The sequence below is a fragment of the Scyliorhinus torazame genome, chromosome 6 (assembly GCF_047496885.1).
Source record: "Scyliorhinus torazame isolate Kashiwa2021f chromosome 6, sScyTor2.1, whole genome shotgun sequence".
Classification (NCBI taxonomy): Eukaryota; Metazoa; Chordata; class Chondrichthyes; order Carcharhiniformes; family Scyliorhinidae; genus Scyliorhinus; species Scyliorhinus torazame.
The window spans coordinates 146,871,344-147,015,522 of NC_092712.1; the positions used below are offsets into that span (position 1 = coordinate 146,871,344).

A 144,179-nucleotide genomic window follows, 5' to 3' on the forward strand; every position below is an offset into this window, starting at 1 on the left:
GCCCAGCTGCTGCCCGGGTATCCCAGGTGGCGTGGTCTCACCCTGTTCTGCCCACTGCCCACCAGGGACAGGAGGGTGGGGGGGGGGGTGCGGTGGTGCGGTGTGCTGCGATTTTCTGGCAATTCCCATGTGGGGATCATCGGCATGGGCCTCATCACCTCCATTACCTCCTCCTCCCTCAGGGTGCCCAAAGGGCCCCGGGCTACTCCATGGGATGGGTATGGAAACAGAGCTATCACCTGAGGCAACCCCGCCACCTGGCACTGCCAGTCCTGGTCTTGACCAGGGCCTGCACGCTGTGATTATCCCTCTCTCCAGTCGCACCATCTGGACCTGTAAAGACTTAATTACCTGCAAAGACTCGCATTCAAAGTATCACCTTCATCATTGGCTTTGTTTATATATGTGTTTCTGGAACCCACCTCTTCATTCACCTGAGGAAGGAGCAGTGCTCCGAAAGCTAGTGCTTTGAAACAAACCTGTTGGGCTTTAACCTGGTGTTGTAAGACTTCTTACTGTGCTCACCCCAGTCCAATGGCGGCATCTCCACATCATGGGTAGAAATGTGATGGATTGTACATTTGGAGCGGAGGGTGGAGGAGATGGAGCAGAACAGAAGGTCAGGAATAGGTCAGAGCGAAAGAGAGATTGACAAAGGTGTCACAAACGGCATTTTGATTGTAGCATTAAGAACTAAAGAAAGTGCTGGTGGTGGCATAAAGGTAAAATAGCAGAATGTGTTAATAGGAGAACAAAGGAGAACAATTTTAAGAATTAACAGTGGAATTTTCTGTTGTTTAGTGAATTAATTGCCCAAGAAGTAATGCTAGTCAATGTTGATTTTGATTTATTTCCTTTTAAATCAAGTCACCTTCATTCAATCTTCTGATCACATTAGAACAGATTTCCAGCAGCAAGGGGGCACCCACTGGTGATTTCTTGGTCTTCAACTGTATTGTTCCTACGAGCAGGAGTTTTGTGTTGTCATTTGGAGATTAACCCAAAAGTGGTCCTTCTCTTCTGTCTTCACTTCAGCGACACCTACTCCTGGTCTGACTGCTTCCGAGAGTCTGTAAATCTGCAAGCAACAAAAACAACTTCCTTCACCTCAGAGTTCAGGTGTTAAAGCCTGCTCCTGAATTTTAATCCCCCCCCCATAACCCGTAGGCTATCTGTCACTTTTTCTTCAGTCCTGCTTTCACCAAGTACTGACCTTTGTTGTCCTCGTAACACATTTTGCTATTCTACTATTAGGCCACTATCAGCCCCTTCTCAATGCTACCATTAGTACTCCCTTTGTCTTGTGTCCATGACATCTTTGTCAGGCTCACCTTAGCTCCCACCTATCCCTGACCTTCTATTCTGCTCCACCTACTCCACGCCAGCCTCCCCCAACGATATAATTCTTCACATTTCTACCCCTCTTCAGGTCTGAAGAGTCAAATGGACTTGAAACATTGGGCGGGATTCTCCCTTCTGGGGATTAAGTCCCCACGCTGGCGTGAAAACCTGCGCCAACCACTCCGGCGTCAACAGCCACTGAAAGTGCGGAATTCTCCACATTTTCAGGGCTAGGTGGACGCCGGAGTGGTTGGAGCCTCTCCAGCCGGCGCCGAAGGGCCGGCGCGAGTTCGCGCATGCACGGAACACCTGGCATGATCTCGCACATGGTGGAACGGCTGCCATGATTCCATGTATGTGCAGACCGGCCGGCGTATTTTTGCGCATGTGTGGGGTTCTCTTCTCTGCGCCGGCCCCCGGGCAATATGGCGGAGCCCTACAGGGGACTGGCGCGGAAGAAAGAAGTCCCCCCACGGAACAAGCCCACCCGCTGATCGGCAGGCCCCGATCGCGGGCCAGGCCAGGGGTCGGATTCCCCCGCACCCTCCCGAGGACCGCCCCTGCACACTCACCTGCTAGGTCCCGCTGTGTGTGAGGTGAGTAATTCACGCCGGCGGGACTGGCCAATACTGGACAGCCGCTCGGCCCTTCGGGGCCCGGAGAATCGCCGGGGGGGGGGGGCGCTGTCAACGGTCCCCGACCAGCCTGGCGGGAATCCTGGGCGAAATTCTCCCCCAACGGCGGGATGTCTGCCGACTGGCGCCAAAGCCAGCGCCAATCAGACGGGCATCGCGCCGGCCCAAAGGTGCGGAAGGCTCCGCATCTTTGGCGGCCTAGCCCCAACATTGAGGGGCTAGGCCGACGCCGGAGGAATTTCCGCCCCGCCAGCTGGCGCGGAAATGCGGCGCATGCGCGGGAGCGTCAGCGGCCGCTGTCAGTTTCCCAGCGCATGCGCGGGAGCGTCAGCGGCCGCTGTCAGTTTCCCGCGCATGCGCAGTGGGGAGAGTCTCTTCCGCCTCTGCCATGGTGGAGGCCGTAGCGGAGGCGGAAGGGAAAGAGTGCCCCCACAGCACAGGCCCGCCTGCGGATCGGTGGGCCCCGATCGCGGGCCAGGCCACCGTGGGGGCACCCCCGGGGTCAGATCGCCCCGCGCCCCCCCCCCAGGACCCCGTAGCCCGCCCACGCCGCCTGGTCCCGCCGGTAAGTACCAGGTTTGATTTACGTCGGCGGGACAGGCAATTCCTGGGCGGGACTTCGGCCCGTCCGGGCCGGAGAATCCAGCGGGGGGTCCCGCCAACCGGCGCGGCCGGATTCCCGCCCCCGCCCAATCTCCGGGAGCGGAGACTTCGGCGGGGGCGGGGGCGGGATTCACGGCGGCCAACGGCCATTCTCCGACCCGGCGGGGGGGTCGGAGAATGACGCCCCCTGTTGCCGCTGAAAAAATGGCGCCGGAGAATAGGGAGGGTCGGAGAATCCCAGCCATTAACTCTGTTTTTCTCTCGACAGACACTGTCAGACCCGCTGAGCTGATTCAGAATTTTCTGCTTTTATTTCAGATTTCCAGCATCCGCAATATTTTGCTTTTGAAAAGCAACATTACTTATTTAAGTATCAAGTCATAAAACGTGCAAGCCTATTCAAACATGGCAAAATGCCAACAGAGAATATCAAATGTCTTTTTTGAAATAAATTTAGAGTACCCAATTCATTTTTTCCAATTATGAGGCAATTTAGCATGGCCAATCCACCTACCTTGCACATTTTTGGGTTGTGGTGATGAAACCCACGCAAACATGGGGAGAATGTACAAATTCCACACGGACAGTGACCCAGAGCCGGGATCGAACCTGGGACCTCAGCGCTGTGAGGCCACAGTGCTAACCCACTGCACCACCATGCTGCCCTTCAAATGTCTTTTATATATAGTGAGATTTTATATATCGCGTCATAAAACTTTTCGGGGGAAGACAAAAATTGTCCCAATATATACAAAGAAGACAGCAAGCTTTGGAGCCTGAGCCAGAGATAGTGAGCTCTGTGTCAACTCCTAAAAGAACAGGAGAAAGGAATTACATCACTTTGATAAGCACACAGACCATAAACCAGAAACACATAGCAAATCAATGGCATTACCAGTGGCCCTGGTCAGGCAAATACTACTTGATAGGGCGGCACAGTGTCAGGGTCGTGTTCAGTTCCAGCTTGGGTGAATGTGGAGTTTCCACTTTCCCCCCGTGTCTGCGTGCGTTTCCTCTGGTTGCTCCGGTTTCCTCCAGCAGTCCAAATATGTGCAAGTTAGGTGGATTGGCCATGCTAAGTTGCCCCTTAGTGTGCAAAGATGTGCAGCTTAGGTGGGGTTACGGGATTACGGGAATAGGACAGAGGAGTGAGTCTAGGTAGGGTGCTCTTTTAGAGGGTTGGTGCAGACTCGATGGACTGAATGGGCTCCTTCTGCATGGTAGTCATTCTATGGATTTTATAGGATTAACTTTCATGAAATCTCACTTGACGGCTCGAGGAGCTTTTAAGTTTCAACCTGATGAGCAGTCATGGGCATCATCAGTTCTTGACAAATGATAACAGACAATCAATCTGTGGCCTATGAGGTGTACATGGAGTTATATTTGAGTGCATGATAGAAATTCATTTCATCAGCAGCTCTGCTGCATCATGTGACTTTGCTCAGGAAACAGAAGGTGCTGATTCTGAAAGGAAGGAGTTCCAAATAATTCCATGAAATGGCTCCCCTCCATGACCAAGATATAGTAAGGTTTTTTAGAACATGTACTTTGTACTTCATACATCTCAATAGTTTACCATGTAAGAAGCTACTACTCTATTGTGCTTGCAGCTCTTTGTGATTCAGCTGCCTATCACCAGTCACAGCCTATCTTATAAATCGGCGCCCCTTTGTGTACTGCTGCTCCACTGTACGAAGGTGCCTGACTGAGCTGTGATAGTTCAGCTGTTTGTGGCAATACCAGTTGCCATGCACCTCCTATGCCCTTTGGCTCCTACACTGGCCTTTTCTGCTCCTGCTGCACTGTATCTGCTGACACACTCAGACGTAAACCACATCTGTATTATTCATCTTTGTCAATGTTTTCATTGTTAAACTCAAAAGGTCTGAAAGACACATTTTGATCACAATGTGATTGTTGGTGGTACATACTGAATCTTCCTACCTGTACTGTAGCAGTGTGGATTAAAAGGTGCAGTAACTGGTCTTTGTTTCTGGGCATTAATTGCAGGAGAAAGGTTGATGTCTCTGCTTTATGTCCATTGGGGTAGTTTCCCTTCATGGTCTGAAAGTGAGTTGGTATAACTTTGATCCAAACCAATGAATGCACAGAGAGAAATGATGATGGAGCTTTCAGTCATCCCGGATCCTACAGTGGAATTTCCTCCCTGAACTTCCTCTCCCGCTTTAAAATCTCACTTCTCGTTTAAGAACTTCTTTAAAGCCAAATTGTTCAGTAAGCTTTTGCTCACCTTCCAAAGCTCGCATTTTCTTGCTCACTGTTTATTTTCCTTCTGCCAATCCTTGTGTTGTCTAAGGAAGTATTTTGTATTAAAGATGCAATATGAATGCAAGTTTGTTAAACTACAAGGAGATGAAAACCCGGAGATAACACTCCGGATGATAAAAACAAGCTTATCTGTTGGCACAGACATCAAAGGTCATTATTTCTGCCAATGAAAATTCCAGGTAGGCAGAAGGTTGCCAAAAAAAGCACATTTTCTACCATGGTGTAACAGTAATTGTTTTACTGTACTAAGGAATGCGTTAGCTAGTGAACAGTCAGATTGTATTTGCAAATTTAGTAATAACTTGGAAAAGCACTGTAGGCGGTTTTGTACTTTGGGCTATTCCACTCCAGGGACTGGATTAAGATTGCCCAAATGCATTTCATGTGTTATCCTCATAGCCGAAAGGCAGAGATGGCCTTCATTCCATTAAACCACATTGAGATTGAAAATCAAACTGCTAGCAGGAGAATAATTGTGAAAGATAAAAGACATCAAATATAATGAGAAGGGATTGTAAAAGTAAAAGTCTACTGAGCTTAACTGAAATTCAAAAGGGGAAAGAGTACATTTGAAATGAAATGACAGCAACAATGATATCAAAATATTTTTAGTCAAATATAAATGAATGAAATGAAATGAAAGTCGCTTATTGTCACAAGTAGGCTTCAATGAAGTTACTGTGAAAAGCCACTAGTCGCCACATTCCGGCGCCTGTTCGGGGAGGCTGTTACAGGCTGTTACGGTTAAAAGAGGGAGAGTTAATGAAATTGAGGTGTATGTTTTATTTTTTTCCCCTGAAAGAGTGATTTGCATTTTTTGAACTCATATTGAACAACAACTGCAGTGGTCAATCCTTCCAATCTCATTCCTGCTGGATTTGCATAACACAATTCATTTGGTATTAACAGCAGAAGAATAGCCTATCATGGACACCCCTAATCATTCTCATACCTGTCACCAACTAATGAAATGTTTAACTTGAAGAAAAGATTATCTAGTTAATTTAAACAGTGAAACTAATTGGGCTAGCTTTTCCTCACGGTAGTACAGTGGTAAGCACTGTTGCTTCACTGCGCCAGAGGGTTCGATTCCCCTTTGGGTCACTGCCTGTGCGGAGTCTGCACGTTCTCCCCGTGTCTGCGTGGGTTTCCTCCGGGTGCTCCGGTTTCCTCAGACAAGACCTGAAAGACGTAGTTGTTAGGTGAATTGGACTTTCTGAATTCTCCCACTGCGTACCCGAACCGGAGTGTGGCGACTAGGGGCTTTTCACAGTAACCTCATTGCAGTGTTAATATAAGCCTACTTGTGACAATGATACAGATTGGCCACCATAAAACCCAGCCCCAAGTCTTCGACTGCTGCACAGGAAATTCCATTCTACCACACCCCGATTCTCCTTGTTAACAGTGACATACATGCTTCCGCTGGAAGAACTCTGCTGGTTTTATTCACTGCTGGGAACCTGTCCTTGATGCGAAGTGACCACAAACCCAGGAAGTTGTTTCATGGGGCACAGCAGATTAGAAGGGAAATCTAAAGTTGCACTCCACCACCATTCCATCCCAAAGATAACAATCCAGCCTGGAGTATGAAAAATATTTGTAAACATCGGTTAATTGACAGGGACTTGGACGTACTCCCCGTTCTCGTTAGTGAAAAGCATGGAAAACATTTGACTGAACGACAGTCCATGAGCATCATTGGCAGCAATGCACATGGCCAGACTTTTATGAAGGTTGAGTGGGTGGACGCTCGACCCAAAAGCGCATAAAATGACATCATGCACGCGTCCCGATATCATTGCGTAATCGCGCAATACTTTGCTTAGTCAGCAGTATGCCAGGCAACAATTAGTCAGCCATTAAGGCAATTAAAAGGCTAACAGACTGAAATTTTATGTTCCCCGTGTGATTTTTAAGTTGACGCATGAGCAACGCAGGCAGGCAACCATCCAGTTTTTTCACTTTTCTCATTGTTACGACCCCCATAGGGATTTGACCCTACATTGTATTAGATTCCGCTCCTACACTTATGGTATATGAACTCCGCAAGGGATTATTGAACAGAGCTTCCTGTGAAGCGTGGTACATTGGCGAGACCATGCAGATGCTGTGACAACGGATGAACAGACATCGCGCGACAATCGCCAGGCAGGAATGTTCCCTTCCAGTCGGGGAACACTTCAGCAGTCGAGGGCATTCAGCCTCTGATCATCGAGTGAGCCGTCTCCAAGACGGCCTTCAGGAACCGCGACAACACAGAATCGGCGAGCAGAAACTTATCGCCAAGTTCCGTACACATGAGTACGGCCTCAACTGGGACCTTGGATTCATATCGCATTACATTCACCCCCCCACCATCTGGCCTGGCCTTGTGAAATCCTACCAACTGTCCTGGTTTGAGACAATTCACACCTCTTTAACCTGGAGTTACCTCTCTCTCTGGCTCTGTAAAGACTTAATTACCTGCAAATGCTCGCATTCAAAGTATTGTCTTGCATCTTTCACTTTGACTATATAAATGTTTCTGGAACCTCCCTCTCCATTCACCTGAGGAAGGAGCAGTGCTCCGAAAGCTAGTGATTTGAAACAAACCTGTTGGATTTTAACCTGGTGTTCTTACTGTGCACACAAATATGATAGTGCAGCCCATTGGCATGCTGAAACAGCATTTCTGCTGTCTGGACAGCTTTGGGGGAGCCCTGCTTTACCTGGCTTTGTGGGTGTCAAGATTTGGCATGATCCGGTGCACAAGTTCACCATCATGAGGGAACAGCCCTTGCCATCAGCTTAGCAGCAGATGCACGAGAAGAAGGAAGAGGAGGAAGAAAGAAGGCATGCTGCCCATGAAGAACCTGGCTGAATGCGATACCAGTAACCACAGCCCCAGTTTTACATTTATCAGCCAACAGTTTCACATCCCTTACCTTCCGTCTGTCGCTGACCATCACAGCGTCCACTTGATCATAATGTAAAACTAAAACCCACCACAAAATAAACATTGCCACACCAAATTTATAAGTTAAATCATTCCAAATAAAATAAACTTATGTTTATATAGTGCCTTTCATAATTACCATACCTCTCAAAACACTTTGACATGTAGTTTCCATTGTAATACAGAAAACATGCCTCAGACTGTCACAAATAGTACTGTGATTGTTTCATGGGATGTGGGTGTCGCTGGTTCTGCCAGCAGTTTTGTTGCCCATCCCTAATTGATCTTGAGAAGGTGGTGCTGAGCTGCCTTCTTGAACCGCTGCAGTCGTGTGGTGTAGGTACAACCACTGTGCTTTTAGGAAGGAAATTCCAGGATTTTGACCCAGAGATTGTGAAGGAATTGTGCTATATTTCCAAGTCAGGGTGGTGTTTGTCTTGGAGCGGAACTTACAGTTGGTGGTGTTCCCCATGTATCTGCTGCCCTTGTCCTAGATGGTAAGATACTGGGTTTGGAAGGCGCTGTCAAAGGAACTTTGTGTGTTCCCGCAGTGCATCGTGTAGATGGTTCACACTGTTGCCATTGTGCATCAGTTGTGGAGGGAGTGGACGTTGGAAGTGGTTGTCAGGGTGCCAATCAAGCAGGCTGCTTTGTCCTGGATGGCGTTGAGCTTCTTAAGTGTTGATTGAGCTGCACTTATCCAGTTAAGTGTGAAGTATTTCATCACACTCCTGACTTGTGTCTTGTAGTTGGTGGACATGCTTCTGGGAGTCAAGAGGTGACTCAAGCTGTGAGCAGCACAGTAGCATAGTGGTTAGCACTGTGGCTTCACAGCACCAGAGTCCCAGGTTCGATTCCCAGCTTGGGTCACTGTCTGTGTGAATTCTGCACGTTTTCCCCGTGTCTGCGTGGGTTTCCTCCAGGTGCTCCAGTTTCCTCCCACAAGTCCCGAAAGACGTGCTGTTAGGTAATTTGGACATTCTGAATCCTCCCTCTGTCCCCGAGCAGGTACCGGAATGTCACAATTATGGGCTTTTCACAGTAACTTTATTGCAGTTTAATGCATGTCCACTTGTGACAATAAAGATTATTATTATTATGAGTTAGTCGCATCAGAATTCCCAGCCTCGACTTGCTATTGTAGCCACAATATTTTATGACTGTTTCAATTCAGTTTCTGGCTTCACCCGATGCCTGTGTCTATGTATTTACATTGTGTATTTATGTATGCCTTATGTTATTTTAATAAATTTAGAGTACCCAATTCATTTTTTTTCCAATTAAGGGGCAGTTTAGCGTGGCCAATCCCTCTACCCTGAACATCTTTGGGTTGTGGGGGTGAAACCCATGCAAACACGGCGAGTGACCCAGAGCAGGGATCGAACCTGGGACCTCGGCGCCATGAGGCAGCAGTGCTAATCACTGTGCCACCGTGCTGCCCTATGCTTTTTTTCATGTATGGAATGATCTATCTGGGCTGTACACAGAACCATACTTTTCACTGTACCTCGGTGCACGTGACAATAAAACAAATCTAAATCCAAATCCCCTTGCACACTTCCTCAGTGCTTGTCTTCTTTGTGCCCATCCTGGTGCCACAATACTGTGCTACCCTTGTGGATGCAAAATGGTTGGTGGAAGGCTGTTGTCCTTAAGTGGAGCAGATTGCAAATGGCCTTAGGGGATGACTGTGATCTAGAAGTCATTAAACGTTTTGTTTTAATGCATCCAGGATCTTGGACTTGTCACCGAGGATTGTGGCTTTATATTTCCACTATCTCCTGAACCTGTGACCCTGTAGATAACAGGCTCCTCCTCCTCCAAGGCCTTCAGAACATTGTCAGAAAACCTTTGAACTCTCCACATGTTGCCAACCCTGTTATCCAAGGGGGAATTATGGAATGCCCTGTATCCTTATTGCTCCTAGCACAGTTTGCAAAATCATATCTAAACTTTTATGTAACAGAGTTCTACAGTATTTGAGCTTGCCAGGAGTGATTTTCTTTTATATAGCTGATACACTTCAAGCATATAGATTCTTAGAGTATATATATCCAAAGAGTCCTTACAGTGCAGACGGAGGTCATTCGGTCTATCAAGTCTGCACCGACCCTCTGAAAGAACACTCTACCTAGACCCACTCCCCTGTCCTACCCCTGTAACCTAACCATCCTCAGACACTAAGGGGAAATTTTTATATTAATAATAATCTTTATTAGTGTCACAAGTAAGCTTACATTACACTGCAATTAAGTTACTTTGAAAATCCCCTAGTCGCCACACTATGGCGCCTAGCATGTCCAATTCACATAACAAACACATCTTTCGGGACTTTGTGGGAAGAAGCCGAAGCACTCAGAGCAAACCCACACAGGCACGGAGAGAACGTGCAAACTACACACAGACAGTCACCCAAGGCAGGAATCAAACCTGGATCTCTGGTGCGGTGAAGCAGCAGTGCTAACCACTGTGCCACCAGAGGTTGATTATTCTACAACATTACAAGTTTCCACCAGCAATAAAAGAAAAGCAAAACACTCACTGCATTTACTGAAAATCCAAAATAAAGACAGAAAATGCTGAAAAGACTGAGCAGTTCTGGCAGGATTAATTAATTAGCTCTCACTCTGTTTCTCTCTCCATAGTCCTGCTGAGTTTTTCCAGCATTTTCTATCTTCCACCTGTAAAGGTGGCTTCACCCAGAGAAACTGGATGCACCAGGGCTGCAGCCACAATGCAACTTAATGGACCTTCTTAAAGCTGTGTGCATGTTATATTGTTGAGCGAACATTTTGGGCTGATTGTTCTTTTTGGCAGAAAAGTAGGTTCTCAGGACAGAACTGAGTAAATTGCAGACTTTCTGTAACTGAAATTGTTGAAAGAATACTGAATCGCAGCAGTATTCTGGATTAATGGTAATCACAAAACATTGAAAAGAACAGACCTCAGAGTCTGACCTTTGAGAAGTTGCTGTGCTGAGTGGCAAGCGATTGTAGTTAAATTATAGCAGAATGACAATAATGATTGTTGCAGCCCTACTTATACATGCATTAGCACATCAATACTAAAGCCTAGCATGACTCATGCAACACAGTTATGTACTCAACGGGCTTCTATAAAGAGTAGGATTATGTGAAACTAATTAAAACTGTAATACTTTGTCATAAATCACAATTCTTCCAGTTGCCTACTTGGAATTACATTTTATTAGGATGCTATGCTCTGTAGCATTGTCCTGGATCTGAGCTGGATTATTTCAGTATGAAAATTTTTTTAAACGGAAGTTGATGTGCGGAAAGAGAGAACAAGTAGCTTATTTATTCATCTTCAATGAAGAGATTGCTGGACCTTTGGCTTTGATTTTTATGTCATCATTGGCTACAGGAATAGTGCCAGAGGACTGGAGGATAGCAAATGTGGTCCCTTTGTTCAAAAAGGGGAGCAGAGACAACCCCGGCAACTATAGACCGGTGAGCCTCACGTCTGTAGTGGGTAAAGTCTTGGAGGGGATTATAAGAGACAAGATTTATAATTATCTAGATAGGAATAATATGATCAGGGATAGTCAGCATGGCTTTGTGAAGGGTAGGTCATGCCTCACAAACCTTATTGAGTTCTTTGAGAAGGTGACTGAACAGGTAGACGAGGGTAGAGCAGTTGATGTGGTGTATATGGATTTCAGTAAAGCGTTTGATAAGGTTCCCCACGGTAGGCTATTGCAGAAAATACGGAGGCTGGGGATTGAGGGTGATTTAGAGATGTGGATCAGAAATTGGCTAGCTGAAAGAAGACAGAGGGTGGTGGTTGATGGGAAATGTTCAGAATGGAGTTCAGTTACAAGTGGCGTACCACAAGGATCTGTTCTGGGGCCGTTGCTGTTTGTCATTTTTATCAATGACCTAGAGGAAGGCGCAGAAGGGTGGGTGAGTAAATTTGCAGATGACACTAAAGTCGGTGGTGTTGTCGACAGTGCGGAAGGATGTAGCCGGTTACAGAGGGACATAGATAAGCTGCAGAGCTGGGCTGAGAGGTGGCAAGTGGAGTTTAATGTAGAGAAGTGTGAGGTGATTCACTTTGGAAGGAAGAGCAGGAATGCGGAATATTTGGCTAATGGTAAAGTTCTTGAAAGTGTGGATGAGCAGAGGGATCTAGGTGTACATAGATCCCTGAAAGTTGCCACCCAAGTTGATAGGGTTGTGAAGAAGGCCTATGGAGTGTTGGCCTTTATTGGTAGAGGGATTGAGTTCCGGAGTCAGGAGGTCATGTTGCAGCTGTACAAAACTCTGGTACGGCCGCATTTGGAGTATTGCGTACAGTTCTGGTCACCGCATTATAGGAAGGACGTGGAGGCTTTGGAGTGGGTGCAGAGGAGATTTACCAGGATGTTGCCTGGTATGGAGGGAAAATCTTATGAGGAAAGGCTGATGGACTTGAGGTTGTTTTCGTTGGAGAGAAGAAGGTTAAGAGGAGACTTAATAGAGGCATACAAAATGATCAGGGGGTTAGATAGGGTGGACAGTGAGAGCCTTCTCCCGCGGATGGAAGTGGCTGGCACGAGGGGACATAGCTTTAAACTGAGGGGTAATAGATATAGGACAGAGGTCAGAGGTAGGTTCTTTACGCAAAGAGTGGTGAGGCCGTGGAATGCCCTACCTGCTACAGTAGTGAACTCGCCAACATTGAGGGCATTTAAAAGTTTATTGGATAAGCATATGGATGATAATGGCATAGTGTAGGTTAGATGGCTTTTGTTTCGGTGCAACATCGTGGGCCGAAGGGTCTGTACTGCGCTGTATCGTTCTATGTTCTATGTTCTATGAATCATTCAGTGGGCAATTTTAACTCTGCATGCTCGGTGACAGGGGAAAGAGGGAAGTCATTTTAATTTTTTGCTTCTTTAAACACGCAAGGGAAGTTTAGGTCTCCATTGCCCCAGCTATTTTATCTGCCAGATCTACAATCACAGATGACCCTCCATATTAATTACTGCAAAGCTGGGGACAAACCCTTTGGCTGCAGGCAGCTGTGTCTTCACCCTGAACATTTCTCTCTTGTCCACTTGCTCACTGGTCAGTTAGGGAGCCAGTTTAGCTCAGTTGGCTGGACAGCTGGTTTGTGATGCAGAGCAAGGCCATCAGTGTGGGTTTAATTCCTGTGGCAGCTGAGGTTATTCATGAAAGGCCCGGCTTCTCAACCTTGCCCCTCGCCTGAGGTGTGGTGATCTTCAGGTTTAGTCACCTCAAAGGGGAAAACAGCCAATGGACACCTTCAATGCTTGCTGTTGTTTTCTGATGGAAACTGACCATAGCCTAGCTGTGAGTTTAAATTCCCCATAGCTCCTGCTTCCGAAGTCAGTACAGTTAGTCTGTCTGATTCCTGCCCTGAGTTTAAAATTGAATCTTGTATCTCTTAATACATTCATAGGTAGGAACTGTCCAGCTTCTGCACTCTAACAGAGTGCACAATGGAAGAAGTAATCAGGTCTGGCAATTATGGCTGATCTCCTCCATTTTTTTCACTTAGAACTCAGTCTCAGCCTACTAAGTACTAAGCATGACCTTTAATCCTAAGTCTTTCATGTCTCATGTCTGCTTCTAATGTCCTTCAGATGTCTTCAGAAAATGGAGGAAATTGTTATGATAGTGAACGTTGCCGAAGACAGAGATGAGATAGCATGAAGCAACAGAGCAGATAAATATGAGGCCCCTGAAACTCCTGATTACTGTATACACTGCTAGAAGGATAGGGTCATCATCCTCTTATTAATTGATTGCACCAATGAGTCCACCAGTGCTTCAGCTTGTCTAAACTGTCACTGCAAAGCCTGGAGCATGACTCACATCTAAAATCGAAGCAAATCTCTCAAACGGAAGAATCTTTCTCTGCAAGTTTTAAAAGGTGCCAGATTCTTGGAGGCCTGACAGACGAGTGGTGCATGTGAATGTGTGAAGCTTGAAGATGGTAGATGACTCTTGGACTGGCAGCCCTATACTTGATCTTCTCCCAGAACCTTCTCAGTCCCAACTGCTTCACTGCTTCAAACCTCCTGCTTTTAATGATGGGTGAATTGTAACTCAATCTACTAGCCATGTCATAAACAATTTACTTCTGTATTTCCCAGATAAATATTATCATTGGGTGTGATAATGTCTGGCATAACATGGCTTCAACTCCAGTATTTAAAGGGACACTCCAACTATGCAATTTGCAGCATTTGGAGTTTGCGTGTGTACCGGACAGGAGACAGGAAGAAAGACAAAGATCCATCAGTTGGCTGATTTATAACATAATTTTATTTTTCTCTGTTTTTCAAAATGGACAAACGCTGGGCTGATAAAATAGCTGCAGCTGGTCACATGCTGGCTTCTGGAATGTTCTGAATAGTTTGAAAGTGAACAAAGCCTAACACCTCACACCTTTTGGTATGCAACACTTTTTGCACCATATAAACATTCCAGTCAGGCTAACACAATGGTTTAACAGATGACATGTCTGCCCAGCCAGCGAAGGGCAAAGGCTACTCAATGTGGCTCTTAATTTCCAATGTGGTGTTAAGAAGCCAACCATTACCTGCTCCAAAACACAATGAATTTCAACCAAAGGCATTGTTAATCAACTGAAACCACCCTGTCACATGACTGAAACTTGAACTGTCTGACTTCTTTAGCTAATAAGCTGTGGGATCTTATTGTCAGTCACTGTTTGACCACAAAAGAGAGACAGGATTCCAGGCAACAGCCTGTCTTTGTCTACCATGTAGAAGCTCACATGTGGCAGCAAAAGAACTCTGTCAAGGTAGAGTGCCGAGCCCGCATCCACACTGAACTACTGAAACATTGGAACTTGCACCTATAGGACCAATTCAACCCTATATGTGTCTTCTCTTCCATCATGGAAGTCCTCGCCACCCTTCAATAGTTTCAGCCTGCTACCCTCTGAAGGAATATACCAGTGATACTTGGACTCTGGACTCATGTGTTTCTCATCATGGTCCTGCCCTCTACCCACCATCCCATCCCATTCTTTCCCTTGTCCCTCTTTTATTGTATGAGTTCAAACAGGATAGGCATTGGAAAAAACCTTTTTTCATATTTTTTGGGTGTGAAATAAACCAAACCTTTCATTTGACTGCATCTTGAATTTTCTGTGCGAGTTATTCTTAGAAGATTGGAAGGCTCCAAATTTGAACCTCGTGGAAAATATGCCCCATTTATAAAGTGGTAAATCAAAAGCAACTTTTTCTTTACAGATGTGTAATGAGAGGAGGAATCAGGGTTGTTTAAATTAATACCTCTCAGTCCATAATAATGGATAGTCAAACAGGTTTTGCAATTGACTTGAGGTTGCAAAGACTGCACATCATTACACCAACGCCACCTTGGATGGGTAATTGGTGGGGCCAATGTTCCCCAGTAACAGCAGTTTGAAATTTGCTGTTGACACATGATTAGATGTTGCCCATGAGGTCAGCAGCAGGGGCCTGGTGCCAAACTCCATAATCCAGTGCAGGAAGTATTTTAATGTCAAAAGCAGAGCAGAAAAGGTGAGTGAAGTGACACATTGCTTCACATCCTGGTATGCATATCATGCCAAACTACTCAATCTGATATCTCAAGCCTGCTCCAGTAAATCACCTCGCACACTGTGGCGCACAAAGACTCCGTGAGACAAACAGAGTGAAGTCGATGAGGCTTTATTAAGCGTGTCTGTTCCCCAGCAGCCCGATAGTAAACTGGCATGCGGGGGAAGGCACCGGCTTCTTATACTTCGCCTTCAGGGCGGAGTATGAGGTCAACGGCCAACCAGGACCCGGGATCTGTCAGCCAATGACATTAGGGCTTCCAGTCCCACATGACCCCCAATACATACTACCACACACACCAACTTATCTTGCAGCTGCACACATCCCTCTGTCTATGCATTCACATTTGCCAACCACCATGGCTGACACTCATCTTCATCATGATATAGTGCCATGCTGCCCCCTTATAGTCACCCTATACAAGTGCATTCCATCCATTGGTAGAGCACATACCACTCTCGCTCATTGGTCTTTCTACTCCTTTTTGTAGGAGAGGAGAGAATAGAACTGCAGCAATGACATAATGGTGTACTGGCAATTTCACACGGGTAACCCAGAGACACAGGCTAATTGTGGGGACATGGATTCCAATCCCACTGATGTTCTTTAGGGAAGGAAATCTGCCATCTTTACGTGGCGTGGTCTACATGTGACTCCAGGCCCACAGCAATGTTGATTCAGAAATGGCCTAGTTCAAGGACAATTAGGGCTAAGCGACAAATGCAGGCAGTTTTAGCAGCACAGAAAGAGGACATTCGTCCCAACATGTCTGCACTGGCTGTCAATGACTGAACAATTCACCGAGTACCATTACCCCACCTTCTCTCTGTAAGATTACACACTCATCTTTTTCAGATAACAATCCAATTCCCTTTTGAAAGCCTCAATAGAATATTCCTCCACCACACGCTCAGACAATGCATTCTGGATCCTAACCACCTGCTGCATGAAAAATGATTTTCCTCATGTCACCATTACTTCTTTTGCCAATTACCAAAATCTGTTTCCTCTCATTCTGGATCATTCCACAAGTGGGGACAATGTTTCCCCACCTGCGCTGTCCAAACACCTCATGATATTGAATACCTCCAGCAAATCTCTTCTCAATTAGTCACTTGTTAGCACAGAACTTGAGTATTGCTTAAAAAAGAGACATGCTGTCGATAATTTGGTATTCTTGCATTGGTCCTGCTGAGTGCAAGACCAAAAGCTTTGACAGCATATCTCCTCTCATCCAATTCTTTTCCAAGAAAAACAGTTCTAACCAAGAGCCGGTGCAGACTCAAAGGGCCGAATGGCCTCCTTCTGCACTGTAAATTCAATGAAAATCTATGATTAATCTAGGACAAAGGTTCGGCACAACATCGTGGGCTGAAGGGCCTGTTCTGTGCTGTATTTTCTATGTTCTATGTATGTTCTATGTTCTCCAATCCATCAACATAACTGAAGTTCCTCATCCATGGAACAATTCTCCTTAATCTTTTCTGAGCTCTCTTTAACACCTTCACATCACATCTTTCTTAAAGTGTGGCACCCAGAACTTATACTTCAATTGATGCTGCATCAGCGTTTCATACAGGTTTTCCATAACCACTTTGCTCTTATACTTTATTCCCCTATAAATAAAGCCTTGGGTACCTGATACTTTATTAATCACTGTCTTGAACATGTCCTGCCGCTTTCAATTACTTAGATACATAGACACCCAAGTCCCTCTGTTCCCCCTCTACAATTATCTAATCTTTGAAGGTAGCCCATTGTTCAGACACCATTTCTCCTTCCAACTTTTGTTTCCAATCCATCTGACTCACGATACCCTGTTGAGGTTGACTTTCTACCATTTAGGTACTCTAATTCTGGATCGTTCTTTGTCCTTTTCCAAAGCCAACCTAAACCATCTCGTTGTGACTGGCACCGATCCCGTTGCACCAGGTGAATAATGGGAGAAGCCAAATCAATATTTCATTTTGCAATTCACCCAGCCCACTCTCGATGGCGAGACTGGGATCTCACCGAAAAATGGCAAGAAGCGAATTCAGCCTAATTTTCGGCCATTCCAATCTCATTGGCGAGATTGAAGTCAAATGCAGCGCCTTCCCGGCAGTCACCCAACTCCCAGCAAGAAGTCACGTGGGCATCGTTTCGTACTCCTTTACAGAAACGGGAACGTGGCGAAATGGCTGTCGAGGGGAGTGAGGAGGTGATTAGCCATCTCCATTTATGAGCATGCAGCTCAAGGGCAGCAGAGCTGTAGCCCCAGTGCTCGGAGTAAGGTGAGTGGGTTGCTTCAGGGGTTTGAGATTGTTCGGGAGGGTGGGTGGGGGGGTGGTGCTGGACGGGGCCAGGTCAGGGGTCACCTCTGGGTCAGGAGGAAGGGGCGGGGCTTTGCATCTGTAAGGCCTTCAAGCCATCTTTAAATATTGTGGAGACCCATAACAGAGGCAAACCGCAGCTGCAGTCTGTCTGTCATCCAAACTCTCCCAGAACAGAGCCCTGCTGCGGCTTCATCCTGAAATTCAATATCACCCTCTTTGACTGTGATGTTCTCTCCACCAACGCATTGCTGCAGAGAACATCCTCTCCCTCCAGCAATGCATTGGTCTCTTTTGCCAATATTGCCAGGCCTCACCTTTTCTTTCCTTTGTTTCTTTCCTGAACACCTTGTATCCAGGAATTTTTAACACAAAGTCCTGCCCTTCTTTCAGCCAGATCTCTGTTACAGACACAGCATTGTATTTCCACATGGCAATCTATGCCTGTAACTCTCCAATCTTATTTTATTTTATTTTTTAAAAAATAATTTTTATTAAGGTTTTCACGGAATATCAATAACAAAATGAAAAAGGAACCCAACAGGGTTAAATACAAAACACAGTCAAAAAACAACCCTCCATATCCTCCTCCCCCCGTACGAAGATAATAAATTAACATCCCAACTTAACACAGAGCCAACATAGCAAATATATACACCCCCTCAGATCCCCCAGTGTAAATAAACATAAATAAAGTAAACCCCCCCCCGCCCCCCCCCCCCCCCCCGAGTTGCTGCTGCCATTGACCAATGTCTACCGTACTGCCAGGAAGTCTAAGAACGATTGCCACCGCCTGAAGAACCCTTGTACCGACCCTCTGGGTGTGGTTTGCTGGGCTCCCTGAGCACCTAACACACCTGTCCTCACCCCCAAAAAAACAGCTCATCCTTGTCCGGGTCATGTATACCCTGTGCAGCACCTTAAACTGTATGAGGCTGAGCCTCACGCACAAAGGTGAAGAGTTCACCATCCCTAGGGCATTTGCCCACGTCCCCTCATCGATCTCCTCTCCCAACTCCTCCTCCCACTTACCTTTCAACTCCACTACCGAGGCCTCCTCCTCCTCCTGCATCACCTGGTAAATTTCCGAGATCTTCCCCACTCCAACCCACCCCCACGAGAGCACCCTGTCCTGTACTGTGCGTGGCAGCAGCCGCGGGAATTCCACCACCTGCTGCCTGGCAAACGCCCTTACCTGTAAGTACCTGAAGGTGTTCCCCGGGGGGGGAGCCCATACTTCTCCTCCAACTCACCCAGGCTCGCGAACGTCCCGTCCACAAACAGGTCTCCCAACCTTCGTATCCCTGCCCTGTGCCACCCCGAAAACCCTCCATCTGTTCTCCCTGGGATGAACCAGTGGTTCCCCCCGTATTGGGGTCCACACCGAGGCCCCAACTTCCCCTGTGTGCCGCCTCCACTGCCCCCAGATTTTGAGGGCAGCTGCCACTACCGGGCGCGTGGTATACCTCCTTGGAGGGAGCGGCACCGGCGCCGTTGCCAGCGCCCCAGACTCGTACACACACAGGACACCGTCTCCAGCCTCCTCCATGCAGCCCAGTCCCACTCCATCACCCACTTGCGCACCATTGTCGCATTGGCGGCCCAGTAGTACCCGCAGAGGTTGGTGTAGCGCCAGCCCCCCCCCTATCTCTCCTCCACTCCAGGAACACCCTTCTCACCCTCGGAGTCCCTCGCGCCTACACAAACTCCATTATGCTCCTGTTGACCCACCTAAAAAAGGCCTTCAGGATAAACGCGGGGAGGCACCGGAACAGTACCCGAATTCCCTAAGGATCCTCATTACCTCTGGCATTCCTCCCACCGGGTCCGCCACAAATAGCACCAAGTCGTCCGCATAGAGCGACACCCTATGCTCCTCCCCACCCCGCACCAACCCCCTCCAGTTCCTCGACTCCCTCAGTGCCATAGCCAGGGGTTCAATCGTCAGTGCGAAGAGCAGGGGGGACAGGGGCACCCCTGCCTCGTCCCTCGGTGCACCGAAAGTACTCAGACCTCCTCCTGTTCGTGGCCACACTCGCCATCGGGACCTCATACAACAGCCTGACCCATCTGACAAACCCCTCCCCAAACCCAAACCTCTTCAGCACCTCCCACAGGTACCCCCACTCTACCCTATCGAAGGCTTTCTCAGCGTCCATCGCCACCACTATCTCCGCCTCCCCCTCCCTTGCCGGCATCATGATAATGTTCAGAAGCCTCCGCACATTCACGTTCAACTGCCTCCCCTTCACGAACCCCGTCTGGTCTTCGTGGATGACCTGCGGCACACAATCCTCAATCCTCGTGGCTAAGACCTTCGCCGGCACCTTGGCATCTACGTTTAGCAGCGATATTGGCCTGCAAAACCCACACTGCAGGGGATTCTTGTCCCGCTTCAGGATCAAGGGGATCAGTGCCCGGGACATCGTCGGGGGCAAAACCCCCCCTCCCTTGCCTCATTGAAGGTTCTAACTAGCAACGGGCCCAACAGGTCCATATATTTTTTGTAAAATTCGACCGGGAAACCATCCGGCCCTGGTGCCTTCCCCGCCTGCGTGCTCCCTATCCCTTTGGTCAGCTCCTCCAGCCCAATTGGGGCCCCCAATCCCGCCACCAGTCCCTCCTCCACCTCCAGAAACAATAATTGGTCCAGATAGCGGCCCATCCCTCCTTCCTCCAGTGGGGGCTCGGACCGATACAATTCCTCATAAAAGTCCCTGAAGACCCCATTGATGCCAACCCCACTCCGCACCACACTCCCTCCCCTGTCCTTAACTCCCCCGATCTCCCTAGCTGCGACCCGCTTCCGGAGCTGATGCGCCAGCATCCAACTTGCCTTTTCCCCATACTCAAAAATCGCCCCTTGGGCCTTCCTCCACTGCACCTCCGCCTTCCTGGTGGTCACCAGGTCGAATTCGGCCTGGAGCCTGCGCCTCTCCCTCAACAGTCCTTCCTCAGGCACCTCCGCATACCTCCTGTCTACCCTCACCATTTCCCTCACCAGCCTCTCCCTCTCCCTCTGCTCCCTCCTCTCCTTGTGGGCCCTAATGGAGATCAGCTCTCACCTAACCACCGCCTTCAGTGCCTCCCATACCATCCCCACTCGGACCTCCCCGTTGTCGTTGGCCTCCAGGTACCTCTCTATGCTTTCTCGGACCCGCTCACTCACCTCCTCGTCCGCCAACAGCCCCACCTCCAAGCGCCACAATGGGCGCTGGTCCCTCTCCTCCCCCAGTTCTAAGTCCATCCAATGCGGGGAGTGATCCGAAATGGCTATTGCCGAATACTCAGTATCCTCTACTCTCGCTATCAGCGCCCTGCTCAAAATAAAAAAGTCGATCTGGGAATAAGCCTGATGGACGTGTGAGGTGAATGAAAATTCCCTAGCCCCCGGCCTTGCAAATCTCCAAAGGTCCACCCCTCCCATCTGGTCCATAAACCCCCTCAGCACCTTAGCCGCCACCGGCGTCCTACCCATCCTAGACCTGGAGTGATCCAGTGCCGGATCCAACACCGTGTTAAAGTCTCCCCCCATTATCAGGCCCCCCACTTCCATATCTGGGATCCGACCCAACATGCGCCGCATAAAACCCACATCGTCCCAGTTCGGGGCGTACACATTGACCAGTACCACCTGCTCTCCCTGCAGCTTACCACTAACCATTACGTACCTACCGCCATTGTCTGCCACAATGCTCGACGCCTCGAACGACACCTTCTTTCCCACCAAGATCGCCACCCCTCGATTTTTGGCATCCAGCCCCGAATGAAACACCCGAGCTACCCACCCTTTCCTCAATCTTACCTGGTCTGCCACCTTCAGGTGTGTCTCCTGGAGCATGACCACATCCGCCTTCAGCCCCTTCAGGTGCGCGAACACGCGGGCCCGCTTAACCGGCCCATTCAGTCCCCTTACATTCCAGGTTATCAGCCGGATTAGGGGGCTACCCGCCCCCCTCCCCCGCCAACTAGCCATGACCCCTCCTCGGCCAGCCACGCGCCCGCACCTCATGCCCGGCCCGTTCCCCACGGCGGCAGACCCTGTCTCGACCCCCCCACTCGCTCCAGCTCCCCCTTGACCATAGCAGCAGCAACTCGATCCCTCCCCCGCGGGGCCCCATCACACTGCCGGCCACCACCCCTGTTCTATTTGCTTACCACCCTCCAAGAGCCCACCCGACCAACCCAACCAAAACAGTGCCCAACCCACCCTAACCACCCTCACCCAACCAGAAAGAAAAAAACAAGAGCAAAGGACTCCCCCCTCAAAAAGTAACATATCAACCGCCATCCCCAAACGCCCATCCCGACCCTCAATCTGTGTCCAACTTCTCGTCCTGAAAAAAGGTCCACGCCTCCTCTGGAGACTCAAAATAATGGTGCTGGTCCTTGTAGGTAACCCACAGTCGCGCCAGCTGAAACATGCCAAACTTCACCCCCTTCCTGTGCAGCACCGCCTTCGCTCGATTGTACCCAGCCCTCCTCTTCGTCACCTCCGCCCTCCAGTCCTGGTATATTCGAACCTCCGCGTTCTCCCACCTGCTGCTCCTCTCCTTCTTGGCCCACCTGAGCACACACTCCCGATCAGTGAAACGATGAAACCGCACCAGCACCGCCCGCGGAGGCTCGTTAGCCTTGGGCCTCCTCGCCAGCACTCTATGGGCCCCTTCCAGCTCCAGGGGCCCCTGGAAGGACACCGCTCCCATCAGCGAGTTCAACATGGTGACCACATAGGCCCCCACAGCCGTCCCCTCCAGCCCCTCTGGGAGGCCCAGAATCTGCAGATTCTTCCGCCTCGGCCGATTCTCCATCCCCTCGAACTGCTCCTGCCATTTCTTGTGGAGCGCCTCGTGCGACTCCACTTTTACCGCCAGGCCTAAGATCTCGTCCTCATTGTCGGAGATCTTTTGTCGGGCCTCGCAGATCGCCACCCTCTGGGCCGTCTGTGTCTCCAGCAGCTTATCGATAGAAGCCTTCATCGGCTCTAGGAGGTCCGCTTTAATCTCTCTGAAGCAGCGCTGGATACCCTCCTTTTGCTCCTGTGCCCACTGCATCCTCGCTGCCTGGTCCCCGCCCGCCACCATTTTGTTCTTCTTCCCTTGCACCTTCTTCGGGTCCACCACCACTTTTTTAGTCGCTCCGCTCCCGGTAAAAGTCATATACTGTCGGAGAACTATTGTACTCTCCTTCCCACAGCGGGAAATGTCGAAAAAATTCCGTTGGGGGCCCTGAAAAGAGCCCAAAAGTCCGTTTTTTGCGGGAGCTGCCTAACGTGCGACTTAGCTCTGCATAGCCGCAACTGGAAGTGACTCTCCAATCTTATTAATGACACTGCATTCACATGCAGCACAGAAATCCTGATTTAGATTTCATTTCCCCTTCCTTTATTCTGACCCCACCTATTAATTTACTATTGCTGATTCCAATGCTATTTATCTCTTCCAGTATTCTGTGCACCTTACTTTTTCTCTCTAATATTATCTGTTGCTTCCCAAACACCCACCAGGTTAGTTTGAACCCTCCCCATCAGGACTAGAAAATCACCCGGCAAGGAACTCCGTCCAAGCTGTATTCAGGCGAAACCCTTCGGGTCTGTACAGGTCGTATCGAGCTCCAGAGACAGCCCCAATGACTTTGAAAAATTGTGAGTCTAGCAAGTGTTCCAGCAAGCCTCCAGCACTGAAAGGCAGTCTATCCCATTTAAAGGGCAGCTGCAATAACTGAAAAGAACCTGCTGCCGACTGCTAGTACTACAATTAGCTGCAATTGGAAAAAATGTAAATGGTACACCAAGAAAGAGAGAGGGCTTCAAGTTCACGGATGAGACCCTGAAACTAAGACATGGTGGTCAGCAGACGGAGAGAGACCATATTCCCATGGGAGACCAGGAAGCCTTCAAGAAACACCCACCAAAGACAATGGGAACAAGTAGCAAAAGTGGTCAACGAAAGGAATCTTGTACAGAAGACCTGACAATAGTACTCGTATGTGTGATCATGATCAGTGAAGGCTGTAATGATATGTATATAGTCAGGTTAGTGAAGGGTTAATAATTACATCTCTGTGTAAATCAAACACTAGACGGCGCCACCACTTCTCTGTATTTAAGTCGATCATAGCGTAGTTAGTGACTATTTAGATTATTGAGTACTGTAAGACAGATTCAATATTACTTAATTATTATCTGTAGCTCAGTAGAGTGTGCGAACTTCATTTAATTAATAGTATTATAATAAATTAGTTTTGTTTCAATCTTTTGATTGGTATATTCCTTGTCAACAGCACATCAGATCATTCTGGAAGAAAGGACAAAGAATACAACATATTACCAAGAATGGCAATATAACAAAAGCATCTTCACATGGCATCTCTGACCCACTGTACCATCAACCTCATGCTGCTCAATGTTTCACACTCATAACAATCACGTGTCAGCAATCCCTAGCAAGCAAGACCAAGGCTTTCCATTCAAGTTCATGTTTTTTTTTTTAATTTAGAGTACCCAATCATTTTCTTTCCAATTAAGGGGAATTTAGCGTGACCAATCCACCCAAACTGCACATCTTTGGGTTGTGGGGGTGAAACCCAAGTAGACATGGGGGGAATGTGCAAACTCCACACGGTCAGTGACCCAGGGCCGGGATTCGAACCCGGGTCCTCAGCGCCGCATTCCCCATGCTAGCCACTGCGCCACATGCCACCCTCCATTCATAAGCTCCTCTCATACATCTCTCACTACTTCTAGCTTGCAAAATCCTATTGTCCTGGCATGAGTCAATCCACACCTCTTTAACCTGTGATTATCCCTCACTCCAGTCACACCATCTGGACCTGTAAAGACTTAATTACCTGCAAAGACTCACACTCAAAATGTCATCTTGCATCATTGGCTTAATGTGTTTCTGTAACCCACCTCTTCACTCACCTGATGAAGGAGTTACGCTCCGAAAGTTAGTGATTCCAAATAAACCTGTTGGAGTTTAACCTGGTGTTGTAAGACTTCTTATTGTGCCCACGCCAGTCCAATGTCAGAATCTCCACATCATCCAACTATTTGGCTATGGCAGGCAGACTGCCTAAGTACAATGAAACTGACGTGCCCCTTTGGTGAGAGGTCCCGGTGGGGGGTGTCCCTTTGGTAGGGGATCACTGATGGGGGGGTCTCCCTATTGCAGGGATCCTCGGGGGTCTCCCTATTGTAGGAGTCCCTGGGTGGTGTCTCCTATTGCTGGTATCCCATGAGGTCTCCCTATTGCAGGTGTTCCTGGGGTGGGTATCCAGATTACAGATTTCACTGGGGGGGGGGGGGGGGGGTGCTATAGCAGGTGTCCCAGGGAGGACCTTTTTATAACAAGGGTCCCTTGGGGGGGTCTACCTTTTACAGGCCTTCCTGGGTGGGGTGCGAGTTAGGTCACCCTCATACTTGGAGGAAGGGGGACGACACCAAGGCAATCTGGGGGTAGAGGGCTGATTTGCGGTCCATGGGGGAGTTCGCAAATGGTTTGTGGTGCGGCGGGGGGGGGGGGGGGGATCTTCGCTAACGGGCCGACTGCTGAAATGGTGGTCCAATAGCAGGCTTCCCTTGGGAAACCCTCATATTCCTCGCAATGCATAAATTTGCATGGAAAGGGATATTGAATTGTATCCCGCTTTGTGCTCCCAGGGGGACCATAAAATGGGTGCAATTCTTCAGTGGGAGAACATAGGGCGGGATTCTCCGTTTCTGAGACAAGGGGCGGGATTCTCCGTTGGCTGACATAGAAATCGCGAAACGCTATTGGGTAGAGAATAGGCTCCGACGCTAAAAGCGCGATAGGCGCTAGTTTGACGTCAAATTGTGATTCTCCGGCACCCCAAAAATGATGTAAATGCGACGCAGGCCACCTGCCGTTTAAACGCCATTGGCGTATCGTTAGCGGGCCTGATCCCATATTCTCCGAGGCCTCCGCGATTCTCCTCCTCCGATGGGCCGAGTTCCCGACAGCGCAATTCACTTGTGGTTTCAAAAATCGTGAAACTGTCATGGTGGCTGGGGTGGGGGAGCCCCTGCCAGGGCCGTTGTGTGGGGGGGGGGGGGAGGTGGGAACAGGACGTGCGGCCGAGGTGACCCCCCTCCCAAGGAACTGGGGCGGTGCCCAGGTTTGTGAAACTATTTACAATATTAGTAAGAAATTTTTTTTTTTTTTTTTGTTACAGTCCAACAACATTCTTGGTGTCACGCCGATGCCACGAGTCGAGCAGGCGGTCTGGTCTTCCTCGTCGATCGCCTCAGCCCCGGTGGTGGTGCAGGTGCTTGTTCAGGCGTTGTCGTCTCCGGGAGCGTTTCGGTGTTCGTTCCTGTTTCACTCCTGGGCGGGCACGGGAGGAGGACCGATCCTCCCGGGAAGGGGGCGGTCGCGGGGTGCGCCGGTGGTAGGGAGGGGATGATCGGTGTCGGGGGTGTGTGTGTGTTGCCGGCGGGCGCCAGGTCCCGCAGGGAGACCGTGTCCTGTCGGCCGTCGGGGTACGCCACGTAGGCGGACTGCAGGTTCGCGTGGAGAAGATGAACCCTCTCGACCAACGGGTCCGATTTGTGCGCCCGCACATGTTTCCGGAGCAAGATGGGCCCTGGGGCCGCCAGCCAGGTCGGCAGCGACGTTCCGGAGGAGGACTTCCTGGGGAAGACAAGGAGGCGCTCATGAGGCGTTTGGTTAGTGGTGGTACACAGCAGCGACCGGATGGAGTGGAGAGCATCCGGGAGTACCTCCTGCCACCGGGAAACTGGGAGATCCCTGGACCGTAGGGCCAGCAGGACGGTCTTCCAGACCGTGCCGTTCTCCCTCTCTACTTGTCCGTTCCCCCGGGGGTTGTAGCTGGTCGTCCTGCTCGAGGCTATGCCCTTGCTGAGCAGGAACTGGCGCAGCTTGTCACTCATGAAGGAGGACCCCCTGTCGCTATGGATATATGCGGGGCAACCGAACAGTGTGAATATGGTGCCAAGGGTCCTCCCGTGCCCGCCCAGGAGTGAAACAGGAACGAACACCGAAACGCTCCCGGAGACGACAACGCCTGAACAAGCACCTGCACCACCACCGGGGCTGAGGCGATCGACGAGGAAGACCAGACCGCCTGCTCGACTCGTGGCAAGGGTGCCAATGACTGTGGCCGCTGTCATGTCGGGGCAGGGGATGGCGAAGGGGAAACAAGAGTACTCGTCCACCACGTTCAGGAAGTATGCGTTGCGGTTGGTGGAGGGGAGGGGCCCTTTGAAATCCAGACTGAGGCGTTCAAAGGGGCGGGAAGCCTTGATCAGGTGGGCTCTATCCGGCCTGAAAAAGTGCGGTTTGCACTCCGCGCAGATGTGGCAGTTCCTGGTGACTGTACGGACCTCCTCCACAGAGTAGGGGAGGTTGCGGGACTTTATGAAATGGTAGAACCGAGTGACCCCCGGGTGGCAGAGGTCCTCGTGGAGGGCTTGGAGACGGTCTATTTGTGCTTTGGCACATGTGCCGTGGGATAGGGCATCGGACGGCTCGTTCAGCTTTCCGGGATGGTACAAGATCTCGTAGTTGAAGGTGGAGAGCTCGATCCTCCACCTTAAGATCTTGTCATTTTTAATTTTGCCCCGCTGTGCATTATCGAACATGAAGGCTACCGACCGTTGGTCGGTGAGGAGAGTGAATCTCCTGCTGGCCAGGTAATGCCTCCAATGTCGCACAGCTTCCACTATGGCTTGGGCTTCCTTTTCCACTGAGGAGTGGCGGATTTCTGAGGCGTGGAGGGTTCGGGAGAAAAAGGCCACGGGTCTGCCCGCTTGGTTAAGGGTGGCCGCCAGAGCTACGTCAGATGCGTCGCTCTCGACCTGGAAGGGGAGGGACTCGTCGATGGCGCGCATCGTGGCCTTTGTGATATCCGCTTTGATGCGGCTGAAGGCCTGGTGAGCCTCTGTCGACAGGGGGAAGGTAGTGGTCTGTATTAGCGGGCGGGCCTTGTCTGCATACTGGGGGACCCACTGGGCGTAATATGAAAAGAACCCCAGGCAACGTTTCAGGGCTTTGGAGCAATGGGGGAGGGGAAATTCCATAAGGGGGCGCATGCGTTCGGGGTCGGGGCCTATTATCCCATTGCGCACTACGTATCCCAGGATGGCCAATCGGTTTGTGCTAAAAACGCACTTTTCCTCGTTGCATGTGAGGTTCAAGGCGTTAGCGGTCTGGAGGAATTTTTGGAGGTTGGCGTCGTGGTCCTGCTGATCGTGGCCGCAGATGGTTACGTTGTCGAGATACGGGAACGTGGCCTGCAACCCGTGCTGGTCAACCATTCGGTCCATCTCCCGTTGGAAGATCGAGACCCCGTTCGTGACACCAAATGGGACCCTTAGGAAGTGGTATAGACGCCCGTCTGCCTCGAAGGCTGTGTCCTTGCGGTCACCTGGGCGGATGGGGAGCTGGTGGTAGGCGGACTTGAGGTCCACGGTGGAGAAAACCTTATACTGGGCAATCCGATTTACTATGTCGGATATGCGGGGGAGAGGGTACGCATCTAGCTGTGTGTACCTGTTGATGGTCTGGCTATAGTCTATGACCATCCTTTGCTTCTCCCCGGTCTTTACTACTACCACCTGGGCTCTCCAGGGACTATTGCTGGCCTGGATTATGCCTTCCTTCAGCAACCGCTGGACATCAGACCGAATAAATGTCCGGTCCTGGGCGCTGTACCGTCTGCTCCTAGTGGCAACGGGTTTGCAATCTGGGGTGAGGTTTGCAAACAAGGACGGCAGTTCAACCTTGAGAGTTGCGAGGCCGCAGATAGTGAGTGGGGGTATTGGGCCACCGAATTGAAATGTTAGGCTCTGCAGGTTACACTGGAAATCTAATCCCAGTAATGTGGGCGCGCAGAGTTGGGGAAGGACGTAGAGCCTGTAGTTTTTAAACTCCCTCCCTTGCACCGTTAGGTTCGCAATGCAGAAGAACCCTTTGATCTCTACGGAGTGGGATCCTGCAGCTAGGGAAATCTTTTGCGTACTTGGATGGATGGTCAGAAAACAGCGTCTTACCGTGTCTGGGTGAATGAAACTTTCGGTGCTCCCAGAGTCGATCAAGCATGATGTCTTGTGTCCGTTGATCAGCACCGTTGTTGTCGTCGTCTGGAGCGTCCGGGGCCGTGATTGATCCAGAGTCACCGAAGCCAGTCGTGATCGTAGTGTCGCGGCATCTTCTTCGGACCCCGTGGAGCCGTCGATGCTGGGGTCCTTTGTTGTCATCCAAGATGGCGGCGTCCATGAATCGCACGCGGCCGGGGGTGGACAAAATGGCCGCCCCCATGGATCGCACGTGGTCGGGGGTGGACAAAATGGCCGCCCCCATGAATCGCACGTGGCTGGGGGGGTCACAAGATGGCGGCGCCCATCTTCCCCTCGTGGTGCCCAGGACCCAAAATGGCGGCGCCCGCGGGTCGCACATGGGGCGCTGGGGGGGTTGGGGAGCGTTTGGGCTATGCTGGGCTCGTTCTTCTCCGGGGATTGCGGCGACCCCCCGGGACCGGCACACTGCCGCGTAATGGCCCTTCTTGCCGCAGCTTTTACAAATAGCTGCGCGGGCCGGGCAGCGCTGCCGGGGGTGTTTCGCTTGCCCGCAGAAATAGCAGCGGGCCCCCCCGGGATGGTCTGGCGCTTTAACCGCGCAAGCCTGTGAGGGGGGGGGGGGGGGGTTTGTCGCGAAGGGGCTGCCGCGCGGTCGGGGCCTTAGGCGCGGATGTTTTGCGAGGCCACATCTAGGGAAGCTGCAAGGGCCCGTGCCTCTGAGAGTCCTAACGACTCTCTTTCTAAAAGTCTTTGGCGGATTTGGGGAGAGTTCATACCTGCCACAAACGCATCGGGAATTAGCATGTCCGTGTGTTCGATCGCGTTCACCAGTGGGCAGCTGCAGCCCCGTCCCAAAATTAGCAGCACGGCGTAGAATTCTTCTAGCGATTCTCCGGGACTTTGCCGTCTCATTGCGAGTTGGTAGCGCGCGTAGACCTGGTTCACGGGGCGAACGTAGATGCTCTTCAGTAATGCGAGCGCCTTCGGGAAATCCTCTGCGTCTTCTATGAGAGGGTAAATTTCCGGGCTTACCCTCGAATGCAGGACCTGCATTTTCTGGTCTTTTGTGATCCGGCCGGGGGCCGTTCGGAGGTAGCCTTCAAAACATGCTTGCCAGTGTTTAAATACTGCTGCCGAGTTCGCTGCGTGGGGGCTGATCCGCAGGCATTCTGGGGCGATCCGGAGCTCCATAGTCCTTTAAGCTCGCTGAATAAATTGTAGCGCACAATGACTTATGAGAGAGACGAGTAGTGATGAAGTCGATGAGGCTTTATTAAGCGAGACTTGTCCCCAGCAGTTCAGCAACAGAATGAAACGGCGGGGAGAAGCTCGGGTTCTTATACTCCGCCTTCGGGGCGGAGCCAGGAGTCAACAGCCAACCAGGACCCGGGATCTGTCAGCCAATAGCATCACGGCTTCACAGTCCCACATGACCCCTAATACATACCACCCTGCAGACAATGGCGCTTGGAGTTCGACCAGCAATGGTGGCCACCGTGGTGATCACTGTAGTGATCACCATAGCTCTACGGGATGCCCTGCGGCCGTATGAGCGGGATTCCTTCGAAGGGGAGGGGGAAGCTTCAGAAGAGGAGCGGGCTGCAGAGGGGCAGGCGGTAGCCGCACAGGCTTATGGGCTGGCCGCCCAACAGACCGAGGAGGGGGAGGTGCCAAGGAGGCGCCGCATGAGGCCTCATGTGCACTGGCAATGTCTGACATTCGAGGACCTGCCGGACTGGGCATGCCGTCGAAGTTTCCGGCTGAACAGAGAGACAGTGTGACACATCTGTCATATCATGGCACACCTGGCACAGTGGGAGTATGAGTGAGTACGGTCACCCTCAATTTCTACGCCAGGGACACTGACACAACAACTCAAACCCACATCCCCTCACTTCCCACCCCACCAAATCCCCCACTTGCACACACCCTCCGTTATACATACCTGTAGTGCCAAGAGGTGGGGCCCTGGGTTGGCAGTAACAGTGGGTGTGGTCCATGGAATGGAGGTTGATGTCAACCCACACTGCGATGAGCTCTGGTGCTCCGCATCGTATGACAACGTCTGACTCATGCCCACTGTTGCACCATACACCTCAGTGATCCCAGCATGTGGGCTGGCCATTCCATCTCATCGCACCGAATCCCTGGGGTGAGAATGCTGGGGAAGGTATATTTCGGGGGGTGGGGGGAACACGGTCCAACCATATTGCCTGCACTAGTTACACCGACCCCCCCACCCCCCGCACCCACCCCTGGCTTGCCCAGACCAGCCCACTCTAAAGACCCATCAAACAGAGCACCAAGGCAGTTTGTAAAGGTGGTAACAAGTGTTTTGCACAAATATTTGAACAAATATTTACAGATCTGTGCCCTAGCCCCTATAGCTAAGCTGTGCCCTGTAATTGTGCCAAATTAACGTGTCTAACATTCTGGCCTTATGGGCCCTAACAATACGCCTAGGTGGTTCCCCAGACGGTACAGCTGGAATGGAGGTGGCATGCCGTGACTCCTGCCCTGCGACAAGCGTCCCAATTGGTGCACGTCTCCTGGGTTGACCTGGCCTGGATGTGCCCGACCGCAGCCCACCAGGTGCACCAGGGACTGGAGGAGCGGGGGGTGGTGGAGTCCGAGGTACTGCGGTGTTCCGGCACCTCCCCTGCGGGAGTCACCGGCACGGGCCCCATCACCTCATCCTCCTTCAGGGTGCCCGATGACCCCTGGGCTACTCCATGGGACGGGGGTGTGAGCGGAGCCATCCCCTGAGGCCTACCTGTCACCTAGCACTACCATTCCTGGAGACCCGCTCTGGTCTCGACCAGGGTCTGCACGCTGGCGGCCATGGAGCACAGGGAGTGGACCATCTCCGTCTGGGACTGCATCACATCGTGTGCTACCATCATGTGGGTCTGTGTCACATCAGCCAGTGACTGGGCCATCTGCCTTTGTATCTGCACTACGTTGGCCAGTGCCTGGGCAATGCCGCCGCAGTTCTCAGCATTGACCTGCTGTGACTGTGCCATGCTGAGGAGCGCCACAGCAATGTCCAGGTGGCTCTGGTGGATCAGCATGTCCAAGGCCTGGGGCATCCTGTGCAGGGCTGGCCATGGCTTAGAACATCGGTGGCATTACGACATGGCGCAAACATAGAAGGAGATGGCCCAGTCCCAGAGGGATATGGCGCAGTCCCAGCTGGAGATGGTCCACCCCATGGTGCTCCATGGCCACGAGCGTGCGGACCCTGTCGAGACCAGAGCGGGTCTTCAGGACTGGCACCGTCAGTTTGCGGAGCAGCCTCAATGGTTAGCTCCCTTAGCACTCCCATCCAATGAAGTAGCACAGGGACCATCGTGCAACCCAAGGGAGGAGGAGGTGATGGGGCCTGTGTAGGTGACTCCCGAAGGGAAGATACCGGAACACCGCAGAACCTCGGACTCCCCTCTCCTGCCCCTGGCGCATCTGATGGACAGCAGGTGGAACAGGTGGCACCTCGCTACCTGGGATGCCCAAGCAGCAGCCGGGCCCATCCAGGTCTGGTCGCCGCAGAAGAATCCTGCCAATGGGGACCCAGGTCAGAGGGTGGGAATCACAGCAGGCCGCCTCCACTCCTGCTCTATTGCCTGGGGATCCACCTATACGTAGCATTAGGGCTCGTAAAGCCAGAAAGTTAGACACCAGTTAAGTAGCCATGGGTGCAGAGTTATAGGGGCTCGGTTACATATCTGAATATATGTTGTCACATTAAACACATGTTACCACCATTGCAACCTGCCTCAGTGCTCTGACAGATGGGTGTGAGGGGTGGGCTAGACTGGACTGACCAGAGAGGGGGTGCGGGGACAGAATGGGTGGACATTATGGGAGGCCCATGCTCCCACTCTCCCCCCTGCCCACCCCCTCTCCCCAGCCGTCCCCACCACCATCATCACCCAGGGATCCGATGGGACCATGTGGTGGAATGGCCAGCTTGCATGTAGGGACCACCCAGGTGGACAGTGGAAAGTGCTACCGTGGGCAGGAGTCAGACAATGTCATACAACGCGAAGCACCAGAGCTCATCGCAGAGCGGGTTGTCAAGATCCTCCATCCCATGGACCAGACCCGTTGTTACTGCCAACCCGGGACCCACACCCCGTAATGTGTCAGGCATATATCTAGGAGGGCTTTGCAGGTAGGGGTTTGGCCGGAGGCTGGCTGGGAGGCTGGGAGGGTGTGGGGGGTTGAGGGGGTGTGAGGATGGGATGCGGTGTCCTGGCCAGTTTCCTCTCCTCCTCATTTGGTGAACCTGGACGCGATCAGAGAATCCCGTGCACGTTGGCCCTCGCACACACGTCGTGTGACCTCCTGTGCCTGCCTGGGTCGCATGTCCTGCCCATCCTCCCCCTCCCCTGCATCCTCCTTATTGGACGAGGCCTGGCGTTCCTCCACCTCCTCTAGCACATCATCCTTCTGCTGTGCCATGATGCGGGTGACCCTCTCAGCATCATACTGGATGGCCCCTTCAGAACGGTGCAGGCTCCTGCACCGTATCTTCAGGAGGCCAAAGCACCGCTCGATCACGGACCTAACCGTTGTATGGGCGTCATTGTAGCTGGTCTCCATGTCGGTCTGTGGCCTCCGGATCAGCCACGATCACAGCGGATAACCCCTGTCACCTGGAGCCAATCCCCCAGCCGGAGGGGGCATCTTGAACATGTCAGGAATCGTCAAAGAGTGCCAGGATGAAGGCGTCGTGCACACTGCCTAGGTATCAGACGCAGACATGTATGATGTGCAGCAGATGGCCACATATTAGCTGCACGTTCATCGAGTGAAACCCCTTTCAGTTTCTGTCGAGCGGCCTACCATCTGCAGGTCCTCGTAGGGGGTCATGCATCCCGTCGATCACCCCTTCGACCCGGGCCATCCCGTCGATGGTGGAAAAATCCGCTGCCTGCGCATCCTGGTAGTGGATATATTGAGCCACCTGGGAAGACAGGGCCTCTGTGATGGCATACATGCACCTGTGCACCGAGGTGTGTGAGATCCCGGACAGGTCCTCACTTGGCACCTGGAAGGGCCTGTGATTCATGGCGACCGTCACCATGATAGACACCGAGAGCGTGTGTCCTCCCCCATACCGCTGTGGTGCCAGTTGTGCCATGATCTGGCAGGTATGCCGCACTGTCTTTCTGCTCAGCCGGAGTTCCGACAATATGCCCGGTCTGGCAGGTCCTTGAATGACAGGCACGGCTGGTACACAAGAGGCCTCATGCAACGACTCCTTGGCACCTCCTCCTCCTCGGCCTGGACAGCTGCCACCTGTTCGTCTGCAGTATGTTCCGCTGCTGCACGCTCCGCTGCTGCAGCTTCCTCCTCCTTGAGCAGCTCCAGCTCGTACAGCCGCAAGGCATCCCCCAGGGCTGCGCGACTAGCAGGAAGGCCACGTTGCTGGTTGAATTCCAATATCCATTGTCTGCAGGGGGTGAAAGGCTGACAGGTTAACAATGTGCAAATCCCTGTTCCCAACCAGGTCCAATGGACTACGTGGTGGCACTGCGGGCTCTTCCCCCGCATGTCCCCCCCCCCCCATCCATCCCCCCGCACATCTGAGCACCCCAGGCACCGACCATGCCCGCACCATGAGATTCTAGAACTAGTCTAAAAATTAGGGTCAAACCATTCAGGAGAGATGTAAGGAGCACTTCGACACTCAAAGCGTGGTAGAGACTTGGAACTTTCTTCCACAAATGGCAATTAATGTTTGATCAGTTGTTAATTTTAAATCTGAGATAGATACAATATTGTTAAGCAATGGTAGTAAGGAACAGAGGCCAAAGGCAAGTACATGGAGTTAAGCCACAGATCAGCCATGATCTCAGTGAATTGCGAAGCAGTCTCAAGGGGTTGAATGGCCTACGCATGTTCCAATGTTCCTATTTCTCTTGGTACTTTAAATACTTTAAAATTAAAGGGGGAGATTGACCGATCGCGTCCTGCCTTAATCAGGGCAGGACCCATCGGGTAGGTCCTTGAAGAGGCCTCCGCTGGGACTCCCGACGGTCGCTACACCGCGCGAGATCTAACCAAATCTCGCGAGACATCGTAACCTGGGTCCTACCCACAATCGGCAGAGCCCACTCTCCCGTGGTTAATTGAGTTTAAAAGCCCACTTAGCCATGCTGACACCAGATGGCATGGCTAACCGGCATCTATCGGCCTGACCAAGGAGACTCCAACCGAGCACCAGTTGGTATTAGTCCCCACAAATGGGGACCAAGTGTACCGGACTTGGGGGGGGGGGGGGGTGGGGGGGGGGGTACACAGGTGATCGGAGGCCCGCAGGTGGTCTGCCTCTGGCCAGGCTGGCATCCTGGCCCTGCTGGTGCCATCCAGGCACCTTGGCACTGCCAGTCTGGCATCCTGGCAGTGCCACCTGGGTTTCAGCCACGGTGTCCAGGTGGCACTCCCAGGCTGGCAACTGGCAGCATGCCAGGTTGGCAGTGCCAAGGTGGCATTTAGCCCACACCAGGGATCGAAACCGGGGGTGCCCTGCCGGTATGTGGTGGAGTGCGGGGAGGTTTGGGGACCCCCAACAGGTGAGTAGGAGCAGTCCGGGGGTTGCTCGTTGGAATTCCTCAGTAATGCTAACTGCGGCCTGGGGGGGTGGGGGAGGTGGGGGCCTTCCCCGCTGGTACCTGAAATAGTGACAGAGTGCCATTAGGTAACAGGGTCGTTCCTGACAGAAGTGCCAGAAATGATCCTGCTAATTCCGCACAGAACGGATATTTTCTGGTTAGATCTCGCCCATAATTTCAATCTTTTCCCCAAGACATTGCTTTCATTCTGAAACGGTTAAATACTGCAATGGGTTAATTGCAATAAAAGCATTTTGTAAACATCAGAATAAATAAGCTCAAGAGCCTTATTTATTGAAACTTGTTTGGTGATGCCATCATCCAGGGCAGGTGCTTTGAGGGGGAAATTTGTATCTGGAGCACCAGAGTTAATTTTGCCCTCCATGGGTCTCCAACATCATTGCCTGATGTTTCTTTCAGATTGGACTGAATGCAGGTGAGGAGGAAATAAGAAATAATTTGGAAATTCTGGCATTGCCTGCGTCATGCAGGAAAGGAGCAATCTTAAAAGAGCAGATGAAATGGAAGGAAGGAAGAGAGAATGTGAAAGACTTGAAATGGGCCAAAAAAACAGAGCAGAACTGCTACAGGATTCATTCCAATGAATAACAATAGGTTTTCAAAACCAATTATCCCCATAAGAGTCTGTGGGGGGGGGGGGGGGGATTAGTACAGCCGTGTTGTCAGGCTGTAGGGGAAGGTGATGTGTTGGGTGCTCTGCTACACAGACGAACCAACACGGTTGCGAATGTTACAACTCAGTTTTATTACTAACATATATTTACAGTGGTAAACTGGTTACTGAGGTTTGATCATAACCCTTTAATCTGTGGACCTATTCCTAACACTATCTTGGAGTGGCACTCAGCACATGGTGGATGTCTGAGTGGCTTGCTGTGAGCTCTGTGGCCTGAGCTGTCTCCTGCTGGAATGAACGAGAAGTGTCGTGTTCCCTGTTTTGTAATATGTATGCTCTTGCCTGTGATTGGCTGTGGTGTTGTGTGTGTGTTGATTGGTCCGTTGATCTGTCCATCAGTATGTATGTCTGTTTGCACCATGATGTTTACCTGAATATCATGACATCCCCCCCTTTTTTACAAGAACATGTGCCTATGTGGTTATAAATAGAGATGTGTACTGAGTGCAGCTGAATGTGTGTGTGTGCAATATCTACAGCATGTACATAGGGCTAAACTATATACAAGGGGCGATGTCGGGTGCGACATAGCAACGAGGTTGTACCATTAAAAAAGGATGGGGAAATGTTGAACGACAAAACAAACTCCTGTAACGACAAGGAAGAACAGAAACATATTAACACAGTGGTATTATGAGTTCAATGTACAAACAGGCTCATAAGTCCAGTCTAGTAGGTCGGCGACGAATTTGGGTTGACCGCTTCAAGGGTGGGTCAGGAACCACTGGCTGAGGAATGTGCCTGACCACGGGCGACGACGGAAGGGGCATGGTGGCAGGAAGCTCCACGAAGTCGACATCAGGAACAACAGGAGGGCGTGGTACCGGTGTAAGTTCCCGTAGCGAGCATGGAGGTAAGCGAAGAGCCCGGCGATTGCGCCTGCAAATGGATCCATCAGGCATGTGAACCAGGAATGAGCGGGGAGCCACGCGCGGAGAACTTCGGCAGGTGCTGACCAGCCACCTTCTGGTAGGTGGATGCGGACGTCGTCTCCAGGCGCCAGGGCGGGAAGATCAGTTCCCCGTGTGTCATATGCCATCTTCTGGCATACCGGAGCATGGTTGGTTGTGGGTACCAGAATGGAAGGCACAGTGGTCCTGAGGGTGCGACCCATCAACAACTGGGCTGGTGAGAGGCCAGTGGCTAGTGGGGCCGAGTGATAGGCCAGCAGGGCTAGGCAGAAATCCGATCCGACAGCAGCAGCCTTGCAGAGGAGCCGTTTGACGATGTGAACGCCCTTCTCCGCCTTTCCATTGGACTGGGGATGCAGAGGGCTGGACGTCACGTGTGTGAAGCCATACGAAGCAGCAAAGGGCGACCATTCCTGGCTGGCAAAATAGGGCCCATTGTCCGACATGACAGTAATCGGAATGCCATGGCGAGCGAAGGTGTCTTTGCAGGCCCTTATGACAGCGGACAATGTCAAATCGTGCAGGCGTATGACCTCTGGATAGTTTACAAAGAAATCGATGGCGATTACATAGTCCCTGCCAAGCGCGTGAAAAAGGTCCACACCCACCTTCGCCCAGGGGGACGTCACCAGCTCATGGTGCTGAAGCGTCTCAGGAGGTTGCGCCGGTTGAAACCTTTGGCAGGTGGGGCAGTTGAGCACCATATTGGCAATGTCATCACTGATGCCCGGCCAGTATACCGCCTCTCGGGCCCTCCATCTGCACTTCTCAATCCCCAGATGGCCTTCGTGTAGTTGGTCGAGGACCAGCTTGTGCATGCTGTGCGGAATCACAATCCGGTCCAGCTTTAGGAGGACACCATCAATGACGCCAAGTCGTCTCGGACATTGTACAACTGCGGGCACTGTCCTTTGAGCCACCCTCTCATCATGTGGCGCACCACCCGTTGTAGAAGGGGGTCAGCTGCAGTCTCCCGGCGAATACGGGCCAGGCTGGAGTCGTCAGCTGGCAGATTTGCCGATGTGAAGGCCACCTGCGCTTCGACCTGACAGACGAACCCCTCCGAAAGGGCGGTGTGCTCACTGCTCTAGATAGGGCATCCGCAATGATAAGGTCCTTTCCCGGGGCGTAGACCAGTTGGAAGTCATACCTCCTGAGTTTAAGTAGGATGCGCTGGAGGCGAGGTGTCATCTCGTTCAGATCCTTATGTATGATGCTGACCAGGGGGCGATGGTCAGTCTCAACGGTAAACTGGGGGAGACCATACATGTAGTCATGGAACTTGGCTATTCCGGTTATCAAACCCAGGCACTCTTTTTCGATCTGCGCGTAGCACTGTTCTGTGGGGGTCATGGCCCGCGAGGCATAGGCGACCGGGGCCCATGACACTGTGTCATGCCATTGTAGGAGTACCGCCCCAATGCCGGACTGGCTGGCATCAGTCAAAATTTTAGAGTCATGAGATGTGTCGAAAAACGCCAATACCGGGGCTGTGGTGAGCTTAATTTTGAGCTCCTCCCATTCCTTCTGGTGTGCGGGCAGTCACTGGAACTCCGTGGACTTCTTGACTAGGTGGCGCAGAGCCGTCAAGTGGGAGGCAAGATTGGGAATGAACTTCCCCAGGAAGTTGACCATCCTAGGAAGCGGAGCACTGCTTTCTTGTCTGCCGGCTGTGGCATGGCTGTAATGGCGCTCACCTTGTCTGCATCCGGACAGACCCCTGACCGGGAAATGTCGTCCCCAGAAACTTCAGCTCGGTTTGGCCGAAAGAACACTTGGCTCGGTTGAGGTGCAGGCTGTTTTCCCGTATGTGCGCAAAGACGCGCTGGAGACGATTGATGTGCTCCTGTGGTGTGGTGGACCAGATGATGACGTCGTTCACGTAGACGCGCACCCCTTCGATGCCCTCCATCATCTGTTCCATGATCCCGTGAAAGACCTCGGATGCCGAGATGATGCCAAATGGCATTCTGTTATAGCAGAACCTGCCGAAAGGGGTGGTGAAGGTGCACGGCTTTCGGCTGGACTGATCCAGTTGGATCTGCCAAAAACCCTTCGAGACATCCAGTTTTGTGAAGATTCTAGCCCGGGCCATTTCGCTCGTGATCTCTTCCCGTTTGGGTATGGGGTAGTGTTCCCTCATGATGTTGTTGTTTAGGTCTTTTGGATCAATACAGATCCGGAGCTCGCCGGAGGGCTTCTTAACACACACCATGGAGCTGACCCATGGCGTGGGCTCCGTGACCCCAGATAGCACCCCTTGGTCCTGGAGATCCTGCAGCTGCTGCTTGAGGCGGTCTTTGAGTGGCGCTGGGACCCTGCGAGGTGCGTGAATGACCGGGGTGGCGTCCGGTTTGAGCCTTATTCTGTAGGTGTAGGGCAGTGTGTCCATGCCCTCGAATGATTCCTGGTTGTGGGCGAGGAGCGATTGGAGCTGTGACCTGAATTCTGCATCCGGGAAGTCAGATGTGCCTTCTGGAGACAGAGCGTGGACTCCTTGCACGAGGTGGAGAGCCTTGCATGCCTGTGCGCCAAGCAGGGAGTCCTTTGATAATCCGACTATTTCGAATGAGAGTATGGCCGTGTGTGTGTTGTGTGTCACCTGGAACTGGCAGGGTCCCATAGCCGGGATAACATTTCCATTGTAGTCGACCATCTTGCAACGGGATGGACGAATTGGTGGTCTGACCTTCATGGCGTAGAAGGCTGACCATGCTATGAGGTTGGCGGAGGCGCCAGTGTCCAGACCGAATGTTATCGGTGATCGGTTGACCGTTAGGGTGGCACACCATTCATCACCCGGATTGACAGTGTTCACTTGCAACGGCTGGTGGGTCCTGGCTGGAGACATCCGGTTCCCATCAATGACCGCAACACGGAAGGCGTCCCGGTCGTCTGTGTCACTGGTCTGGATATCGTCTGGGCACGACTCATAGTAAGGAGGCTGAATGGCCCGCACGTCCCTGCGAGGTTGTCGGAATTGGGGAACATTGGCAGGTTGAGCTGCTCGACAGCAGGCAGCGTAATGACCCATCTTACCACAGCGGAGGCATTGTCGGTTTCTTGCTGGACATTGCCGCTTTAAATGTGCGGCTCCACAGTTTCCGCACGGCGTGACGTCATGGCGTTCATTGCGCCACCGCGCATGTGCAGTTCGGTCTTGCGTCGAGCGCGCCTGCGCATCACGTACCTCTGTGTCGACGTCTTTTTTGGCACGCACAAACGCGGGAGGCCGCGGAAAGTGCGCAAAATGGCCGCCCTCGTCCGGGCCGGGGGCCGGGAGGAACTCGATCGCCTGGACCCGTGCGGCCTCGTGGGGCACCTGCCTCGCCGATCTGGCCACGTAGGACCCCTGCCGCGCCGATTCGGCCGCTCGAAATTGGGAGTAGCGGCTAGTCGCGTTTTCATGCAGGACATAGGCTTCGATTGCGGAGGATAGGGTGAGGCCTTTAATTTTTAGGAGCTGCTGGCGTAGGGTGACCAAGGTGACCCCAAAAACAATCTGGTCCCGAATCATTGAATCGGAGGTGGTGTCGTAACCGCAGGACTGCGCGAGGATACGGAGGTGCGAAAGGAAGGATTGAAAGGGCTCATCCTTACCCTGCAGGAGCTGCTGGAAGAGATACCTTTTGAAACTCTCATTGACCTCGACGTTGAAGTGTTGGTCGAGATTGAGAAGGACCGTCTTGTACTTGGTCTTGTCCCCACCTTCCGCGAACACCAGGGAGTTGTAGACATGGATGGCGTGTTAACCTGCCGTGGAGAGGAGGATGGCGATCCTTCTGGTGTCCGAAGCACTCTCCTTTTCGTTGGCTTCCAGGAACATAAGAACATAAGAACTCAGAACAGGAGTAGGCCATCTGGCCCCTCGAGCCTGCTCCGCCATTTAATGAGATCATGGCTGATCTTTGTGGACTCAGCTCCACTCTCCGGCCCTTACACCATATCCCCGAATCCCTATAAGAACATAAGAAGAGCTGGAAGCACTGTTTGAACAGCTTCCAATTGACGCCGAGGTTTCCAACGACTTGTAGCGGCTGCAGCGTGCTGACGGTGTCCATGGCGCAGGATGGCAGATTCCTGAGGATTCGTAGGTAGGTCCCACAGTTACCGGGTTCCAATCCTGGTACTATGATGTGTTGGGTGCTCTGCTACACAGACGAACCAACACCGTTGTGAATGGTACAACTCAGTTTTATTACTAACATATATTTACAGTGGTAAACTGGTTACTGAGGTTCGATCATAACCCTTGAATCTGTGGACCTATTCCTAACACTATCTTGGAGTGGCACTCAGCACATGGTGGATGTCTGAGTGACTTGCTGTGAGCTCTGTGCCCTAAGCTGTCCCCTGCTGGAATGAACGGGAAGTGTCGTGTTCCCTGTTTTGTAGTGTGTATGCTCTTGCCTGTGATTGGCTGTGGTGTTGTGTGTGTGTTGATTGGGCTGTTGATCTGTCCATCAGTATGTATGTCTGTTTGCACCATGATGTTTACCTGAATATCATGACAGAAGGAACAGAGGAAATGAGTGTGTCTCAAGAGTGATTGGGCTAGAAATCCTTCTTGGATAATCATACAAAATTGGTTGTTTGACCTGAGTTGCCTGTTGCACAGTTGCTCTATATTGTGTTCCATTGACGTGATGAATTTGAATATTGACAGGCAGATGACAGGCAGCCAATGTGGTATCATCTGTTCTGCACTATTGAATGTAGGTAATGAATTGTGGAAGTAGGGTTCCAGTCTGACTGAGACACTTCGCTTTAGATCACAGTAACGTGGATTAATCAAATAGTTGGGGGATGGAGATTTTTGCTTTGTGGTAGGAAAACAGTTGCATGTAGTTCAGGAAAGGGCCAGGTCAATAACTTCAGCGGTTGGAAGTTCTGCTGCCCCTTGTCCAGCTCTAATTAGCCAAAGTGCAAAACGTTATGAGGAAGGGGGAAGATGCCAAGATGCTAAACATTACTTCCATTACTCAGTGTAAAAGACTACTTGTATTCTGCAATAAATACAGAAGCAGCATTTTTTAATTGAAAAATAAGGGGCTTGATTTTCAGTTTGGAGCCCTGTGTTGGATCTATGTCACTCTCAATTATATCTTCAAATATATGCCTTAATTGGGTTGGCGGTGAACTCGGCCCCCAATTAGTTTTTCCAAGCAATGAAATATTTCTTGGATATTTACCAGTAGATTTTATTAGATTTGTTACTTACAACTTTACACAGGCTGTGTTCCTTTCTTGGTCATTAATCATCGCTGGAGCCCTTTCCACTTTTCTTAATGGACCCTCTAGTGAGGATAGTCTTTTATACCAATCTTAGCTCAATTGTTGGACTAAGGGTCCAAATGCAAGTTTGAAAAAGTCTGAACAGAACTGAAATCCCAGAAATTACTCACGATCCCTTAATATTAGGGTGGCACGGTGGTTAGCACTGCTGCCTCACAGCACCAGGGACCCAAGTTCAATTCCAGCCTTGGGTGACTGTGTGGAGTTAGTATGTTCTCCCCGTGTCTGCGTGGGTGTTCTCCAGGTGCTCCAGTTTCCTCCCACAGTAAAAGGATGTGCAGGTGTTGCTCTCTTTGGTTGTTTCTAAATATGGCGATCAATATGGTCGCCTTCCTTAATTCTACTTATGTTTGCTTTAGAGTCGCCAGGTACCTTTCGATACCGCCACAAGGTTCAAACCCGAATACTGATCAAAGAGTCGGTACACCAGTTAGTTAGTTCAAAGTCAATACTATTTATTTACACACACAGCAATATCTACTCATGCACGAGATACTACAGAGTAAACTATCACTACTGCTAAAGCCTATACTTAGCTTCGGGCGCCCACTCAGTCAGAGGAACAATGGCCGTTGTTCGGATCTGAGGCTGCTGGGGTCGAAGAGGTAGAGGGGAACAGCTAAGGTCGTCTGTCTGGTAGCGAGCGCTGACCTTGGACTTACTTGCTTCTGGTGTAGCTGGTGGACGGGTCTCTCCGCTGTGAGAGCCGAGTCCAAGAGAGCGATTCTCTCTTAGGGCCTTCTTCTTATACCCGAAGTGGGCTTCGCATGCTTTTTGGCAGGCCTTGAACTTGGCCCCAATCAATTGGGCCATTTCTTGATCATTCGCATTGATCGTGACCAATAAAGGGATGGGTGCCCTGATGGCTGGGTGTGTCCTAGGTGGCCGTTGGCCTGCTTTGTTTTCTGCTTTCGGTTTGGGGAACTGGCACCGCGAGGTCTGGGGTCAGATCGGTTACTTAAGTATCTTCCTTTGTTCCCGGAGCTGGGCCATCCATATGCTAATGGGACTACAGTTTCAGTCTCGTCTGAGTGCTGTTTCTCCAATAGGATAGCAAATGTTGTCCCCTTGTTCAAGAAGGGGAGTAGAGACAACCCCGGTAACTATAGACCAGTGAGCCTTACTTCTGTTGTGGGCAAAATCTTGGAAAGGTTTATAAGAGATAGGATGGATAATCATCTGGAAAGGAATAATTTGATTAGAGATAGTCAACACGGTTTTATGAAGGGTAGATCGTGTCTCACAAACCTTATTGAGTTCTTTGAGAAGGTGACCAAACAGGTGGATGAGGGTAAAGCAGTTGATGTGGTGTATATGGATTTCAGTAAAGCGTTTTATAAGGCTCCCCATGGTAGGCTACTGCAGAAAATACGGAGGCATGGGATTCAGGGTGATTTAGCAGTTTGGATCAGAAATTGGCTAGCTGGAAGAAGACAAAGGGTGGTGATTGATGTGAAATGTTCAGACTGGAGTCCAGTTACTAGTGGTATACCACAAGGATCTGTTTTGCGGCCACTGCTGTTTGTCATTTTTATAAATGACCTGGAGGAGGGTGTAGAAGGATGGGTGAGTAAATTTGCAGACGACACTAAAGTCGGTGGAGTTGTGGACGGTGCGGAAGGATCTTACAAGTTACAGAGGGACATAGATAAACTGCAGCACTGAGCTGAGAGGTGGCAAATGGAATTTAATGCAGAAAAGTGTGAGGTGATTCATTTTGGAAGGAATAACAGGAAGACAGAGTACTGGGCTAATAATAAGATTCTTGGCAGTGCGGATGAGCAGAGAGATCTCGGTGCCCATGTGCATAGATTCCTGAAAGTTGCCACCCAGGTTGAGAGGGTTGTTAAGAAGGCTTACGGTGTGTTGGCTTTTATTGGTAGAGGGATTGAGTTTCGGAGCCATGATGTCATGTTGCAGCTGTAGAAAGCTCTGGTGCGGCCGCATTTGGAGTATTGCGTGCAATTCTGGTTGCCGCATTATAGGAAGGATGTGGAAGCATTGGAAAGGGTGCAGAGGAGATTTACCAGAATGTTGTCTGGTATGGAGGGAAGATCTTATGAGGAAAGGCTGAGGGACTTGAGGCTGTTTTCGTTAGAGAGAAGAAGGTTAAGAGGTGACTTAATTGAGGCACACAAGATGATCAGAGGATTAGATAGGGTGGACAGTGAGAGCCTTTTTCCTCGGATGGTGATGTCTAGCACGAGGGGACATAGCTTTAAGTTGAGGGGAGATAGATATAAGACAGATGTCAGAGGTAGGTTCTTTACTCAGAGAGAAGTATGGGCGTGGAATGCCCTGCCTGCCACAGTAGTGGACTCGCCAACACTAAGGGCATTCAAATGGTCATTGGATAGACATATGGACGATAAAGGAATAGTGTAGATGGGCTTTAGAGTGGTTTCACAGGTCGGTGCAACATTGAGGGCCGAAGGGCCTGTACTGCGCTATGTTAAAAAATAATAATTAAAAAATCAAAAATATGCAGACAGTCTCTGTGCCTGCCTGCTTTCTTAGCATTGTCCATTTTTCCTTGCAGTCTTTGCAAATGTCCATTTTTTATTCTGGATGGCCACACAGGTTAGGTGGATTGGTCTTGCGAAACTGCCCCTTAGTGTCCAAGTATGTGTAGGTTAAGTGGGGCTGTAGGGATAGAGCGGGGAGTGGGCTTAGAAAGGGTGCTCTTTCAGAGGGTCGGTGCAGACTTGATGGGTGAATTGCCTCCTTCTGCACTGTAGGGATTCTCTGAAATAAATTTTATGACACTCTTCATATTTAGCGATTATTAGCCCTTCAAAAGTTAGGCACTTGTTTTTTTTTCTCTTAGTACCTTCCAAAAAAATGACCTTTATTCATATTTGCAGCCATTTACCAAGTAATTGTATGTGGTATTGACAAGGTCAGCCCATCAAAAACTGTGACATTTCTGAGAAACAATAATTGAGAAAAATTACACACATTTCAATGACTAGTTTTTTTAAAAAAGAAGACACCTAGGAATGGTCACATCATCTCACAAAGCAAAGAGTGTCAGCAGAAAGAAATGAAGCCTCACTGCTCTCTGTTTAAAAGCCAAACTAAATTTTCACTTTTCATTCTGTCCAATGCTGACAGTGTTTTCTAAGTGGTCTGCTATTAAATCTTTGATAATGGACTCGAAAATTTTCCCCACTACCGGCAACAGGCCGACTGGTCTGTAATTCATTGTTTTCTCTCCACCTCCCTTTTTAAATAGTGGAGTTACATTAGCTGCCCTCCAATCCATAGGAACTGTTTGAAAGTCTATAGAATCTGGGAAGACGACCATCAATGCATCCATTAATTATAGGGCAGCTTCCTGAAGTACTCTGAGATGTAGATTATCATGCCCTGGGGATTTATTATCCTTCCATCCCATCAATTTCCCCCAACATCATTTCTCAACTAAAACTGATTTCCTTCAGTTCCTCCATCTCATTAAACCCTGCATTCCCCAACATTTCTGTCACGTTATTTCTGGCCTCCTTTGTGAAGATGGAACCAAAGTATGTATTTAGTTGATCAGCCAGTCCTTTGTTCCCCATTATGAATTCCATGTTTCTGACTGTAAGGGACCTACATTTGCCTTCACCAATCATTTTCTCATCATATGCCTACAGAAACATTTATAGTCCATTTTTATGTTCCCCGCAAGCTTACTCTCGTATGCTATTTTCTCATTCTTAATAAATCCCTTCGTCCTCCTTTGCTAATTTCCAAACTGTTCCCAATCCTCCGGTCTGTTGTTTTACCTGGCCAATTTGTATGCCTTTTCCTTGGATCTAATACTATCTCTAATTTCGATTGCAAACCATGGTTTGGCCACCTTTCCCGTTTTATTTGAGCCAGACGGGAATAAACAATTGTTACAGTTATCCCATGTGTCTTTTAAATGTTTGCCATTGCCTATCCACCCTCATCACTTTTAAACCATTTTAGCTAACTCGTGCCTCATACCATCATAGTTTCCTTCATTAAGATTCAGGACTCTAGCCTCAGAATCAATTACATCATTCTCCATCTTGATGAAAAATTCTATCATATTGTAGTTGCTCAACCCCACATAGTCTCTCACTACTAAATTACCAATTATTCCTTTCTCATTGCAAAATACCCAGTCTAAGATGGCTTGTCCTCGAGTTGGTCCTTCAACGTATGGGCCAGAAAACCACCTATACATTCCAGGAATTCCTCCCCTATGGTATTGTGACTTGTTTGATTTGCCCAATCAATATGCAGATTAAAGTCACCCATAACTACAGTTGTTCCTTCACCGCATGCTTCTCTAATTTAACGCCATTCCCAACATCACCATGACAGTTTGGGGGTCTATTTACAGCAAAGAGAACAACAAATTAAATGCGAACCATTCCTGACAGAGCCCTGACCCTCAGCCCTCCACACCTCTGGGACTTCCATCCATGCACTTCCCCCTTAGTGACTGGCTCTTCAGAAAGCCTCACACTGCCACTTCACCATAGATGGATTTTGATTTGTTTATTGTCACGTGTACCGAGCTACAGTGGAACTTTTTTTTTGCGTGCAGTTCAAGCAGATCATTTAGTACATGAAAAAAGAACAATGTAATCGGGCAACACAAGGTACACAATGTAAATACATAGACATAGATATCAGGTGAAGAATACAGGAATGTAGTATCAGTCAGATCAGACCATAAGCGGGTCGTTTAGAAGCCTGGTAACAGCAGGGAAGAAGTTGTTTTTGAATCTATTTGTGTGAGTTCTCAGACTTTTGTATCCCCTGAGTGAGTAAGCTGGGTGGGAGGGGTCTGTGATTATACTGCCCGCTTTCCCAAGGCAGCGGGAGGTGTAGATGGAGTCAATGGATGGGAGGTAGGTTCGTGTGATGGACTGGGCGGTGTTCACCACTCTCTGAAGTTTCTTGCGGTCCTGGGTCGAGCAGTTGCCATACCAGGCTGTGATGCAGCCAGATAGGATGATTTCTATGGTGCATCTGTAAAAGTTTGCAAGAGTCAATGTGGACATGCCAAATTTTCTTAAGTTCCTGAGTAAGTATAGACGTTGTTGTGCTTTCTTGGTCGTAGCATCGATGTGGGTGGACGAGGACAGAATTTTGATGATGCGCACGCCTAGGAATTTGAAGCCACCTCGGCCCCATTGATGCTGACTGGGGTGCGTACAGTACGTTGCTTCCTGAAGTCAATGACCAGCTCTTTAGTTTTGCTGGCATTCAGGGAGAGGTTGTTGTCATTACACTACTCCACTAAGTTCTCTATCTCCCTCTTGTATTCTGACTCGTCATTCTTTGAGATCTGACCCACTACAGTTTTGTCATCAGTAAACATGGAGATGGAGTTGGAGCCAGATTTTGCCATGCAGTCGTGCATGTATCGGGAGCATAGTAGGGGGCTAAGTATGCAACTTCACCAGGATGAGGCAGTGGGGCTTCGAGAATCTCAGTGGCACCTTTCCCCCAACCATTCCCCAACACCTCCTCAATCCCCCACCCCAACAATTCTGGCATTAGGTGAAAGGGTAGTTGAGAGGATGCATAGGACCAGTGTCTGGGTCGTCATGGGGCACTTCAACGAGGTGAGTGATGCTAGATATCACATTCATGCCTTGCATGGAGGTACACATCAGGAAGCAAGCCTGCATGGCAACCTCCAGACCCCCTTAAATCAAGGGACACCCTGCAATGAAGAGAAAGTAAGGACTGCTAGCGACCCCTCCCCCCAGGGTTGAGTGACTGAACCCTAGCTCTTGTTACATCTGATGCTTGGTCGGTCGGAATAAATGCACTAAAGATCATCTAGTTCTAAACTAGTTAAAGCTTTATTGTTAAACAATTGCATGGGTTAGATAACTATAAAAATATTATCAAAAACTACTAACTACTATAAATACTTTAAGAGCTACTACAAATTGTGACTATCCACTATGAAGACCTTCTACCAACTCCCTGACGTAACAGTATCATGTGGTTGTTCTCTACTGCCACCTGCTGGTTGGAGGTCTTGCTAATGCATATCATCACATCTCTTTTCCTTTGGAAATGTATAGTTTTACATACATTATCCCAATTTCCTAAACAATATACATGATATGCATAATGTGTTCATTAGTTACATGTTTACAGTTCATCACAAGTTCAATCTATCCGACTTTTATCTGTGTCTTGTCGACCTTCTGAGCATTGGTTGAACCTTTGAGTTTGCTTGATTTTCATTTGTTGTTTAAGATGATTCTTGCTGTTTTTCTTGGTTTTGTACATTTTCAATTTGTTCAGGTTCTGTTTGCTAAGGTAGCATTTGTTCAGTTGTCCTTAGATTGCTTACAATATCATCTTTTGGTTCCATAACAAAGGGTTGCTGAACCTTCAGAAAAGCTCTCCTGTTTTGTCATAGAACTTTCCCATCATGGGCGATGATGATATATGATTGAGGCCCTGATGATTGCACACTTCAACCATCCTTTTCCATCAGGATCTTCTACCCTGACTGTGTCACCTTTTTCTAATGGTTGCTAACATCTTGTTGTTTTGTCATAATACCCCTTCTGTGTCCTTTTTTGATATGTGAGTTTCCTCACAAGTTTTCTGTTCATAGGTTCCAGTGAAATGTAAGGTAAGGTCGTTCTGAGATACTGATTCATCAACAACTGCGATGGAGATAATCCATTAATCAATGATGCTGCTCTATGGCTAAGAAGCCTGAGATATGGATCTTCCCAGCTGTCCATAGCTTTTGTGAGTGACTGCTTCACAATGTGAACACCGTTTTCAGCCTTCATTTTGGAATGTGGATACAGAGGACTTTAAGTAATATGCTGAAAACCATGGGCTGGATTCTCCGATTTGAAGACGAAGCGCTAATGCTGGCGTGGGAACAGTGGCGAAAAAACAGTGCAAAAGCTGCACCGTTCCTCTCTCTGGTGGGGGGCTAGCAGGCACACAGCGTGTGGATACGGCCGGAGAAGTGTCCATGGGCGCGCATGCGCACGACAGTGGCCTGCAGCGGCCATGCCGTGCTACATGGCACCCGCGTGGACCTGGCCTTCCAAAAGCTGCCCCCTTTTGACCGGGCTCGCCACCCCTGGACCATCCACAAACAGTGCCCCCACCCCCTGCCAAAGCCCCCCCCCCCCCCCCCCCCCCGCGCCTGTGGAATGTCATCCACCCGACTGTGGCGGCGCTGGACTCAGTCCGCAGCCGCCACACCTGGTTCACGAAAATAAATAGCATGAGTGCCCCACTCCTCAGGAACTCGGCCCATCTGGGGCGGAGTATCGGGGGCGGAGGAGCATCGGGGGAAGGACTCGGGTGACGTCCTGAGGCCGTCCATACGTCGTGCAGCGTGTGTTTGGCGTTTTGGAGGGGGTGGAGCATTGCAAAAGCGGCGCCGCCCCTGATTTTGGCACAAACGGGGTTTCTTCGGCCAAACGCGATTTTGGCGTCAGAGACCGGAGAATCCCGCCCAGTATGTCTGTACGAATTCAGTCCGTTCATTACTGCTAAAACATGGGCCATTGTCCCTCATGATAATTTGAGGTATTCTATGGTGAGCAAAAATGTCTTTGGTATGCCTAATGACACACCTAGCTGATGAGTTTCTGAGTTGCACCACTTCTGGAAAGTTAGAGAAATAGTCGATCACTAACAGGTATTCTTTTCCGAACAGATAGAACAGGTCCATTCCCACTTTCTGCCATGGAGTCATAATGATTTTGTCCATTTGCATCGGTTATTTTCGTTGTTTGAGCTGAAATTTTTGACAAGTTGCACAGTTTTCGATCATCATTTGATGATCTTGATTGATGCCAAGTCTCTCTGACTCGTTGTTTGCATTTTTCTTTGCCTAAGTGCCCCTCATGAATCTTTTTCAGAATCGTTGATTGTAACGATTTTGGAATGATGATTCTGTTCTGCCTTAGCAAAAAACCATCAGCCGTACTCAGCTCTGCTATGATATAATAGTTGGGGGAGGATACTTCCGGCCATCCCTCTCTGAGATATTCTATTATCTTCTGCAAGATTTCGTCTTTGTTGGTTTTGTTTATGATTAGTTTTGACTTCTCATCTGAGACTGGAAAGGATTCCGTCACAAGGTCCACATGTGGGCTTGCACCACCTCATCCAAGTGTTGGTCTTTTTTCATGTCCATAGCATGCAATAGTGCATCCGCCAGGACGAGATGTTTACCTGGCATGTAGATGAGATTAAAATTGTTTCTTTGTGACTTCATCATTATACATTGTATCCTGGGTGACATCACATTTAGATTTTTCTTTATTATCGCTACAAGTGGTCGATGGTCAGTCTCCACTAAGAATGTCAGTGGGCCATACACATAGTCATGGTATTTGTTCAATCCATTAATCAAGCCCAAACATTCTTTTTCTATTTAAGCATAACTACACTCTGTGTCAGTCATTGACCTTGAAGCATAGGCAATTGGAAGCCAATTCTCATCATTGTCTTGCTGCAATAACACCGCTCCCAACCAATCTTTCGATGCATCTGTCGATATCTGTGTCTTCTTCGCAGGGTCAAAAAATGTCAGCACTGAGCTGTAGTCAATGCTTCCTGTAACATTTGCCACTCTTGCTCATGTCTGTCAGACCACTGGAAAACAGTGTCCTTCTTCATTGCTTCCCTTAAGCACATTGTTTTCACTGAAAGATTAGGAATAAATTTTCCGATAAAATTTATCATGCCAAGCATCCTGAGGATTTCTTTTTTGTCTGTTGGACGTGACATGTTTAAAATCACTTTAATTCTTTCTTGGTCAGGTTGTATACCTTTAGCAGAAAGTTTGTCTCCTAAAACTGTGATTTCTTTTGACACCAAACTGGCACTTGGCTTTATTCAGTTTCAAACCATGCTTCTCAGCACTTTGATAAGCCTTTCGTCATGCTCTTCTCTTGTTGAGCCTCAAACGATAATGTCATCTATGATGCCTGGAATGCCTTCTATGATGCGTTCCATTGCCCAATGGAAAATTTCAGATGTTGAAATAATACCAAATGGCATTCTGAGAAAACAGTATCACCCGAATGGAGTGTTAAAGGTGCACAGCTTTGTACTCTCCTCATCCAACTTGAGTTGCCAAAAACCCTGTGATGCATCTAGTTTGCTAAAACATGTCATTCCTGACATTTCACACTTAATTTCTTCTCTCTTCAGAATGGGATAGTGCTCTCTCTTTATGGTTAAATTGAGATCCTTGGGATCCATAAAGATTCTGAGGTCATTATTCCATTTCTTCACGCAAACCATGGAGTTCACCCAATCCATTGCTTCTTCAATGCATTTTATCACCCCCAGATTTGTCAGTCTCTCCAGTTCATTCTTAAGTCGTTCCTTCAATGGAGCTGGTACACGTCTTCATAGAATTTACAGTGCAGAAGGAGGCCATTCAGCCCATCGAGTCTGCACCGGCTCTTGGAAAGAGCACCCTACCCAAGGTCAACAACTCCACCCTATCCCCATAACCCAGTAACCCCACCCAACACTAAGGGCAATTTTGGACTCTAAGGGCAATTTATCATGGCCAATCCACCTAACTGCACATCTTTGGACTGTGGGAGGAAACCGGAGCACCCGGAGAAAACCCACGCACACAGGGGGAGGATGTGCAGACTCCGCACAGACAGTGACCCAAGCCGGAATCGAACCTGGGACCCTGGAGCTGTGAAGCATTTGTGCTATCCACAGTGCCACCGTGCTGCCCTGTCTTGGTGCGTGTATGTTTGGTTGCACATTTTCTTTTAACTGTACACTATACGTGAATGGTAACACTCCGAATCCTTGAAAAATTTCAAGAAATTCTTTCAGGATTGCATCCACTGATGTACTTTGCGTAGTTACAACACAGTCTGCCGTGCAGGCTCTTTTTACTAGTTTGAGTGCTTCACGTGCTTCCACTTTTAATAATAATTCACGCTCAGCTTCTACAATGGAAAACTTCACTTTATGCACTTTGTTCTTTACATGGACCTCTTGTTCACATAATCCCAGTGTATTAATTATTTTGCTGTTGTAATCCATTAAAAGTATTGTTGTATTTAAAATGTGCGGTTTAATCTTAATTTCTTGCATATCAGATGAATTTATAAGATTGGCTCTTGCTCCCGTGTCGAGTTTGACATTGATTAATGTCCTATTAATCATCAGAGGAACTGTCCAGTTATCCCTTTGAACACTTGCATTTGCATTGCTGATCGTGCCTCTCACTGCCAAAACAATGGGAGACAAAGCTTCTGATAAAAAAAGACTTCGGCCAAGAAATCTACATGTCCTGATTTTTTGAGATTGAGGTGGGGGAGACATAGAATTTGTGTATTCATTTCACGGGAATATTTGCAGCAGTAGCCGCTGAGTCTCAGTTAAGCTGCTTTCTACACACAGTAAGAAGCCTCAGCAATATTGGACGCAATTTAACAGGACAGATATAGAATCCTGTTTTGTACGCGTTTAGTGAGGTGTTTCTCGTCACCTGCAGCGCCGAGAACGGCGCCGCTATTTAATGGCACTTTGCCATTATTTTTGGGCTCAGCGAGGAGCTTGCAAGTACAGGAAGAGCATTTGCGGCTCGGGGCGCCGTTTCTAAATGCCGCTCCAATATTTCAATCCCCCTCGGCCACCCCACCTCGGCCACTGGGTCCCCCCATTGCATCCAACTTACCTCTTACGGGGTCCATCAGCCCCCCCACCCTAATTCTTAAGGGCAAGGCACCCCTGGGCTCAATAACTGGCACAAGCAACCTGGCACCCAGGCACATTGACACTGCCAGCCTGGCACCCTGGAAGCGTCCAGGCCAGCTGGCAATGCCACCTGAGCAGTGCGGGGTGCTACTGCCAGGGTGCCCAGGTGGCACTGCCAAGGTGCCAGACTGGCAGTGACAAGGTGCTGAGGTATCAGTAGGAATGCGAGGGTACCAAAAGGGTACCTGCCCAGAGCCCGACCTCCCAGGGGTCTCTAATGGCCTGGGACACCCCCCTCCCCCAGGCGCTGTGATAACTGGTCCACATTTGTGGAAACCAGTGTTAAACTGCGCCATGGCGAGGTCTCCCAGGCGAGGCCATTAAATTCCAGACCGCGGGGGAATATGGCTCACACATATTTAAATGAGCCTAATTTCTCACTTAAATATGTTAATCTGGATCTCGCCCTCACTGGGTGAGATCCAGACCACGATTACTCGTGAGAAAAGGTGGCATGGTGGCACAGTGCTTAGCACTGTTGCCTCACAAGAGCCAGGGACCAGGGTTCAATTCCGTCCATGGGTGGCTTTGTGGAGTTTGCACTTTCTCCCCGTGTCTGTGTGGGTTTCTTCCGGGTAATCCGGTTTCCTCCCACAGTCCAAAGATGTGCAGGTTGGATGGATTGGTCATGCTAAATTGCTCTTAGTGTCCAGAAGGTTAGGTGGGGTTATGGGGATAATAATAATAATAATAACCTTTTATTGTCACAAGTATGAAGTTACTGTGAAAAGCCCCTAGTCGCCACATTCCGGCACCTGTTCGGGTAAGCTGGTACGGGAATCGAACCCGCACTGCTGGCCTTGTTCTGCATCACAAACCACTGAGCTAAACCAGCCCAGATGGGACGGAGAGTGGGCCGAGGTAATGTGCGCTTTCAGAGGGTTTGTGCAGACTCGATGGGGCAAATGGTCTCCTTCCGCACTCTAGGAATTCTATGATTTTATGAGATTTTGTTAAACCTCGCGAGGCATTTCAATGTCGCCAAATGGGCACGGCAAGGCCATTAAATCGTACTTATTCGTTTCTGATCTTACCATAGAGGTAGCTTCCTTTTTGAATTTGTTAACGGGATGTGAGTGTTGCTGCCTAGGCCAACATTTATTACACATCCCCAATTCAGAAGGTCGTGGTGAGCAGCATCTTGAACCACTGCAGTCCACATGGTGTAGGTACATCCACAGTGCTATTAGGAAAAGATTACAAGGTTGTGACCTGGTGACAGTGGGTGAGATCCTACAGCTCTTCACACCGGTGCGAACTTCTGGTCCCGCTGATGGCGCACCCTCGCTGTGGGTTTCCAGGCGGGGTGGGGTGAGGTAGATTGAATGGGAAATCCCATTGATAGCAACGGAGCCAGAAGATCCTGCCACCGGCCAATGGCAAGCTGCCGAGAAACATGCTACAGGGAGGCCCGAGAATCCCACCCAGTAAAGGAATCTTAATATAGTTCCACGTCAGTCTGGCGTGTGACTTGGAGAGGGGCTTGCAGATGGGCATATTCCCATGAATCAGCTGCCCTTGCCCTTCTGGATGATAGAGCTCACGGGTTTGGATATTGCTGTTGGAGAAGCCTTGGTGAGTTGCTGAAGTGCATCTTGCAGTTGGTACATACTGCTGTCACAGTGTGTCAGTACCGGAGGCAGTGAATATTTAAGGTGGTGGATGAGATGCCTATTAAGTGGGTTGTTTTGTCCTGGATAGTGCCTTGAGTGTTGTGGGAGCTGCATTGCTCCCACAACTCTCCACTTACTAGGCAGGTGGAGAGTATACGCACTACTGACTTGTGCCTTGCAGATGATCAACAGACTTTGGGGACTCAGGGGGTGAGTTATTCTCCACAGAATTCCCAGCCTCTGTAATGCTCTTGCAGCCATTAAACTTATATGGCTAGTCCAGTTCAGTTTCTGGTCAATCATAATCCCTGGTATGCTGATAGTCAGGGATTCAGTGATGGTAATAGCATTAAATCTCAAGGGGGGTTGGTTAAATTGTCTCTTGTTAGAAATGGTCATTGCCTGGCATTTATGCCACTTACCAGCTTAGGCTAGAATATTGTCCAGGTCTTGCTGCCTATGGACATGAGCTGTTTCAATATCTGAAGAGTCGCTAATGGTGCTGAACCTTGGGCGTCATTCTCCGACCCCCCGCCGGGTCGGAGAATGGCCGTAGGCCGCCGTGAATCCCGCCCCCGCCGAAGTCTCCGGTACCGGAGATTGGGCTGGGGTGGGAATCGGGCCGCGCTGGTTGGCGGGACCCCCCGCTCAATTCTCCGGCCCGGATGGGCCGAAGTCCCGCCCAGAAATTGCCTGTCCCGCCGGCGTAAATCAAACCTGGTATTTACCGGCGGGACCAGGCGGCGAGGGCGGGCTCCGGGGTCCTGGAGGGGGGGGGGCGCGGGGCGATCTGACCCCGGGGGGTGCCCCCATGGTGGCCTGGCCCGCGATCGGGGCCCACCGATCCGCGGGCGGGCCTGTGCCGTGGGGGCACTCTTTCCCTTCCGCCTCCGCTACGGCCTCCACCATGGCGGAGGCGGAAGAGACTCTCCCCACTGAGCATGCGTGGGAAACTGACAGCGGCCGCTGACGCTCCCGCGCATGCACCGGGAAACTGTCAGCGGCCGCTGACGCTCCCGCGCATGCGCCGCATTTCCGCGCCAGCTGGCGGGGCAACAAACGCCATTTCCGCCAGCTGGCGGGGCGGAAATCCCTCCGGCGTCGGCCTAGCCCCTCATTGTTGGGGCTAGGCCGCCAAAGATGCGGAGCATTCCGCACCTTTGGGCCGGCGCGATGCCCGTCTGATTGGCGCCGTGTTTGGCGCCAGTCGGCGGACATTGCGCCGTTGGGGGAGAATTTCGCCAATTGTTCGTCAGCAAACATCCCACTTCTGACCTTATGAAGGAGGGAAGGTCACTGATGAAGTAGCTGACAATGGTTGGGTCTAGGACACTACACTGAAGAACTCCTGCCGCACCGTCCCGGGATTGAGATGATTCTTGTCCAACAACCATAGTTTTATCAGTTTATTATTTTTATAACCTGTAATCTCATCTGTTGACTTAATTTTAGATTTGTACTCTCTATCCCTTCCTGTTTTTCATTTCCCATAATAATACCTTTCTCTTTTGCCTGTCCCTTGGGAATACAACTATGAGCACAACTTCCAACGCTACAACAAACACTGCAACCTAACATTACCTCAGATGATCATGAGGTTTGGGAAGTGTGAGGAGTAACAAAGCAACAGTCAAGCTTGAAATTCACACTTCAGGTATAGAGCAGAAGATTTAAAAGTGCTACAAGCCAGGGAGAGAATATTAATACAAGACCAACAGAAAGAGTGGGCTCCACAGCCAAGATCTCATAGAATCAAAATGGACGAAAGAGCTATAAGGACGAACTGAGAAGATTTGATGGTATTGCGAAGAAAACCAATGGAACCTTGAAGTCAAGGGTGACCCATTTTCATTCTCCCACTGGCACGGGGCACGAATCTCGATGCCGCTGCCAATGCGGGACCGAAGCATCGGAACAGAACGGGATCAACGTTTTTTGGGATGACATTGGATTCTCTGCTGCATCGGAAACTCTACTACCAAAGGTGGGTGGCGGAAAATCCAGCCCGGAGCAGTATGTATATAAATGGCGTAAAGAACTGGGCTGAGAATGCCGGTGCAAATGGCAACATGGGTGCTAAATCCCACGAGAGTTAGAAAATGAGAACCTTGTCGGCAAGATCTCGTTTCCAGATTTTCCCCATCCCCCGCCAGTGATGTAACAAGGTTCCCACCTAGAAAGGTTGGAAACCTCATTTAAATAAACAATAATGACATTAAGTGGCTTCCGCATCATCTCCCCCACATTGGTTTCCCCCCTTGCCGATGTGACGTCACGTTGGCGAGGTTTACAACAGGTTTTTTAAACTGCGACCAGGTTGATGGAGCCCACCGGGGGAACACATGTAAGCAGAGCCCAAGGGGCAGACGGGCATGCCCGGCCAATACCCTGGCACTGCGCTCTGGCACTGGGCAAGCATTTAAACACAGTATAACATCAGTATAAGGAATAGTTGCAACATCGAGTATTACCAACAGCAAGTGTCAGAGTGAAACAATGGTCACATGCACAAATTGGTTTTACGGAATTAAATTTGGTAGCTTTTCCTTTCAACTCGAGAGAGCTTTCTTCTGAATGTACATAGAATAAGTTATTAGCAATTAAAGGACTGACACTGATCACAGTCCAAAATATCCACTGGGCTACACTCAACAAAAGTATCATCTCTAATGAGGATACGAGGGGGTTTCTCAACATGTGAGAAAAGAGGACAAGGACAGAACTGACCTTCCAACATAAGTAGAAAAAGCTACCAGAGATGGACCACAAGAGATGAAGGGGCAGATTGAAACAGAAAATGCAATTATAAAACTGTTTGACCTTTAAAGTCTTCAGGTTCTTTCAGTCTGTCCCACTGAACACAATTCATAGGCTGATGTGTCCATTGGCTTGGTGGCAAGTCAGATCGGTCAAAGGGGCCACAGAGGTGCACTTAGCCCACCTGTACAAGTAGTGATATATTCATCACAACTTCACAGATATGAAATCAGCTCCATCATGACAAGTGTACAAAGTAGCTCATACTCCTGACCTAATTTCTTCAGATGCCCCACTGAAAGTATTCTGCCAATTGTTCAAAGTACTGTTCATCTTGTTTACTATCAGGGAATGCTGCTAACCCCCCATTATCCCTTTGAGCAGTTTGAAGCCCTGAAGTCAGGTGGGCTACGTTCTACCAGCAGTACAGCTAACAAAGTGCCCCGGTGGACAGATCGTCACCTGCAACAACCGCTCAAAGTGTTCATTATCCAGAGACTCAGAGCTGGATTCTGCATGTCTGAGACTCACTGTAGATGCTGGGGCAGGATTGGTGGAGTTCCACAACAGCAAAATTGGCGCCGCACCTGTACCAATTCAGCTACTGTTAAGGGGCTCGCACCGGCTAGCACGTGGAACACAATCGATTCAGGTGAGAAACGGTGTTTGATTCGCCAGTTCTGTGATTGATACTCAGAAGGCTGACAAGCTGCAGCCTCATATCCACACTACACTCCCCACACACACCATCCCAGCCAACAAGATGGCAGTAAGGAGAGCGGCACCCCGTTTCACGGACGCTGAGTTGGAGACCCTCCTGGATGCGGTGGAGGAGAGGCGGGCCACCATGTACCCAGACACGGGAAGGAGGCTGCCAGCCGCCGCCATTCATTTTGCCTGGGCACAGGTGGCAAAGGCTGCCAGCATCACCAGCAACACTGTCCGGACAAGCCAGCAGTGCCTGGAACAACTGAACGACTGCCTCAGGGCGGCCAGGGTGAGTAGGAGTAGCAAAGTGGTTTGCACTGTTGCTTCACAGCTCCAGGGTCCCAGGTTCGATTCCCGGCGTGGGTCACTGTCTGTGCGGAGTCCACACATTCTCCCTGTGTCTGTGTGGGTTTCCTCGGCTGCTCCGGTTTCCTCCCACAAGTCCCAAAAGGCGTGGGGCTGGATTCTCCGTTTTCAGACTATGTCCCCATGCCGTCGTGAAAACTGTGGTCTTTTACGCCAGGAAATCTGTCGTCAAAAGGCCACAGATTCACAGTTTTACAGGGACTAGCAGGCAGCTGTCGGGGAGCTCGCAGCTCCAGCTGCCTAAACGGCCCCCGCACTTCCGGGTCAGAGACCGCGCATGCACACGGCGGTTTCCAGCGGCTGCGCCGTGCTCCATGGTGGACTCAGCCCGCAGACCTGTACCTCTGAAATAGTGCCCCCGATCGGCCGCTCGCCCGACCCGGGCCGCCAGCACAAAAAAAATGCAGTCCGGAATGAGGCCCCCTGCCCTTCGATCAGCCTGCCCCCAACTGTGGCGGCCGCCTCGCGAGTTGCCCGAGCGGCAGGACCAGATTAGATCCACGCCGTTGGGAATTCGGCCGGTCGGGGGCGGAGAATAGCGAGGCGGGTCTCAGGCAATGGCCTCAGGTTGATACTCGCCGAGCCGTACACCCCGAGTACGCTGCTTTTCGGGGGGCGGAGAACAGTGGAACCGGCGCCATTTCCGATTTCATGCGTGAAACTGGATTCTCCACCCGTTCGCCGAACCCGATTTCGGTGTCGGGGTGCGCAGAGTCCAGACCCTACGGTTAGGTAATTTGGACATTCTGAATTCTCCCTCTGTGTACCGAACAGGCGGCGGAATGTGGTGACTAGGGGATTTCACAGTAACTTCGTTGCAGTGTTAATGTAAGCCCACTTGTGACAATAAAGATTATTAGCAGCACTGTGCCCCTGGCACTAACCCCCGTCCCACAAACCTGCGACCCCACCCCCACCACCCACCCAGAGGGCAGCCGAACCCCCACCCTGCACCACCTGCTGGTACCCATATTAGCCACCGTAGCCAGATACCCAGGCCACTGAGGCCACCAGCTACCCACCCCCTGGGCTGCATGCGTCAGACTGTCTAACACTGTTGTTTTCTGTTTCCCCCTCCCCCAGGAGAAGGCTGCCCATAACCGCCTGGCGCGGGAGAAAACGGACCACCGGACCTGCGGCCCCTCACTTATGGCAGAGCAGAGGGCCCTGAGGAAAGCAAGGTCACCGGGGTGGAGTTCGGCCACAGGCGAGGAACTGAGACCCTGCTGAGTTGCGGTTCCCTGTGACACGTGTGTCAACACCCTCCCCAACACCACCCCCACACCACAATCACCCGCACACAACCCACACCCACACCAACCCTTCACCTCCACCATTACCCTCACCTCACACCACCCTCACCCTCACCACCCCCTCACACACACCCTCAGTCTCACGCCCACCATCCCACTCTCTCCTGGCCCATGGTCTAATCATACATCTTGTCTTGTGCTTTGCAGGACCTGCTGGGGATAAGGCTGGCCATCTTTCCCCCGCCGCCTGCCAGTGCCACAGCCGGAGCCCCCCCGTAAGCCGAGCAGTGCTGAGAGCAGCTCGGACACCAGCCCTTCGCCCGAGACTCAGGAGACCCCGGGCGTTGGGTCGGAGGATGACAGTGATTTCCCGTCACAGCTGCCTCCAACACCCTCCATTATCCCAGAGACACTCACCTCGGTTGGGCACTTTAGTGAAGAGGCTTCTGCGACACTATCTGGTGCGCACCACACAGCTGCTCCGGTACAGCAGGTGGAGGTAGCAACACCCATGGGGGCGGACGGTCGGCGGGCGGGCTGACCCCAGGGACGAGCTGCCTCTAGTTTCGGGCTTCTGGAACGGACAGTCCCATCGATTGTGGAGATGCAGTCGCCGAGCCAGGGACTGCATGAGGGGTTGTCGGCGAGCGTGCAGCATCTGCAGGTGCAGTTGGAGGAGTCCAGCTGCCTGCAGGAGCAGGAGGTGGTGCCGACAATGCGTGCCACCCAGGCCACCACTGCATGGGTGGCGTTCACAGTGGAGGCATTGTGGCGATGGATTTGGCTCTGGATCAGCACAGGTCAGAAGGTGGTGGTACAGACAATGGGTGATGCGGCACAGACCCAGATGGAGATGGCACCACACTACCTGGGACACCCGAATAGCAGCCGGGCCCATCCAGGCCTGGTCACTGCAGAAGATGACTGCCAACAGTGACCCAGGTCGGAGGGCAGGAATCTCACCAGGCAGCCTCCACCCCTGATGTACCACTTGAATGTAGAAGAAGGGCCCGTAAGGCCAGAAAGATAGATACCACGGGTGCAGGGCACAGTTTAGTTATAGGGGCTGGGGCACATATCTGTATATATGTTGTCATTTTAAACACCTGTTCACACTGTTGCCACCTGCCTAGGTGCTCTGTGAGATGGGTTTGAGAGGTGGGCGGTCAGGGATGGCCAGAGAGGGGGTGCGGGCGGGTGGGGGGGGGAATGGGCGAATGTTGTGGGTGGCCTTGCCTGCTCCCCCCCCCCACCCCCCAACCAACCTCACCACCCTGACTGCAGGAATCCGATGGCACCGTGTGATGGAATGACCAACTCGCATGCAGGGATCATCCAGATGGACGGTGGAACATGCTATCCTGGGCAGGAGTCAGATGCTGTTAAACGATGTGGAGCACCAGACCTCATCGCAGAGCGGGTTGTCATCATCCTCCATCCTCTGGACCAGACCCGCTGTTATTGCCAACCCTGTTCTCCACCCCGTAGTGCGGCAGGTGTGTATCACCGAAGGGGTACAGATGGGGGAGATTGCGGAGTGGCCGGGGGGGTGGTTGGGGGGGTTGTCATCTCGTATATATCAGGAATCGTTTAGTGTGCCAGGATGAAGGGATCTACACACTGCCCGGGTATCGGGCGCAGACGTGCATGATGGGTAGTTCATTGTCACAGGGCAGCTGCACGTTCATCGAGTGGAACCCCTTTTGGTTTGTGTAGACCGGCCTGTCATCTGCAGGTGCACGCAGGGGGAGATATATATATATCCCGTCCATCGCCCCCTGGGCCTGGCACTTTCCGGCGATGGTGGCAAAGCCCTCTGCCCGGGCATCCTGTTGGGTTCTGTCCATATTGAAATGGATGTATTGAGCTGCCTGGGTATATAGGGCCTCCATGATAGCGCAGATGCACCTGTGCACCGAGGTCTGTGAGATTCCAGACAACTCCCCACTCGGCGCCTAGAAGGACCCCATTGCATAAAGGTTCAGGGCGACTGTCACCTTGACGACCACCGGGAGTGGATGTCCTCCCCATATCCCCGCGGTGCCAGATGTGCCATGATCTGGAAGATATATTGCACTGTCTCCTTACACAGCAGGTCCTCGAATGGCTGGCAGTGACGGTACACGCGAGGCCTCATGTGGCACCTCCTCCTCCTGGGCCTGATGGGCAAAGGGCTCTCCAACCTGGGGGCTGCCTCCTGTTCCTCTGCAGCATGCTCCACTGCGGAATGTTCCACTGCTGCACACTCTAGTGCTGCACGCTCCGCTTCTGCAGCTTCCTCCTCCTCGAGTAGCGCTAGCTCATACAGCTGCACAGCATTCCCCAGGGCTGTGGCAACTATGAGGAAGGCCACCCTTGCTGGTTGAATTCCAATATCCATTGTCTGCAGGGGATGAAAGGTTAGCATGGTGCGTACCCCCATACCCAACTAGATCCAACAGGCTACATAGTGGCCCTGGTTGGCACTGCGGGCTCCGCTCCCGGATCTCTCCCCCCACCCTCACCCCCAGCACCCCCGCATCCCTGGCCCTATCGGTGTCCGGCACCCTGGGGCCCTCTGGCGCATGTCCCTGAAGCCAGGAGTACCATCCGTTGGCACTGCCCATGCCAGCGGTTAGCTCTGCAGCCCTGAATTGGTGCTACAGTGGGCATTGCCTTGGGTGGGCTACTGATGCCCCGCTGGCAAGTGGTGGATGGTGGGATGCGGGGGTGGGGGCATCCATAAGGCCAGTGCACTCTGCAGAACCAGGGGCCAAGGTGGGTGGTCAGTGGGGTGTGCAGCAAGTGGCTGCCTTGCAGGCCGCGGCAATGGCCGTCCATGCCTCGACACCGCCCCAGTCTCATGGGTGGGACACCCTGGACTCTCGGCCTGTTCCCCCGTCACCCTCCCTTGCCCTCCAGCCCTGGCAGGGATCCTCCACACACCCTAACCAGTGTCCGGCTCAGCAGCCCACAGTCACGCCTCTCTGTGTCCTACCTTGTCTCTCCCCCTCATCAGCCACGACACCAGTTTCACGATTTTTAAAAGTACAATTGTCCGTGCCGCTGAGAACTCGGCCTATCGGAGGCAGAGAATCACGGGGGTCTCGGAGAATACCGGGTCAGGCCCGCTAATTATATGCAAACGGTGTTTACTGTACGTGCAGAGCGGACTGCATTGGCGTCGGTGTTGAGGTGACGGTGAATTGCGATTTGGCGTCAAATCAGCGGCCATTACGATTTTGATTCTCCGCCCAATAGCGTTTCCGATTTCATCATCAGCCAATGGAGAATCCTGCCCTCTACCTTTAATAGACACATCAGGGGCGTCATTCTCCGACCCCCCAGAGGGTCGGAGAATGGCCGTTGGCCGCCGTGAATCCCGCCCCCGCCGGTTGCCGATGTCTCCGAAGGGAGAAAAGTCGGCGGGGCGTTAATGTCGCCGCTGCCGCGGAGAATGTCACGGGTCTGCGCAAGGCAGCCGATTTTCGGCCTGCCGATATTCTCCCTTCCGGATGGGCCGAAGTCCCGTCGACGTGATGACCGTTCACGTTGACGTAAATTAAACCTCCTTTTCATCGCCGTGACCCTGTGCGCCAGGTTCACGCCGACCAGCGTGGAGGTGAGTGACGGCCTGGGGGGTTGGCTCTGGGCAGGCGATGGCGTGGCCGCAGTCTGAATGCGTGGGAGAGGTGTGTCTCGGGTTGTGTGTGTGTGTGTGTGTGCGGTGGGGGGGGGGGGGGGTGGTTAGAGTAGGCTGGGCTCCGGGGGAGTGCCGGGAGGGGGTCTGTGCCGGGGTGGAGGTTGTGGGGGGGTCCGTGCCGTGGAGGGGGATGGGGGGTCCGTGCCGGGGTGGAGGTTGGGGGGGGGGTCCGTGCCGGGGTGGAGGATGGGGGGGGTCCGTGCCAGGGTGGAGGTTTGGGGGGGGGTCCGTGCCGGGGCGGGGGATGGGGGGTCCGTGCCAGGGTGGAGGTTGGGGGGGGTCCGTGACGGGGAGGGGGATGGGGGTCCGTGCCGGGGTGGAGGTTGGGGGGGGGGGTCCGTGCCGGGGTGGAGGTTGGGGGGGGGTCCGTGCCGGGGTGGAGGTTGGGGTGGGGTCCGTGCCGGGGTGGAGGTTGGGGGGGGGTCCGTGCCGGGGTGGAGTTTGGGGGGGGGGTCCGTGCCGGGGAGGGGGATGGGGGGTCCGTGCCGGGGTGGAGGTTGGGGGGGTTCCGTGCCGGGGAGGGGGATGGGGGGTCCGTGCCGGGGTGGAGATGGGGGGGGGTCCGTGCCGGGGTGGAGGTTGGGGGGGGTGTCCGTGCCGGGGTGGAGGTTGGGGGGGGGGTCCGTGCCGGGGTGGAGGTTGGGGTGGGGGTCCGTGCCGGGGAGGGGGATGGGGGATCTGTGCCGGGGTGGAGGTTGGGGGGGGTCCGTGCCGGGGAGGGGGATGGGGGGTCCGTGCCGGGGTGGAGGTTGGGAGGGGGGTCCGTGCTGGGGTGGAGGTTGGGGGGTGGTCCGTGCCAGGGTGGAGGTTGGGGGGGAGTCCGTGCCGGGGTGGAGGTTGTGGAGGGAGGTCCGTGCCGGTTTGGAGGTTGGTGGGGGGGGGTCCGTGCCGGGGAGGGGGATGGGGGGTCCATGCCGGGGTGGATGTTGGGGGGGGTCCGTGCCGGGGAGGGGGATGGGGGGTCCGTGCCGGGGTGGAGGTTGGGGGGGGCTCCGTGCCGGGGTGGAGGTTGGGTGGGGGTCCGTGCCGGGGTGGAGGTTGGGGGGGGGTCCGTGTCGGGGTGGAGGTTGAGGGGGGGTCCGTGCCGGGGAGGGGTTGGGGGTCCGTGCCGGGGTGGAGTTTGGTGGGGGGGGTCCGTGCCGGGGAGGGAGATGGGGGGTCCGTGCCGGGATGGAGGTTGGGGGGGTGTACGTGCCGGGCTGGAGGTTGGGGGGTGGGTCCGTGCCGGGGTGGAGGTTGGGGAGGGGGTCCGTGCCGGGGAGGGGGATGGGGGTCTGTGCCGGAATGGAGGTTGGGGGGGGGTACGTGCCGGGGTGGAGGTTGGGGGGGGGTCCGTGCCGGGGAAGGGGATGGGGGGTCCGTGCCGGGGTGGAGGTTGGGGGGGGTTCCGCGCCGGGGTGGAGGTTGGGGGGGGGTCCGTGCCGGGAGGGGGATGGGGGGTCCGTGCCGGGGTGCAGGTTGGGAGGGGGGTCCGTGCCGGGGTGGAGGTTGGGAGGGGTCCGTGCCAGGGTGGAGGTTGGGGGGGGGGTCCGTGCCGGGGAGGGGGATGGGGCGTCCGTGCCGGGGTAGAGGTTGGGGGCGGGTCCGTGCCGGGGAGGGGGATGGGGGGTCCGTGCCGGGGTGCAGGTTGGGGGGGGTGTCCGTGCCGGGGTGGAGGTTGGAGGAGGGTCCGTGCCGGTGTGGAGGTTGGGGGGGGGTCCGTGCCGGGGTGGAGGTTGGGGGGAGGGTCCGTGCCGGGGAGGGGGATGGGGGGGCAGGTGAGTTGGTCCACCTGGCCAGGTGCCAGCCTCCAACAGTTGGCCCCATGCGGTCCATGCCACCTGGCTGGGGGGAGGAGGGGATATGGGCAATGATGACATGTCGTCGTTCCCCTCCCCCCCACCAGGCCGTCATGTTTTCAGACCATCCAGCGATGTTGGCCGCCGTGGCGGCAGCCGCTCATGTCTATGTTGCCCTGGATGAGGAGGAGGAGGAAGAGCGTGCCAGAGAGGCGGCGCAGGCTGCCGCAGAGGGACAGGCGGCAGCCGCCCAGGCTGGAGGGACACCTGACCGACAGGACGAGGAGGGGGAGGAGGACGTCGCCGCCCCGCGGCAACGGTGGCACCCGAGGGCGCCCCGTGTGTACCGGCCCCGGCAGTCATACCAGGACCTCACGGACCGGGAATGCAGGAGGAGACTCCGGATGAGGCGGGAAACCGTGGCACACATCTGCCACCTGCTGGCACACCTGTCACCGCGTGGCACTGGCAGGGGACACCCTCTCCCCGTGTCCGTCAAGGTTACGGTGGCCCTGAACCTTTATGCAACGGGGTCATTCCAGGCACCGAGTGGGGACCTGTCCGGCATATCGCAGACATCGGTGCATCGGTGCATCCGGGCAGTGACAGATGCCCTATATGCCATGGCGCACCACTACATCCGCTTCCCCGTGGACCGGGCCAGCTAAGATGCCCGGGCCGTGGGCTTCTCCGCCGTGGCCGGGTTCCCCATGGTCCAGGGCGCGATCGATGGGATGCACGTCGCCGTGCGGCCACCTGCAGATAACTGGGCCGTGTTCACCAATAGGAAGGGGACCTATTCGATGAACATACAGGTGGTCTGCGACCACCGCATGATGATCCTGCACGTCTGCGCCCGTTACCCAGGCAGTGTACACGACTCATACGTGTTGTCATGGTCATCCATCCCCGGCATGTACGAGGGACACCATCCCCGGCTGAGGGGCTGGTTGCTGGGCGACAGGGGCTACCCATTGCGATCGAGGCTGTTGACGCCTATACGGAGGCCACGCAATGAGGCGGAGAACCGCTACAATGATGCCCATGTAGCGACAAGGGGAGTGATAGAGAGGTGCTTTGGCGTGCTGAAGATGCGTTTCAGGTGCCTGGACCTCTCTGGGGGCGCCCTCCAGTATCGGTCAGATAGGGTCGGCCACATCATTGTGGTGTGCTGCGTCCTGCACAGCATAGCCCAGCAGAGGGGCGATGTGCCGCAGGCAGAGGAGGGCGGACTGGAGGAGCAGCAGGAAGAGGCCCAGTCCTCCCCAGATGAGGGGAATGGGGGTAATGGTCAGGGCAGACGGGGTAGACACAGGCGGGTGGCTGTCCACCGTTACCGGCTGGCCCAGCGGGCACGGGACAGACTGATAGCCGCCCGCTTCATTGACTAGATGGGCGTGGGAATCGGGTAGTATGGCCACATACCGCACACCATGGCAACAGCCGACCACCCACACCCCCCACCCATCCACCCACCCAGCACCCTCACCCCCCTCCCCAACCCCACCCACCCCACCCGCATGCAACCCCCCCCCCCCCCCACCCCCCCACCCCCATTGCCGATCCACCTGCGGCACAACGGGCCGGGCTCACACAGTTGCGGGTGGACGCGTGTCTATTGCAGGCCATGGTGGATGATGACAACCCGCCCTGCGATGAGCTCCTGGCTCTACATCGTTGGACTATGTCCGACCCATGGCCACAGTACCACCATCCACTCGGACCATCCCTGCATGCGGCTGTGACACTGCAGCGCACGGTCCCGTCCTCTGCCCGGGGGGATGTTGATGGCGGCCCAGGGGGAACGGGGCAGACTCACCTGGGGCTGAGGTAAGACCACCCCTCACACACACACTTGCGCTCAACGTACATGACACCCCCGCACGCTTTGGACAGAGCACAAAGGCAGCTTCTGTAGGTGTAATATTGACTTTAATAACCAAAGGAGTTCATGCACGTGCCCTAGCCCCTAAAACTCATCTGTGCCCTGCACCCGTGCCAACTTACTCAGTGTCTAATTGTTTGGCCTTACGGGCCCTTTGACTACGTCTACGTGGTTCCCCAGATGGTACAGCAGAACTGGAGGTGGACTCCTGTGATTCCTGCCCTCTGACACTGGATACCTTTGGCGGCCGTTTCCTGGGGCGTCCTGGCCTAAATGGGCCAGGCTGCGGCCCGGGCGACTGGGATGGCGAGCTGCCAGCCTGTCCTGCCCGTTGCCCACCCGATGCACCTGGGACGGAAGGGGGGGGAGTCCGAGGTGTCGCGGTGTACCAGGACCTCCCCTACAGGGGGAGCCGGGACGGACCACACCACCTCCTCCTCCCTCGGGGTGCCCGATGGCCCCCAGGCCTCTACATGGGTGGGGGATGCGAACGGACTGGCCATCCGACGCCCCCCGACATCTGGCGCTGCCAGTCCTGGAGGCCCGTGCTGGAATCGACAGGGGTCTGCAGGTTTGCAGCCATGGAGCCAAGGAGGTTGGCAAACCCTGTCTGTGACAGTGCGACGCCGGCTCGCACATGGCCACTGGCGCCGATGCCCTCAGCGATGGCCTGCAGAGACTGGGCCATGGCCTGCTGAGACTGGGCCATGGCCTGCAGAGACTGGGCTATGGCTTGAGCGCCTCTGCCATCTGGCGCTGGCACTGGCTCATGGCCTCCTGTGAGAGGGCAGCCATTTCCTGGGCCACAGACGCCGCCTGCATGGAAAGCCCCAGGCCTCGCAAACCGCTCCCCATGTCTGACACCGTCGCACCCATTGCCTCCACCGCGGACGCCACCCGTGCGGTGTCAGCTTGGGTGGCACGCATGACCGGCACCACTCCCAGCTCCTGGACGCGGATGGACGCTTCCACCTGCGACTGCAGCCGCCGCAAGCCACCCGTCACCCTCTTCGCTCGTCTCCGGGTCGGTGGTTGCATCGGATCTATGTGTGGGTGTGGTAACTCCAGGAACCCGGGATCCATCTGGGCGGCAGATGTTCGCTTGGGCTGGGCTGCCCTCCGACCGCTCGGCCCCTCTGCTGCTCCTACCTCCACCTGCTGTACCGGGACGGCTGTGTTGTGCGCACCAGTGAGTGTAACAGACGCCTCATCACTAAAGTGCCCAACCGAGGTGAGTGTTTCTGCGATGGTGGAGGGTGTTGGTGACAGCAGTGGCGTTGTGTCGTGCTCTTCGTCCCACTCTGAGTCCATGGCTCTTTGGGGTGGGGGTTCGTCTCCACCCATCCACTCTGAGTCACTGTCCGGTATTTCGTCATCCTGGGTAGTTCTGTCCCGGGTAGGGGTGTCCTGGGCAGTGCTGTCCCGGGTAGTGGTGTCCCGGGTAGTGATGTCCCGGGTAGTGGTGTCCTGGGTAGTGGTGTCCTGGGTAGTGGTGTCCTGGGTAGTGGTGTCCTGGCTCGGATGTGACGGGGGCCTGTGGCTGCCCCCCTCGTCGCTGGGTGGTCGCTCCCGCACATGACGGGGGTGTCGTCTCCCTGTTGCTCCAGGTCGCTCCGTCTCCCGTGGTGTGCGAGGGGCATCCTGCGGGCGTCGCATGCTGGAGGGTGCGGGTCTCTCCGTCTCCCGTGGTGTGCGAGGGGCATCCTGCGGGCGTCGCATGCTGGAGGGTGCGGGTCTCTCCGTCTCCCGTGGTGTGCGAGGGGCATCCTGCGGGCGTCGCATGCTGGAGGGTCCGGGTCTCTCCGTCTCCCGTGGTGTGCGAGGGGCATCCTGCGGGCGTCGCATGCTGGAGGGTGCGGGTCTCCCGTGGTGTGCGAGGGGCATTCTGCGGGCGTCGCATGCTGGAGGGTGCGGGTCTCTCCGTCTCCCGACGGGGCCTCCGAGGGGCATCCTGCGGGCGGTCTGCATCTGCGGGGATGGGTGCCTGGACGTTTGGTCCTGCGATACACAATGAAGCATGCATGGTTAGACATCAGGCAGTGATCAGGTGATATGGGGGAGGGGGATATAGGGGAGGGGGGATATGGGGGAGGGGGGGATATGGGGGAGGGGGGATATGGGGGATATGGGGGAGGGGGGATATAGGGGATATGGGGGAGGGGGATATGGGGGATATGGGGGAGGGGGATATGGGGGAGGGGGGTATGGGGGATGGGGGATATGGGGGAGGGGGGATATGGGGGAGGGTGGATATGGGGGAGGGGGGATATGGGGGAGGGGGGATATGGGGGAGGGGGGGATATGGGGGAGGGGGGGATATGGGGGAGGCTCATCCTGCCTGCTCTGACGAGGTCGTTCACCTTCTTGTGGCACTGGGTGCCTGTCCGTGGTGTCAGGGCCGCAGCGGTGAAGGCCTCTGCCACTTCCCTCCACAGACGCCGACTGTGGCTTGGGGCAACTCTGTGGCCGTGCCCGGGATACAGGGCATCCCTCCTCTGCTCCACCGCGTCCAGGAGCGCCTCCACATCACGTGACTCGAACCTCGGGGCTGAGCGGCGGCCAGCCATCCAGTCGGGTGTTCCGGTTGGGTGTTCCGGTCGGGTGGGGGGGAGCAGCGCGGCCTTATGAGCCGTCACGCCGTGCGGCGCGTATGACGCTGCACGGCGTGAACCACTGCGCAAGCGCGGATCCCGTTACATCGCTGCTAGCCCATTTCGGGCCGGAGACTTTCGACCCATTTTTCCGACGTGACGCAAGTCGGATTTGCGCCGTTTTTTGCGCCGATCGGCAGACTTTCCGCCGATAACGTGTGCTGGCTCAAATGTGCTGGCTCAAATGTTTCTGTAAGCCGTTCAAACTGCTGCTGCAGTATTACCTACAAAAGTCTTCCACTTTCCTAATTTCATGAGAGCCTTTGTTGCTTTGTGACAATTTTTATTTATCTTTTGTTTTTATTTTTCAGAGCTCAGATGCAGCCCTATACTTCCATTCCAATTTATTTTTCCTCTATGATCTTCATTCTTTGTGACATAAGCGCATCTTGAAATTTGTTAGCTTATCTTTTTGAGCTGTTTCTTTCCTTCCAGTTCAATAATATATGACTTACTGAAGCAATAAGACTGCAAGAAAAGCCAATCCAATAAATACAGGAGATTTAATACGCATCTGACAGCCTGAGGTACTACATTCTTCTTTGGACTCTCAGGAGAGATTTATTTCTGATTATTTAATTTAAAATGCAATGGCAGTGCCTTTGTCTTGTTGGATTGTATTTAATTCCTTTGAAATATTTAATTACATGAAAAATGTCTAAAGTCCAACCTTTTATTATAGTATTTTCCAAACAGCTGAACAGTTTCTAGATTACTCACAGGAAACTCATTGTTTCCCTGTGAAATTATAACAATCAAACTGTCTTAAGAATTACATATTTCATAACCTGAATATGCCATAGCTATGTTGTGTGCTGGATTTTGCTGCACAAAACTCATTTAGGATACAAATGGGATTATGTTACTGTTCCAGTATGTTTTGTTTTCAAAAAGAGTCTTCATAATAATTTCATGAAAATGTTAACTCAGACACCTCACTTATTGATAAATTAATCATGTGATTAAATCCGCCATTAGATCTAACCAGCCACTTTTTTATTGACCTCTCCTGCACTGACCAACTATCTCACCATATCTACAATCTTTCTCAGAAACAAGTTACATCAGAGGTGATATACAGGCCAGTTGCCTCCAGTGGAGCAATTGAGGTGGATTGCCACTCCGCTTGTAGTAATTCACCTTGAAATTCAGCCTATTTCGCCCAAACTTCCAATTCAGGCCGGGTGATGTCTATGCAGCGTAACAGGTTACCGAGACCTACTGTTGAGGGCAGCTCCGTCGAAGGCAAGTAAGGGGTAAAGGGGTGGTGTGGGGTGATGGTGGCGTGGGGGCAATGTTGGGGAGGGTGTTGATGCACGTGTCACGGGAAACCGCAACTCTGCAGGTCTCACTTCCGCGCCCACTGCCGACCTCCACCCCGGCGTGAGGAGTTGGGGTGGTAGTGGGGTCAGGATTCCCATGGATGGTCAGGGATGATGGGAGCAGTCCTGTGGGGTCGCGGGAGTTCAGTACAAAATCTGGAAGTGGTTTTAATCCTTCTAACTTTTTCTGGGTAACTATTGCTGCATACCAGTTAGAACCATTCGAAGTTTGTGATTTAAATTGCTTTTTAACATGGTTCTCAGTGCAGGGTAATTGTCCAAAGGAAGTTTGAACTTCCCAGGACATTGCCATGCAATTCTTGCCTGGAACCTCCGTGACGTGGGCGGAGGAGGTGGCGGGATGTGCCAGTGCACCTTTGGGATAACCCCCAGTTACATTGTCCTGGAGTTCAGAAGTTACGGTCCAACATGTTAATCACATTGTAGGTACACAATCTGTCAAAGAAAATGGTCATGCACAACACATTACCAAATCCTTCCAAACTACAAATACCAAGATTTACTTTCATGTCAACTAACATGGCGGTATTATCAGCTTCCACAGGAATATTCTCTGAAGGCATAAAAGACTCCAAATACTTGCTTTGAACCTAACCACGATGTTTATAAACTTCTAGGAGTTAAACAATGCAATTATCCGTTCCTGGGACCAAGTGTTGACGCCGGCACAAGATTTGTGGAGTCCCACAACAACAAAGCTGGTGCTGCTCCTGGACTGAGGCGGATGATCCTGTACCTCGACCCGGGAAGCAGGCTGCCAGCCGCCGCCGTCTGCTGTGCCTGGGCGCAGGTGGCAGAGGCGGTCAGTGCTGTGAGCAACACTGTCTGGACCAGCCAGCAGTGCCGGAAAAAACTGCATGACCTCCTCTGACCTGATCTGATTGGTTGATAGCAAATCTGCCCCAAATTTTAAAAAAACACGGCTAAACTCGTAAACTTAAATTAAACTAATTAATTAATTAGAGATGGCTGGTCAGGTGATGTGCTTGAGCTGCTTGATGTGGGAGCTGGCAGATCCCATTGCGAGCTGCAGCGACCACATCTGCAGTAAATGTTGGCTGCTCGAAGAGCTCCGGTTCAGAGTTGATGAGCTGGAGTCTGAGCTTCAAACACTGAGGCACATCCGGGAGGGGGAGACTTACCTGGACACTGTGTTTCAGGAGGCAATCACACCTGTCAGAGTAAGTAGTTTAAATCCTGCCAGTGGCCAGGGACAGCAGGGTGTGACTGCAAGTCAGGCAGGTAAAGGGAACCAGCAGCCAGGAACTCAGGAGCCTCAGCCCTTGACCCTGTCCAACAGGTACGAGGCACTTGCTCCCTGTGTGGATGGCGAACAGGGCTGCAGGAAGGATGAGTCAGCTGACCAAGGCACCATGGTTCAGCAGGCCATTCAAGGGGAGGGAGTAAATAGGCAAGTTGTAATTGTAGGGGATTCTATTATCAGGGGGATAGATAGTATCCTTTGTGAGCAGGATAAAGAGTCCCGCATGGTATGGTGCCTGCCCGGTGCTAGGGTGCGGGACATCTCTGACCGGCTTGAAAGGATACTGGAGAGGGAGAGGGAGGATCCAGTTGTTGTGGTCCATGTCGGTGCCAACAACATAGGCAAGTCTAGGAAAGAGGACCTGTTTAGAGATTATAAAGAGCTAGGGTTCAAATTAAAAAACAGGTCCTCAAGGGTCATAATCTCCGGATTACTGCCCGAGCCACGTGCAAATTGGCATAGGGAGGCAAGAATAAGGGAAGTTAACACGTGGCTGAAAGAGTGGTGTGGGAAAGAGGGGTTTCTTTTCATGGGACACTGGCACCAGTTTTGGGACAGGGGGGACCTATACCGTTGGGATGGTCTCCACCTGAACCGAGCTGGGACAAGTGTTCTGGCGAAAAGAGTAAATAGGGTGGTCAATAGAACTTTAAACTAGAGATTGGAGGGAAGGGAAAGTCAGGGAACCAAGAGGTGAAGTAATCAGTGGGAAGCGTAGCTGCTTAGGAATACAAAAAAGCACGAAAAGACAGAACTCAGGAGAGGTTACGATAGTCCACATCTCACAAAATATGACAGTGTATGGAAAGGCTCAGTAAACCAAGGTCCACCACATTAAGAAAACAAAAAGGGACGGTCAATAGAGAATTAAAGGTGCTATATTTAAATGCGCACAGTGTACGGAACAATTCAGGGACCCTTCTGGTGTCCCTGACTCCTTCATCTGCAGGAAGTGTGTCCAACTGCAGCTCCTGTTAGACCGCTTGACGGCTCTGGAGCTGCGGATGGACTCACTTTGGAGCGTCCGCGATGCTGAGGAAGTTGTGGATAGCACATTCAGTGAGTTGGTCACACCGCAGATTAAAATTACTGAGGCAGATAGGGAATGGGTGACCAACAGACAGAGGAAGAGTAGGAAGGCAGTGCAGGGATCCCCTGCGGTCATCTCCCTCCAAAACAGATTTACCGTTTTGGAAACTGTTGGGGGAGATGGCTCACCAGGGGAAGGTGGCAGCAGCCAGGTTCATGGCACCGAGGCTGGCTCTGCTGCACAGAAGGGCGGGAAAAAGAGTGGCAGAGCTATAGTGATAGGGGATTCAATTGTAAGGGGAATAGACAGGCGTTTCTGCGGACGCAAACGAGAATCCAGGTTGGTATGTTGCCTCCCTGGTGCAAGGGTCAAGGATGTCTCAGAGCGGCTGCAGGGCATTCTGGAGGGAGAGGGTGAACAGCCAGCTGTCGTGGTGCATATAGGCACCAACGATATCGGTAAAAAACGGGATGAGGTCCTACAAGCTGAATTTAGGGAGTTAGGAGTTAAACTAAAAAGTAGGACCTCAAAGGTAGTAATCTCAGGATTGCTACCAGTGCCACGTGATAGTCAGAGTAGGAATGACAGGATAGCTAGGATGAATACGTGGTTTGAGGGAGGGTTTCAAATTCCTGGGACATTGGGACCAGTTCTGGGGGAGGTGGGACCTGTACAAATCGGACGGTCTGCATCTGAGTGGGACCGGAACCAATGTTCTCGGGGGTGTGTTTGTTAGTGCAGTTGGGGAGGGTTTAAACTAATGTGGCAGGGGGATGGGAACCGATGTAGGAAGTCAGTGGGGATGGAAACAAAAGGCAGGAAGGGAGAGTGTGTAAAGCATGACCAGAGAAAGCAGGGCAGAGAGCAAGGAAAGTCTACATTAAACTGCATTTATTTCAATGCAAGGGGCCTGACGGGCAAAGCGGCTGAACTCAGGGCATGGATGGGCACATGGGACTGGGATATTATAGCTATGACTGAAACATGGCTAAGGGAGGGGCAGGACTGGCAGCTCAATGTTTCGGGGTACAGATGCTATAGAAAGGATAGAACAGGGGGTAAGAGAGGAGGGGGAGTGGCGTTTTTGATTAGGGAGAACATCACGGCAGTACTTAGAGGGGATATATCCGAGGGTTCGCCCACTGAGTCTATATGGGTGGAACTGAAAAATAAGAAGGGAGAGATCACCTTGATAGGACTGCACTACAGGCCCCCAAATAGTCAGCGGGAAATTGAGGAGCAAATATGTCAGGAGATTACAGATAGCTGCAAGAAAAATAGGGTGGTAGTAGTAGGGGACTTTAACTTTCCCAACATTGACTGGGACAGCCATAGCATTAGGGGCTTGGATGGAGGGAAATTTGTTGAGTGTATTCAGTAGGAATTTCTCATTCAGTATGTGGATGGACCGACTAGAGAGGGGGCAAAACTTGACCTCGTCTTGGGAAATAAGGAAGGGCAAGTGACAGAAGTGTTAGTGAGGGATCACTTTGGGACAAGTGACCATAACTCCATTAGTTTAAGATTGCTATGGAGAATGTTAGTTCTGGCCCAAGAGTTAAAATTCTTAATTGGGGCAAGGCCAATTTTGATGGTATCAGCCAGGAACTTTCAGAGGTAGATTGGGGGAGACTGTTGGCAGGCAAAGGGACGGCTGGTAAATGGGAGGCTTTTAAAAATGTGTTAACCAGGGTTCAGGGTAAGCACATTCCCTTTAGAGTGAAGGGCAAGGCTGGTAGAAGTAGGGAACCCTGGATGACTCGAGATATTGAGACTCTGGTCAAAAAGAAGAAGGAGGCATATGACGTACATAAACAGCTGGGATCAAGTGGATCCCTTAAAGAGTATAGAGATTGTCGAAATAGAGTTAAGAGGGAAATCAGGAGGGCAAAAAGGGGACATGAAATTGCTTTGGCAAATAATGCAAAGGAGAATCCAAAGAGCTTCTACAGATACATAAAGGGAAAAAGAGTAACTAGGGACAGAGTAGGGCCTCTTAAGGATCAACAAGGACATCTATGTGCAGAGCCACAAGAGTTGGGTGAGATCCTGAATGAATATTTCTCATCGGTATTCACGGTGGAGAAAGGCATGGATGTTAGGAAACTAAGGGAAATAAATAGTGATGTCTTGAGAAGTGTGCTTTTACAGAGGAGGAGGTGCTGGAAGTCTTAAAGCGCATCAAGGTAGATAAATCCCCGGGACCTGATGAAATGTATCCCAGGATGTTGTGGGAGGCTAGGGAGGAAATTGCGGGTCCCCTAACAGAGATATTTGAATCGTCGGCAGCCACAGGTGAGGTGCCTGAAGATTGGAGAGTAGCGAATGTTGTGCCCTTGTTTAAGAAGGGCAGCAGGCAAAAGCCTGGGAACTACAGACCGGTGAGCCTAACATCTGTAGTAGGTAAGTTGCGAGAAGGTATTCTGAGAGACAGGATCTACAAGCATTTAGAGAGGCAAGGACTGATTCGGGGCAGTCAGCATGGCTTTGTGAGTGGAAAATCATGTCTCACAAATTTGATTGAGTTTTTTGAGGGGGTGACCAAGAAGGTAGATGAGGGCAGTGCAGTAGACGTTGTCTACATGGACTTTAGCAAAGCCTTTGACAAGGTACCGCATGGTAGGTTGTTGCAGAAGGTTAAAGCTCACGGGATCCAGGGTGAGGTTGCCAATTGGATTCAAAATTGGCTGGACGACAGAAGACAGAGGGTGGTTGTAGAGGGTTGTTTTTCAAACTGGGGGCCTGTGACCAGTGGTGTGCCTCAGGGATCGGTGCTGGGTCCACTGTTATTTGTGATTTATATTAATGATTTGGATGAGAATTTAGGAGGCATGGTTAGTAAGTTTGCAGATGACACCAAGATTGATGGCACAGTGGATAGTGAAGAAGGTTATCTAGGATTGCAACGGGATCTTGATCAATTAGGCCAGTGGGCCGACGAATGGCAGATGGAGTTTAATTTAGATAAATGTGAGGTGATGCATTTTGGCAGATCGAATCAGGCCAGGACCTACTCAGTTAATGGTATGGCGTTGGGGAGAGTTATGGAACAAAGAGATCTAGGAGTACAGGTTCATAGCTCCTTGAAGGTGGAGTCGCAGGTGGACAGGGTGGTGAAGAAGGCATTCGGCATGCTTGGTTTCATTGGTCAGAACATTGAATACAGGAGTTGGGACGTCTTGTTGAAGTTGTACAAGACATTGGTACGGCCACACTTGGATTACTGTGTGCAGTTCTGGTCACCCTATTATAGAAAGGATATTATTAAACTAGAAAGAGTGCAGAAAAGATTTACTAGGATGTTACCGGGACTTGATGGTTTGAGTTATAAGGAGAGGCTGGATAGACTGGGACTTCTTTCCCTGGAGTGTAGGAGGCTTAGGGGTGATCTGATAGAGGTCTATAAAATAATGAGGGGCATAGATAAGGTAGATAGTCAACATCTTTTCCCAAAGGTAGGGGAGTCTAGAACTAGAGGGCATAGGTTTAAGGTGAGAGGGGAGAGATTCAGAAGGGCCCAGAGGGGCAATTTCTTCACTCAGAGGGTAGTGAGTGTCTGGAATGTGCTGCCAGAGGTAGTAGTAGAGGCGGGTACAATTGTGTCTTTTAAAAAGCATTTAGATAGTTACATGGGTAAGACGGGTATAGAGGGTTATGGGCCAAGTGCGGGAATTGGGACTAGCTTAATGGTAAAAACTGGGCGGCATGGACTGGTTGGGCCGAAGGGCCTGTTTCCATGCTGTAAACTTCTATGATTCTATGATTCTAAGGTAGATGAGCTTGTGGCCCAGATTGTGACTGGCAGGTATGATGCGGTAGGCATCACAGAGACGTGGTTGCAAGGGGTTCAGGACTGGCATTTAAACATCCAGGGATTCACAACCTATCAAAAAGACAGAGAGGTGGGCAGGGGGGTGCGGGGTTGCCTTGTTAATTAGGAATGAAATTAAATCAATAGTACAAAACAACATAGGGTCAGATGATGTGGAGTCTGTGTGGGTAGAGTTGAGGAACCACAAAGGCAAAAAAACCATAATGGGAGTTATGTACAGGCCCCCTAACAGTGGTCAGGACCAGGGGCACAAAATGCACCACAAAATAGAAAGGGCATGTCAGAAAGGCAAGGTCACAGTGATCATGGGGGACTTCAATATGCAGGTGGACTGGGTAAATAATGTTGCCAGTGGACCCAAGGAAAGGGAATTCATTGAATGTTTACAGGAGGGCTTTTTGGAACAGCTTGTGATGGAGCCCACGAGGGAACAGGCCATTCTGGACTTAGTGTTATGTAATGAGCCAGACTTGATAAAAGATCTTAAAGTAAGGGAACACTTAGGAGGCAGTGATCATAATATGGTAGAATTCAGTCTGCAATTTGAAAGAAAGAAGGTAGAATCAGATGTAAAGGTGTTACAGTTAAATAAAGGTAACTACAGGGGCATGAGGGAGGAACTGACGAAAATCGACTGGGAGCAGAGCCTCGTGGGAAAGACAGTAGAACAGCAATGGCAGGAGTTTCTGGGAGTAATTGAGGACACAGTACAGAGGTTCATCCCAAAGAAAATAAAGGTTATCAGAGGGGGGATTAGGCAGCCATGGCTGACAAAGGAAGTCAGGGAATGCATCAAAGCAAAAGAGAAAGCCTATAATGTGGCAAAGAGTAGTGGGAAGTCAGAAGATTGGGAAGGCTGCAAAAACAAACAGAGGATAACAAAGAAAGAAATAAGGAAAGAGAGGATCAAATATGAAGGTCGGCTAGCCAGTAACATTAGGAATGATAGTAAAAGTTTCTTTAAATACATTAAAAACAAACGGGAGGTAAAGGTAGACATTGGGCCGCTCCAAAATGACGCTGGTAATTTTGTGATGGGAGACAAGGAAATAGCTGAGGAACTAAATAAGTACTTTGTGTCAGTCTTCACAGTAGAAGACATGAGTAATATCCCAACAATTCAGGAGAGTCAGGGGGCAGAGTTGAATATGGTAGCCATCACAAAGGAGAAAGTGCTAGAGAAACTAAGAGGTCTAAAAATTGATAAATCTCCAGGCCCAGATGGGCTACATCCTAGAGTTCTAAAGGAGATAGCTGAAGAAACAGTGGAGGCGTTAGTTATGATCTTTCAAAAGTCACTGGAGTCAGGGAAAGTCCCAGAGGATTTGAAAATCGCTGTTGTAACCCCCCTGTTCAAGAAGGGAACAAGAAAAAAGATGGAAAATTATAGGCCAATTAGCCTAACCTCGACTGTTGGCAAGATTCTAGAATCTATCATTAAGGATGAGATTTCTAAATTCTTGGAAGTGCAGGGTCGGATTAGGACAAGTCAGCATGGATATAGTAAGGGGAGGTCGTGCCTGACAAACCTGTTAGAGTTCTTTGAAGAGATAACAAATAGGTTAGACCAAGGAGAGCCAATGGATGTTATCTATCTTGACTTCCAAAAGGCCTTTGATAAGGTGCCTCACGGGAGACTGCTGAGTAAAATAAGGGCCCATGGTATTCGAGGCAAGGTACTAACATGGATTGACGATTGGCTGTCAGGCAGAAGGCAGAGAGTTGGGATAAAAGGTTCTTTTTCGGAATGGCAACCGGTGACGAGTGGTGTACCGCAGGGTTCAGTGTTGGGGCCATAGCCGTTCTCTTTATATATTAACGATCTAGATGACGGGACTGGGGGCATTCTGGCTAAGTTTGCCGATGATACAAAGATAGGTGGAGGGGCAGGTAGTATTGAGGAGGTGGGGAGGCTGCAGAAAGATTTAGACAGTTTAGGAGAGTGGTCCAAGAAATGGTTGATGAAATTCAACGTGGGCAAGTGCGAGGTCTTGCACTTTGGAAAAAAGAATAGAGGCATGGACTATTTTCTAAACGGTGACAAAATGCATAATGCTGAAGTGCAAAGGGACTTGGGAGTCCTAGTCCAGGATTCTCTAAAGGTAAACTTGCAGGTCGAGTCCGTAATTAAGAAAGCAAATGCAATGTTGTCATTTATCTCAAGAGGCTTGGAATATAAAAGCAGGGATGTACTTCTGAAGCTTTATAAAGCAATAGTTAGGATTCGTTTACATAAGGACATAAGAACTAGGAGCAGGAGTAGGCCATCTGGCCCCTCGAGCCTGCTCCGCCATTCAATGAGATCATGGCTGATCTTTGTGGACTCAGCTCCACTCTCCGGCCCGTACACCATATCCCCGAATCCCTTTATTCTTTAGAAAGGTACCTATCTTTTTCTTAAAAACGTTTAAAGAAGGAGCCTCAACTGCTTCACTGGGCAAGGAATTCCAGAGATTCACATCTCTTTGGGTGAACAAGTTCCTCCTAAACTCGATCCTAAATCTACTTCCCCTTATTTTGAGGCTATGCCCCCTAGTTCTGCTTTCCCCGACCAGTGGAAACAACCTGCCCGCATCTATCCTATCTATTCCCTTCATAATTTTATATGTTTCAATAAGAACCCCCGCATCCTTCTAAACTCCAATGAGTAAAGTCCCAGTCTACTCAACCTCTTGTCATAATCTAATCCCCTCAACTCTGGGATCAACCTAGTGAATCTCCTCTGCACTCCCTCCAGTGCCAATATGTCCTTTCTCAGGTAAGGAGACCAAAACTGAACACAATACTCCAGATGTGGCCTCACCAACACCTTATACAATTGCAGCATAACCTCACTAGTCTTGAACTCCATCCCTCTAGCAATGAAAGACAAAACTCGATTAGCCTTCTTAATCACCTGTTGCACCTGCACACCAACCTTTTGCGACTCGTGCACCAGCACACCCAGGTCCCTCTGCACAGCAGCATGTTTTAACATCTTACCGTTTAAATAATAATCCATTCTGCTGTTATTCCTCCCAAAATGGATAGCCTCACACTTGGCAACATTGAATTCCATCTGCCAGACCCTAGCCTATTCACCTAACCTATCCAAATCCTTCTGCAGACTTCCGGTATCCTCTGTTTAGAATACTGTGAGCAATTTTGGGCCCCACACCTCAGGAAGGACATACTGGCACTGGAGCGGGTCCAACGGAGATTCACACGGATGATCCCAGGAATGGTAGGCCTAACATACGATGAACGTCTGAGGATCCTGGGATTATATTCCCGTACCAGCCTCCCCAAACAGGTGCCGGAATGTGGCGACTAGGGCTTTTTCACAGTAACTTCACTTGAAGCCTACTTGTGACAAAAAGTGATTTTCATTTCATATTCATTGGAGTTTAGGAAGTTGAGGGGAGATCTAATAGAAACTTACAAGATAATGAATGGCTTAGATAGGGTGGACGTAGGGAAGTTGTTTCCATTAGCATGGGAGACTAGGACCCGGGGGCACAGCCTTAAAATAAAAGGGAGTCACTTTATAACAGAGATGAGGAGAAATTTCTTCAGCCAGAGAGTGGTGGGTCTGTGGAATTCATTGCCACAGAGGGCGGTGGAGGCCGGGACGTTGAGTGTCTTTAAGACAGAAGTTGATAAATTCTTGATTTCTCGAGGAATTAAGGGCTATGGAGAGAGAGCGGGTAAATGGAGTTGAAATCAGCCATGATTGAATGGTGGAGTGGACTCGATGGGCCGAATGGCCTTACTTCCGCTCCTATGTCTTATGGTCTTATGGACGGCCAGGGTGAGTAGGCAGCACTGAGCCCCGGCACCAATCCCGTCCCACACATCCATAACCCACCCCCACCCCCAACCAGAGTGCGACCGAACCCCCAGCTTGCACCACATTTCAGCACCTATACCAGCCGCCATGGCCGGATGCCCTGACCACTGTGGCCACCAGCTACCCACCCCTTGGGCTGCATGCGACGGACTGTCTAAAACTGTCATTTTCTGTTCTCCCCTCCCCATCTCCCCCAGCGGAAGTCCACTCATAACGGCTGAGAGCGGGAGAAAACTGGAGGAGGACAGCCGGACCTGCTGACCCTCACCATGGCAGAGCAGAGGGCCCTTTACGTGGTCAGTGACCTTGAGATATGGAAGGTCACCAGGGTGAAGGTTGGCCGTGAGCAGAAGTGAGAACCTGCTGAGTTGCGGTCGCCGTGCCATGTGTGCCAAGCAACCCCCATCCAACACCACCCTTACCCTCACCACAGGGCAGCACGCTAGCATTGTGGATAGCACAATTGCTTCACAGCTCCAGGGTCCCAGGTTCGATTCCCAGCTTGGGTCACTGTCTGTGCGGAGTTTGCACATCCTCCCCGTGTGTGCGTGGGTTTCCTCCCACAGTCCAGAGATGTGCAGGTTAGGTGGATTGGCCATGATAAATTGCCCTTAGTGTCCAAAATTGCCCTTAGTGTTGGGTGGGATTACTGGGTTATGGGGATAGGGTGGAGGTGTGGACTTTGGGTAGGGTGCTCTTTCCAAGCGCCGGTGCAGACTCGATGGGCCGAATGGCCTCCTTCTGCACTGTAAATTCTATGATTTCAAACCACACCAGCCTCCCCGTCACCTCACCCCCACACCACCCTCACCCTCACCCCCACCCTCATCCCCACACCACCCTCACCCCCACCACCTCCCGGCCAGTGGTTTAATCTTGTCTTGAAGGACTTGCTGGTGATGGGGTGGGTCCATCCGGTGTTCCCCACCCCCAGCCAGTGCCACAGCCGATCCCCCCCCCACCTCTCCATAAGCTGAGCAGTGACAAGGAGAGCAGATTGAACGGCAGCCCTCCACCCGAGTCTCGGGACACCCTGGACCTCGAGCCAATGTCGACACAGACTTCCCGCCCGTAACGGGAAGGGCCCACAAGGCCAGAAAGTTAGACACCAGTTAAGTTGGCACTGGTGCAGGGCACAGTTAAATTATAGGGGCTAGGGCACGATTCTGAATATATGTTGTCATTTTAAACACCTGTTAACACTGTAAATTCAATGATAATCTATGATTAATCTAGGACAAAGGTTCGGCACAACATCGTGGGCCGAAGGGCCTGTCCTGTGCTGTATTTTCTATGTTCTATGTTCTATGTTAACACTGTTACAACCTGCCTCGGTGCTCTGGCAGATGGATTTGAGGGGTGGGCTGGTCTGGGCTGACCGCGGAGGGAGTGCAGGGTGGGGGGGGATGGGTAGATGTTGTGGGTGGCCTCGGCTTCCCAAACTCCCCCCTCCCCTCACCGATGCCACTATTGTCACCCCAGGGATACGATGGCACCGTGCGATGGAATGGCCAGCTTGCATACAGGGATCACCCAGGTGGACGGTAGAAAGTGTTACCGTGGGCAGGAGTCAGACATTGTTAAACGATGTTACACAGAGGGTAGTGGGTGCCTGGAACTCGCTGCCAGAGGAGGTGGTAGAAGCAGGGACGACAATGACGTTTAAGGGGCATCTTGACAAATGTATGAATAGGATGGGAATAGAGGGATATGGAACCCGGAAGTATGGAAGACTTTAGTTTAGATGGGCAGCATGGTCGGCGCAGGCTTGGAGGGCCGAAGGGCCTGTTCCTGTGCTGTACTTTTCTTTGTTCTTTGTTCTTTGATGCGGAGCACCAGAGCGCAGCGCAGAGTGGGTTGTCATCATCCTCCATCCCATGGATTAGATCCGCTGTTACTGCCAACCCAGGGCCCCACCCCGTAGTGCGGCAGGTAGGTATCATGGAGGGGGTTGCCAGTGGAAAGGGTGGTCGGAGGTGGGGGTGGGGGTGGGGTGGGGTGGGGGGGAAGAGTGTGAGGGGAGGGGGTGTGTGGGGGTGGGATGTAGTGTCTTGTCCCTGGCCAGTTTCACCCTGCCCCTAGTCGGTGAACCCGGAGGCAATCAGAGCGGCCTGTGTGCGTTGGCCCAGGCACACATGTCTTGCGGCCTAACATGCCTACCTGGGCCCCATGTCCTGCCCACCCTCCCTCGTATCCTGCTCATCGGACGAGGCCTGCCGTTCATCCTCCTCCTCCAGCATGTCACCCCTCTACTGTGCTTTGTTGTGGAGGACACAGCAGGCCACCACGATGCGGGTGACCCTCTCAGCGTCATACTGGAGGACCCCTCCAGAGCGGTCAAGGCACCTGAACCACATCTTCAGGAGGCCGAAGCACTGCTGCAGGGGTGTCATTGTAGCATGGCTCCACTGTGGACTGTGGCCCCTTGATAAGTGACCGCAATGGATAACCCCTGTCGCCCAGGAGCCGGGGGGTGTCTCGAACATATCAGGAATCGTTGAGTGTGTCAGGATGTGGGAGTCTGGTGTGGGGTCTGTCATGGGGTCTGGTAAGGGGGAAGTCTTATGTGGGAGTCTGGTGGGGAATGTGGTGGGGAGGTCTGGTGGAGAGTCTCTGATGGGCGGTATGGTGGGGGATCTGGTGGGAGGGTCTGTTGGGATGGTCTAGTTGGGGTCTCTGATGGGGGCACTGGTTGGGGGTCCTGATGTGGTTGTTTAGTAAGGGGTTTGTGGGGGTCTCCGATGGGTGGGGTCAGGGGGAGGTCAGGTCACCCTCATGCGTGCGTGCTGTGGGGATCGGTGTCCCTGCAGTTCCCATGATGGATGAGGGGGGGATGCCCCAACTTGTCAGCTGGGAAGGAGCAGGATTACAGAGGGAAGGACAGATGCCAGACTTTTCTATTGGGCCACCCTCTCAAAATGGCAGCCCAATAGTGGGATACACAACGGAACTCCTCGCAATCCCTGCCATGCTTAAATTTGCACGACAAGGGACAGTGAGTTGTCTCTGGGTGCAGCTCCCACAGTGCAAACCAGAAGCGATTCAGCTTCAGTGGGAGAATATAGGGCTGGGTTCACTGAGTCTAAATGTTGAATCCGTGGACCTTGACGTCAGAAACATCGGCGCCACACCTGCAACGATTCTGCTACCGGTGAGGGGCAAACACTGGCGCCGCGTGGGACATCATTGAAACACACGGAAAATGGTGCGGGAATCGCTGGGTCCATGATGGACACTCGTAGGGCTGACAAGCTGCAGTCGCGCTTAAACAATACACCCCCACACACACCCTGATCGGCGCAGAAAAGATGGGACAGGTTGTGCTGAAGTGGACATATAGCTGATGGGTCAGCAGGGGCCAGAGGGCACCCAGAGGAGTGCCCCGGGGGTTCTCCTATACGACCCAGGGCACCAGGTTTACAGCGGGCTGTCAGTGGCATGCGCAGCTGCATGGCTGCCTTGCCGGCTGCAGCAATGGTGTTGCGTACCCACCCACCCCGACCCCACAGCCCTCCTCCTGGCCACCCCCCCATGACGACCCCTAGCCCTGGCAAAATCCCCCCAGCCAGTGGCACGGCTGTCGGCGAAGTATGGCGGTGCTGGACACTGTCCGTACGCCCTCTCTCTCTCAGCAGCCATGACGCCATGTTCACGATTGTGAGAGCACACGTGGAATTCACCGTGGGGAACTCGGCCCATCGGAGGCGGAGGATCATGGGTGGGCCCACTAAAGAGATGCGAACGGTGTTGAACCTATGCGCTGCGTGTGTCACATTGACGCCATTTTCGCGGAGGTGCAGCATTGCGTTTCGGTGTCAAACTGGCACATGCTGCAATTTTGGTGTCGGGAGCTATTCTCTGCCCGTTCGCACTCCCCGATTTCGGTGTCGGCCAACAGAGAATCCCCCCATAGTCTACCAAATTGGGAATTCTACTCCAGATCTAGCACACTTTCAGGTGTATTGTTCCTGTCCACATAAGAGCAAAGGAGCCAGGAAAATTAGCCTCAGAATTTCTTTATTCTGATGATCACTCCACCGCTTTCAACAATGAGCTCAACTGGGCTGCGCATATTTTAAATGGAATGTTGACATAACTAAGTCATTCTGAACAAAGCAATCCTGTAGCAGAGTTCCTGGCAGATCAATTAAGCACAGAATGCAGAAGCACACTTATCCTTAACAAATACTTTTCTCAATACTGTACAATGTATTGTCCACATTGGGGCTGAAGAAAATTAAAGGTATTGATAAGTCATTTTGGGATTGTTAATCTTTATAATATAGGTAGGAAACTAAAACAAAAGCCCAGAATTAATTGCAGAATAAAGGTTGGGCAAATGACAATCACATTATTTACGTGAGAATCTTAACACCAGGGGAGAAGTCTAACCAAAGGTTGTTGTCCAAGTTGCCAGGGTCCAAGGTTCGATTCCCCGCTGGGACACTGTACGGAGTCTGCACGTTCTCCCCATGTCTGCGCGGGTTTCCTCCGGGTGCTCTGGTTTCCTCCCACAGTCCAAAGACGTGCAGGTCAGGTGGATTGGCCATGATAAATTGTCCTCCGTATCCAAAAAAGGTTAGGATGAGTTATTGGGTTGCGGGGATAGGGTGGAAGTGGGGGCTTAAGTGAGTCGGTGCAGACTCAATGGACTGAATGGCCTCCTTCTGCACTGTATGTTCTATGTTCTATTAATTACCTTCATAAGAAATAACCATTGACATGCATTACCATCGGCATTCATTGAATTACATGAAGTTGCTATATTTGCAGCACAGATATTTAGGACGAACAATTATAAGTGTAAGTGCCTTTTAGTGATATGCTAATTGTGAATCACTGTCAATTAATCTTTCAGGCCCAGGAATGAGTAATTAAAAGTGCAAAGTCACATTCCTTCAGGTATTAATTGCAGTTGAAGTTTTATAAAATGAAAAATTTATCATTTTTAATTTGCTCCTTTTTGTTTATATTCCCAGTATCCCAAATGTTGCCCCTCTTTCTGTATCTGATTTGACAATGAATTCATCCACTCTAATTTACACTTCCTTCTTCACCATTCCTGGTCATTCAATCTAATTAGGTAAGGGAAATAAAAGTGGTTTCTGTGTTCACTGATGTCCCAAATGTCAGTTTACATTAGGAGGCCACACTTCTAGCACGCTTAACACAAAATTGTTTAAAAATTAAGCTCGGGCGGCATGGTGGTGTAGTGGTTAGCACTGCTGCCACACGGTGCCGAGGACCTGGGTTCGATCTCGGCCCCGGGTCACTGTCCATGTAGAGTTTGTACATTCTCCCCGTGTCTGCGTGGGTCTCACCCCCACAACCCAAAGATGTGCAGGGTAGATGGATTGGCCACGCTAAATTGCCCCTTAATTGGGGAATAAAAATAATTGGGTACTTTATAATTATTTTTAAAAGTTAAGCTTGCACAAGCAAGTCTAATTAGCAACAGAACCATTATAGCGAGGGGTACAGGCAGATGCTTCTGTGATCACAATCAGTTCCACGTGCTAGATAGAGCAGGAATTGAAGGATAGATCGGATGAAAGCGTGGCTGGAGAGATGGTGTAGCCGGGCGCGGTTCAGATTCTTGAGATACTGGGACCGATTCAGGGCCAGATAGCACCTGTACAAACCAAACGGTTGCACCCAGGTAAAGCTGGGAGCAATATCCTAGTCCTGTTGGGGCATATTTAAAACTAATATGACAGGGGGATGGGATCCCAGGAGTAGGATCAGATAGGTCAAAGTCAGGTCAGGAAAATGGAGGTAGAACTTTAGCTAATGATGTAGAAGATGTAATGATAGACTTGGAATTACGGGAGAAACAAAATTTTAAAAGTGTCCAGCAAGGGAAAATGGTGGGGTTAAACTGTTTGTACTTCAATGCAAGGAGTATTACAAACAAGACGAGTTAAAAGCAAGGTAGACACATGGCAGCAGGATCTCATTGCTGTAGCAGAAACCTGGTTAAAGGAGGGGCAAAATTGGCAGCTCAATATCTCTGGATACATAAAAAAGCCGGGGGAGTAGCACTAATGGTTAAAGAATCAATTCCAGTTGTGAGAAGGGATGATATACTAAATGGGTCAACAAGCGAGGCTTTATGTGTTGAAGTTAGAAATAAAAAAGGGACAGTCACACTACTGGGGGTAGACTATAGACCCCAAATTCTGAAAGGGAGATAGAAGAGCAAATATGTAGAACAAAAGGACAATAATAGTAGGAGACTTTTAGTAACTTTCACAATATAAACTGGGATTCAAACAATATAAGGGGAGCTTCGGGAGAAATATTCGTGCAGTGGGTCCAGGAATATTTTTTCACCCAATTAGTGACAAAGCCAATGAGAGGAGATGCAATTCTAGACCTAGTCTTGGGGAATGAAGAAGGGCAAGTGGGTGAAGTGACATTTGATGACCAAATCGGGGATAGTGATCATAATTCCATTAGATTCAGTATTACCATGGGAAAGGACAGAGATAAAGCAGGAGTAAAAATTTTGAAACGGGGAAAGCAAACTTTGAAGAAATGAGAAGGGAATTAGTTAAGGTAGACTGGCCAGCACTGCTAGACGATAAATAAATCAGTGGAAAACCAGTGGGAAGTAATAAAAGGAGATATTCTAAAGGTGCAAAGTAGACATGTCCCCTCCAAATCTAGACCTCCCTGGTTGTCTAGAGGTATACAGGGGAAGATCTGACAGAAAAGGAAAGCGTAAGATAGGCATAAAGGACTGAAAGCGTAAGATAGGCATAAAGGACTAAGCACTTCAGATAGCCTAGGTGAGTGTAGAAAGCGCAGGGACGAAGTCAAAAATGGAATAAAAAAACAAAGAGAGGGAATGAAAAACATTACCAGGTAAAGTTAAAGAAAACCCAAAAATGTTTTTCCAATATATTAATGGTAAATGATTAGTTAGGAAACGTGGGACCTATCAGAAATGAAGAGGGGAACTTGTGTGTAGATGCAGTGGCTGTGGGAAGGGTTGTCAATGAATATTTTAACTCCGTGTTTACAAAGGAAGTGGATGATGCAGATGTAGTAGTCCAGCAGGAACACTGAGATATTGGATGTGATAATCATAAAGAGAGAGGACGTACTCGAAGGATTGGAATCCTTGAAAGTTGGTAAGTCGCCAGGGCCAGATGGGTTGTTCCTGAGGCTACTGAAGGAGGTAAGGGAGCAGATAGCAGATGCTCTGAAGATGATTTTCCAAACCTCACTAGACATAGGGGAGGTACCGGAGGACTGGAGAAATGAAAAAGCGGTTCCATTATTTAAAAAGTGTTTGAAGGAAATGCAAAACAATTATAGGCCAGCTAGTCTTACATCAGAGATGGGCAAATTAGTAGACTCAATCCTGAGAGATAGGATTAACTGTCACATAGAAAGGCATGGACTAGTCAGCATGGATTTGTTAAAGGAAGGTCTTCCCTCACATATTTGATCAAATTCTTTTAAAAAAGTAACAAGAAGGGTTGATGAAGGTAGTGCAGTGGATGTTGTGTACATGGATTTTAGCAAGGCGTTTGGCAAAGTCCCACATGGCAGATTGGTCAAGAAAGTGAAAGCCCATGGGATACAGGGCAATGTAGCAAACTGGATAAAAGGTTGGCTTAGTAACAGGAAATAAAGGGTAATGGTCGATGGCTGCCCTGGCAATTATTGGAAAGTTGTTTCAAGTGGTGTCCCACAGGGCTCAGTGTTGGGGCCCTTACTGTTTGTGTTACATATTAACGATTTGGACGTGAATGTGGGGAGCATGATTGGGAAATTTGCAGATGGTACAAAGATTGGCTGAGTGGTGGACAGTGTAGAGGATAGCTATAATCTTCAAAATGATATAGATGGATTGGTGGAGTGGGTGGTGAAGTGGAAGTTGATGTTTAACACAGAGAAGTGTGAGATCATGCATTTAGGGAGGTCGAACAGTTGCAGGAACTATACAATTAATGGGAATATACTAAGAAGGGTAGATGAAATGAGAGATCTTGGGTGTAGGTACCAGTACCCTAAAGGCAGCAGTTCAAGTAGACGAGGTTGTTAAGAAAGCATTTGGAATGCGCTCCTTCATTGGCAGAGGTATAGAATATAAAAGTATATAAGAGTCCAGAAAAGGTTTACAAGAATGTTACCAGAGCTCAAAAGTGTAGCTGTGAGGAGAGGTTGGATAGATTGGGGCTAATTTCCTTTGAACAAACAAGGCTGAAGGGTGACTTAATTGAGGTGTACAACATTATGAGGGTAAGAGATGGGGTGGACAGCATAAAATTGTTTTCCTTGGTGGAGAATGCTAGAACCAGGGAACATAAGTGGCAGAAGGTGTAGAGGGAACATGAGGAAGAGCTTTTTTGCGCAGAGAGTAGTGGGAGTCTGGATTTTGTAGCCCGTGTTGGTGGTGGAGTCAGAGACAATTAAATCAGCAGTGAAATCACACACTGGAGTGATTGGAATGCACTTAGTGCACTTTCATCTCTTTGATGTGGTCAATGTTTACAAACATGGGATTTTCACCATTTAGGATACTGAAGCCTGAAGGGATATGACTGGATCAAAGCTGCAGATAGTTTTTACGAGCTGTAAATCACAAACTGCTACTTGAAAGCCATGAATGGATTGCAGACAGTAGATCTGTGGGAACCAGACCAGGCACAGCTGCTCTCCTTGGAGGAATGGACATGTGGAGCTGCAAGGTAAGTATTACAGCTATAATGCTTCCCACAACCCCCGTCTGGATTTCTCACTAGCTTCCAGACAAGGGTCTCTTTTCTGGGGGTGGGGGGAGTCCCTTTTGTCAAGGGGGTCTCTGGGGGGGGGGGGGTCCCTTTAGTTAGTGGGTCCTTGGGGGGTGTCACTTTAGTCAAGGGGGCCCTGGTGGTCCCTTTACTCAGGAGGTCCCTCTGGGGAGTCTCCCTATCACAGGGATCTCAGTGGAGGGTCTCCCTATTACTGGGATCCCTGTGGGGGGAGTGAGCCAAGGGGGCAACAGTTTCCCCCTTGGCCCACCGCGAGGTCCATCATATCAGGTTCACGATTGCGGAGACCACAAGTGAACCTCACCCATGTGACTCGCAGCTGCAGGGACCGAAGAATCACGGGAGGGCAGAACATAGGGCACTGGGTCCGCTAAATAGATGTATTATGACCCATTTGCCTTTAATTCCAAGTTCCATCTGATGTGCGGCATGGAACTCATTCACGCCACCAGCGGGGTGTTGGAGCATGGCGTTCGGGTCGGTGCCAGGTGCCGAACCCGATTTTCCCCAGACGCCAAGGACTGGATTCTCCGTTTCAGCGACTATGTCCCACGCCGTCGTGAAAACTGTGGTCTTTTACGCCAGGAAAACTGGCATCAAAAGGTCACAGATTCACAGCCTTGCAGGGGACTAGCAGGCAGCTGTCATGGAGCTCGCAGCTCCAGCTGCCGATGCGGCCCCTCACACTTCCGGGTAAGAGCCTCCAGCAGCCGCGCCGTGCTCTATGGCGGACTCAAACCGTGGACCTGGACCGCGGAAATAGTGCATCCGAACGGCCACGTGCCCGACCGGACCCCACGCTCAAAAATACCCAAGTCCCAAATGAGGCCTCCCCTGCCATCCGATCGGCCGCCCCGACTGTGGTGCCGCAGACTGAGTCCGCAGCCACCTCACGAGTATCCCAAGCGGCTGGACCATGGGTGGTCCACGCTGTCAGGAAATCGGCCGGTCGAGTACGCCGCTTTTCGGGAAGCGGAAAATCGCTGAACTGGCGCTGGTCTCAATCTCATGCGTAAAACTAGATTCTCCGCCCCGCCGCCGAACGCGATTTCAGCATCGGGGTGCGGAGAATCCAGCCCCAGATTTTCCGGCCCATCGGGGAATACTCAATCCTGGAGACAGAGAATCCCGCCCTATAAAATGTCAATTGACACAACACCACAGCCTTTTCCTGACAATTTCAGATCTGCATTACCCTTTGTCTTCCTAATTTCACCCATTAATTGCATAGTTCTAATTTAATGATTCAACCACCTTGTTCTAGATTACCCACTCAGAGGACATAACCTTTCTGGATCTACTATTTTTATTTATTTTCCCATTTAAACACCTCAAATAGTTCACCACTCTACCTTCTAAAATCAAGCTTACGCAACCTGCCTCCACAATATAATCTTTTAATCCTTGGCATCATTTCAGTGAATCGGTGCTGTATACCTTGCACCACCAACTACACAACAAACTCCACCCACTCACCTTGCCCCTTTCCAAGATAGTTTTTCAAGCTGTTCTCTCCATTTCGTCCTCTCAGTAACATTGCATCTCCAACAGCAAACTAACTCTCAAAAGTTGCATTATTTGCATCTGTTCTACTCGGAACTGTTTATGTCTAGGGATCTTTGTGAGGCCTGCTAACAAAGAGTGGCCATTCAGTGAAGCTATTCTAATTTCTATTCAGGCTGTTGAACCATGTCCTCTGCACTAAAATACCTTCTATTCTACCTCCATACGTTAATGAACACTCAGATTTCAACAAGTATCATTAATTAAGCAATGTTAAATGAAGAGCCTAGCACAGTTTTGTAATGTGATTATCTATTCTTGCATTTGTCCAACTATGGCCCTTTCTTCAAGCTAACCAACTTACCAAAATAATAATCTCACGAGTCCTGTTTCAATGGAAATAAATGCTTAAGGTATTTCCTTTATAAAAAAACTTTCAGCGCCAGCCTATTTCTTTACCTATTTCAAGCTGATTTTACATATGCACACAACAAATTTCTAACGTTTAGACAGCTAGGGAGTGCAGATTGCCTGATGGTATTGATTCTCCTGTGTCAGGCAAGGTAATAGGTATCAGCAACACCACCATGTCATTGCTTCCCGAGTGAGGCGCTCCATGTCTGACAAGTTGAGGAACGCTTACATTGTAATTTAAATTTGTTCTCAGGTTGTGGATGATCCTGGCTTGACCAATTTACTATCCACTACTGACTGCTCTGGGACAGTAGTTGATGTGTTGGGTGCTTTGGATCCGTGGAACACATATAGGCTACCAACACTTAAAATAGAGAAACACTATTTTATTAAGCTAGAAACTGTTGAACATACTTTCACTGTGGGTTATCACGATGTTAGATTAAACTAAAGACCTATGCCTATCCTAACCAGGCTATGCACTCAGCACATGGTGAAGATCTGTGCTGCAAGCTGTAAGCTCTGTCCTTCTGAGAGGGTGCATCCCGAATGAGCGGGAAAACTGATGCCCTCTGTCTTTATAGTGAGTGTGCTCTAACTGGTGATTGGCTGTGGTGTTGTGTGTGTTGATTGGTCTTGCTGTGTGTCCATCAGTGTGTGTGTCTGCACCATGATATACTGGTGTATATTATGACAGTAGTGATGGGTCTTCTTGAAACAATTGTTTGGGGGACAGGCTAATAGAGTTTTCTGACAAACTGTCGGGTTCTGGCCTACAGTTTGCATCGGCCAATAGATTATTCATTATTGGGTTTAGTTACACAGCTTGTTAAGGAGAGAGTTGAACTGGGTTACTTGAGGCACATCTGGGGCGTCATTCTCCGACCCCCCAGAGGGTCGGAGAATGGCCGTTGGCCCCCGTGAATCCCGCCCCCGCCGGTTGCCGAAGTCTCCGAAGGGAGAAATGTCGGCGGGGCGTTAATGTCGCCACTGCCGTCGGAGAATGGCATGGGTCTGCACAAGGCAGCCGATTTTCGGCCTGCCGATATTCTCCCTTCCGGATGGGCCGAAGTCCCGTCGACGTAATGACCGTTCACGTCGACGTAAATTAAACCTCCTTTTCATCGGCGTGACCCTGGGCTCCAGGTTCACGCCGACCAGCGTGGAGGTGAGTGATGGCCTGGGGGTTTGGCTCTGGGCAGGCGATGGCGTGGCCGCAGTCTGAATGCGTGAGGAGAGGTGTGTCTCGGGTTGTGTGTGTGTGTGTGTGTGCGGCCGGGGGGGGGGGGGGGTGGTTAGAGTGGGCTGGGCTCCGGGGGAGTGCCGGGAGGGGGTCCGTGCCGGGGAGGGGGATGGGGGGGGTCCGTGCCGGGGTGGAGGTTGGGGTCCGTGCCGGGGTGGAGGTTGGGGGGGGGTCCGTGCCGGGGAGGGGGATGGGGGGGGACCGTGCCGGGGAGGGGGGTGGGGAGTGTCCGTGCCGGGGAGGGGGATGGGGGATCCGTGCCGGGGAGGGGGATGGGGGGGTCCGTGCCGGGTAGGGGGATGGGGAGCCCATGCGGGGGTGGAGGTTGGGGGGGGGGGTCCATGCCGGGGAGGGGGATGGGGGAGGTCCGTGCCGGGGTGGAGGTTGGGGGGGGGGTCCGTGCCGGGGTGGAGGTTGGGGGGGGTCCGTGCCGGGGTGGAGGTTGGGGGGGTCCGTGCCGGGGAGTGGGATGGGGGGTCCGTGCCGGGGTGGAGGTTGGGGGGGTCCGTGCCGGGGAGGGGGATGGGGGTCCGTGCCGGAGAGGGGGATGGGGGGGTCCGTGCCGGGGAGGGGGATGGGGGTCCGTGCCGGGGAGGGGGATGGGGGGGTCCGTGCCGGGGAGGGGGATGGGGGGTCCGTGCCGGGGTGGAGGTTGGTGGGGGGTCCGTGCCGGGGAGGGGAATGGGGGGGTCCGTGCCGGGGTGGAGGTTGGGGGGGGGTCCGTGCCGGGGTGGAGGTTGGGGGGGGGGTCCGTACCGGTGTGGATGTTGGGGGGGGTCCGTGCCGGGGACAGGGGCTAGTTGCTGGGCGACAGGGGCTACCCATTGCGATCGTGGCTGATGACGCCTATACAGAGGCCACGCAATGAGGCGGAGAACCGCTACAATGATGCACATGTAGCGACAAGGGGAGTGATAGAGAGGTGCTTTGGCGTGCTGAAGATGCGTTTCAGGTGCCTGGACCTCTCTGGGGGCGCCTTCCAGTATCGGTCAGATAGGGTCGGCCGCATCATTGTGGTGTGCTGCGTCCTGCACAACATAGCCCAGCAGAGGGGCGATGTGCCGCAGGCAGAGGAGGGCGGAGTGGAGGAGCAGCAGGAAGAGGCGCAGTCCTCCCCAGGTGAGGGGGATGGGGGTAATAGTCAGGGCAGACGGGGTAGACACAGGCGGGTGGCTGTCCACCGTTACCGGCTGGCCCAGCGGGCACGGGACAGACTGATAGCCGCCCGCTTCACTGACTAGATGGGCGTGGGAATCGGGTAGAATGGCCACAGACCGCACACCATGGCAACAGCTGACCACCCCCACCCCCCACCCATCCACCCACCCCTCCCCAACCCCACCCACCCCACCCGCATGCACACCACGCCCCCCATTGCCGATCCACCTGCGGCACAACGGGCCGGGCTCACACAGTTGCGGGTGGACGCGTGTCTATTGCAGGCCATGGAGGATGATGACAACCCTCCCTGTGGTGAGCTCCTGGCTCTACGTCGTTGGACTATGTCTGACCCATGGCCACAGTACCACCATCCACCCGGACCATCCCTGCATGCGGCTGTGACACTGCAGCGCACGGTCCTGTCCTCTGCCCGGGGGGATGTTGATGGCGGCCCAGGGGGAACGGGGCAGACTCACCTGGGGCTGAGGTAAGACCACCCCTCACACACACACTTGCGCTCAACGTACATGACACCCCCGCACGCTTTGGACAGAGCACAAAGGCAGCTTCTGTAGGTGTAACATTGACTTTAATAACCAAACGAGTTCATGCACGTGCCCTAGCCCCTAAAACTCATCTGTGCCCTGCACCCGTGCCAACTTACTCAGTGTCTAATTGTTTGGCCTTACGGGCCCTTTGACTACGTCTACATGGTTCCCCAGACGGTACAGCAGAACTGGAGGTGAACTCCTGTGATTCCTGCCCTCTGACACTGGATCCCTTTGGCGGCCGTTTCCTGGGGCGTCCTGGCCTAGATGGGCCAGGCTGCGACCCGGGCGACTGGGATGGCGAGCTGCCAGCCTGTCCTGCCCGTTGCCCACCCGATGCCCCTGGGATGGAAGGGGGGGGAGTCCGAGGTGTCGCGGTGTACCGGGACCTCCCCTACAGGGGGAGCCGGGACGGACCACACCACCTCCTCCTCCCTCGGGGTGCCCGATGGCCCCCAGGCCTCTACAGGGGTGGGGGATGCGAACGGACTGGCCATCCGACGCCCCCCCGACATCTGGCGCTGTCAGTCCTGGAGGCCCGTGCTGGTATCGACATGGGTCTGCAGGTTTGCAGCCATGGAGCCCAGGGAGTTGGCAAACCCTGTCTGTGCCAGTGCGACGCCGGCTCGCACATGGCCACTGGCGCCGATGCCCTCAGCGATGGCCTGCAGAGACTGGGCCATGGCCTGCTGAGACTGGGCTATGGCGTTGAGCGCCTCTGCCATCTGGCGCTGGCACTGGCTCATGGCCTCCTGTGAGAGGGCAGCCATGTCCTGGGCCACAGACACCGCCTGCACGGAAAGCCCCAGGCCTCGCAAACCGTTCCCCATGTCTGACACCGTCGCACCCATTGCCTCCACCGCGGACGCCACCCGTGCGGTGTCAGCCTGGGTGGCATGCATGACCAGCACCACTCCCAGCTCCTGGACGCGGGTGGACTCCTCCACCTGCGACTGCAGCCGCCGCAAGCCGCCCGTCACCCTCTTCGCTCGTCTCCGGGTCGGTGGTTGCATCGGATCTATGTGTGGGTGTGGTAACTCCAGGAACCCGGGATCCAGCTGGGCGGCAGATGTTCGCTTGGGCTGGGCTGCCCTCCGACCGCCCGGCCCCTCTGCTGCTCCTACCTCCACCTGCTGTACCGGGACGGCTGTGTTGTGCGCACCAGTGAGTGTACCAGACGCCTCATCACTAAAGTGCCCAACCGAGGTGAGCGTTTCTGCGATGGTGGAGGGTGTTGGTGCCAGCAGTGGCGTTGTGTCGTGATCTTCGTCCCATTCTGAGTCCATGGCACTTTGGGGTGGGGGTTCATCCCCACCCATCCACTCTGAGTCACTGTCCGGTATTTCGTCTTCCTGGGTAGTGCTGTCCCGGGTAGGGGTGTCCTGGGCAGTGCTGTCCCGGGTAGTGGTGTCCCGGGTAGTGGTGTCCTGGGTAGTGGTGTCCTGGGTAGTGGTGTCCTGGGTAGTGGTGTCCTGGTTCGGATGTGACGGGGGCCTGTGGCTGCCCCCCTCATCGCTGGGTGGTCGCTCCCGCACGTGACGGGGGTGTCGTCTCCCTGTTGCTCCAGGTCTCTCCGTCTCCCGTGGTGTGCGAGGGGCATCCTGCGGGCGTCGCATGCTGGAGGGTCTGGGTCTCTCCGTCTCCCATGGCCTCCAAGGGGCATCCTGCGGGCGTCGCATGCTGGAGGGTCCGTGTCTCTCCGTCTCCCGTGGTGTGCGAGGGGCATCCTGCGGGCGTCGCATGCTGGAGGGTGCGGGTCTCTCCGTCTCCCGTGGTGTGCGAGGGGCATCCTGCGGGCGTCGCATGCTGGAGGGTCCGGGTCTCTCCGTCTCCCTTGGCCTCCGAGGGGCATCCTGCGGGCGTCGCATGCTGGAGGGTCCGTGTCTCTCCGTCTCCCGTGGCCTCCGAGGGGCATCCTGCGGGCGTCGCATGCTGGAGGGTCCGTGTCTCTCCGTCTCCCGTGGCCTCCGAGGGGCATCCTGCGGGCAGTCTGCATCTGCGGGGATGGGTGCTTGGACGTTTGGTCCTGCGATACACAATGAAGCATGCGTGGTTAGACATCAGGCAGTGATCAGGTGATATGGGGAAGGGGGATATAGGGGAGGGGGGATATGGGGACGGGCTGTCGGTGGCTCACTTGCTACTATGCCCCCGACCTCTGCATCAGCAACCTACCGGTCGTCAGGTCCGCCAGCCAGTTCCAGGGCCCTTTCCTCGTGTTCGGTCAGTGGCCTCTCATCAGCGGGGCTTCCTCCAGTCCTCACATGCTCCCTATTGTTGTGTGCGCGCTTATCCTGTGGGGGGGGTGGTGGCAGGGTTAAAAGGCAACACTGTTAGGCAGGTATATGAATGCACGCCATCGGTTGCGCGTGCATTGCAGAGGTTAAGGTTAGGGCTGGATTCACTTGGGGATAAGGGGGATATGGGGGAGGGGGATATGGGGGAGGGGGGATATGGGGGAAGGGGGGATATGGGGGAGGGGGGATATGGGGAAGGGGGGATATGGGGGAGGGGGATATGGGGGAAGGGGGGATATGGGAGAGGGGGGATATGGGGAGGGGGGATATGGGGGAGGGGGGATATGGGGAGGGGGGATATGGGGAGGGGGGATATGGGGGAAGGGGTGATATGGGGAGGGGGGATATGGGGGAGGGGGGATATGGGGGATATGGGGAGGGAGGATATGGGGGAAGGGGGGATATGGGGAGGGGGGATATGGGGGAGGGGTGATATGGGGGAAGGGGAAATATGGGGGGGATATGGGGGAGGGGGGATATGGGGAGGGGGGTATGGGGGAGGGGGGATATGGGGGAGGGGGGATAAGGGGGAGGGGGGATACGGGGGAAGGGGGATATGGGGGAGGGGGGATATGGGGGAGGGGGATATGGGGAGGGGGGATATGGGGGAGGGGGGATATGGGGGAGGGGGGATATGGGGGAAGGGGGGATATGGGGAGGGGGGATATGGGGGAGGGGGGATATGGGGGAAGGGGGGATATGGGGGAGGGGGGATATGGGGGAGGTGGGATATGGGGGAGGCTCACCCTGCCTGCTCTGACGAGGTCCGTGGTGTCGGGGCCGCAGCGGTGATGACCTCTGCCACTTCTCTCCACAGACGCCGGCTGTGGCGTGTGGCAACTCTGCGGCCGTGCCCGGGATACAGGGCGCCCTCCTCTGCTCCACAGCGTCCAGGAGCGCCTCCACATCCCGTGACTTTAACCTCGGGGCTGAGCGGCGGCCAGCCATCCAGTCGGGTGTTCCGGTTGGGTGTTCCGGTCGGGTGGGGGGGAGCAGCGCGGCCTTATGAGCCGTCACGCCGTGCGGCGCATATGACGCTGCACGGCGTGAACCACTGTGCAAGCGTGGATCCCGTTACATCGCTGCTAGCCCATTTCGGGCCGGAGACGTCCGACCCATTTTTCCGACGTGACGCAAGTCGGATTTGCGCCGTTTTTTGCGCCGATTGGCGGACTTTGCGCCGATCGGCGGACTTTCCGCCGATAACGGAGAATTTCGCCCCATAAGTCTCACTAAAAAAGGAGATCAATATTGAAAAATGTTAACGAGTTTGCAAAATTGGCCACTCCCCCATTTAAACTCCTTCAACAAACCCCTGTTACAGACAGTGTATAAAGGCTTCTGAATATTAGTCTGTACAGCAACAAAAACACAGAGCGCAAGTACTTGCTTGGCTCTTTAAATGGGACTGTCTTTCCACAAATGCTTAGAAATTCATGTAAACCATCACAAACAGGAAAGGAGCATTGTAAATTGTGTGAAATTGGGTCATCATTATGAGGATGTAACTTCAATGTAATTATGGCGCTCAATTACAATACAATTGGGATTCTCCCACTAATTTACCATAACCCTTGTGGAATAACCGACATCGGCATGGAAAAATGATGCAAATGGAGAGGAGCAGGATAATGAGCTGAAATTCATTCCCTATACGCCCATTTCAGACATCGAACTGGATAACAACTTGTGTCTCTATTGAAGTTTTGACATAATAAAAAATAATTCCATGGGCGGGATTCTCTCAACGAGCGGCTAAGTGCCGATGCCGGAGTAAAAACGGGAGTGTTTTACTCCGGCGTCGCCGCCCGTTCTGGGACCCCATTCTGTGGCCCACAGAGAGCTCGGATGGTGCTGGAGCGACCTACGCCTCTCCAGCTGCTGATCCCCGCCTGAACCCGGCGCCGCGGGGTCCGCGCATGCGCAGTTGGCCCGGTGCAATGGCCTTCTTCCCCGCGCCGGCCCCGACGCCAAATGGCGCATGGCTACAGGAGCCGGTGCGGAGGAAAGGAGACGGGGGGCCAGGCCACTTCGGAGGCCCTCCCGGGGTCGGACCCCCCTACCCCCTACCCCCCCCCCCCACAGGCCGCCCCGGACCCTTCAACGCCGAGGTCCCGCCGGCTCAGAGGATGTTAGAACGGCGCCGGCGGGACTCGGCTTTATGATGACAGCCGCCCGGCACATCCGGGCTGGAGAATCGGCGTGCCGGCCCATGCCAGCCAGGGCTGGAGAGTCGGCGCATGCCCCGTCCGGCGCCGCGCTGACCACGCACTGCGGAGAATTGAGTCCCGGCATCGGGGCGGCGTGGCGCGATTTGCGTGGTGCCGTGCCAATTCTCTGACCCAGTGGGAGGTCCGAGAATTCTGCCCATGTTTTTCGAAACTAAAATTGGCTCCAAGTCACACAAATAGATCTGACAATAGATGATCAAAGCTTGTACAAAGTGGTAGGTTTTAAGGAGTGTTTTAAAGGGGGAGTGAGAAACAGAGAGGCTTATGAAGGGAATTCCATCCAAATGGCGACCGATAGTGCAATGATTAAAATTGGGTGTGCTCAGAATGATAGAACCAAAGAAAGGTTACAGCAGCGAAGGAGGCTATTCAGCTCATCATGTCCTTGTCAGCTCTCTGCAAAGGTATCTCTGCTAGACTCACTTCCCCACCTTTTCCTCCTAACACAGCAATTGTTTTGTTCAGTGGACAAATCTCCAGGTCCAGGTGAATTGTGTCCCAGGTTGCTGAGGGGGGCAAGGGAGGAGATTTCAGGGGCTCTGATTCAAATTTTAATTGCTCTCTGGCCACGGGGGAGGTGCCAGAGAGTTGGAGAAAAACTAATATGGTCCCAATATTTCAGAACGATTGTAGAGATAAGCCAGGGAACTACTGACCAGTAAGCCTCCCATCAGTAGTTGGGAAACTACTGGAGAAAATTCTGAAGGAGAGAATCTATCTCCACTTGGAGAGACAAGTTTGGATCAGGAATGTTCAGCTTGGCTTTGTCAGAGGGAGGTCATGCCTAAAAATTGGACTGAATTTTCTGAGTATGTGACCAGGTGTGTAGATGAGGGTAATGCAGTTGATGCACTTTACATGTATTTCAACAAAGCCTTTAACTAGGTCCAACATGAGAGACTTTTAAATAAGGTAAAGGCACATGGGATACAGGGTAACTTGATAAGGTGGATTAAAAATTAGCTTAGTTGTAGGAGACAGATAACATATGCCTGCTTTAGTGACTGGAAGCCAGAGTCCAGTGGCGTACCACAGGGATCTGTGCTGGGTCCCATATTGTTTGTCATTTATATCAATGACAGAGATGATTATGGGAGGGTAGGATCAATAGGTTTGTGGCTGACACAAAGATTGACTAGGTGGTTAAGAGTGAGATTGAGTGTCTTGGGTTACAAGAAGATATAAATGGGATGGTCAAATGGGCAGAAAAGTGGTAAATGGAATTTAACCCTGAAAAGTGTGAGGTGATACACTCTGGAAGGAGTAATGCAACAAAGAAGTATTCAATGAATGGCCTGATATTAGGAAATTCCGAGGTACAAAGAGACCTTGCGTATTTGTCCATAGATATCCGAAGGCAGAATGGCAAGTTAATAGGGTGGTGAAAAAGACAGATTTAGACTTGCCTTCATCAATCGAGGTATAGATTACAAAGCAGGGAAGTCATGTTGGAGTAGTATAGAACTTTGGTGAGACCACAGCTGGAGTACTGTGTGCAATTCTGGTCACCACATTATAGGAAGGATGTGATTGCACTGGAGGGGGTGCAGAGGAGATTGACCAGGATGTTGCCTGGGATGGAATATTTAAGTTATGAAGAGAGATTGGATAGACTTGGGTTATTTTTACTGGAACAGAGAAGACTGAGGGGCTCCCTGATGGAGGTGAACAAGATTAGTGTGGACAGAGTGGATAGGGAGCAGCTGTTCCTCTTAGTTGAAGGGTCAATCATGAGGGGGCCATAAGTTCAAGGTGAGGGGCAGGAGGTTTAGGGGGATTTGAGGAAAAACGTTTTTACCCAGAGGGTAATGATGGTCTGGAATGCAGTGCCTGGGAGGGTATAGAGGTGGGTTACTTCACATCCTTTAAAAAGTGCTTGGCACATCATAACATTCAAGGCTATTGTTCAGGTGCTGGTAAATGGGATTCGGTAGGCGTCAGGTGTGTCGGTGCAGACTCGATGGGCCGAAGGGCCTCTTCTGCACTGTATTATTGTGTGATTCTATGTTGGACTTTGCCTGTGTGTGACATCGCCCATGTAATTTAGTTACCATGGGAACAGTTGGAACCATGTCAAGCCCTATTAAAAGTCTGATGCAAGCTTTATTACCTGAACAATAAGAAGAAGGTAGTTGTTCTTGCTGCTTGCAGACTTACAAACTCTCAAAGGCAGTCAGACCAAATATAGGTGTGACTCAAGTGAAGACCGAAGAGAAGGACCACGTTTTGATTCATCACCAAGTGGCATGCTGGTGAACACAAAACCTCTTTTTGAAAGCACAAAGCTTGTTGTGAAGAGTTGAAGACCAAAGAATCACACAGTGGGTGCCTTACTGCTGGAAGTCTATTCAAATATGCTCAGAAGATTGAGTGAAGACAACTAAGGATTTTGGAAGATTCACCTGGCAGGGCTAAGGCAAGGGGAAGCGAGTAGGCTGAATCACGGGGAGGCATTTGGGGCTTTAAATAGAAGGTTACATGTCTGCTGAAAGTGTGCCATAATGTATAATCATGACATGGGGTTTTCAATGGCAAGAATTTACTGGGGAATGTTCGGCAATTTAGTGGATTAATTGTCCACTAATTTATTACTAGTCAATGTTAATTTCAATTTGTTTCTTACAGTAGAAGTCTTAAAACTTAAAATCTTGTTGTGTGATTTATTTGTATTGGTCACTTGGAAATCCGTATCACTTTTTAAAAGTAATTGTAACAGGACAATTGTAATTGGGCAGCACGGTAGCATTGTGGATAGCACAATTGCTTCACAGCTCCAGGGTCCCAGGTTCGATTCCGGCTTGGGTCACTGTCTGTGCGGAGCACATCTGTCTGTCTGCACATCCTCCCCTTGTGTGCGTGGGTTTCCTCCGGGTGCTCTGGTTTCCTCCCACAGTCCAAAGATGTGCAGGTTAGGTGGATTGGCCATGATAAATTGCCCTTAGTGTCCAAAATTGCCCTTAGTGTTGGGTGGGGTTGCTGGGTTATGGTGATGGGGCAGAAGTGTTGACCTTTGGTAGGGTGCTCTTTCTAAGAGCCGGTGCAGACTTGACGGGCCGAATGGCCTCCTTCTGCACTGCAAATTCTATGAACATGTCGATATACCTCCGTTGCTTCTCCCCCTTTAGAAATGTACCCCTTAGAATATATTGCACCTCCTCATTCTTCCTACCAAATTGTATCACTTCATACTTCTGTGCATTAAATTCCATCTGCTGCATGTCTGTCCATTCTCCCAGCCTGTCCACACTCTCTTAAAATCTATCAATATCCTCCTGGCAGTTCACAATGCTTCCAAGTTACGTGTTCTCTGAAAATTTCAAATTGTGTTCTGTACACTCAAGTCGAGGTCATTAGTATATCTCAAGAAAAGCAGTGGTCCGCATACCTCTCCCTCTCAAGTACTGATGTATACCTTCCTCCAGTCTGAAGAATGACTATTCACCACTGCTCTGTTTCTTGTCAATCAGCCACCTTTGTATCCATGCTGACTCTGTCCCTTTTACTCCATGGGTGTTTACTGACACACCCATTGTGTGGAACTTTATCAATCACCTTGCAAAATCATGTACACCACATCAACCACATAATCCACATCAATCCTCTCCTACCTCATCAATAAACACCATCATGTATGTGAAACACAATTTGCCTTTAATAAATCCATGTGGCTTTCCTTACTTAATTCATACTTGTCCAGATGGTTTAACTTTGTTCCAATTTATTGTTTCTAAACGTTTTCTGTCATGAAGAATAAATTGACTGGCTTGTAGTTGTTGAGATTATCCTGACACTCTTTATGAACAAGAATTTTGTAATTCTTCAGTCCTCTGGCACATCCCATGGCCGGGATTCTCCGTTCCCCAAACACCGATTTTGTGATCGGTGATCAGGCGGAGAATCGCTTTTGACGCCAAAATTGGGGGCGGCGCCTATTTGATGCAGGTTTTGCATGCTCCGCCTTCCAAAATGACATCATCACGGCACGCGCCGCATGCCGTTGGGACGGCCTCAGTGCGTCACCTGAAGGCCCTCCCCCGATGCTCCACCCCGGATGGGCTGAGTTCCCGACCGCGCTGTTGACATGTGGTCTCAGCGATCGGGAACCCGGAATGGCGGCTGCAGACTGTGTCCAGCGCCGCCACAATCGGACAGGAGCCGTGCTGCTAGCCGGGAGGGGGGGCTTCCGCGAGGGCTGAGGGCTGGGGGGACAGGTGGGGGTGGCCAGGGAGTGGTGAGGGGTGGCCAGGGGAGCACTATCTGGCAGGTCGGGTCAACGCACGGCCGGCGCCATGTTTTACGGCGCAGATCGGCGCCGTGCACATGCGCGGCCATGGTCCCGGCAATTCTGCAGCTGTTTCTGTCGTGGAAGCTGGGTGTTTTATGCGTTGCGGCTGCTAGCCCCTCACCGGCCACAGGATCAGTGAGGGGACGCCACCAATTTTTGAAACGTAAAACGCCATAGATCCTCCGCATTTAGCCTCAGAAATGGAGAATCCAGCCCCATGTATTTAAGGAGAATTAGAAGATTATGGTCGGTACTTCTCTAATATCCATCCTTGTTTCTCTTGGTATCCTTGGATATATCCCATCTGATCCTGACTTCTCAACTTTAAATACAGCTAGTGTTTCTAATACCGCCTCTTTATCAATTGTTAGTCCATCCAGTATCTCAGCTACTTCCTCTTTCACTGTGACTTTGACAGCATCTTTTTCCTTGGTAAAGCCAAATACAAAGTATTAATTTAGTATCTCAGTGATGCCCCTTTGCCTCCATGTGTATGTCCTCTTTATGGTCTCTAAACAATTTCACTTCCCTTATTATGCTATTACTAAATAAAATACTTTAGGATTCCTTCACAAGTGAGCTGCCAGTCTGTTCTCATACTCTCTCTTTGCCTCTCTAATTTCTGTTTTCATTTCCCCCTGAACTTTCTATGTTCAGCCAATATCTCATCTGAAATCTGCATAAACTCCCTTCATTTTACTATCTATCCCTTTTGTACTTGGAACTCCGACTTTGCTAAGTCAGGCATCTGTTGTAAAAGCAGAAGAAAATAACTCTTGTGCAGGCAAACTGCAATTCACATCATGGATCGGTCATGCCCAAAGGGGCTGGCAAAAGCCGAGTGCACACACACTCACATATTGTCATCTAAGGCATGACATACTCATAATTTAAAGGACAGACATTATTCAAAATGTAAATTGAACAGAGAAACTGAGTAAAAAGGTCACTGTGTCCACAAATATGACAGCTGAACATCAGGTGACACAACTGTGTTGATTCTGGAACCCAGTGAGGGAATTGATTCACTATCTCACAAAGAGTAGTGCATGCAAGAACAATCAACATGGAATTAGTGTCAGTTTGAATTCAGTTATTGGTTCAAATAAAACTGTCAAACTACAGTTCTGACCATTGACACCAATGACATCAGGACACGGTAAGAAGATGTAGCACATCCTGCCAACTGTGCCAAGAAAACCGTTAAGCCCCTGTTCTCTGTAGTCATCTAAGCCAACCAGGATATGACAAGAGGGAGACGTACATTTTGCAGAGAAACTGAAGAGCAGACAACTTTCTACCTGAACATCAAACCACACAAAGAAACAACCAAAAACTAACTTCATCCCTTCAAAATAATTCCAACAAACATCTTCCACCTGGTTGTTGAAATTCCTTAACTGATATTTGACCGAAGAAGGCCTCTGATGAGATCCTCAGCCTTGAATTTCAGATTGCATCAGACAATTGATTTATGAACATTTCCATTTATCCTTAAAAGTTGCAACAGTTTGGGGGCAGCAAGTGGTTCGCACTGCTGCCGCACGGCGCTGAGGACCGCGTGGGGTTTTCACATTCTCTCCGTGCCCACAACATAGAAATGTGCAGGGGAGGTGGATTAGCTAAGCTAAACTGCCCCTTAATTGGAAATTTATTTTTAAAAAGTTGCAAGTTTAACTTAGGAGTCATAGTTTGAGGATAAGGGGTAAACCTTTTAGGACTGAGGTGGGGAGAAAATTCTTCACCCAGAGAGTGGTGAATCTGTGGAATTCGCTACCACAGAAAGTAGTTGAGGTCAAAACATTGTGTAATTTCAAGAAGGAATTAGATATTGCTCTTGGGCTAAAGGGATCAAGGTATATGGGGGAAGGCGGGATCAGGGTATTGAACTTGATGATCAGCCATGATCATAATGAATGGCAGAGCAGGCTCGGAGAGCCGAATGGCCTCCTCCTGCTTCTATTTTCTTTGTTTCTAATTGTTTATTTTGGGGTTATTTAGTGATTTTAAAAAAATCATTACAACAAGTTCCTGAAAGTCTGCTACCACAATTACCTGACCACACACTTAGAGTGCTGAAACATATTCATCCACCATTCCTATTCTTTAAGTTTGTTGATCATAGGCAGTTTAAAAGAGAACAAGCGTTGTCATCTATTCCCTTTCTGCCTGACTGTGACAATATATAAATATTTGTTCAGACACACACTCTTGGGTTAATTTTGACTATCACATACTGTACACTATTGTTGATCGGGACCCTCACTCCAATTGATAGATATGCACAACAACTTTAATTTTGAATGAAATCACTTCTTTATTAAAAAATATAAATATCCCAATGCTAATCACTACTACAAGTGAGGTTCTATCATACACTTTATCAAAAGCACACAAATTATTCCACCTTCCTGTACTACCACTATAAGTTCATAACCATAGATTAGACTGCTAATACTTATTTAATAACTTTTAGTGGACCTGTGGAGATTTCACCACCCACTAGCACTGGCCGGGCACAAGCAGGGATTAGACTCCGTCTTCAAACTGAAGGCTTGAGGTCTTCTTCTGCGATTGTTCTTCCTCGTGGTTGTGGTGATATATATAGGCATAACGATGTATACAGTTGGACCAGCAAATATGTTCATTTTGTTAAACTATCTTATTAGTCAAAGAACTAGATGTTCTGTGTTCATCTATACCATGGCCACAACACAGAACATAACAGTGGTTTCACATATCTTAATCACTTCTGCGTTAGTATCTGTATCTTTATTGGAACTGTGTGTTCGATCGCCTATATGCATTCCTACATGTAACGGAAGACCACCTCCCCTTTAATTGGACAGACCATAGCAAATGCTAATGTTCATGGCCAGCTATATTTCACACCCGCTTATCCCTCACCCTTCCTCTTCCCGGGTGATCATTTCCAGATCTCGATTCCAACTCTCGCACCTGGCACCTTTTGTTGATAATGATCGATCTCACAGTCAGGGGCCACCATCTGCTGTCCGATTTCCTGTTTAAGAATCTGCACTCTCAGCTCTTAATGTTTCTTTTGTTTCTTCAGTGTCTCTGTTACTTGGCTGCACTTCCCAGCAAGCCTTTTATTTGGCCATATTTCCTAGCAGACTTTTGGCCAGGGCTGTATTATTGCACAATAACCTCCATTATGAGATCGTAATCTACTGATAATTTGTACTAAATATCGTGTTATCTAATGGTTTGAAATAATCAACAAATAAAATCATTATTTAGTGCTAAAACATGAATGGTTACTTGATGTGAACTGTAAGATTATTAGGTTACTACCAGAATATTAATTATTTAAAATCCAACTTTACTGTAAAAAATTAACAGCTAACCTTGTAATATATTAGCAAGTCTTTATTAGTCAATCATCTTTTTGAATAGTAACATGGGAAAGTCTAGAAATAGGGCACAGTATAGAGAAGATGCCAAGGTAGAGGAATTCTGGGAGTTTATTTCAAGTTTTGGCTGTTTACTATAGCAAAAAGCTGGGACTTTGAGGTTGTCTGAGAAACGTATGGAATGTCTCTCTCTCTCTCTCTCTATGAGATAAGAAAGCAGGAGATGGAAAGACATTGAGATAGACAATTACATACAAAGGGAGAGAAAGTGAGAGAGCCATGAAGGCTAACACACCAGCTTTGAGAGAAACCATTCATGAGCTCTGCTGATTTTGACATGGTTAGTATAATCCATGTTAAATTGTAAATCACTACCCACATTTATTGACTTATTTTATCGAGAACTTAATAAACTTGCCCTGACTCTCAGTATAACTGATACGCAACAAAGCCTTGTAGCCAAGTCTGTTCTTGTCTTGAAGGCATGCCACCCCCACCCTGCCAAATCATTATAAAACTAAAGAAGTTTGAATTAAGTGTGTACACTGTGCTCAGAAATTAAGCCAATTTTATTTCATTCGTTATCTTCCTGAAATCTGGAGCTTCATTAAAAAGAGCAAATAAATAATTAATCACAGTGCAATTGTGATAAATGTGAGCAAGTAAAGAAACTAGATATCATATAAACTTTCAATTACATGTGATGAAAATAGAATCATAAATCAATAACGGAATAAAACTTTTAGATGGTAAAAATTGTCCTTTGAGAAAATATATATTTGTATGCCTAAGTCCCAGTTATGCTCTGACTTGCCATAACTTGTTTTTCTTATTCCAGGTACCTGGAGTTCAGCTGCGACGACCATAATGCATATGGTACAACATAGGTCGCAGGATCCAACTGCAAAGGAGACATATAAATAGTATCATGTCATGACTCTTATTGAACTAAAGCAAGACATGAAGATGAAAGAGATCCATTTTCTTTCTGTCTCAGTCAGCATTACAATATAAAAGTGTAAAATCCTTAATCATCTCATTTCTGCTATTATAACATCAGTGTCAGAAGATTGTCAAAAGGAAATACTAAATCAGAGATCAAAACTGGAGCGATAGAATAAAAGACAGCTACATACAATCTTATCTGAAACATTTCTGCAAACAGACTTGTCTCGCAGTTGAACCATTGCGATCCTCAGGCGAGTAGACTTGCTTGTCGGCCAGTTTTACACTGCTGGAGAGTTATTGATACAGATTGTTCAACAGAATTCCAATCTTCTAATGTGGAACTAATTAAAATTCTGTTAGATGGGAGTGCAATTATTCTTGTCAGCAGAGAGGTTCAGATGCACGACACAGCTGCTGCAGCAATTAAAGAAAGAAGTCACAGAAAGGAAAATTAACCACATGGTCCGTTGTTTGGTATCTTTTCAAATGCGCATCAGACCTGTCACCTGTTGTTTTCCATTATATCAACATTTTTTGATGTTATTGCATATAGATTTTGGAGCATATTTATGATGAATCCAATTACTACTGTAATTGCATTCTGGTTAAATATGAATCAGAATAAAGCTGACATATGTTTGTGAGTTTTCTGATGTCATTCAGAAGGCAGACACTTTAAACTAATGCTGTTGCCTCAGGGTTAATGGAGGACATTAGCTGTGTGACAAATATCATTAGCTCCTGGCCTTTTTATCATATTAGTGGGGTTATATTAATTGAGGCTTCATAAATGAAGGGTATACGGTACCAATTCTTTAGATATGCATGCTTACATCTGCATTGCTTTAGTTGAGATCCCGAAATTATGAAGAATATTAGGCTGCATGTTTGCTTTTGATAAATAATGAACAATTTTAGCAGGGGAATTAGATAGAAAACTTTTGGCACACTTCCATTTAAACACAGAGGGCTATATTCTCCGTTGCCCGACGTCGATATTGTAATCGGCAATCGGGCGGAGAATGGGCTTCGATGCCCAAATCGGGGCAGACGCCGGTTGGACGCCGGTCAGCCTTGCTCCGTCCCCTCTGAAATGGCGTCATCGCATCGTGCTGCACGCTGTTGCAACGTTATTGGCACGTCATCGACAGGCCCTCCCGCGATGCTCCATCCCCGATGGGCTGAGTTCCTGACCACGCGGGGCAGGTGTGGTATTAGCGGTCTGGAACCCAGTGCAGCAGCTGCAGACTGTGTCCAACCCCACCACACTCAGCCGGAATCCATGCCACTGGCCGGTGGCGCTTCCGCGATGGCTGGGGGGACTGGTGGGTGGTGGCCAGGAGATGGCCAGGGGGTGGCCTTTGGGGTTGTGGATGGCAGGTCGGGTCCGCGCACGGTCGGTGCGACCACTGCAGGTCATCGCCGCACACGATCGCGGCCAGGGACCCGCTCATTCTCTGGCTGTTTGCTGCGCGGGAGCCGAGAGTTTCACCCGGCGCCGCTGCTAGCCCCTCACTGGCCCCGGAATAGGTGAGAACACGACGCCGATTTTTGGGTCACAAAACGCCCCGGAATTCTCCGTTTGAACCGGCACTTCGCCGCTGAAACGGAGAATCCAGCCTCCCGTTTTTCAATTTTCATCATTAGGCAGGCTACATTTGTAACAAATTTACTGATCATCCTGTCATCAAAATGCCTGAAGTGTAGTTAAAATGTGAATCAAAATCTTAGCAGGTATGTCAACACAGCCATACTATGCAGGAATGTCTCATGTGGAATCGGATAGTTACACCAGAATTCACCTGTAATTTCTGTAACTCCCTGCATGGGCAACAAGAAAACCCTAGAGAGTATGATAGCATTGTGGTTATTGTACTGGACCACCAGTCCATGGGGCATCAGTGTAAATTGCACCATCAATTTAATAAATTTATGGGTACAAACAAGTTCACTTGATTCACTCGCATCCTTCAGGAAAGGCAACCTGAGACTAACTTGTTCCAGCCTACGTGTGACTCTAGTTCCATAGTATATGGTTGACTCATAGTGCCTTCTGAAGTAGCCCAGCAAGCAAATCAGTTATAAACAATCGCTGTAGAAATACCAACATCAGTTCAGTTTGTTAAATTAAGGCAAGACCCGTCATTCTCAGCCCAATCAGCCTTGTAGAATTCTCACCAACATTTGGGAACTGGTGTCCAAAGTGTGAGAGCTGGTCCACAGATGAATTAAGCAAGAGCCTGATATATGCTCATTTGCAGACTCATTTCTACCAGTCAGCACCCCTAGGCTCCTGTAGCCACCTAAATTGGCCGACTCCCGATTTAAAATGGCGAACGGCAAAGGCTGAAGGGAAATTCAGCCAACACAGGCAGAAACCAGCAGGTGCAGGTTTGCTGTGTATTCAACTCTGCAAAAGCCCAGACAGCATCGATACCAGCGACCATCAGCAGAATAATGTCACAGCCATCTACATACTAATGAGCAATCCCCAGGAACAATAGCAACATTTGGGACACACAAAACAAAGCCAGACTCCCCAGCGCCAGCAGGAGCCAACACAAAAGAGGTTAGCGAACACCTCAAGACCGCCCATCAATCAGGGAACTGCTCCAGTATTGGAGAAATCGAACCAAGCGATTGGAACGAAGTCCAATCACCCAGAACCAGGTACAGGATCCGCCCCGAAAGGCGGGAAGCCCCTGGGGACTATAAAGTTAAGCCCCAAATTCAACTTGCTCTCTTCCTCCTGCCCGGGTCACCCAGCAACGCGAACCAACCTTGACCATGACCGGTGCAGTGACCGCCGAAAGACCGTAAGTCTTAATTCAACGCTCGCTACGAGATAGGCGCTCCTAGCTACCAATCCGTACCAACTTGGAATCCCGCAGACTCAGAACCCGAACGAAAGGCCATTTGTTCCCCTGACCTGGTGGGCCACTCCGAATTTAAGTATAGGCCTGTTAGTTGTAGAACTAGCTTAGACGTAGAATTTGTGCATGAGTAGCGATTACTGTGTGTAATAAATGTGCTTTGATTTGAATCTTACTAATCGGTGTATTGAGTTATTGATCATTACTTGAATCTCGTGGCGGTATCATAAAGATACCTGGCGACTCGAGAGCAAAGGTAATAAAACAGAGCAATTGAACCAACCGAAAAGTTAGCAACATTATTTGGTGACTCCGCCGGGACCCGATCTAGAAGTGGCTTAACCACTCCGGCAGAACCCAGAATTTGAATTAGAGATCCAATTGGGAACAGAAAACCACAAGCGTTCAAGCAGTTCTGATCAATCCTCATAATTCGGAAGTGTGTGTATGCATGCGTAACTAACAGAGCGATAAGGTAAAACTGATAGATTTTTTGTTGCGACAAAACTGTTGGGAGTTTGTATTTCGGAAAGTAGCGAAAGCCGTACCCGTATTTACAGCACCGCCTTAATACCCCTGTCCCAAATTTGAAGAACAGTATTCGGATAGGAAAGATGGCAATGCAGGCAATGCAACGCCTCATGAACCCCGAGGATTTTGCGGTCGCAGCGACCAGCAGCAGTAGAGTAGGACAGTGTCCTGTATGGGAAGAGGAGATCAGGAAATATCTCAAAGGGAAGGAATGGCCCCTTTGGAGTGACTTCTGTGACAATGAGGAATCAGGCCCCCGGGAGTATAGGACATACTTGGTGGGAGAACCTGAGTGAGATTCACACGGAATCTCCTCCGGAAAGAGGTAGAAGGCATACATCGAATGAGTAAGGTCGATGTAAGTGAGGTAGAAAGAGTTAAGGAGGAAGTTGGCAGCAAAAGATGGAGAGGTGTAGGATGCCAAGAGAGCACACCAGTCTTGTCTGGCGCACTTAAGCAGCTTGCAGTCCCAGTATGAAAAGGCCTATCAGGACACGCAACGTGCAGTCCTGGTACGAGAAGAAACCAAGAAGCAGGTAGAGGCATTGCAGAGGCAGTGTAGTGACCTGAAGGCAGCGTTAAGAGCACTCCATGCTGCCACCACGGAGCAAAGACAAAGCTCACTAGACCACGCAAAGTGCTGGAAGCAGATTGCAGAGCTGCAATCTTTGCTTTCAGTCCAAAAAGGATTCCAGGAAACCTTTGGAGCAAAATTAGATAAGGAAGACGGCCCAGAGTGTGAAGAATTAAATAAAACAGTGCAGAGATATGTTCAGGGAACATGTGTGCAGGGAAAGCCACAGAAGAGGAAAGCGCCCCAACCCCCCACAGAGCAGATAGTTCAGGCTCCAATGAACCCAATAACCACCCACCGCACAGTCATATTGGACGACGCGGAATTTCTATACACCACCCCCTTAACAGTGACCCAATTACGGGACGCGTGCGATAAGATCACACCATTCCTCCCCACCTCAGACCCCCATCATTTCTTTGCCTAAAACAGCAGGCCACCATGTACGGCCTGGATGAGCGAGAGCATGTAAAGCTCACAGTTTTAAGTTTAGACCCTTCAGTCGTAGCAGCCCTTCCCGACCCACAGAATGTAGGAGGAGGCACCCTTGCAGAAATGCATACCGCGATCCTGGATGCGATCGGGTATAACCGGGGTGGCCCCGTAGATGGCCTCAACAAATGTAGGCAAAAGAAAACCGAGCACCCCACAGCGTTTGCTGGACGCCTGTGGATCCATTTTGCAGCAGTTTTTGGAGACGTAGACCGTGCCCATTTGTCCCCAGGCAACATGGCCAAATGGACCCGCACCCTTATCTCCCATGCCACAGAAACAGGACAAAAAGCTTGCCCGAATTATGATCCCTCAGAGGAGGCTCATAACGAAAAATGGGTTGTAAAAAGATTGTCCCGCGCCTGGGAGCAGTGTGTACAAAGCAAACCTGCAGTTAAAAATCCCGAAGAAAAGCAGGCCGGCGCAGATATACAAGCAGTTACAACACACCAGAACCCTGCATGGGTGAATGAAGGAAAGAACAGCCCCCCACCCAAGTCACAGGAGTGTTACAACTGTGGACAGTTAGGACAATTTGCAAGAGAGTGCAATGCCCCTAGAAAGCCACAGAGAGCCCAGCAGACGGGCACTCTGAGTAAGAAGAAGACAGAAGATAGTGTTAGCACCCGTTCGGATCAGACGGACCTGACCGGAATGGACTGACGGTGTTCAGGCTCCCCCAGTTGGGTCTGCGACACATTTTGGGATAGGTCCGGACGACCGGTAGTTGCAGCGAAAATTTGGGGACAGCCCATCGAATTTCTATGGGACACAGAAGAGTCCCGCACCACAATAAATTCCTCCACCATGTTTCAAAAGGACACGTGGCCCACTACAGCCACCATCACCCTCAGCGGCTTTACAGGCCACTCACAGCAGGGACACATCACAGCCCCTGTATCCATTCAAATCGGCAACATCACCACCAAGCACCCCGTGGTTTTAGTTGACCTGCCCCACACAGCAGAACACATTCTAGGAATAGACTTCATGAATTCCCACAATCTTTCATTTGATCCAGTCAACCAGTGTGTCTGGAAAATGGCAAAATCCGCAAGAGCCCCAACATACGCTCAACATAGGAAATACGTGAACAAAATTAGCGCAGTAGGTGAATTATGGTTCAACCCGACCACGCTTAGTACGGACAAGCAGGTTAGGGCAGTTTTACAAAAGAACAGGACAGCATTTGCGATCCGCAAACACGACTGTGGACGGATGACTGGTTCCGTGCAAATCACAGGACCTGACCCTAGACCCCCAAAACAGTATGGATTTCCCCAAGAGGCAGAGGGAGAAATTGCAAAGGTAATCAAAAGCTTATTAGAGCAGGGCGTACTTAGATCAGTAGCCTCCACTAATAATGCCCCGATTTAGCCAGTGAGAAAGCCCGATGGATCATGGCAACTGACCATCGATTACCGGGAACGCACCAAGATCACCCCCGTAGCAGCCCCCACAGTAGCCACAAGTCCCGAGACCATGCTCAAGCAGGGACTCAATTCCCGATTCTTTACGGTTTTGGATGTCAGTAATGGATTCTGATCCATTCCATTGGCAAAGGCGTGCCAGTACAAATTTGCCTTCACTTTTAAAAATCAGCAGTACACGTGGACATGCCTGCCACAAGGATTCCACAACTCCCCCTCCATTTTCCACCGACAGCTGGCAAATGGTTGAGCCAAATTCTCTCGCCCCGAATGTCTCGTCCAGTACGTAGACAGACACCAAGTAAGAGCACATCGAGCTTCTGTCCGAACTCCTGGAACTTTTACACTCAATTGGTTGTAAAGTTAACCCGAAAAAGGCCCAGATTTTGGAAGATAAGGTGATATATTTGGGAACAATTATCACACATGGTAAACGCGAGATCGAGCATAAAAGGATTGACTCGATTGCTAAATTGCCCCTTCCCCAGAACGTTTCAGCCCTCTGGTCGTTTTTAGGACTGGTTGGCTACTGCCGAAACCACATTGACGGTTTCGCCAGCAAGGCAGCACCCCTCTCAGACCTCCTAAAGAAAGGAGCCCCTTGGGAATGGCTTCCGCACCATACGGATGCTGTGGACTCTTTAAAACAGGCACTCATAGCAGCCCCCGCACTACAAGTTCCAGACCTGCTTTCCCCTTACGCGAGAGGTAGCAACCACAGACCGCACCCTTTCGGCCGTGCTCCTCCAGGAACGGCACGAACAGTTAAGGCCCGTAGCTTACGCCTCCAGAATTTTAGATGCTGTGCAGCAGGGATTTTCAGCCTGTGAGAGGCACCTGCTCGCAGTATTTTGGGCAGTTCAGTATTTTTCGTACATTACCGGACTGAACCCCATCACAATCCTCACAGAACCCCCCCCCCCCCCCACCCAACTTTTACTGGACGGACGACTTAAGGATGGTACAGTCAGTCAGATTAGAGCAGCTAGATGGACCCTTCTCTTGCAGGGACGGGACATCACTGTGAAACGGACAAAGACCCACACTTTTTTAGCCGACAACCTACAGTACCCCGGAACCCCCCATGAATGTGAAATTTTCTCTCCACATCCCAACACAGGCCCCTTTATTGCAAAAACCCCCTCCCAGAAAGATAGTTAGTTCAACCCAGAGCCCCAAGCACACAGCCACGTGCGAGCCCATAAAGATATATGTGAATGGATCTTCCACAGTATTGGAAGGGAAGCGCATAACAGGATGCGGTATATATGTTGAGGATGCGCAGGGACGTGCCCTAGAGGAAATATCATTTAAACTTCCAGGCCACTTAGGTGCGCAGGCAGCAGAGCGCGCGGCCATTGCGTATATAGTGGAACACCCAGATTCCTTCCCCGGCCCATCAGACATATACTCGGACAGCCTTTATGTGTGCAACAGCCTTACGGAATTCCTGCCCCTGTGGAAAGCAAGAGGATTTGTTTCCGCAGACGGAAAACCATTCCCCTCAGCCCCATTACTCAGTCACATCTTAGAGAGAGCACAGAACAGGACTTTTGGGATAGTCAAAGTTCAAAGTTACCATCGTTCCTCCTCCCCTGGAAATGTAAAAGCCGACGCACTGGCTAAAGCAGGTTCCAGGCACGGATATTTTTGGACACCCCCCGAAAGCGCACCAGTGAATACAGTTCAAGTCTTGCAGACGAAGATCGAGGATTTAGTGCAGGCCCAGAAGCAGGACAGCAATCTCAGGGAGATTTTAAAAGGAAACTATCCAGCACCCTACGAGAGGTTTAAAAATGCTCTGACCTCACATGACGGTGTGGTGTTAAAAGACACCCTTTATGTGGTTCCTGAACAGGACAGGAATCAACTGATTTGTTTATTCCAGTGACGTTCATGGACATCGGGGAATCGATCCCACTACAGCCCACCTCAGGCAGCTCTTGGTGGCCGAGTTTAAAAGAAGATGTTACTCACTACATTGAGAATTGTCTTATCTGCGGCCAGAACAATCCGGACAGATACGCAAAGAAGGCTCAGGTTAGTCACACCCGCCCCGTTAATGACCCCTAGACTAACCTCCAGATTTATTTTATAGGACCATTTCCCCCTTGCAGGAATGGTTATAAATATGTACTCGTGGTGATAGACACGTTTACAAAATGGGTGGAAGCATTCCCATCCAGAACTAACACGGCAAGGACCACAGCCAAGATTTTGACCCACCACATCTTTACAAGATGGGGACTCCCCCACAGCATTGAATCCGACCATGATTCCCATTTTACGGGACGTATCATGAAGATGTCCTCACGATATTTGGCATTACCCAAAAATTCCACATCGCATATCACCCACAGTCGAGTGGTATCGTGGAGCGCATGAATCGGACCCTAAAATCCACCCTCAGAAAAATGGTCCAGCACAACAACACCACTTGGGACTCAGTCCTCCCTTTTGCGCTGATGTTTTTGCGAAACACAGTTTCAACTTCTACAGGTTACACCCCACACACTCTCATGACCGGACGCCCCATGAAAGGCACAACATTTTTATTAGGTTTAGACTTGACCAGCCCCAAAGTGATGGCCCTTACACAGGAGAACGCAGTCAAACATTTAGTGGAGAATGTTAAAACGGCTCAACTAGCAGCCACAGTGAAATTGGGCACAAGAAAGAAACAGAGCAAGGCGACTGAGTTCAGTGGGGCTGGTTTAGCTCACTGGGCTAAATCGCTGGCTTTTAAAGCAGACCAAGGCAGGCCAGCATCACGGTTCAATTCCCGTACCAGCCTCCCTGAACAGGCGCCGGAATGTGGCGACTAGGGGCTTTTCACAGTAACTTCATTGAAGCCTACTCGTGACAATAAGCGATTTTCATTTTCATTTCATTTTCAGTGTCGGACAGCAAGTCATGCTCTCCGTATACAACCCCAGCACATTCCTGCCACCTAAGTACTCAGGTCCGTACTCCATTGCGGACAATATAAGCCCTTCTGTCTACAAAATAAAGTATCCCAACTGCGTGGTTCCATATCAACCAGATGAAGGCATATGGAACACAGTCTAACCACGCACACCACGTCATGCTCGACGCAGCACACCACACCCCGCCCACAGCCAACGTAACCCTACCATCCCCCAACACGTCCAGCCCAGCCACGGACTCGACCTCGACTCCACCCTCGAAATATACACTCCGCCACGGAACGCCCACAGACTGCAGCTACAGAGACAGCGACTGTGACTTGGACGATAGCCACAGCACGCCTCCCTACTATCCCCATGCAACAGGACCCACACCCAGTGAATCTGACCACGATTCGAGTGATCCCTTCACAATCACTTTCCTGCACAAACCCCCACCGACCACCGACCTACCATGACGACCCCGATTCCGTCCCCACACAACTGGACACCACCTATTGGCACAGAGATAATTCGTACAGACTTGTCCGGAATGACAAGAGCGATCCAAGATCATACCAAGCAGTCCTATCAGCCCTGATACATTCGAGAGTTTGGCATCCGGGGGAAGATGACGACCTTGAGTCTGACTCCCAAAACAAAAACCCCTTTGCGACCCTGTTCGCAACCGATAACTGAGGTGTCCAGATGATGTTTCAAAAGGATCCGCTTGGGAGAAAACTGTATCCTTTCTGATGGAACCTGCAGCATGTTTTATGTTGTTTGTATTGTATTGTTAAATGTTGTATGTCAGACCGGAAAAAAAGATTTCCACCGCCCCACGCCATTTTGGCCGAAACCTCTGAGGACTTGCCTACAGAGACTTGCTACTGTCCCAGACGCCAGTTCAGAGGAACTCATCTGTCGACAGACGCCCGTTCGTAACTGCCCTTCTGGTTCGAAGGTAGAACCAATACGGCAGCCCCCCACGATGACTACATTTCTTGCCCGTTCTTGTCGGTTGCTCAGGCAGTGGAGAAACGGCATTGGGACCCGCCCTGCCTGGGAACCCCCCCTCTGGTCAGCTACGCTCGGGTAGGGGAGACACAGCATTGGTCGCCGTCCTACCCGGGGACTCCATCCAACTCTTACCCGTCGCGGCCCATACGCACCTCATTTTGGAAAGTTTTAGTTCAAAAAGTTTTGTTTTGTTTCAGGTAACCCTTAGGTTGCCAACCATATGCTATTTACATCCTCAAACATTTGGATGGTAAATCGCACAGTCTGCGAGACGGCTCGCACTGTTTCAGTATTTTTCAGTGTGTCTTGTCCTGAAATTCGGTTTTTGAAGAAAAAAAAATGAGGGAGTCACACATAGTGACCAATTATAAAGGGAGTAATTGGCACTAAAGGACAGACAGGCTATCATACGAGATGTTAAACCAAGATAGTAACAGACACTATGCTTGTTTCCACAGAACTCCAGAAGCTCCAGGACAGGAGAAGAGAAGAGAAGAGAAGTGAAAGAAGAAGAACCATGAGGACATCCTCCGCGTGGTTCGCGTAATAATGGACATTTGGTTGCGCGTGAACGCGAACCGCATTACCTCAAGCCCCCAGCTGTTAATGATTCACTTCCCCACAGTTCCCAGAGCCCAGTCACCAGCGACACCACACCATCTTGGTGTGACAGGTTTATAACATGGTATTCCTTGTCCTACGTGATAGAATCCCTATTGGTATTGGCGATACCCTGCTGCATCGTGCAGACTATGCGTCTGAGAAAATAGAGGAGAGCCGACCGCGCTCGCACCCCGGTATATAGGATCAGATCCCTTATTTTCGGATACGACCAGACCCCCGACCCCCACGATCTATAATAAAGAGCATTTGTTTGCGTTTTTGTTATAAATAAAGAAATGTTCATGAGCAATTGTACGATCCTGAGCTTGACTGCCAAGCCAAGAAAAATGTGTGTAAACTGCTATGATTTTGTTTGTATGGTTGAGGAAGTTAGAGTGATGAAATGTTTAAGTGACTGTAGTATATTAAGGATAGTTAGAGGTTCCCATTTTCTTGTTTTGTAATGCATGTCCCTGTTTGACATAGCGCCCCTTAGAATTGTCAGTTAAAATTTTTTTGCATAGTTATGGTCAGTGTAGAAGCCATGAAAGAAGTGCTCACTGGGTCAGGGAATGAAAACAACGCAGTTATGTGATCCTTCATGCTTCGCGTTAGGATCACAAGGAGGTGTGTAGCCACATAAATTGGCCAACTCCCGATTTAAAATAGCGAACGGCAAAGGCTGAAGGGAAATTCAGCCAACACAGGCAGAAACCAGCAGGTGCAGGTTTGCTGTGTATTCAACTCTGCAAAAGCCCAGACAGCATCGACACCAGCGACCATCAGCATAATAATGTAGCAGCCATCTACATACTAATGAGCAATCCCCGGGAACATTAGCAACATTTGGGACACACAAAACTAAGCCAGACTCCCCGGCGCCAGCAGGAGCAAACACAAAAGAGGTTAACGAACACCTCAAGACCGCCCATCGATCAGGGAACCGCTCCAGTATTGGAGAAATCAAACCAAGCGATTGGAACAAAGTCCAATCACCTAGAACCAGGTACAGGGTCTGCCCCGAAAGGCGGGAAGCCCCTGGGGACTATAAAGGTAAGCCCCCAAGTTTAACTCGCTCTCTTCTTCCTGTCCGGGTCACCCAGCAACGCGAACCAACCTTGACCGTGACCGGTGCAGTGACCGCCGAAAGACCGTAAGTCTTAATTCAACGCTCGCTACGAGATAGGCGCTCCTAGCTACCAATCCGTACCAACTTGGAATCCCGCAGACTCAGAACCCGAACAAAAGGCCATTTGTTCCCCTGACCTGGTAGGCCAGTCCAAAGTTAAGTATAGGCCTGTTAGTTGTAGAAGTAGCTTAGACGTAGAATTTGTGCATGAGTAGCGATTACTGTGTATAATAAATGCGCTTTGATTTGAATCTTACTAATCGGTGTATTGAGTTATTGATCATTACTTGGACTTGAACCTCGTGGCGGTATCATAAAGATACCTGGCGACTCGAGAGCAAAGGTATTATAACAGAGCAATTGAACCAACCGAAAAGTTAGCAACACTCCTCTCTCACCATCCAAGGTGGAATACATTCAGATAGAAGTAGTCCTAACAGTTCTCAACATTTACTGCAGAACCCAAGGAGAAAAGGATTGGATACGGTTCAATTGCAGATGTGGGAATAGTGATGGACAGTTCACCCGTCCCTGTTTTGTGATGCAGGTAGAATGCAAAGTTAACGCTTCTTGCCAATGCAGATGATAGTAGGATGCATCTGAGATATATATACTGCTGAGCACACCTTAACACCAAGCCCAAGTTCATGTGAGGCTAGCACTACTTAAAATTAACCCGCATTACTTAAGACCATAAGACCATAAGACATAGGAGTGGAAGTAAGGCCATTCTGCCCATCGAGTCCACTCCACCATTCAATCATGGCTGATTTCAACTCCATTTACCCGTTCTCTCTCCATAGCCCTTAATTCCTTGAGAAATCAAGAATTTATCAACTTCTGTCTTAAAGACACTCAACGTCCCGGCCTCCACCGCCCTCTGTGGCAATGAATTCCACAGACCCACCACTCTCTGGCTGAAGAAATTTCTCCTCATCTCTGTTCTAAAGTGACTCCCTTTTATTCTAAGGCTGTGCCCCCCAGGTCCTAGTCTCCCCTGCTAATGGAAACAACTTCCCTACATCCACCCTATCTAAGCCATTCATTATCTTGTAAGTTTCTATTAGATCTCCCCTCAACCTCCTAAACTCCAATGAATATAATCCCAGGATCCTCAGACGTTCATCGTATGTTAGGCCTACCATTCCTGGGATCATCCGTGTGAATCTCCGCTGGACCCGCTCCAGTGCCAGTATGTCCTTCCTGAGGCGTGGGGGCCAAAATTGCTCACAGTATTCTAAAAGGGGCCTAACTAATGCTTTATAAAGCTTCAGAAGTAAATCCCTGCTTTTATATTCCAAGCCTCTTGAGATGAATGACAACATTGCATTTGCTTTCTTAATTATGGACTCAACCTGCAAGTTTACCTTTAGAGAATCCTGGACTAGGACTCCCAAGTCCCTTTGCACTTCAGCATTATGAATTTTGTCACCATTTAGAAAATAGTCCATGCCTCTATTCTTTTTTCCAAAGTGCAAGACCTCGCACTTGCCCACGTTGAATTTCATCAGTCATTTCTTGGACCACTCTCCTAAACTGTCTAAATCTTTCTGCAGCCTCCCCACCTCCTCCATACTACCTGCCCCTCCACCTATCTTTGTATCATCGGCAAACTTAGCCAGAATGCCCCCAGTCCCGTCATCTAGATCGTTAATATATAAAGAGAACAGCTGTGGCCCCAACACAGAACCCTGCGGGACACCACTCGTCACCGGTTGCCATTCCGAAAAAGAACCTTTTATCCCAACTCTCTGCCTTCTGCCTGACAGCCAATCGTCAATCCATGTTAGTACCTTGCCTCGAAAACCATGGGCCCTTATTTTACTCAGCAGTCTCCCGTGAGGCACCTTATCAAAGGCCTTTTGGAAGTCAAGATAGATAACATCCATTGGCTCTCTTTGGTCTAACCTATTTGTTATCTCTTCAAAGAACTCTAACAGGTTTGTCAGGCACAACCTCCCCTTACTAAATCCATGCTGACTTGTCCTAATCCGACCCTGCACTTCCAAGAATTTAGAAATCTCATCCTTAACAATGGATTCTAGAATCCTGCCAACAACCGAGGTTAGGCTAATTGGCCTATAATTTTCCATCTTTTTCCTTGTTCCCTTCTTGAACAGGGGGGGTTACAACAGCGATTTTCCAATCCTCTGGGACTTTCCCTGACTCCAGTGACTTTTTAAAGATCATAACTAATGCCTCCACTATTTCTTCAGCTATCTCCTTTGGAACTCTAGGATGTAGCCCATCTGGGCCCGGGGATTTATCAATTTTTAGACCTCTTAGTTTCTCTAGCACTTTCTCCTTTGTGATGGCTACCATATTCAACTCTGCCCCCTGACTCTCCGGAATTGTTGTGATATTACTCATGTCTTCTACTGTGAAGACTGACGCAAAGTACTTACTCAGTTTCTCAGCTATTTCCTTGTCTCCCATCACAAAATTACCAGCGTCATTTTGGAGCGGCCCAATGTCAACTTTTGCCTCCCGTTTGTTTTTAATGTATTTAAAGAAACTTTTACTATCATTCCTAATGTTACTGGCTAGCCTACCTTCAAATTTGATCCTCTCTTTCCTTATTTCTCTCTTTGTTATCCTCTGTTTGTTTTTGTAGTCTTCCCAATCTTCTGACTTCCCACTACTCTTTGCCACATTATAGGCTTTTTCTTTTGCTTTGATGCATTCCCTAACTTCCTTTGTCAGCCATGGCTGCCTAATCCCCCCTCTGATAACCTTTCTTTTCTTTGGGATGAACCTCTGTACTGTGTCCTCAATTACTCCCAGAAACTCCTGCCATTGCTGTTCTACTGTCTTTCCCACTAGAAAGCCTGCTCCCAGTTGATTTTCGTCAGTTCCTCCCTCATGCCCCTGTAGTTACCTTTATTTAACTGTAACACCTTTACATCTGATTCTACCTTCTTTCTTTCAAATTGGAGATTGAATTCGACCATATTATGATCACTGCCTCCTAAGTGCTCCCTTACTTTAAGATCTTTAATCAAGTCTGGCTCATTACATAACACTAAGTCCAGAATGGCCTGTTCCCTCGTGGGCTCCATCACAAGCTGTTCCAAAAAGCCCTCCTGTAAACATTCAATGAATTCCCTTTCCTTGGGTCCACTGGCAGCATTATTTACCCAGTCCACCTGCATATTGAAGTCCCCCATGATCACTGTGACCTTGCCTTTCTGACATGCACTTTCTATTTCGTGGTGCATTTTGTGCCCCCGGTCCTGACCACTGTTAGGAGGCCTGTACATAACTCCCATGATGGTTTTTTTTGCCTTTGTGGTTCCTCAACTCTACCCACACAGATTCCACATCATCTGACCCTATGTCGTTTAGTGCTATTGATTTAATTTCATTCCTAATTAACAAGGCAACCCCGCCCCCTCTGCCCACCTCTCTGTCTTTTAGGGGTGCTCTTAACTTAAAGGGGTGCTCTGATTAAAGGTCACATACCTGAAACATTAATCTGTTTTTCTCTCCACAGATGCTGTCTAACCTGTTCAGTATTTCCAGCATTTTCTGTTGATATTGCTTAAAGGGGAAGTACCTTTTGGCTGCAGCAGGTTTTGGAAATGTTTGTGGAAGAGCTGGAAGAGCAAAACCATTGGTGTCACGGGGTATGCAGCAAGGTTTTCTGAAACAACAGAGTGGGCCTTGCTGCAGGAGGTGGAAAAGAGAGATGCCCTCTTCCCATTGGGGTGCCGGAGGCCCTCGGGACACTACAAAGATAGTGGGAACAGAATTCCATCTGAGGACCATGATTCAGTGCAAAAAAAAGTTGAATGACCTCACACAAATGGTCATGGTCAGTGAATGCATCTTTAAATGGCAACTTAGTGGTCCAGAGTAGAATTCTTGCTTGCAATATGGGAGACCTGGGTTTGATGCCTGGCCAATGCAGATTACATATTCTATCAAAAGGAAATTGTGTGGGCACTGAGTAAATAAACTTACAGGGCTATGGGAACAGAGGAGGGGAGAGGAAATGGGTCTGATTGGATTGCTCGGCAGAGAACTGACTCAGTGGATCAAATGGAGGCATCCTGTGCCACAATGACTACATGTTCTTACAAATGAATCATTAGGTTCACAAATTCCATTCACGATCCACCGCCCTTCATTCACTTAACAACATTCTCTGTCAAACATGGCTCATACCTAACATTCATAACCTCAGCTCACCCTCACACACTTAGAATTTGCTGCAAGCTAGGCAACAACACCTTGCACACACTATTCAACTATGACAGGCACATCACATTGTAACACACACGCACTTTCTTCTGTCTTGCAGGACAAGGTAGCACATGACCGGAGGCAGCAGCACCCACCTGGTGGTGATAGGCACAACGACATGTCATCATTCTCATGGACAAGGTGGTCATGGCCTTCATTGGAGCATGTTGCCAGCCGTGAGGCTGCAACTATAAAAGATGATGGCATGTTTCCATCCAATGCACTTTCTCACATCCCACTTTTCCCTCGTCCCACAATGTTTTCTGATATTGAAGCTGCCGACGGTGTAAGCATGCAACTTTTGCTGCCCACAACCCCAACGCTCCGCTGCCCTCAATCTTTCCTCAAGTACTTCCCAACCCTTGTGCTTTTCTCCTTTCTGACACTGGAGAACTTGAATCTGGTCAAACACTGGTGCTGAAGCCCGAAATACAAGAAGAGCAGGACACTAATGAAAAAACACTGTCACTCGATTTCACACTCACAACCATTAGCTCAGACATTAATACTGCAGAAACCTTAGAGAGCAGCATTGAGGCCGGATGTGCATGTGATGAATGACCAGGCAATGATGCACTGATGGCCTGCAGCCAGAGCATGGGGAAATGGTAGAACACATACCAGTTCATCAGAGAGAAAGATTGCACATAAGTTCTGCTGTGGAGGACTAAAATGAGGACATTGATAGAGTGGAATACCGAAAAAGACTAACAGATGTACACAAAGAAATGTTTGGTCCATTGACTGACCTGCCAGCTGCTGCCATTGTCAAGAAGCATGGAGGATTACACAAAGTTACATAGGCACATAAACAGGTCATTTGGTCCACAAGTCCATGCCAGCATTTATATTCCACTAAAGCCTCCCCCCATTATTTTCCACCTAAATCTATCATTGTTAGCATTCATTCCTTTCTCCCTCATATATTTGTCTCGCTCTCCATTAAATGCATCTATACTATTTGCTTCAACCACTCTCTGTGGCAGCAAGTTCCACATTCTCACCATACTTTGAGTGACGATGTTTCTTCTGAATTCTTTCTTTGGCGACTATCTTAAATTGATGAGCTCTCGTTATGCTTTCCTATTAGGTCTGCCTTCAGCCGTCTTTTTTGAACAAGAAAGAGAAGCAACCCATCAATTCTTTCCTGATATGTATGCCCACGCATTTCTAGAATCATCTTTCTATGCACATAGTGTTTCTATATCTTTTTGATAATATGCCAACAAGAACTACATGTGGCACAATAAACGAGATATAATAAAAGTTGAGCATAATTTCCTACTTTTCACTTCAATCCCCCTGGAAATAAAGCCAAATGCTTGATTTGCTTTTCCAATGGACTTGCAAGTTTATGCTGCAAGGTTTAGTGATAACTGTTGTTACGACTGCAGCTGTTAATGCTGAAGAAGTCAGATCCCAGGCTGAAATTCGCCTTGTCTGAATCCAATTGTTCTTTTGTGTTGTAGAAATGAGAAGGGAAACCGACTGAACCCAAAAGCCCAGGACACCAATGATATATTTTAAAATTTGGAGAATTAAAATGTTTATTAAGAGAAAACAAAAGAGGAAACTTAAGCACACAAGATAAAGGGTGCGATCTACTGGTCACATTGTGCTCGATAGTTCCCGGGAGAGGCCTCCCCGCGGGCTTCCAGGCAACCTTTACGCCTCACGTGATGTACCCAGGTCCTACGAGGCGTCGGAATCAGAATTCCGCCCAAAAGGGGCATGACCAAATAGCACGCACCTAAGTAGGTATTAAACCTATTTAGGTGAGCTTACCTAGCTTCTACCAACCTCCTGGGATCTACCAGCCTCTCCAACAAGTCCACAGCTGGGCGCCTTTCTGTACTGGTCCATACAAATGTGAACCATGCAGAACGGCACCTGGGCGGGGTCTCCCAATCCATCGGAGGCCCCTGGGTCGTCATGCATAGCGCATGGTGGCTCCCTGATGCTCTCCCTGGAATGTGGGCACTTCGGCACTGCCCAGCTCGCATTTAAAGTAGGATGGAGCGGGGGGGGGGGGGGGGGGGGGGGGGGGGGGGGGGTTTGAAGGGTGAGGGCTGCAGGGCTGGTGAGTAGTGGCCTCTGGGAGGGTAGGGGTGACAGGGGTGGTCCTGGTGGGGGGACTGTAAGGGAGCATAGGAAAGCCTGAAAAGTGGGATGGGGGTGCAGGGACCCCATAGTGGGATGTCCTCACTTGGTGGGGTGTGGGGTTGTGCCCATCTGTGTGGGGTGACATTTTCCATGGGCGGGAGTGTGGGGGGCCCCACAGGCTAACTTAGAGATCGGAGCACCCTTTCAAAATGACAGCCTGATTTGGAGTTCAGCTCCCCAGTGATGAAAGAAAGTGTGGGCTAAACTGGTGAGAATCTCCCCAGGGCCCAAAAACGTGATTAATTGTCATTTGACAGTGGTGGGGTCACTGGCAGAGGCGGTGGGAAAATCCCTGCAAAACCCACCACAAATTAACTGAGAAATCTTTCCGTTAAATTTTGCCCAAAAATTAGAGGGCAAAATTTTCCCAGATATCAGCAAATGCCGATAACAGGCGAGAAAAGGGGTGTTGAAGACGCAGGCAGCCATTGTGGTTTTCTCTGCCATATCATTCAGGTTTTAGGCAGATAAAGGTGTAGGTCCCACGATTGAGCCTGCCCTGCCAGCAACTTAGTCCTTTGAACATCAGGCGCCATTTTTAAAGGCTTCCCCAGCACACAATGGTTCACCAGTAAACCCATCGCACCCCCCCCCCCCCCAACACCCCCCCCCCCTACCCCAATGTATCCCCATCATACCTGGGCAGTACTGGTGGCATGCCTGGGTAGTGCCTGGGATTGACCCTCCTCCTGAGCGATGCACTCACCTGAGCTCCTTTGGGATATTTACTCACCAGATAATGCCTTTGGTGACGTTTTGGGTTTCACTCCATTCTGCCCTCACACTGATGTGAATGGACTTTCTCAACAGGAAGCGGGGGAGGGGATGATTCAAGCTTAGAGGCCTAATAATAATGATATGATAATGTATGGAAATGATGTTCCCGATTTTGAATATTGGGAAATCCACTACACCAATGACGGGAGGTGGAGACAATCACGTTGCACAATTACTTTGGCACGAATCACGATTTGGATTTCCCATGAGGTTTTCCTCTCCCACCGAACTTGCCCGACAAAAACGGCAGCAAAAAATCCCAGCTATAGAGTTCAAAAGAGATGACAAAATAACCCTCAAAATACCTGACACAATAATGCTATCCTTTTGATAACAGCCCTTCTAGATTTCTAACCATCAAACCCAGAAAATATTACCCAAAACGAGAAATTACTTTTGTTTTAAATAGAAATGCATTTACAACTTCCCCAAATAAATCCACGATATGTTAAAAGTGAGAGTCAAAACCAACTGTCTCTCAGGTTGAACTGTCCTGGGCGAAAAACCTGAACTGCTTTTCTTCAACAATAAGACTTTCACAACTTTTCCAGCGCATTCCAAACGCACAAGAGTTGACTTCCAGGGGACCTCACCTGCAGCAACCCCTGCAGCTGAAGCCCTGTTGTCATAAATACCCTTTTCATCCCTTTCACCTTATTCCACCAGTGTCTTCAAATATCTCTCCGCAAATTCAGATTCCCAAGTATGAAAACTTTTCATGTTCTCATTTCATCACTATTTCTGGCCAATTAAATTTGAAGATGCTTGCTCCCATTTACTCATTAATTTCCAGTACAATGCAAATGTTCTTTGTCACCTTTGGAACTTCTTTGAAATGCAATAGCTACACATGAGTTTCAACACTTATCCCCAAATGCAAATTTCAAGTCTACTTTGTTTGCTTAAAAGTTAAAACCACAGTGCCTAATTATTAGACTGTACAGATAATCTGTTCGTGAAGTATGGTGGTTAGCACAATTGCTTCACAGCTCCAGGGTCCCAGGTTCGATTCCCCGCTGGGTCACTGTCTGTGCGGAGTCTGCACGTCCTCCCCGTGTCTGCGTGGGTTTCCTCCGGGTGCTCCGGTTTCCTCCCACAGTCCAAAGATGTGCAGGTTAGGTGGATTGGCCAAGCTAAATTGCCCTTAGTGTCCAGAAAATTGCCCTTAGTGCTGGGTGGGGTTACTGGGTTATGGGGATAGGGTGGAGGTGTGGACTTGGGTCGGGTGCTCTTTCCAAGAGCCGGTGCAGACTCGATGGGCTGAATGGCCTCCTTCTGCACTGTAAATTCTATGTATCTATGTATTCTGTGCGATAGCAAATGGGAAATGGCGGGAATTTCCTGCTAGCTGACCCGGCGAGGCTGTTACCAGTAACTACCGTTAATTGGGCCACTTAGCGAGGTCCCACTGCAAATTTCCATGCTGCCAGGTGACTTACCGGGACACTGCTTGGCAGCGCCCTGCACTTAAACTGATCCCGCAGAGCAAACCCCAGCGAGCACACAGCCATGCCACCAAGGAGACCAGTGCCACAATTCAGGGATGCCAACCTGGCCAGGCTCATGGAGAGGGTGAAGTTGAGAAGGGACACTCTGTTCCTCTGAGGGGGGCAGAGGGTAAGCCACAAGGCAGCCAGTACGGCAGTGGCAAAAGGCCGTCAGCTCGGAGAATGTGACCAGGAGGACCACCCCACAATGCCACAAGGAGCTCAACGACCTCCACGGGTACCGGCCCCGGCACTGGGCCTGATTGCTAACTCAGAAGGCTCCCCTAACGGCCCGGTGACTTCTCCCCCACCCCCAGCATAATACTGCCACATGACCCAACATACTCTGGCATCCACCATAGCACCCCACCCATGCCCAGCAGTGGTGCGCACGCCTGCCCCCCACCGTGCACCTACCTCCACCCATGATGCATGAAGCGTGCGGCTTACATTGCACTCTGTCTCTGCAGGAGAAGTTATCCCACAACAGATGGGATAGGACTCAGACGGGCAGCGGGGTGTCGGAACTCAGGGTCCTCACCCCCTTCGAGGAACAGGCCTTGGAAGTAATGGGGATGGCTGAGGCCAGATTGGGCACTGATGGCAAGAACGGCCAATGCCGCAGAAGTGAGGATCCACCAGACCCTACCCAGATGATCTGTCACACATCAGTTGTTTACACCAGCGTGATGATCCTTCCCTCTCAATGACCACAGATTCATTCTCGCGCAGGAATGCATACCGGCGGTGCCGACCCATCTGGGATGGGCCCCGCTCCATTTCCAAAGCGAACACCTCAGAGGAGAACTCCAAGGATGCCACTATCAGCATATCATGGCTGTCATCCCATCCTCCACCAGTTGAGAGACAACTTAGTGGACGGGCTTCTGTGGCACATTCTGGTGAGCATCACACAGTTGCTGATGCACATCAGGTGGGTGTGTTGTCTTTTTTACCTACTGTAAATATGGCAGTCAGTGAGGTTGCCCTCCTTTCTCTAGATATCTATATTATATTGATCAGAGTCGCCAGGTATCGAATGATACCACCACACGGTTCAACCGGCTATCGATCAAAGAGCCAAACACCAGTTGGTTAGTTCAAGATCAAGGGTACTTTATTCACACACACAATTAATCATGCAACATAAACACTACGAGTTAAACTACACCTCTCAACTATGACAACCTGTACTTAACTTCAGGCACCCGGCTTATGTCAGAGGAACAGTGGCCGTTGTTCGAATCTGGGTCTATCGGGTCTGTAGAAGTAACTGCTGCTCAGCTGGGCTCATCCGTCTGGTAGCCGGCTTTGAACTTGAACTTGCTTCTGGTGGTGCTGCGATTGGAAGTAGATGTTGCCGGAGCGCCAGGTCCAAGAGAGGCCGAACACATGGTGGTCTCTCTCTTTTTATCCATGGGGGTTTTTGCGGTCTTTTGGCCAGTCCTTCAAGTTTGGACCCCACTAATTGGGTAATTCCTGATCACTGTGTTCGATTCAAACCAATAAAGGGGCGGGTGCCTTGATGGCTGGGCGTGTTTTAAACAGTCATTGACCCTGTTGTTTATGCTTCCCGAGTACAGGGAGTGGCGCCAAAATGTCTGGGATTGTATCGGTCGCTCAAGCATCAGTCCTTTGTCTGGCGTTGATGGGCCATCAAATGCTAATCGGTTGAGGGTTTCGATACCGTCTGGATTCCTCACTCGCAAATATCCATTCAGGCTCTGAGCCTGCCTGAATCTCGCATTGTCCATTTTTCCCTTTATGCTTTGCGACCTTCCCTGTTCCTTATCGTAAGTGGCCATCCCAGATGGCTACAGGTGGAGGCAGGAACATCCAGGTGAGACAGCAGTCAGAGGTCTGCTGGATCCCAGGACCCAGCTGGGTCCCAGTCAGATGCTGAGCTTCTGGACCAGGTTTACCCGGAGTTGATGCAGTCAATAGGGTGCGGCCGTGAAATTCAGAGGGAGATGTCAGCGACACTCCAGTGGATCCATAGCCGATTGGAGGAGTCCCAAAGGTTGAGGGCACAGAAGATTGTGCCACCAATGCGTGGCACCGAGGCCAATACAGCTGGTGTGGCAACCGCAGTGGAGAGCCTGGAGCACAAGGTCAGAATCATGAGTGGTAGTGTCCAAGGCATAGCTCAGTCAGTGACAGCCATGGCTGAACACCTTGACAGCATGTCCCAGCATTGGGGACATGTCCTTGACACAGGTGGACCTTTTCAAGGCACTGCGGAGCATGTCCCAGTCTCAGGTGAGCATGGTTGAGAAGGTGGGGCCTTCAAGAATAACCTCAGCTCTGCCGACTAAGCTAAATCGGCCTCCTCACTGGATGAGTATTAATGGTGGGAAGATAAATATGGTTATCTTGATAAAGGAGAGCAGGTTCATACTTCACTGAGCATCAAAGCGCTCCCCATTCTCAACTGGATAGACTAGTTTCCCCAAATCTCAACTACAAAGTTAACTTCTTACAAGGGATCTTAAGTACAAATATAATGTATGATATGTGTATATTTCTGTGTTTATGTATATATTCTGTGTAGCTAAGGATAAAGCTGTGTCTATGTGTGTCCAGGGTGAATGAAAGGAGTGACTGTTGGAGACAGAGATCGCAATCTGCCGGCCATGTCAAGCCGGGCGAGAGAGCAAACGAGCATGTTAGATAGCGGGAGAGGCAGAAATCAGGAACCAAGGTAGGTGCCAATCATTTTCCAAGCTAACCGGCCCGCTTCCATTGGTAAGCCGGGGGTCCCGCCACGGCATGGCAAGAAACAAATAATCACCAATTAAGACCAATCTCCATCCCATTAACAGGAAGGACCCCCCCCCCCCATCGAACGACACCCCGTGATCTAACAGTCTCCCCAGTGAATGGTCTCGCGGGGGCCATTTAGTGCACCCTTTCAAAAATGTGAAGTTGGCGGACAGAGCCCCATTCATGGTAAGACAGTGATGATCATTTAACTCCTCGGCACAGGAACAGTAGGTTAGGTAAAGGCACCCGCAGGACAGGCACAGAGGGGACTCACGGTTGATTACTTGACTTGTTTGATGAAGCTGATTTAGAATGATTTCTTTGTGGCAGTAGGGGCAAGAAGATGCTTTGATGGGCAATAACAGAGGGAGGTTAGGGTGCAGAAAGTTAAACATCAAACTCCGAAGACATTGCAGCTAGTAAACCCTCAGAAAATTTAAAGCAGCAATTAAAAAGTAAAAAGGGTAGGGTAAAGGCTGTTTAACTGAGAGTCACAATTATTCTAATCATGTATTGTTGAGTCTTGTTCACTTTCCAGTTGATGTTAGGAAGGTAGTGCAATAGTGCACCTGGAACATGGACGGGAGTATGAGGTTGGAGTAATTTGAGGTGGGCAGTCATGTGATGAAACCTCGAGGAATATGCACAGTTAACGCACCTTCCTACGACCCAATTTTCAATTGATTGGCATGGTGTTGTGAAGTTGTGATCAAACTTTGTTTTTTGTTTTTCTCATAAAGCTTCAGTATTCCGTATCTATCTTTTTGGTGACATTTGGTATTGACTTCTTCAATTCCCTCTTTGCCTCCTATTTTTTTTCTTTAACTATTGATTGTGGCTTGTTTCTTTTTTTGTATCTTTCTTCAACCAGCTGATTTTTTCCAGGATCTTTGTAACTCGATATGTATCTACTTTCTGCAACTCTGTGGCATTGATTTTCCCATTATCTAAAGACCCTCTTTGAAATATTGGATAGGTTGAAGCTTCAGTTAGTCGTTTGCTTAGTTCTTTTGAATCAACTTTTCATGTCAGTCTCACCGCATTGAATTATTGCAGCTTGTAACAAGCTGCCTTTGCTTTTCTCCTTATTGGGAAGTATTTCTTCCCAAGTCCTTTGTATAAGGAGGCTACAAAGGGACATCGATAGGTTAAATGAGTCGGCAAAGATATGTCAAATCGATTGTAATGTGGAAAATTCCAAATCATCCATGTTGGCAAGAAGAATTAAATAAATATTGATCTGAATGGTGAGAACAGTAAGAAGTCTTACAACACCAGATTAAAGCCCAACAGGTTTGTTTCGATGTCACTAGCTTTCGGAGCGCTGTTCCTTCCTCAGTCCAACGCCGGCATCTTCACATAAATGGTGAGAGATTGCAGAGCTCTGAGATATAATGGGATCTGGGTGTCCTAGTGCATGAAATACAAAAGGCTAGCACACAGATATAGCAAGTAATGAGGAATGCTAAAAGAATGTTATAAGAACATAGAAACCCTACAGTTCAGAAGGAGGCCATTAGGCTTATTGAGTCTGCACCAGCCCTCCGAAAGACCACCCTACCTAGGCCCAATTCCCCCACCTTATCCCCGTAACACCACCCTTTGAACACTAAGGGGCAATTTAGCATGGCCAATCCACCTAACCTGCACATCTTTGAACTGTGGGAGGAAACCGGAGCACCCGGAGGAAACCCACGCAGACACAGGGAGAAAGTGCAACAGTTGTCCGAGGTGGAACTTGAACCTGGGTCCCTGGCACTGTGAGGCAGCAGTGCTAACCATAGTGCCAGCATGCCAGTTGGAAAGGTTAAGCTTGTATCCTTTGGGATTTGGAATAGTAAGAGGTGACTGAGTCAAAACCTTTAAGAACCAGAGGGGTGTTGACGGGGTGGATGTGAAAAGTTGTGTGAGGGCCACGAAGAATCCAACACGAGTTTCAAGGATACAAAGGAACAACATTTATTTACAATAACATATATATATACACAACAGCAGCAACCTCACTTGTTGCTTACTCCTTCCTGCTGGTTCCAAACTGGCCAGCTTTATTTATACAAGGAGTCTGTTAATGATTTCTCTGCCTCCCTCATTGGGGAAGCTCATACTCCCACAGGACTTGTGTGCGTGACATCCACAATGCTATCGTGCTGCCCTGGGCTTGCGCTGGAGACGACTCTGGGCTTGCACCTGGTGAGATATAGGGCCCGTTTGGCAAAAGATTACGCCAGGGACCCACTGGGCACCACCAGCAAAATTGCGAACGAACACTGGGTCACCGGGCGCAAACTGCCGAATCGGCTGATGCCGAGGAAAACCCTGTCCCTGCCGTTCTTGTGTGCGGCGTACTTTTGCGCCAATGTCCGGGAAAACCATACTAAGGCGGGTGCAAAGTCTCCAGCCCATTAGGTGTTCTGCGGGAGCTACCCCAGTCACCGCATGGGGGATGGTCCTATACGAAAACAAAAAATGAGCCAGTCTCATGTCCATACACCTGGAGACTGCTTCTTTAGGCCTTGTTTGAATGTCTGCACTGCACGCTCCGCCAACCCATTTGAAGCCGGGTGGTAAGGGGCAGTGCGGATATGGCGTATGCCGTTCATCTTCATGAACCTCGCAAACTCCTCACTGGTGAATGGAGTGCCATTATCCGTGACCAGCACCTCGGGGAGGCCATGTTTACTAAAAGACAAACGCATCTTTTCAATTGTTGCGCAGGACATTGTGCCTGGCATCTTATGCACCTCTAGCCATTTAGACTGGGCGTCGATTAATAAAAGTAACACGGATCCTTGAAAAAGGCCGGCAAAATCCACATGCAAGCGCGCCCAAGGCCGCCCTGGCCATTCCCAGTGATGTAGGGGTGCGGCCGGGGGAAGCTTCTGATGCTCCTGACAAATGGAGCAGTTTTGGGCCACCTTCTCAATGTCGGCGTCGAGGACTGGCCACCAGACATAACTCCGGGCCAACATTTTCATTTTGGTCACACCTGGATGCCCATTGTGCAAGTCTCTTAGTATCAGCTCCTGTCCTTTTTCCGGGACAATCACACGCGTCCCCCACAAGAGGATGCCGTCTTCCACGCTGAATTCTGACAGCTTGGAGGAAAATGCCCGCAACTCGCCTGGGAGCTGTCTATGCTGCCCACCATACAGGACTATGTGTCGAACCTTTGACAGGACTGGCTCCGTCTGGGTCCACTCATGGATCTGTGATGCCGTGACAGGCAAGGTGTCCATAAAATTTAGGATTGCAACCACCTCACCGGTCGTGGGGGTCGACATGGGGCCGGTCGATAAAGGCTATCGGCTCAGTGCATCGGCATTCGCTATCTGTGTTCCTGGTTTGTGCTCCAGAGAATACTCGTATGCAGCGAGCAACAAAGCCCAGCGCTGGATCCGTGCGGAAGCAATGGGCGGTATCGGCTTATCCTCTCTGAAAAGTCCCAGCAGAGACTTATGATCAGTCACAATAGTGAAGTGGCGGCCATACACGTACTGGTGGAAACGTTTTTCCACAAAGACCACTGCCAGGCCCTCCTTCTCGATCTGCGCGTACCTTTTTTCCGCTGCAGTCAATGTGCGGGAGGCGAAAGCTATCGGCCGCTCGGCCCTGTTCTCCATCTTGTGGGACAGGACGGCCCCAATACCATACGGGGATGCATCACATGTGACGAGCAAAGGCTTTCCAGGATCACAGTGGGTCAGTAACCCAGACGACGACACTTGTCAGTTTACCTGCCGGAAAGCGGTTTCTTGCGGCTGACCCCAAACCCAGGTGTGATTTTTCTTTAGCAGAAGATGCAACGGGGCCAGCGTAGTTGCCAGATTGGGGAGGAACTTCCCGTAATAGTTTACGAGGCCGAGAAAAGAACAAAGATGCGAAGTGTCAGTCGGGGCGAGGGCCTGTTGAATTGCACGCACCTTCTCTGCGATGGCGTGCAAACCTTCACGGTCCACCCGATAACCCAGATAGACTACTTCCTTCGCCTGAAAAACGCACTTTGTGCGACGTAAACGGACTCCAGCCTCCGAAAAGTGTCTAAGGACAGCCTCCAGATTTTCTAAATGTTCCTGCTCCGACGTCCCTGTGATCAAAACATCATCTAAGTAGACAGCGACATGCGGTAAACCTCTCAAAATGCCCTCCATAACGCGTTGAAAAATAGCACAGGCAGAGGATACTTCAAAGGGCAAACGTGTATATTCATACAAGCCCCGGTGTGTATTAATCATTACATATGGTCGGGAGGCAGGGTCCAGCTCCAACTGTAGGTGGGCGTGACTCATATCTAATTTTGTGAACGAGAGTCCACCTGCAAGCTTCGCGTAGAGATCCTCTATGCGAGGCATTGGATATCGGTCGAGTCGGGAAGCCGTATTCACTGTAAGTTTATAGTCGCCACACAAGCGAACTGCGGCATCTGGCTTCATTACAGGTACAATTGGTGCTGCCCAGTCAGCAAAACAGACGGGCCTGATAATACCCAAAGTTTCCAAACGAGTGAGCTCCCCTTCTACCTTCTCGAGCAAGGCGTAAGGCACCGGGCGCGCCCGGAAATAGCGCGGCGTGGCTCCTGGTTCGACTTGTATACAGGCTACGGCCCCTTTTATTTTCCCCAAACCGGGCTGGAATGCATCTGGGTATCGTCCTAGCACCTCAGTCAACCCTCCAGAAACTGTTTGGAGGATGTGCTGCCACTGCAAGCGCAAATGGCTCAACCAGTCCCGACGCAACAGGCTGGGCCCATGGCCGCGCACCACGATAAGTGGGAAACGCCCCTCCTGGCGTCCATAGACAACAGGGGTCATCGTAGTTCCTGCAATGTCCAATGGTTCCCCCGTGTAGGTGGCCAACGTGGCCTGTGAGTCGGCTAATGTAAGGGTCTGTATACCCTGCTTGATGCGGTCGAATGTCCTCTGGGCGATCACGGAGACCACTGCGCCAGTGTCCAACTCCATCTCAAGCGGGTGACCATTGACCCGTACTGTCACCTTAATCGGTGCCACACGGGGAGCTGCCACACAATGCAGCTGCAGGCAGTCGTCCTCCGTCTCCACGTCCTCAGGAGTAGTCGCCACAGGTTCATCCACATGGAAGGTATGGCCCCTGTGCTGGTCCCAGTTTCGGTCAGAACGACGGCGCCTCTGGCACCCCCAGGACTGGCGTCCGCGACGGGGTCGGCGCCTACAAGTCTGACACGGACATGGCTCCTCATCCATTGGTTCTGGAGAAGGCTCCCTTCGGGGAGGAATGTCCGACGGCCACTGGCATCGATCCGGTCGGCGTCTCGCCCAAGGTACCGCAGGAGTGCGGGGGGACGTTTTCGGACGGAAGGGGATGTGCCCCAAGGCATGCATTTCCATTCCCTGTAGCTCCTGTACTCCTCGTTCTGCGCTCTCTCGGGACAATACTATTTGAATGGCCTGTTGAAAAGTCAATGTTGGCTGAGCTAACAACTGTCTCTGGGTGGCCGCATTGTTAATACCGCAAACCAAACTGTCGCGTAACATTTCTGACAAGTTCTCACCATAGTCACAGTACTCCGCAATCCTGCATAGCCTGGATAAAAAGTCGGCAAGGGATTCTCCTGGGGTCCTCTCAGCGGTATTAAACTGGTAACGTTGGACTATCGTGGATGGGGTTGGGTTAAAATGCTGCCCCACTAAATTCACAAGTTCATCAAACGTTTTGGTGTCCGGCGCAGCTGGGTACGTCAGGCTCCTAATCAACCTAAACGTATGCGGGCCGCAGGCGGTGAGCAATATGACCACCTGGCGCTCGTTTTTGGTGATATTGTTTGCCCGGAAATAATAACGCATCCATTGTGCGTACTGGTTCCAGCTTTCCAGCGCAGCATCAAAAACATCCAAACGTCCGTACAGAGGCATGCTGTAATAGAAAACAACTTCCAACCTGTACAACCTGTATCCAACAAAAATCCAGGGACGTGGCTTCAGCAGTGTAGACAGCTATTCACTTTAACCCTCGTCGCCAGTTTTGTGAGGGCCACGAAAAATCCAGCACGAATTTCAAGGATACAAAGAAATAACATTTATTTACTGTAGCGCACAAAGACTCCGTGAGACGAATAGAGTGAAGTCGATGAGGCTTTATTAAGCGTGTCTGTTCCCCCGCAGCTTGATAGTAGAATGGCCTGCGGGGGAGGACTCTGGCTTCTTATACTCCGCCTTCAGGGCGGAGCTAGAGGTCATCGGCCAACCAGGACCCGGGATCTGTCAGCCAATGACATTAGGGCTTCCAGTCCCACATGACCCCTAATACATACTACCACATTCACCCCTTGTCAAAAATGAACCCGGCGGGGTGATGCTTCGCATGGTGGTAAGGGTTTACAGGGCTGGTCCTGGGAGGAAAAACATTCATATGGCAATACAGTATGTACAATTTTGTCCTGTTTCAACTATTTACAGAAGGTATCGGGAGAAAAGCAAAATGTTCTTGTGAAAAGTCCATATATTGATTTAGATCGACGCCACGAGTCGGTCGGGCGGTCTGGTCGTCCGTGTCGATCGCCTCGGCCCCGGTGGTGGTGGTGGAGCTTGTACCAGTGTTGTCGTCTCCGGGAGCCTTACGGTTTCAGCTTGGGCTTTATTCTTGGTCGGGCCTGAGGGGAGGGGAACCGATCCTGCTGGGAAGGGGGCGGTCGCGGGGTGTGGCGGTGGCAGGAAGGGGGGGGTTGGGTGAATGGTGTCGGGGGGGGGGTGTGTTGCCGGCGGGCGCCAGATCCCGCAAGGAGACCGTGTCCTGTCGCCCGTCGGGGTACTCCACATAAGCGTACTGCGGGTTCGCGTGGAGGAGGTGAACCCTTTCGACCAACGGGTCCGCCTTGTGTGCCCGCACATGCTTTCGGAGCAAGATAGGTCCTGGGGCCGCCAGCCAGGTCGGCAGCGACGTTCCAGAGGAGGACCTCCTAGGGAAGACAAGGAGACGCTCATGAGGCGTTTGATTAGTGCTCGTACATAATAGCGACCGGATGGAGTGGAGAGCGTCCGGGAGGACCTCCTGCCACCGTGAAACTGGGAGGTCCCTGGACCGTAGGGCCAGTAGGACGGTCTTCCAGACCGTGCCGTTCTCCCTCTCTACTTGCCCGTTCCCCCGCGGGTTGTAGCTGGTCGTCCTGCTTGAGGCTATGCCCTTGCTGAGCAGGAACTGGCGCAGCTCGTCACTCATGAAAGAGGACCCCCTGTCGCTGTGGACGTATGCGGGGCAACCGAACAGTGTGAAGATGGCGTTCAGGGCTTTAATGACTGTGGCCGCGGTCATGTCAGAGCAGTGAATGGCGAATGGGAAGCGGGAGTATTCGTCCACCACATTAAGGAAGTATGTGTTGCGGTCGGTGGAGGGGAGGGGCCCTTTGAAATCCAGACTAAGGCATTCAAAGGGGCGGGAAGCCTTAATCAGTGGGCACCATCCGGCCTGAAAAAATGCGGTTTGCATTCCGCGCAGATGTGGCAGTCCCTTGTGACTGTACGGACCTCCTCTAAAGAGTATGGGAGGTTGCGGGACTTGATAAAGTGGAAAAACCGAGTGACCCCCGGGTGGCAGAGGTCCTCGTGGAGGGTTTGGAGGCGCTTAATTTGTGCGTTGGCACATGTGCCGCGGATAGGGCATCGGACGGCTCGTTCAGCTTTCCGGGACGATACGAGATCTCGTAGGTGAAGGTGGAGAGCTCGATCCTCCACCTTAAGATCTTGTCGTTTTTGATTTTGCCCCGCAGTGCATTATCGAACATGAAGGCTACCGACCGTTGGTCGGTGAGGAGAGTGAATCTCCTGCCGGCCAGGTAATGCCTCCAATGTCGCACAGCTTCCACTATGGCTTGGGCTTCCTTTTCCACTGAGGAGTGGCGGATTTCTGAAGCGTGGAGGGTTCGGGAGAAAAAGGCCACGGGTCTGCCCGCTTGGTTAAGGGTGGCCGCTAGAGCTACGTCAGAGGCGTCGCTCTCGACCTGGAAGGGGAGGGACTCGTCGATGGCGCGCATCGTGGCCTTTGCGATATCCGCTTTGATGCGGCTGAAGGCCTGGCAAGCCTCTGTCGACAGAGGGAAGGTCGTGGTCTGTATTAGGGGGCGGGCCTTGTCTGCGGACTGGGGGACCCACTGGGCGTAGTATGAAAAAAACCCCAGGCAGCGTTTCAGGGCTTTTGAGCAGTGCGGGAGGGGAAATTCCATGAGGGCGCGCATACGTTCGGGGTCGGGGCCTATTATCCCATTGCGCACTACGTAGCCCAGAATGGCTAGCCGATTGGTGCTAAAAACGCACTTGTCCTCGTTGTACGTGAGGTTCAAGGCTTTGGCGGTCTGGAGGAATTTTTGGAGGTTGGCGTCGTGGTCCTGCTGGTCGTGGCCGCAGATGGTTACATTGTCGAGATACGGGAACGTGGCCCGCAACCCATGTTGATCAACCATTCGGTCCATCTCCCGTTGGAAGACCGAGACCCCGTTTGTGACGCCAAATGGGACCCTTAGGAAATGGTATAATCGCCCGTCTGCCTCGAAGGCTGTGTACCTGCGGTCACTTGGGCGGATGGGGAGCTGATGGTAGGCGGACTTGAGGTCCACGGTGGAGAAGACTTTATATTGGGCAATCCGATTGACCATGTCGGATATGCGGGGGAGAGGGTACGCGTCTAGTTGTGTGTACCTGTTGATGGTCTGGCTATAGTCTATGACCATCCTTTGTTTCTCCCCTGTCTTCACTACTACCACCTGTGCTCTCCAGGGACTATTGCTGGCCTGGATTATGCCTTCCTTTAGTAGCCGCTGGACTTCGGACCGAATGAAGGTCCGGTCCTGGGCGCTGTACCGTCTGCTCCTAGTGGCGACGGGTTTGCAATCCGGGGTGAGGTTCGCAAACAAGGACGGGGGTTGCACCTTGAGGGTTGCGAGGCCGCAGATAGTGAGTGGGGGTATTGGGCCGCCAAATTTGAACGTAAGGCTCTGTAGATTGCACTGGAAATCTAATCCCAGTAATGTGGGGGCGCAGAGTTGGGGAAGGACGTGTAGTTTGTAGTTTTTGAACTCTCTCCCCTGCACCGTTAGGGTAGCTATGCAGAAACCTTTGATCTGTACGGAGTGGGATCCTGCAGCGAGGGAAATCTTTTGTGCGCTGGGATAGGTGGTCAAGGAACAACGTCTTACCGTGTCGGGGTGGATAAAGCTCTCAGTGCTCCCGGAGTCGACTAGGCATGGTGTCTCGTGCCCGTTTATTAGCACCGTTGTCGTCGTCGTCTGGAGTGTCCAGGGCCGAGCTTGATCGAGCGTAATTGAAGCGAGACGTGGTTGTAGTAGTGAAGCGTCTTCCTCAAACCCCGTGGAGCCGTCGACACTGGGGTCCGTTGTTGCCGTCCAAGATGGCGTCGGGGATGAACAAAATGGCTGCCCCCATACATCGCACATGGCTGGGGGGTCACAAGATGGTGGCGGGGGTGGACAAAATGGCCGCCCCCACGCGTCGTACAGGTCAGGGGTGGTCCAAGATGGCGGCGCCCTTCCTCCCCTCGTGGTGGCCGGGACCCAAAATGGCGGCGTCTGCGGGTCGCACATGGGGCGCTGGGGGGGTTGGGGAGCGTTAGGACCGTGCGGGGCTCCCTCATCTCTGGGGAAAGCGGTGGTCGGGACCCAAATTGGTAGCGCCGGCGGGTCATACGTGGTGGGGGGGGGGGGGTTGGGAGCGTAAGCGGCGTGCAGGGCTCCCTGCTCTCCCGGGACCGCGGTGGTCGGAACCCAGATTGGCTGCGCCTGCGGGTCGTACATGGGGCGCTGGGGGGGTTGGGGAGCGTAAACGCCTTGCAGGGCTCCCTGTTCTCTCGGGACAGCGGCGACCTCGCGGGACCGGCACACAACCGCGAAATGGCCCTTTTTCCCGCAGCTCTTGCAGATTGCTGCGCGGGCCGGGCAGCGCTGCCGGGGATGTTTCGCCTGGCCGCAGAAATAGCAGCTGGCGCCCCCGGTGCGACTTGGCGTTTGGACCGCGCAAGCCTGTGGGGTGTCTGGGGGGGGGGGGTGGGTTTGTCGCGACGGGGACGTACGGAGCCCAATGGGCTGCCGCGCGGTCGAGGCCGTAGGCGCGGGTATTACGCGCGGCCACGTCTAGGGAGGCTGCTAGGGCCCGTGCCTCTGAGAGTACTAGCGACTCTTTTTCTAGAAGTCTTTGGCGGATTTGGGAGGAATTCATACCTGCCACAAAAGCATCGCGCATTAACATGTCCGTGTGTTCATTTGCGTTCACCGAAGGGCAGCTGCAGGCTCGTCCCAAAATCAGCAGCGCGGCGTAGAATTCGTCCATCGATTCTCCGGGACTTTGCCGTCTCGTCGCGAACTGGTTGCGAGCGTAGATTTGGTTAACTGGGCGGACATAGAGACTTTTCAGTGCTGCGAACGCCGTCTGGAAATCCTCCGCGTCTTCGATGAGGGAGAAAATCTCCGTGCTTAACCTTGAGTGCAGGACCTGTAGTTTTTGGTCTTCTGTGACCCGGCCGGTGGCCGTTCTGAGGTAGGCCTCGAAACAAGTCTGACAGTGCTTGAAGGCTGCTGCCGCGTTCACTGCGTGGGGGCTGATCCTCAGGCATTCCGGGATGATCCTGAGCTCCATAGTCATTTTTAGGCACGCTTAATAAATTGTAGCGCACAAAGACTCCGTGAGACGAATAGAGTGAAGTCGATGAGGCTTTATTAAGCGTGTCTGTTCCCCCGCAGCTCGATAGTAGAATGGCCTGCGGGGGAGGACTCCGGCTTCTTATACTCCGCCTTCAGGGCGGAGCTAGAGGTCAACGGCCAACCAGGACCCAGGATCTGTCAGCCAATGACATTAGGGCTTCCAGTCCCACATGACCCCTAATACATACTACCACATTTACAATAACATACATATATATATATATATATATATATATATATATAACAGCAGCAGCAACCTCACTTGCTGCTTACTTCTTCCTGGCTTGTTCCAAACTGGCCAGCTTTATTTATACAGGGAATCTGCTCATGATTTCTCCGCCCCCCCTCATTGGGGAAGCTCATACTCCCACAGGATTGTGTGATTGTCATTAGTTCCCAGCCAATGGTAAGCAGGCAGGTTATAACAAAAAGGATGTTTCCACTTGTGGGAGAATCTAATGCTAGAGGTCACTGTTTAAAAATAAGGCATTGCTCATTTTAGACAGTGATGAGGAGAATTGTTTTCTTCCAGAGGGACTTTGGAACTTTCTTTCTCAAAAGGCAGTGGAAGCACAGTCTTTGAATACTGTGAACGCAAAACAAAATAGTGCCTTGATTAACAAGGGGGTGAAAGGTTATTGGGGTAGGCAGGATGGTGGCATTGATGGTGGCTTTCGGTCCATCCAGTCTGCACGTAGGTACATAGGAATTAGGAGGAGAAATAGGAAATTCAGCCTTTAGAATCTGCACTGCCTTTCAATCAGATCATGGCTGATCTCTTCCTGGTCTCAAATCCACCTCTTTCTGTTCCCCAAATCTCTTTAACCCATTTTAAAAAATCTCCTTCTTCAAACCATTTAATGATTCAGACTCCACGGCACTATGGGGCAGTGAGGTCCACAAATTCACCATTTTCTGCGAGATTTCGTTCCTCTACTCAGTATTAAATTTACCTCCTCTCAACCTACATCTGTGACCTTTCATTCTAGATTGGTCTACATTTACTTTACCAATCCCTCTTATTACTTTATACATCTCGATCAGATTCCCTCTCATTCTTCTAAACTCCAGCAAGTATAAGCCCAAACTGTTCAATCTCTCCTCATACGTCAAACCTTTCAGCAATCCAGTGAACCTCTTCTGAATGGCGTCCAGTGCTACCGCATGCTTGCTCAAATAAAGAGACCAAAACTGGACACAATAATCCAGATGTGGTCTCACTGATCCTCCAAAAGTACACTCTACCTAGGTCTACTTTCCGACCTATCCCCAGAACCCCACGCATTGAACATGGCCAATCCATCTAATTTGCAGTCTCTGCCATATGGCAGAACATTGTAAGTTCAGTACAGTGCTCAGCGATATGATGCATGATGGTTGAGTGTGCGGAATTTATAACCTAGGAATGCAAAAAGAAACTCCTGGCTAAAACAAAAATTATATTAGATAAGGTGTGACGAATGTTGAAATTTCATGTATATATTTTATATATGTATCTGGTGCAGTGATGGTTAAAGCCTTCGGTTAGTGTCTGTATGTGACTGCTGCAGTAATGCAGTAAAAATCCTGGTTTAAAGGGATTTTCTGTTTTATTTGTTTTTATATAAGGCGGGAACCGGAAGTTCGACCCGCGGACCTCTGGCAAGTCCCCCCCCCCCCAACCAATAAATTCTGGTGGAGAGGAAACCCGAGACACTACACGTGTAGTGTCTCCCACCCGCCCTCCTGCTCTAACCTAATAATAAGACCCATTGGTGTGAGGTAAGTGCCATATTATATTATTATTATATTATTAGCATTGTGCAGGTCAAGGTTCGGAGGTGGAGGAGCAGTCTCTGTCAGCGAGAGAACCTGAGAACATCTAAGACACTCAGAAGGTAAGAAGGTAAGTAAGTGATTTTTACTTATTTTTACTTTTATACCTTTTTTCAAATTGTGTGTCGGGGGGAAACTGAAGTGACATCACAGAAAAGCTGTGGCCAGAGTGGCTGGTTGGGATTCTAACCTAAATTTTTTTTAAAATTGGGTATTTGGTAACTAATTAAACATAATAACTTAATAATAATTTCGAGGATATCTAAGCCAGAGATCGGAGAGTATTATAGTTAGCTATCGCATTTCTATTAGAAATCTAGTGCTAGGAAACAGATAGTTGACAGTAACTTTGAAATTAAAAAAAAAGTATTTTAAAAAAAAGACAAATTTTAATTTTAATTAATTGATGCAATGTCAGTTAGAGGGGTGCTGTGCTCTGACTGTGAGATGTGGCAGGTCCGGGAGGCTTCCAGCGTCCCGGATGGCTTCCTCTGCAGAAAGTGCACCCAACTGGAGCTCCTCACAGACCGCATGGTTCGGTTGGAGCAGCAATTGGATGCACTTAGGAGCATGCAGGTGGCGGAAAGCGTCATAGATCGCAGTTATGTAAATGTGGTCACACCCAAAGTGCAGGCAGAGAAATGGGTGACCACCAGAAAGGGCAGGCAGTCAGTGCAGGAATCCCCTGTGGTTGTCCCCCTCTCGAACAGATATACCCCTTTGGATACTGTCGGGGGGGATAGCCTATCAGGGGAAAACAGCAGCAGCCAGAGCAATGGCACCACGGCTGGCTCTGATGTTCAGAAGGGAGGGTCAAAGCGCTGAAGAGTAATAGTAATAGGGGACTCTATAGTCAGGGGCACAGATAGGCGCTTCTGTGGACG

At 50.7% G+C, this 144,179-nt stretch overlaps 1 protein-coding gene across 2 annotated transcripts; it reads right to left on the reverse strand.

Annotated features, from left to right (window-relative positions):
• Positions 1 to 872: 872 nt before the first annotated feature.
• On the reverse strand, positions 873 to 108,125 carry LOC140425744 (uncharacterized). 2 transcript variants are annotated; one of them, XR_011947971.1, is made up of 2 exons: positions 107,998 to 108,125; positions 873 to 1,078 (listed from the first exon to the last, which is right to left on the reverse strand). XR_011947971.1 is itself a non-coding variant. In XM_072510198.1 (2 exons), the coding sequence occupies exons 1-2, from the start codon at positions 22,860 to 22,862 to the stop codon at positions 1,042 to 1,044; spliced, it is 630 nt and encodes a 209-aa protein (XP_072366299.1). In that variant the 5' UTR covers positions 22,863 to 22,912; the 3' UTR covers positions 873 to 1,041. The 2 variants fall into 2 exon arrangements, 1 of the variants encoding a protein (XP_072366299.1); XM_072510198.1 differs by lacking the exon at positions 107,998 to 108,125 and adding an exon at positions 22,270 to 22,912.
• Between the last annotated feature and the right edge of the window lie 36,054 nt (positions 108,126 to 144,179).

Bases quoted from the DNA above. Each gene is read 5' to 3' on its own strand.
- LOC140425744 (XM_072510198.1), bottom strand. From the start codon at position 22,862: ATGACTTTTACCGGGAGCGGAGCGACTAAAAAAGTGGTGGTGGACCCG. The intron at 1,079-22,269 runs GTGGGCCAAGAA...TGTTGCTTGCAG, and splicing joins GATCGGGAGTGTGTGCTCAG to ATTTACAGACTCTCGGAAGC.